Here is a 144179-nt window from a genome sequence, read left to right as displayed (position 1 = left end):
CCTCGGAGGGCAGGGGCGCGTCCACGGGTTAAGTCTGGTTAATCCCACTGGAGCGAGGGGGCAGAAGCACCCCACCAGGATAGTCACCTGGAACGTAAGGGGACTCGATGGCCCAGTGAAGAGATCTAGAGTCCTCACCCACCTAAGAAATATGAGGGCCGACATAGTCTTCCTCCAAGAGACACACCTGAGAGAGCAGGACCTGCAGGTAAGAAAGGGCTGTGTGGAACAAACCTACTATTCCTGCTATGGGACAAGGGCCAGGGGGGTGGCAATACTGATCAGCAAGAGGACGATGTTTAGGGTGACAAAGATGGTTACGGACCCAGAGGACGGTAGGTCACGGTCAGCGGGACCCTGGGTGGGGCACCGGTCCACTAGTTAATGTGTATGCACCCAACTGGGTCGACACAAGCTTCATTAAGAAGACCATGGCAGAAATTCCTGACATAGCGACAAATCATGGGAGACGGGGGGGGGGGGGGGGGACTTCAACTGTGTACAAGATCCAACGACAGACAGATCAAACCCTAAAACGGGGAAAGCCTCAAGCATGGCAAGGGAACTCAGTCACTTTATGGAACAGATGGGAGCAGTAGACACCTGGAGGTTCGCCCACCCAGGGGAGAAGGAATTCTCCTTCTTCTCCCCAGTACACAACGTGTACACCAGAATTTACTTATTTGTGGTGGGGAAAACACTGCTTCCGGGGATAGACAAAGTGGAATACTCCACAATTATGATATCAGACCACGCTCCACACTACATGGACGTGAGGCTGGAGACGGGCAGTTCCCAACGCCCCACATGGAAGTTGGGCATTGCGCTACTAGCTGACAAGGCCTTCAACGAAAAGATATCGCGGGCCATAGCAGAGTACACGGAGTAAAACCAGGATGGGGAGGTCTCATCCTCCACGTTCTGGGAAGCGCTAAAGGCCCTACTAAGAGGGGAACTCATCGCTTTCAAAGTGCGAAGAGATAAGGAGGAAAGGGAGGCTAGGCGACAGTAGCTTGATCTGCTCTCCACCAGGAAAGCAGTGGACCAACTCTGCCAGGCACGTGAGACCCTATACGAACACGGAGACAAAGCCAGCCACCTGTTGGCACACCAGCTGAGAAAGCAGGCAGCCACCAGAGAAATTGCACAAATCAGGGATACCAGAGGCACATTAGAAACAGAACCAGAAAAGATCAACTAAACCTTCAAGGCCTTCTACCAAGGGCTGTACACCTCAGAGCCCCCACTAGGAGACTCTGGGATGAAACAGTTCCTTGATGGACTGGACATACCAGTCGTGGGAGTTCAGAAAAAGGGGCCTGGAAGCACCACTAGCGCTGGGAGAGATTATGGACAGCATTAGCTCCATGCAGATGGGGAAGGTGCCGGGACCAGATGATTTCCTGGCGGACTTCGACAAAAAAAAAGCGACAGCACTGGCGGGAGATGTTCACAGACTCGCTAGCTAGGGGCACACTGCCACCCATGCTAACACAGCCCCCATCTCGCTGATACCTAAGAAAGACAAAGACCCAATGGAATGTGGGTCATACAGACCCATCTCACTGCTGAATGCAGACGCCAAAATACTGGCCAGAATTCTAGCCAAAAGGCTAGAAGACTATGTACCAGAGGTGGTCGCAGAGGACCAGACGGACTTTGTCACAGGTAGACATCTTATCTCGAACATCAGGCGCCTGCTGAACATGATAATGACCCCCTCCGGGGAGAGGACACCAGAGGTTATCGCCTCCCTAGACGCAGAAAAGGCCTTCGACAGAGACAAATGGAAATACCTCATAGAGGTACTGGAACAGTTAGTCTTGGAACAGGCTTCACCTCCTGGGTAAAACTCCTATACAATGCTCCCATGGCGAGCGTACGGACCAACAACACCAACTCCCGATACTTCCAGCTGCACACGGACACCAGACAAGGATGCCCACTGTCCCCACTGCTTTTGCTCAAGCAATCGAACCACGAGCAAACGCGCTCAGAGCAGCAAAATGCTGGAGGGGGATCCGAAGGGGTGGCAGAGAGCACAGTGTCTCACTCTCTGCAGATGATCTGCTCCTCTACATTTTGGACCCACAAAGCAGCATGGACAGAATAATCGCGCTCCTGAAAGAGTTTGGCGCCTTCTCGGACTACAAATTCAACATGAGCAAATGCGAGATCTTCCCGGTACACCCACAAGGGGGGGGGGGGGGGGGGGGGGCAGCACTAACGGGACTGCCGTTTAAACAAGCCCGACACAAATTCCGCTACCCGGGGATCCAAATAGCCCATGACTGGAAAGGGATCCACAAATGGAACCTCACCAGTCTGACGGAGGAAGTAAAAAAGGACCTGCAAAGATGGAACACACTCCCACTCTCCCTCGCGGGGAGAGTCCAGACGATCAAAATGAATGTACTGCCCAGGTACCTCTTCCTACTTAGATCCATTCCGATCTACATCCCCAAGGGGCTAGTCCTCCCAAATCTACAATTCTACCACTGCGCGGCGATGGCCGAGCCTTCAAAAGGTGGGGACAGGACGGACCGATACTGACATTCAGGGACCTATACACGGACGGCAGGATCGCAACACTGGACAAACTGACAGAGAGATTCCAGCTCACCAGGGGGAAAGAGCTAAGGTATCTACAACTCAAAAACTTCCTACGAAAGGAGACAAGGACGTACCCACGACAGACATTACTGGATTATTGGAAGAGTTACTGGACGCAAGCATACTAGATGAAGAAACTGTAGCGACATGTATGACCGACTGGTAGAAAGGGCCGACACTGTACTGGACGCAACAAGAAAGAAATGGGAGGAGAAATAGAGTGGGGACTCTGGAGCGAAGCACTGCACAGGGTCAACTCCACCTCCACGTGCGCAAGGCTCAGCCTGACGCAGCTAAAAGTGGTACATAGAGCCCACTTAACAAGAACCCGTATGAGTAGGTTCTACCCGGAGGTGGAGGATAGATGTTAATGATGCCAAGGAGGCCCGGTCAACCACGCCCTCATATTCTGGTCTTGCCCCAGACTTGAGGGGTATTGGACAGCCTTCTTTGAGGCAATGTCCAAAGTGGTGGGGATGAGGTGGAGCCATGCCCGAAAGTGGCGGTCTTCGTGGTTTCAGACCAGCTAGATCTATTCCTGGGGAGGAGGGCGGACGCCCTTGCCTTTGCCTCCCTGATCGCCCACCATAGAATCCTGTTCGGCTGGCGGTCAGCAGCACCACGCAAAGCTGCAGACTGGCTGTCCGACCTCTCGGAATCTCTCCAAATGGAGAATATCAAATTCGCCATCTGAGGGTCAGATGACGACTTCCACAGAACGTGGGAGCCATTCACCCAATTGTTCCGGGATCTGTTTGTGGCCAACGAACAAGTCGAAGAATAGCCAGGTAGCCAAGAATCAGGGGAAAGTAGCCAAAACATGAGAAGGAGAGATAGACCCGCGGGGGGGTGGAGGAGACAGCTAAACCTAAGAGGAAAGAAAGGCGAACCACAGGTGGGGGGGGGGGGGGCGCAGAAGTAGGGTGGAAGAGGGCAGGGACAGGGAACGAGAGAGGAGAACCTGGGGGGGGGGGGGGGGGGGGGGGGAGGCAGGGGAATGACAGCCGGAGGGAGGGCACGGGATACGATAACAAACTTGGCATCTCCAGGAACAGAGAACAAGGAGAATACTGGCGAAAGACGGGAGGAACGGCTGAAGCAGAAGTGAGCGCGAGACGGCAGCGAGATCCGTCCAGGAGAAGCAAGCGACAAAACCAACACCAAACCCATTCGAGTATTGCCCATTGTAATTGTTTCTCCGGCACCCAAATGTATATTTATCTCCCCAGTCTCCACCCCACAAACAGTTGCCTACTTATGTGCTGCAAATAATTTTGCCAGTTGTACAGAGTTGCTGCTTTTGAGCTGGTGCACAATACCCTACCAGTTATTCTATATATATATTTCTTATTCTGTGTACATAACGGAAAATATACTTTGTTCAATAACCCAATTAAAAAACATTTTTTTTTAAAATGGCACTATACCTATATATATATATAAAAATGCATACCTTGGCATTAATGTGAAGTGTCTCTTTTCACTCCTTGAATATAGATGCAAATCCAGGCCATAAAAGGGGAGCACGAATCTTCTTTCAAATAGCTACAATGCAGCTTTTTACAATCTCAAACATTATCTCACATTCATAGAACGTACAGAGTAGGAGGCCATTCGGCCCAGCGAGTCTGCACCAGCCCTTGGAAAGGGCACCCTACTTAAGTCCACACATCACCCTATCCCCGTAACCCCACCTAACCCTTTTGGACACAAAGGGCAATTTAGCATGACCAATCCACCTAACCTGCACATCTTGGGACTGTGGGAGGAAACCAAAGCACTGGGAGGAAACCCATGCAAACACTGGGAGAAAGTGCAGACTCCGCAGATGTTGACCCCAGCCGAGAATCAAACCTGGTACCCTGGAGCTGTGAAGCGACAGTGCTAACCACTGTGCTACTGTGCCGTCCCATTGTCTTTGGAAGCTTTATTTTGTTCAAGGTGCTGTATGAAGACAGGTTTATGTCCTTTTGAGTAAAGTTTGTGGATTCCATCAGGATATTTTCCACAATAAAGGCAATTAACAGTTTACAATTAATAGTTGCTGTACCAACAATTTTGCACCATAGGAAATCTTCATTCTCTGCAAATGTATGGGGGTGCACAAATGCAGGAAATATTATCAAGCAGGGAAAACAACATGTGATGTTTTGGGTAGTGATCATTTTCAAACTTCTTTTTCATATGGCATTTCTAATTTGAGAGGGAGGTGATTGTGAACATGGGAGTGGGTGAGGTATTAGTTTTCCAATTGAGTTAATATATAGGTACAGTGACATGTCTGATCCAAAGTTTCAGATGTTTGTGTTAAGCCCAAATAGTTCTGGTCCACTCCCAACTGTTTGAATGCTGTTACAAAGGCACTTGAACAAATCTTTGCTTCAAATTATTGCACGGACATAGAGTGACCAGAAAGATGGGGGAAAGACATGTGGCTAAACTTTCAAAAGATTTTTCAAAAATTACCGTTAAATAACATTCACAAAGGGCAGCATGGTGGCCTAGTGGTTAGCACTCGTGCCTCACGGCGCTGAGGTCCCAGGTTCGATCCCGGCTCTGGGTCACTGTCCGTGTGGAGTTTGCACGTTCTCCCCGTGTCTGCGTGGGTTTCGCCCCCACAACCCAAAAATGTGCAGAGTAGGTGGATTGGCCACGCTAAATTGCCCCTTAATTGGAAAAAATTATTGGCTAAACTAAATTTAAAAAAAAAAAAAAAAAAAATAACATTCACAATTTGGAAACATTACATTCCAAACATCCCAACAGTTGTTAGAATGCCGGATATTTTATTTAGTTTGTGAGACTGTGAGGAAAGGATACTTCGCTCCAGGAGTGATTCCACGCACAAATGTATTAAAACAAACTTTATTACGAGCAGTACTACTAACTTTGATATCATAAAGACAACAACTTACAATTACCAGTTAAACAATACAATGAAAACTGAATCCGAACGGCTATTTTTCATCTCCACTCAAGCAAAACCCATCTCAGATCAAAATCCACTTTAAGTACTTTCAGCCAACCCAGGATTACTTGCTGTAAGAGATGGCTTTGAGAAATCAGGAATCAGCTGCAGATTCTGGCCTGAGTCAAACTACTGGTTAACCTACCAGAACTGTTGTACTGTTCACCGGCAAAATCTTTGAATTAAACTGCTTTTAGAAAAGCTGCTGGTCAGTCCACAGTAAAATCTTTTAACTAACTGTTTTGAGAGAAACTGCTCCTGTTCATAGAAAGATCAAAACTGAATTTCAAAACTGAAAACTCAAGACCAGACTGCTTCAACCCCTGGCTACTTCCATTAACTACATCACCTGACTAAGGCTAATCAGAATGTCTCTAATTATCTACTCCCCATGGAACCTTTTTATATAAACAAAAGTCCATTTGCCCAACTTTTACAATGCTTTAATTGCATCTCTGTAGCCAAAGTGCATGTCTTTTCTTGTAAACCAGGATTTTTAAAAGAACACTATTGCAGTGGTCATAAAACATCAACCCAGGAGTTTAACCCTTACTACATCAAATACATATAATACAATCTCTATCTGAAATTCCTACATTCATTAAAGAATTACAACAACCAAATGCACATATTCTATTTGCCCACTTTATTTCCAGTAAGACATTTTTGTTCACAATGCAGTTAATATGTTTTGGATGGATCTGAAAGACATTCAATGCTTGCCATTGTGTCCTGAATTTAAAAAATGGATAAATAATGAGGATGCATCCATATTCTCTTCCCAGCTAAGTCAGATATACTATCCATCCTATGGTTTGTGAATTTATTTACTGCCTGGTAATTTTGCATTGGGCGACAACAGAAGAGAAAAAGAATGCTTTGGAAACAAGGCCAATCTCGCACTTTGGAGGGGCATTTTACTGTTTATTGATAAAATCTGTCTCATGAACCAAGGTACAGTGAAAAGTATTATTCTGCGTACAGACAGTGTGACAGATCACTATATATATATATACACACACATATATATACACATAAATACAACATACAAAAAATTATTACAATAAAAAGGAAAAATACATAAAAAGATCAATTTAATATATAGACGGGCCATTCGAGAGTCTACTAGCAGCAGGAAAATAGCTGTTTTTGAATCTGTGAGAATGAGTTCTCAAGCTTTTGTATCTTCTGCCCGGTAGTAGAAGTTGGAAAAAAGAATAACTAGGATAGGAGGTGTCATGTTCTTATGCTATGGCCGGTAGGAATGATGCACAATAGAACATCTAGTTCTTGACTAGTTAAAGTAATTTATTATAAAACAAATAGGTGGTAAGGATAACTAAAATAAATATATTACAAACTACTAATACAAATAGATTATCCTAGAGCTACTGCAAGTATGACTATCCACCAACACGACTAACTCCCAACTCCTCGAGGTGCAGTCACATGATGGATTTACACTGCTACCTACTGGTTGGAGGTTCTGAACATCATTATATACATGATTGCTTATTTATATCATCACAGGAGGGGGCTTTAATTATATTGCTCACTTTCCCAAGACAGTGAGAAATATAGACAGAAATTTTACTAAGAACACAGACCTTTGTAGTGTTAAGAAGGCTTCTGCATCTTTGATTCATTATCTATCCCTTGTTTTGAGAACAAACTGTTACAATAAATACCAGACAGGCAGAGACAAAATGTACAAAGATAGTAAAAGGAGAGAAATGCCAGGGGACAGAAGCGAGTAGGTCAAATACACAATTGGTGGCACTTGTGATAATAGCAACATTTTGTGTTTTTGATACAGTACCATAAATGTCTCCAGGTTGTACCTGTGACAGAGATTCTCATGCCTAGGATATTTTGAATTTCGACAGTTCCGCTGAAAGGGAAGTGAAATGTGAAAATATTCTTAGCACAATTCGTAGTGGGTCCACAAATAAAACTACACACAATTTTAGTAATAGCAATACATTTGCAAATTCATTCTGTGCAGGTTTTACACTTGAGACCTTGAAAATACTCATTGTAAGTTCTAGGTACTATTTGAACTTAAATTCTAATTGCGTTTGTTTGTGTCTTTAAAAAAAATTTTTTTTAGAGTTCCCAATTTTTTTCCCCAATTAAGGGGTAATTTAGCGTGGCCAATCCAACCACCCTGCACATCTTTGGGTTGTGGGGGTGAAACCCACGCAGACTCGGGGAGAATGTGCAAACTCCACACGGACAGTGACCCAGAGCCGGGATTCAAACCCTGGCCCTCAGCACCGCAGTCCCAGTGCTAACCACTGCTCGCGTGCCATCTTTCATTTTGAGTCTTTAACCAAATAGGCAACAGGAGACAGTTTTTGACGTAATTCAAGACATTTTTAATAAGTTGAAGATTAATACTTATCAAAAACAGAGAAGGACTTGACTAGCGTACTATGGCTCTTGCTTTCTGCTTCAGCCTTGGGCAGAGGTTGATACTCAGTCTCTTGTTCTCTCTCCATAACCTCTGTTTCCCTGCAGACGGCAGGCTCTGTGAACTTCAGTTCACAGCAGCGCGGCCTGCTCAGTGAAAGCTGCTCTTATTAACTCTTCCCCAGCCACAACTCACAGCCTGATCATTGATTTTACTGCATTCTGATTGGCCTCAGGGAGGCAAGGCTATTTCTTAATTGGTTTAGTGGGTGCACGATCAATCTGCCAGTCTTCAGGAGTGAGTCTTCAGATATCCGGGAGTCTTCAGGAGTGCCATGTTGATTCCCAGCCACTGATTCCAGGAGGAAAATACTTTGGCCTGGATTTGGCAAAGGGACAGTGCTCGTATTTCATCATGCTAACATGGACCTTTAGTGAGCCTATGAGCAATACTTTAAAAGGTACTTTGTGATATTTTTCAGCAAAGCAGGTGAACTGCTGGATAAGAAACAGAATGGGCTGGATTCTCCATTGCCCGACACTGATAGTGTGTTTCTTATCTGATGGAGAATGGAGCGTTGGCTGAAAAATGGAATCGGTGCTGGGTGCTAATCCCATTCCGTGCTCCAGTCGGCACCTTGTCGGCAGCAGCAAAATACACACCCCGCATCAGTGGCACCGGTGATTTGCAGCTATTTGCATCTGATGAACAAGCTGGAAGCTCGATTTTCCAACCTTCTGTGATAGTACAACCTTCTCAACTGGGAGTCACGTGGGAGTGAATTGGTGCAAGCATTTATACGTGGGGCCCGGGCATCATGGACATTGAGGGGGAGCAAGGAGGTAAGCAAACATTTTAGACTTGTTGTGGTGGGTAACCTGGACCTCAAGGGGCATCGGGGAACAACTGGTGACAAGTGTGTGGACTCGTGTGTCGCCCTCAGGATCGGGGTGGCCTGTTTTGAGACCTCCATTGCAGCATTATTTCATTTAAACCCACCTCCTCGCTGCAACTTACAGGCTCCTGTCTGTTGAGACTGCTGACAGTATCCTGCAAATTCCCCAAAGGCATGTGGGAACCCACTCACCCTTCTGGAAACCTCATACCACAGCAGTATCATCAACGGAATGGGCGTGGCCATGCTCAATCACCGGCCCAACAGGTGCTGCCACTACTCAGAAGCGCAGCCCCACAGCAGAGGGAGCAGTGATTAGGAGAGCTCACCCCAAACAAAGGACGCATGCCCCCTGGCCGTTTGAACCCTCCCTGGCACACAGAGTAAAAGTCTCATCATTGACACTGTCATTATCCCACGCTCGAGGACCATAGATTGTCTCCAAGTCCTGACTGTCCACCGTGCCCCTGATCCCATCCATTCCGCCCCGGGCAGGAAACCTGACCAGCTCCCTATCACAAACTGTGTGTAAAACCCAGGCTCCACAGAACTCGACAGCTAAGCTCCCAGCCATCACACATGTTTGGGGCTGGTTTACCACAGTGGGCTAAACAGCTGGCTTGTAATGTAGAACCAGGCCAGATGCGGGGGTTCAATTCCCATACCAGCCTTCCCGAACAGGTGCTGGATTGTGGCGACTAGGGGCTTTTCACAGTAACTTCATTGAAGCCTACTTGTGACAATAAGTAATTATTATTATTATTACAACCTTCACCCACCACCATCCGTAGGACCTGTCTACGTATTAGCTTGGAGACAAATGACTGCACAATATGAACCTCCACCAAATCTGAGCTAGTTACAGTATAAATCTGAGCTAGTTACAGTGCAGACTTGGTTTGCACTGAGTGCTGAATTAGGCCACTTTTGAGAGGCGAGAGTCACAGTATAAATCTGAGCTAGTTACAGTGCAGACTTTGTTTGCACAGAGTGCTGAATTTGGGTGCATTTGAGTGCCATAGTTAGAGTTTGGTGACTGAGGGATATTAAGGATTTTCTATTTTATTTTTAATGTCTAGTATTTCTTTTATTTAGTTAATTAACTTAAAAGTTGCCGTTTGGTTGAAAAGAAGGTGAATTTTCAATCAGCTTCAAACAAAGGTTCTACTTTGAACTACTTACAGCTGGAGCTTGTTAATTAGTTAATTGGATTTGGCTAGTTTTCAGAGGCTAGAGTTACAGTATAAATCTGAGCTAGTTACAGTGCAGACTTTGTTTGCACTGAGTGCTGAATTTGGGTGCATTTGAGTGCTATAGTGAGAGTTTTGGTGACTGAGGGAGTGCTGAATTTGGGTGCATTTGAGTGCTATAGTGAGAGTTTGGTGACTGCGGGAGTGCGGTGAGGAGGGAGTAAGGTGCTCCTTTTCATTTCATTTCCTACATTTCCTCAAAGAGCGTGAAGGGAGCCGGGAGTTTACAGCGAGTACAGCTGACTAGGAGCAGAATCGGAGAGCAGAGTTCCAGTTGGAACACAGTGTAACTGTATTCTGTAAGGTAAGAGGGGATGGAGGTTAGGGCAGTTGCATGCTCCTCCTGTAGGATGTGGGTGGTGAGGGGGACCACCCTCCCCGCTGACTATACCTGCAGGAAGTGCACCCAGCTCCAGCTCCTCAGAGACCGTGTTAGGGAACTGGAGCTGGCCCTGGATGAACATCCGGGAGGCAGAGGGGGTAATAGAGAAGAGTTACAGGGAGGTAGCCACACCCAAGGTACTGGACAAGAGTAGCTGGGTTACAGTCAGGGGAAAGAAAATGAACGGGCAGACAGTGCAGGGATCTCTCGTGGCCGTTCCCCTACAAAACAACCATTTTGGATGCTGTTGGGGGTGATGACCTATCGGGGGAATGCCCTAGCGGCCAGGTCTCTGGCACTGAGTCTGGCTCTGGGGCTCAGAAGGGAAGGGGGAGAATAGAAAAGCAACAATGATAGGAAACTCAATGGTTATGAGGAAATGAATAAATGAATGTGATAAAATTAGGCACTAGGACCCTGAGGGCACTGTGGTCACAGACAGAACAAAGGAAAGCAGAAGTTTCATGGCTCGCGGGGGATGGTAACCTCGTGGTCAGAAGTTTGAAAAAGATGCTGGGGTTACAATGGACCAATTAGGATATAGGGCCAGGTCAGGAGGTGTATAGAATGACCAATGGGAAGCTTATATGTGAATCTTACTGTGATTTTGAATATATCAGCAGAAGCTTCTTTGTATTCTGTCTCTCTTTATTCTGGGCTCTCAGAAGACAGTGTGTGTGTCCTGAGGTCCTATGGATTGAGTCAGCCTTGCAAGTTAGTTATTATTAAATGATATGATACCTGCAAATCCATCTCAGATTTTATTGAATCTAGACTGACAGCAAATTAACCAGGAATCGACATTTGGTGCCGAAACCCGGGATTTCTCGACTATCTTGCCTTTCATCTGCGAAATCAGAATTGGAATGCTTTCAGACGGCGAGAGAGGAATTATGGGCCCACGATATCTTTATATCGCTTTTCCTCTGTCTCGTATTCTGCTAACAGTCTAATCACTCGCATTTGATTAGGTTCGATTGCCTCGACGAAATCAAAGGTCAGTCTGATGGATTCAAAGATTTTATTTCAGTCATTGCAGGTTTGGTTAAGTTTTGGAATGAGGCGAACAGTTCAGTTGGTGTCTGATGGGATGTTGCCTGGTTCCTCAGTTGCATGAGGCGAACAGTTCAGTTGGTGTCTGATGGGATGTTGCCTGGTTACTCCGTTGCATGTGAGTAGCAAATTAAAAATTGGCTCTATTAAATTATACTTTAATTCGGTTAAGGTCTTTAACGGATTGATGTGATGTCGCGCAACAGTTCAGTAAAAGACCGCTGATGGGATGTTGGCGCACAGTTCAATTCCGTTCTATTCTAATTTGATTTTAAAAATTGGTTAAGGTCCGTACCGGGTTGATGTGATGTCGCGAAACAGTTCAGTGAAGGACCGCTGATGGAATGTTTGCGGACAGTTCAATTCCGTTCAACTATAGCTTCGCGAAGATATGGGTTGTTTGAATGAAACAGAATTGGGTTATAAATGACTTGTGTGTTGATGAATGACCGTATAAGGATTTGAATTCCTTTGTCTGAATGGAGATCTCCAATGAATGAATGAGTCTGTTTGATAAGAATGTGATAACCTCTGTTCCTAGTTTTGTGAAATGTTGTGTTTTATGAGGTATTAAAGTGAGAGTTAAAACGGAGTAAGTATTTGAAAGTTCTTCAGAACCTTAGCAATAATGATGTTAATTAAACATAATTCTCAAGAAGAAAACAAAAAGTGAAATCAAACTGTATAAATTGGGATTTGTAAATGATTAGTTGCAACTCGGCATAGTCTTGGCTGAAAAAAAATAATAAATAAAATGAGGGAAATAAATACAATAGTTTCACATCAATTAGAAGTTATAAATGGCCGGCACAGCAATGTGCTCGGGACAAAGAGATTTCAAGCAGACAGCTTTGTGCAAGCTGTACTGCATGGCTCCGCAGGGTCCTAGTGCCCGACGAGCACGAAAAGTCACTTGCAGAAATAATGATGTTTAGCATGTTATAGACATTGAAGAAGGAGATTTGGAGAATAAAGATATTGGACCAGAAGTTAGATTAAGAGAATTAATTGCAGTATCAGGAAATGAGAATCTGATTGCAGGGAAATATTTAATGAAAAAATTGATGCAGAAAATTAAGATATTAAAACCAATTGCTAATTTAGAGGAAGTTTGGGTGAAGCTACCAACTAAGACTTCAGGGAACATCATCCGTGAAGCTGTAAGATGTGAAGACAAGATTAGTTCAGATTCTGAGTACACATACAGTTGAATTAGGGCAGCATGGTGTCTGGAGCAAATGAAATTGTATCACATTTAAAACAAATGATCCGATGGGGGAGAAGACAGTGAATTAAAACCTGTTAGCAGCATTGATTGGACAGCTGATAAAGTTCAAATGTCATGTTTGGATCTTACTTTCATACAAATCCGATCTTACTTTCATACAAATCCGGTCGTCATCAACATAAAGTAATTAAAGTAAATGCAGTAGCACTATCAGGAATGTATCAAAGGAAGGTTTTTACCAGATTGGATCACTGGGTGAGCAAAAGGGGAGGAGTTTGAGATTCTTCGCATCTCACTCAGGGGTGCAATATCAGACGGAGGAGGCTTAACAGGCCACAAGGGCGGTGATTAATGGCCCTCAGTTTAAAATGGTTCACAGTGAGTATCAGGAAACCACAAGTCTGGATTGTGGGGCATTCTGTAGCCCGATTGTTTGGACTGGTAGTAGTCATATGAAACCCAGGAGACGGTCAGATACTGAGTATTCAGGAGAATGGATAATGCATTTGCAAAGACAGCGATGGGATGCTGCAGCCCCCAGGGAGATTTGGGGCATTCAGGTTTGTCCTGATTGTTTTGTGGAATATCAGGCAACTTTAATGATTGAGGTTTGTGACCACAGAGGGGATTTTGAATCCAAGAGCATGGAGCAGTGCAGCACAGGGCAGGCCCTTCGGCCCTCGATGTTGTGCCGAGCAATGATCGCCCCGCTCGGACCCACGTATCCACCCTATACCCGTGGCCCAACGGCTTCCCCTCCCCCTTGGCCTTGCTGTTGGGACACTACGGGCAATTTAGCATGGCCAATCCACGTAACCCCGCACATCTTTGGACTGTGGGAGGAAACCCACGCACACCGGGGGGGGGACGTACGGACTCCGCACAGACAGTGACCCAGCCGGGAGTCGAGCCTGGGATCCTGGAGCTGTGAAGCATTTGTGCTAACCACCATGCTACATAAGTGTCAGTGTAAGTGGGATAGATTAATGACAACGTGCAATTACTGCAAGGATAATTTGGCCGACAACAATGTGACTTTAAAAGGCTGTGCAATCTTGTAGACAAGTGACAGACTTATGGTATCGATTTGTGAGGCAGTACGTGGGCTATGCTAGATGGTACTTCTGGAATATCCAAGCACGGATAGGAAGATACAAATTAAGAAATAGGGCCCTCTCCGCCTTTGACCTGTTCGTTTTAGTTTCAGATCAAGCAACGATCATACCGATGAAGAACCTGAACAACACTCTGCAGAAGAATGTTTCAGACAGTATGGGAAAAAACTAATGATACAATTGGCTACATGTTTGAGGGAATTGAATGATAGAGCCCGGAAGAAAAACCTTACGGGTTAGCAACAAATCAAAATATCAAATTATTACTGAATACTGAAACCTCCGGTCAGACATCTCTAACGGGACGTTAGCTGATGGGTGATCTGTGGTCTCCAGGAGGGACGTATTACGCGGAGGAGTTATTAAGGGTCTCGGCAGACAGCAGTGACTGACGAGGAACCCCCATATTTTAAATGACAGTAGTCTGGAACAGTGCATCTCAAACTATCTGATGTGGCGTACCGGCAGTTTTTTTCCCAATGTGCCAGGGACCGGTGAGCGAAACAAGCCAATCCAGGATTACTGTCTCTTTCTTTTCTGGAAACACTCCACGTACCGGTGCGTACACGTACCACAGTTTGAGAGGCACTGGTCTAGAATATTAGCAGCTTGCTGCCGCGAGGGGAAATTTGTAACCAATATAGCATTGGAGAGTATAACAGTTGTTACAGACTAAATGTCCTGTAAGTTGTTAGGGACTGTTATGTATAAATTCAATTGGGTTGTAACCACAAGAAGTTAACTGTACTAAGTGCGTGCGTGGTGTTTAAGAAAAACCAAATAATGGCAAGTATACACTCCATGCGGTAAGGAAAATGAGAATAGACAACAGGGGGTTGAAGAAAACGGAGCTATTGTCTCAAGTAAGCCAGGGCGGGCAGGCTACATGATTCAGTACAATGTTCGACGTCAGAGTCAGGAAGTCAGAAATAGAAACAGGATTGGTTGACGCTCCTGCAATTAATAAAGCAAGATAATCAGTGCATGATACAAAATATCATCATTTACCATTCCTATGGGAAACGGAACGCACTTCCTACAAAAGAAAACCCCAGTGAGGGATAAGGACCTTGTGGTCACTGATGGACTGAGTTGTGGGCTGCTTCTAAGGGACATGAGGACGCTTTTATGATGCTACTGCCCCGAGGTAGTCAGATGCCTTGGAGGTAGTGGAACAACCGGAATGGCTATTGTGTTACCTTCCTGAGTGGCGCCAGCTATGGTTCACGGTGATTGGACTTGAGGAAAGCACCTCACAAAGGGTCTATTGACACTGGTCTGCGAGATGGATGCATTTACCATTGATTTTCCTGCACAGTTTACAAATCCTGACATGTAAACACGAATGACAAGGCTGAGGGATAGTTGCTAGTCAGTATAACTATAAGAAGGATATAAATCCTAAGGGAAACACAGTAGTATTGAGGATGGCTATCTATCTAGTCAGATTCAGTTCGGGGTTATCTCTCATAGCTTGGTCATGGGGATTTACCTGCTGCATGGATTGATAATACTTGTTATTATAATTGTAGACTGCACAATCATTGGATGCTTTAATATGTGTTGTGCGCTGGCTAGGGCTCGGATGCTGCCGATAGGCTTGGCCCATCATTATTCACCAAAGATGACATCTCGTCACTGGTGACCATGACACCAGACGGAAGAGGACGGAGAGCCAAAGGCTGTAAAAATGTGATGAGGTGTTTATGTACGGAATACCGGCTCAGTTAAGTTCTGTTAACGGGCCTCATTTGATTGGACAGATTAACACGGAGTTCTGCTCCCAGTTGGGGATATGTTAGCAGTTAGACTGTGTGAACAGACCGCAGTCAGCCGGGTTGGTTGAGAGACATAATCAGACCCTCAAAACTAAATTGGCTAAATTAAGAGCGGACACGGGGCCGACATGGCTTAAGTTGCTCTCCGGTGTCCTCTTTCAGCTGTAGGTCACACCTGCAGGATCGGCCTGGCTCTCTCCTGCCGAGTCTTTTCCGGCAGGCCCATTAGAACTCCCGGGAACCTGCCTGTTCCCAGATTGGTCCAGTTTCACCATCTGACTAAAGAAAGGACTAACTATGTTCTAGCCCTCACTAACGCCCTCAAGGAGCTCCATGGCCAGTACCGTGCAGCTCACTCGTCACCGTCCCTATCACATAGCTCGCTCTCAGTGCAGCCTGGTCGTTATGTCATGGTCAAAAATTGGACTCGGAAAGGGTTAGAGCCACGATGGGAGGGGCCTTTCCAAGTTCTCCTTACCACCCCCACTGCAGTTAAAGTGGAGGGGTGGAGTGTTTGGGTCTACCTCCACCACTGTAAAAGGTCGGTCACTAACCTGCCTCCCTTCCCCAGCGCTATTTTACAGGTGTGAAGCATGATGGGGTGGCTACACGCCGCCTGTGTGATCTTCGGCAACGCCTCGCTTAGAGTGACATCGGCGGCGGTAATGGAACAGGGGAATATCATCTACATCTGTAACCCCAACCGAAGTACCCGGACATTCCACCTCTGCAAAGATGACGTTCTTCGCTGCCCCCATATACGAGGATGTGGTATCGACTCATGGAAGGTCATCCGGTTAACGGACCATTCAGGACTTATGACGCAATTGCACCGGTCCCAACGATGGGAAGGGAAGACTGCATGGACATTGCCTTGTTTTTGGAGCATATGTAAATTTGATTTTGGATGTGTTAACCTTGATGCCTTACAGGTAAAATCAGACTATGAGGAGGGGGTAGGAAGAGGTTGTGAGAGAGAAAGAGGGACTAGACAGAGGAAAGGCTGTGTAAGAGGGGAGGTACAACCAGATGTAGATTATCAGGAGATGTACTTAATTTATTTAGGATCCGGAATGAGGGAAACCTGGACGGTATGAATCTCTTCTAGATTTACCACCGCTTGTATGGCCAGGGGAGGGTTGTCTGCTACCCAAACCCCACATCGGTGTCTAGGTTATTTTCTGTTTCACCGCTTTGGGACACTCCCCAAACTGTGGTTCATTGTCAGAGTTCCGAGCCACCGCCCGCGCAAGTTACTCTTCCTTCCGATCCAGGTTCGGCCCACCGGCTATTCGCCTTCCCCTTCCTGGGGATAATTCCCACTCTCACTAGGATAAGCTTCAACGGTGGAGGGCATATATATCTAGCCCCTTCACTCCCAATAGAGATTCCCGGTCATATGAGAATTGTTTCAGCAGTGAGAGGTACGGCTGTTTGCTGGTAGAGATGAAAATGAATATAACATGTCTGTCCTCCACTTGTACTGATCCAAGGTGTTGCATAACCCTGACATCAGGTCAATGTGCCTGTTACAATGGCACTTGTGTCCCGTTGACGCTAGGCATCCAGCTCCTTTGTAGCTGGGCGAATGTCTCTCATATCACTGTTGAGTCTAGGGCGTTCTGCATTGCTATGAGGCCCGAATGGGCGTTCCAAAGCTGGATGAAATGGGCTACTGGGGGTTCCCTGCTCAACCAATACACTGATTGTGATGCTAGCTGGTACACGGAGCAAGGATACTACTTTTTCTTTAATGGTACAGCGGCCAATGTTTAGTCACTCCCGTTTCCCCGCCAAATTGCTATCGGGACTCTAGTCCCCACCACAGTCCCCTGCCCCACTGAGTGGATACTGCGGCCCCCTGCCCCACTGAGTGGATACTGCGGCCCCCTGCCCCACTGAGTGGATACTGCGGCCCCCTGCCCCACTGAGTGGATACTGCGGCCCCCTGTCCCACTGAGTGGATACTGCACCGCGCGTCGGTCAGTCTCAGCCGAATTCTGCGAAGGTTGGAAGAAACCTCAGGTTCCAGCACCCAACCGGGGCCACTCAGCCGGATGGGGAATTCTGAACGCCTTGACACTGGGGGGTATGGGGGGGTTCCTTGGCGGTCAACGATAGGAAGTATTTTATTTGCGGCCTTACCATCCTGGGAAACGAGACCTTAGGGGTCCTTGGGGCACTAACCAGGGAATTATCTCAACTCAGGTTGTTTGCCATGCAGAACCGTTATGCTCTTGACTATCTCGCCTGCATCTTTATGGGCACGATCATCCTTAAATGCGTGATGGGTAAAATGCAGGGTGCCGTGGAACAAATAGCCGCCGCCAGAGTCTTGACTGTTAGGATCCACGAGCATGCAACGGCCGATGAGGTGCTGCAGGAGGATTTAGAAATGCAGCAACAAGTTTTCCTAGATGAGGGGCCGTGACTGCGGCTTGGACCGATAGTTTATCATGAAATGATAAAAGGAGGGAATGAGGAAATGAATAAATGAATGTGATAAAATTAGGCACTAGGACCCTGAGGGCACTGTGGTCACAGACAGAACAAAGGAAAGCAGAAGTTTCATGGCTCGCGGGGGATGGTAACCTCGTGGTCAGAAGTTTGAAAAAGATGCTGGGGTTACAATGGACCAATTAGGATATAGGGCCAGGTCAGGAGGTGTATAGAATGACCAATGGGAAGCTTATATGTGAATCTTACTGTGATTTTGAATATATCAGCAGAAGCTTCTTTGTATTCTGTCTCTCTTTATTCTGGGCTCTCAGAAGACAGTGTGTGTGTCCTGAGGTCCTATGGATTGAGTCAGCCTTGCAAGTTAGTTATTATTAAATGATATGATACCTGCAAATCCATCTCAGATTTTATTGAATCTAGACTGACAGCAAATTAACCAGGAATCGACAGTTAGGGGAATAGATAGATTCTGTGGTCGCGAGCGAGATTCCCAGAAGGTATGTTGCCTCCCGGGTGCCAGGGCCAGGGATGTCTCGGATCGTGTCTTTAGGATCCTTAGGGGGAGGATGAGCCACCAGAAGTCGTGGTGCACATTGGTACCAACGACGTAGGTAGGAAAAGGGTGTGGAGGTAATAGACAAGTTTAGGGAGTTAGGCTGGAAGTTAAAGGCCAGGACAGACAGAGTTGTCATCTCTGGTTTGTTACCGGTGCCATGTGATAGCGAGGCTAGGAATAGGAAAAGAGTGCAATTTGACACGTGGCTGCAGGAATGGTGTAGGAGGGAGGACTTCAGGTATTTGGATAATTGGAGCGCATTCTGGGGAAGGTGGGACCTGTACAAGCAGGATGGATTGCATCTGAACCAGAGGGGCACCAATATCCTGGGGGAGAGGTTTTCTAGTACTCTTCGGGAGGGTTTAAACTAATTTGGCAAGGGAATGGGAACCGGACTTGGAGTCCAACAACTAAGGTAGCCGATGTTCATGACGTCAAAGCGTGTAGTGAGGCAGTGGGGAAGTTAACACTGACAAAGGAGAGTACTTGCAGGCATGGAGATGGGTTGAAGTGTATATACTTCAACGCAAGAAGCATCAGGAATAAGGTGGGTGAACTTAAGACACGGATCGGTACTTGGGACTACGATGTGGTGGCCATCACGGAAACTTGGATGGAAGAGGGGCAGAAATGGTTGTTGAAGATTCTTGGTTATAGATGTTTCAATAAAATTAGGGAGGGTAGTAAAAGAGGTGGGGGTTACATTATTAATTAGAGATAGTATAACAGCTGCAGAAATGCAGTTCGAGGAGGATCTGCCTACTGAGGTAGTATGGGTTGAAGTCAGAAATAGGAAAGGAGCAGTCACCTTGTTGGGAGTTTTCTATAGGCCCCCCAATAGCAGCAAAGATGTGGAGGAACAGATTGGTAAACAGATTTTGGAAAGGTGCAGAAGTCACAGGGTAGTAGTCATGGGCGACTTCAACTTCCCAAATATTGAGTGGAAACTCTTTAGATCAAATATTTTGGATGGGGTGGTGTTTGTGCAGTGTGTCCAGGAAGCTTTTCCAACACAGTATGTAAATTGTCCGACCAGAGGGGAGGCCATATTGGATTTGGTACTTGGTAATGAACCAGGGCAAGTGATAGATTTGTTACTGGGGGAGCATTTTGGAGATAGTGACCACAATTCTGTGACTTTCACTTTAGCAATGGAGAGGGATAGGTGCGTGCAACAGGGCAAGATTTACAATTGGGGGGAGGGCAAATATGATGCTGTCAGACAAGAACTGAAGTGCATAAGTTGGGAACATAGGCTGTCAGGGAAGGACACAATTGAAATGTGGAACTTGTACAAGGAACAGATACTACGTGTCCTTGATATATATGTCCCTGTCAGGCAGGGAAGAGATGGTCGAGTGAGGGAACCATGGTTGACAAGAGAGGTTGAATGTCTTGTTAAGAGGAAGATGGATACTTATGTAAGGCTGAGGAAACAAAGTTCAAACAGGGCGCTGGAGGGTTACAAGATAGCCAGGAGGGAACTGAAGAATGGGATTAGGAGAGCTAAGAGAGGGCATGAAAAATCTTTAGCGGGTAGAATCAAGGAAAACCCCAAGGCCTTTTACACATATGTGAGAAATATGAGAATGACGAGAGCGAGGGTGGGTCCGATCAAGGACAGTAGCAGGAGATTGTGTATTGAGTCAGAAGAGATAGGAGAGGTCTTGAACGAGTACTTTTCTTCAGTATTTACCAATGAGAGGGGCCATAGTGTTGGAGACGACAGTGTGAAACAGATTGGTAAGCTCGAGGAGATACTTGTTAGGAAGGAAGATGTGTTGGGCATTTTGAAAAACTTGAGGATCGACAAGTCCCCCAGGCCTGACGGGATATATCCAAGGATTCTATGGGAAGTGAGAGATGAAATTGCAGAGCCGTTGGAAATGATCTTTTCGTCCTCACTGTCAACAGGGGTGGTACCAGGGGATTGGAGAGTGGCGAATGTCGTGCCCCTGTTCAAAAAAGGGAATAGGGATAACCCTGGGAATTATAAGCCAGTTAGTCTTACTTCGGTGGTAGGCAAAGTAATGGAAAGGGTACTGGGGGATAGGATTTCTGAGCATCTGGAAAGACACTGCTTGATTAGAGATAGTCAGCACGGATTTGTGAGGGGTAGGTCTTGCCTCACAAGTCTTATTGAATTCTTTGAGGAGGTGACCAAGCATGTGCATGAAGGTAAAGCAGTGGATGTGATGTACATGGATTTTAGTAAGGCATTTGGTAAGTTTCCCCATGGTAGGCTTATGCAGAAAGTAAGGAGGCATGGGTTAGTGGGAAATTTGGCCAGTTGGATAATGAACTGGCTAACCGATAGAAGTCACAGAGTGGTGGTGGATGGCAAATATTCAGCCTGGAGTCCAGTTCTCAGTGGTGTACCGCAGGGATCAGTTCTGGGTTCTCTGCTGTTTGTGATTTTCTTTAATGACTTGGATGAGGGAGTTGAAGGATGGGTCAGTAAATTTGCAGACGATACGAAGATTGATGGAGTTGTGGATAGTGAGGAGGGCTGTTGTCGGCTGCAAAGAGTCATAGATAGGATGCAGAGCGGGGCTGAGAAGTGGCAGGTGGAGTTTAACCCTGAAAAGTGTGAGGTTGTCCATTTTGGAAAGACAAATATGAATGCGGAATACAGGGTTAACAGTAGGGTTCTTGGCAATGTGGAGGAGCAGAGAGATCTTGGGGTCTATGTTCATAGATCTTTGAACGTTGCCACTCAAGTGGATAGAGCTATGAAGAAGGCCTATGGTATGCTGGCGTTCATTAGCAGAGGGATTGAATTTAAGAGCTGTGAGGTGGTGATGCAGCTGGACAAAACCTTGGTCAGGCCACATTTGGAGTACTGTGTGCAGTTCTGGTCACCTCATTTTAGGAAGGATGTGGAAGCTTTGGAAAAGGTGCAAAGGATATTTACCAGAATGTTGCCCGAAATGGAGAGTAGGTCTTACAAGGAAAGGTTGAGGGTGCTCGGCCTTTTCTCATTAGAACGAAGGATGAGGGGCGACTTGATAGAGGTTTATAAGATGATCAGGGGAATAGATAGAGTAGACAGTCAGAGACTTTTTCCCCGGGTGGAACAAACCATTGCAAGGGGACATAAATTTAAGGTGAAATGTGGAAGATATAGGGGTGATGTCAGAGGGGGATGTTCTTTACCCAGAGGGTAGTCGGGGCATGGAATGCACTGTCTGTGGAAGTAGTTGAGTCGGAAACATTAGAGACCTTCAAGCGGCTATTGGATAGGATTACGGTAGAATGATGGGGTGTAGATTAATTTGTTCTTGATCTGGGACAAAAGTTCGGCACAACATCGTGGGCCGAAGGGCCTGTTCTGTGCTGTATTTTTCTATGTTCTATAACCAGTTGCTCCCATCCTGGCAGGATAGCATAAGGCTCACCCAGTGAGAAGATCCACAGTAGACCTTACTGGGAGAAGGACAGAGGGCACAGGGCCAATCTGTAACACCGATTGCGGCAGCCCTTTACCCCTAATGGCAGGGATGGGTGGTAAAGATAGAGGCTCCCCACATCACAGGCCGGGTGCCAATCAGTGATTGGGACATGTGTGGACAACATCATCTCTAAGGAGCTGGGGGGGGGGGGGGGGGGGAGGGGGAGAGGCATGTTGAGGGCGGCGCAGCAGTACGACTCAGAATCCTCACCTTGCGGACAATCTCTGTGTCCTTTCCCCCCCAACGCCCCGACAGAGACTTGGATCTCGGACTATGGCCAGCAGTGCACCATGGGGATATGGAACACACCCACTCCCGGTGGTCATCAAGGAAATGGTCGCCCTGAATTTTTATGCCTGTGGCTCATTCCAGTGCTCGAGCGGGGATCTGGGTGAGATCTCGCAAATGTCCGCACACAGGTGCATCTGCACTGTCACGGGTGGCTTACGCACCTGGGCATTGACAACATCACCGTCAACCTGGACCAGGTCCAGCAAGATGCCTGGACAGTGTGATCTGCTGACCCAGGCCCAGGGGGCAATCAATGGCACGCATGTAGCCCTCTGAGCACCAGTTCGATAGGAGGTGCCCTTCATTAATAGGAAGGGGTTCCACTCCATGAATGTGCAATTGCTGACTGGTGGTGACTAAACCCGAGGATCACCACACCTCAGCCGAGGGGCATGGTTGAGAATCATGGATAATTCTGTCTGTAAAATCTCATTTACACCTGCATACATGAGCCCTAACGTTTCCTGACCTGTGTGGCGTGTAACTACTGCGTAAGTATCACAGTTCAATTTTAATGCCAAATCTAATGGCAAGCCACTGGTATAGTGAAGCAACATGGCAAATCAGACAACAACTTCCTGATTTCTGCATCTAACTGTGGAGATTCTGGAGGCTGTTGTCCAGCTTATACTGCTGATAACCTCAGTATTGTTACTATTGCACAGCCCAACCCATGCTTAGATACTCTTACTTCTCTCTTGACAGCTGCTTGCCTGGAACCTTTTTCGCACTCCACAGCCCCACCATCATGTTATGTTAGGGGCAGCACGGTAGCATTGTGGATAGCACAATCGCTTCACAGCTCCAGGGTCCCAGGTTCGATTCCGGCTTGGGTCACTGTCTGTGCAGAGTCTGCACATCCTCCCCGTGTGTGCGTGGGTTTCCTCCGGGTGCTCCGGTTTCCTCCCACAGTCCAAAGATGTGCAGGTTAGGTGGATTGGCCATGATAAATTGCCCTTAGTGTGCAAAATTGCCCTTAGTGTTGGGTGGAGTTACTGGGTTATCGGGTTACTGGGTTATGGGGATAGGGTGGAGGTGTTAACCTTGGGTAGGGTGCTCTTTCCAGGAGCCGGTGCAGACGCGATGGGCCGAATGGCCTTCTTCTACACTGTAAATTCTATGTAAATCTATGTAAATCATACAAATCTCTCTGGCTTGAGGCTCTACATTGCAACCTCAGTCGCCTGTTGAAAGGTTCACAGTTATTCCCCATCTTCCATTTCAAGAAATGGTTCGAGATTTCCTTGTATCTCATCCTGCTCCAACATCATAACTTTGTCGGATACACACATGGTTGGTTATGGCAGTGGTCGGAGTGAGACTAGCCATGAGGAAACTCCAGGACTACTTAAAGGAATTTCAACAGTAGGACCAAAAACATGAGAGGAAGGGCCTCTTTTATGGAATCTGATCTGAATATTGATGCCAAATGCTTTGTACTTTAAATTGGTCACCATGCCTAGTAAACATACTTCGGCAATATGTTATGTGCCAGGCTCCAATTTTGAACCTGTTTTAATTATCCACTTGGTATTGTGAGATTTCAATTATGCTCAGTATTTAAAAAAAGAAAGAAACCAATTGTGGGATAAACAGCTACCTCCATGGAGTTGCCTTAATGGGAGCAAGCATTCAAACAGCACAGATTGTCTCAATCATCAAATGTAACAGAAATTTACATTTATATAGCACCCCAAACATAGTAAATGTTGCAAGTCACCATATCACAGAAACATAGTCAGACAAAATTTGAGACCTAGCTACATAAGGAGATATTAGGACAGATGTCCAAAAGATGAGTCAAGGAGTGTGTTCCAGGGAATGTGAGAGGGTGAGGTAATTTTATGCAGCTAAAACATAGGGCTGCCAAACACAGGGCAAAGAAAATTGAGGATGTACAAGATGCCAGAATTTGGAGGAACGCAAAGTCCTCAAAAATGTTGGAGGGATGGAGGAACTAACAGAGATTAGGAGGTGCATATATTAATTGGCTAAGCCTGAATTAAGATGTCGACGTTCTGTATTAAAAACATGTTCCATGGTGCAGCGGATGGGGTCCCTGCCACTGAGCCAGAAAGTGTATGTTCAATCCCACTCCAAAACTTGATGGCCATGTTCAGATTGAGGGCAAAAAAGGTATCAGCTTGTAAATCATTCCAACATTCGTCAACAGCAGGTGGTAAGAGTGGGAGAATTCCTGACCAGCCAGTGATGGAAAGGTTTTGGAGGCTTTACCATCACTATCCATGGCTCCAGCTGGCTGGTTTGCTGGTGTGAATCAGATTGCTGCCAGCAGCACAACGTTTGATCTCCATTCTGGCTGGGGTGGGTTTAGGACCTACTTCCTTGCTCTATCCGTGGTGGAGCTCATGGCAGATCTGCCTTCAGGCAGAGAACTGAATAAGAAAGGGTCTGTAGGAAAAAAGGCCTTTACACATTTCCAAACCAAGATCTAATTTATTTTATAGAAATAACATATGGTAAACCTGGCATCTGCAGCAGAGCAGTTCTCTAAAATATGTAACATGTATCAGCCATCACTTAGCTGGTTGCACTCTCACCTCTGAGTCACAAGGTTCTTGATCCAAGTCCCAGTGCAGGGTTGAATACAGAGGTCAAGGCTGATGCTTCAGTGCAGAACTGAGGGAGTGCTGCACAATTAGAGGTACTTTCTTTTGGATGTTGAACTGAGGTTCATGTGCCTGCTTGGGTGGATGTGAAAGATCCAATGGCTTTATTTTGAAGAAGTGTAGGGGAGTTATCTCTGGCAGCTGGTCAATATTTCACCCTCAATGATTATGAACAGATTTTTCAATATAGATACAATATTGCCATCTACTCTGCAATATGGGAAATTGCCCAAGTATGCCCTGTACACAAAAAACAGGACAAAAACCAACCTGGGCAATTATCCTCCCATTCGTCTACTCTCAATCATCAGTAAAGTGTTGGAAGGGGTCATCAACAACGTTATTTACTCAGCAATAACCTGCTAACCAATGCTCATTGTGTATTCCACCAGAATCAGTCAGCTCCTGGCCTCATTACAGCCTTCGTTCAAACATAGACAAAAGAGCTGAATGCCAGAGATGAGGAGAGAGTTACTGCCCTGACATCAAGGTACAATGTGATAATGTGTGGCATCAACAAAATTGAAGCCAATGAGAATCGAGGTGGAGGGTCTGGGGAGGGGGGAGGGGGGAGGGGGGGGGGGGGGGGCGGTGGCTGGAGGGACTCTCTGCTGGTTACAGCCACACCTCCCAGGAAGGAAGATGGTTGTGATAGTTGGAGGTTAATCATCTCAGTTCCAAGACATCACTGCAGGAGCTCCTCACAGTAGTGTCCTAGGCCCAAACATCATCTATTGCTTTATCAATGACCTTCCTCCAACATTAGGTCAGAAACAGGGATGTTTGCTGATGGTTGCACAATGTTCAGCACCATTCGCGACTCCTCAGAAACTGAAACAGTCCATGTCCAAATGCAGCAAGACCTGGACAACATCCAGGCTTGAGCTGATAAGTGGCAAATAGCATTCACCCTACACAAGTGCCAGGCAGTGGCTATGTCCACTAAGAGAATCTAACTATTGCCCCTTGACATTCAATGGCTTTATCATCATTGAATCACCCACCAACAACATCTTGGGGATTACCATTAATTAGAAACTGAACTAGACTAGCCGTATAAATATTGTGGCTACAGGGTGGCACAGTGGTTAGCACTGCTGTCTACGACACTGAGGAACTGGGTTCGAATCTTGGCCTGGTCACTATCTGTGTGGATTTTGCACATTCTCCTCGTGTCTGCGTGGGTTTCACACCCACAACCTAAAGATGTGCAGGGTAGGTGAATTGGCCATGCTAAATTGCCCCTTAACTGAAAAAAAATAATTGGGTACTCTAAATTTATTTTTAAAAAATTATTGTGGCTACAAGAGCAGCTCACAGGCTAGGAATCCTGCAGTGAGTAACTCACTTTCTGATTCCTCAAAGCCTGTCCATCATCTACAAGACACAAGTCAGGAGTGTGATGAAATACTCTCCACTTGCGTGGATGAGTGCAGCTCCAACAACATTCAAGAAGCTTGACACCATCCAAGACAAAGCAGTTGGCTTGATAGGTACCCCATCCACAAACATTCACTCCCTCCACCACCGACGCACAGTGGCAGCGTGTGTACCATCTACAAGATGTACTGCAGGAACTCACCAAGGCTACTTAGACAGTTCCTTGGAAATCCACAACCATCGAGAGGGATAAGGACAGCAGACAGGACGGTCTCCACCTGAACCGATCTGGAACCAGTGTTCTAGCGAAGAGGATAAATAGGGTGGTCAGTAGGACTTTAAACTTCTGAGTTGGGGGGAAGGGAAATTGAAAGCGACAGGGAGCATGGAGTTAAATGGCAAGATACGCAGGAGGATAACATGTAGGCAGGTGGATTTAAGCTTGAGGCAGACTAGGAATTCAACAAAAAGGAAGGATAACTTTGGACATCTTAGGACTTCCAATATCTGTAATGATAAGAAAGTTAGCATTAAGGCACTTTACCTGAATGCTCGTAGTATTTGTAACAAAGTAGACGAACTAATGGCACAGATCATCGTGAATGATTATGATGTGGTAGGCATCACAGAGACATGGCTGCAGGGGGTTCAGGACTGGCAGTTAAACATCCAAGGATATACAACCTATCGAAAAGACAGGGAGGTGTGCCGAGGGGGTGGGGTTGCCTTGTTAGTTAAGAACAAAATTAAATCTATGGCACTAAACGACATAGGGTCGGATGATGTGGAGTCTGTGTGGGTAGAATTGAGGAACCACAAAGGCAAAAAAACCATAATGGGAGTTATGTACAGACCTCCTAACAGTGGTCAGGACCAGGGGCGCAACATGTACCGGGAAATAGAAAAGGCATGTCAGAAAGGCAAGGTCACGGTGATCATGGGGGACTTCAATATGCAGGTGGATTGGGTAAATAATGTAGCCAGTGGATCCAAAGAAAAGGAATTCATGGAATGCTTACAAGATGGCTTTTTGGAACAGCTTGTCATGGAGCCCACAAGGGAGCAGGCTATTCTGGACCTAGTGCTATGTAATGAACCAGACTTTATAAAAGATCTTAAAGTAAGGGAACACTTAGGAAGCAGCGATCATAATATGGTTGAGTTCAGTCTGCAGTTTGAAAGAGAGAAGGCAAAATCGGATGTAATGGTGTTACAGTTAAATAAAGGTAATTACGAGGGCATGAGAGAGGAACTGGCGAAAATCGACTGGAAGCAGACCCTAGTGGGGAAGACAGCAGAGCAAAAATGGCAGGAGTTTGTATGCATAATTGAGGACACTGTACAGAGGTTCATCCCCAAGAAAAGAAAGATTATCCGGGGAGGGATTAGACAGCCATGGCTGACAAAGGAGGTCAGGAAATGTATCAAAGAAAAAGAGAGATCCTATAAAGTGGCCAAAAGCACTGGGAAATCAGAAGATTGGGAAGGCTACAAAAACAAACAGAGGTTAACAAAGAGACAAATAAGGAAGGAGAGGATCAAATATGAAGGCAGGCTAGCCAGTAATATAAGAAATGATAGCAAAAGTTTATTTCAATACATAAGAAACAAACGACAGGCCAAAGTAGACATTGGGCCAATTCAAACTGATTCCGGAAGGCTAGTGATGGGAGACGAGGAAATGGCTGGAGAACTTAATAAGTACTTTGCGTCTGTCTTCACAGTGGAAGACATGAGTAATATCCCAAAAATTATAGAGGGTCAGGGGGCTGAGTTGAGTATGGTTGCCATTACAAAAGAGATGGTGCTAAAAAAGCTAAAAGGTCTTAAAATTGACAAATCTCCTGGCCCCGATGGGCTACACCCTAGAGTTCTGAGGGAGGTGGCTGAAGAAATAGCGGAAGCGTTGGTTGAGATCTTTCAAAACTCACTGGAATCAGGGAAAGTCCCGGACGATTGGAAGATCGCTGTTGTAACCCCCTTGTTCAAGAAAGGATCAAGACAAAAGATGGAAAATTATAGGCCAATTAGCCTAACCTCGGTTGTTGGTAAAATTCTAGAATCGATCGTTAAGGATGAGATTTCTAAATTCTTGGAAGAGCAGGGTCGGATTAGAACAAGTCAACATGGATTTAGTAAGGGGAGGTCGTGCCTGACGAACCTGTTAGAATTCTTTGAGGAGGTGACAAGTAGGTTAGACCAGGGAAACCCAGTGGATGTGGTCTATCTGGATTTCCAAAAGGCCTTTGATAAGGTGCCACACAGGAGGCTGCTGAGTAAGGTGAGGGCCCATGGTGTTCGAGGTGAGCTACTGGCATGGGTTGAGGATTGGCTGTCTGACAGAAGGCAGAGAGTTGGGATAAAAGGTTCTTTTTCGGAATGGCAGCCGGTGACCAGCGGTGTCCCACAGGGTTCAGTGTTGGGGCCGCAGCTGTTCACCATATATATTAATGATCTGGATGAAGGGACTGGGGGCATTCTAGCAAAGTTTGCCGATGATACGAAGTTAGGTGGTCAGGCAGGTAGTGCTGAGGAAGTGGGGAGGCTGCAGAAGGATCTAGACAGTTTGGGAGAGTGGTGCAGGAAATGGCTGATGCAATTCAACGTGAGAAAATGTGAGGTCTTGCACTTTGGAAAAAAGAATCCAAGCATAGACTACTTTCTAAACGGTGAGAAAATTCATAATGCCAAAGTACAAAGGGATCTGGGAGTGCTAGTCGAGGATTCCCTAAAGGTAAACATGCAGGTTGAATCTGTGATTAAGAAAGCGAATGCAATGTTGTCATTTATCTCAAGAGGGTTGGAATATAAAAGCAGCGATGTGCTACTGAGCCTTTATAAGGCTCTGGTTAGGCCCCATTTGGAGTACTGTGTCCAGTTTTGGGCCCCACATCTCAGGAAGGACATACTGGCACTGGAGCGTGTCCAGCGGAGATTCACACGGATGATCCCTGGAATGGGGGGTCTAACATATGATGAACGGCTGAGGATCCTGGGATTGTATTCATTGGAGTTTAGAAGGTTAAGGGGAGATCTAATAGAAACTTACAAGATAATACATGGCTTAGAAAGGGTGGACGCAAAGAAACTGTTTCCGTTAGGCGAGGAGACGAGGACCCGTGGGCACAGCCTTAGAATTAGAGGGGGTAAATTCAGAACAGAAATGCGGAGACATTTCTTCAGCCAGAGAGTGGTGGGCCTGTGGAATTCATTGCAGTGGAGGCCGGGACGCTAAATGGCTTCAAGGCAGAGATAGATAAATTCTTGATGTCGCGAGGAATTAAGGGCTACGGGGAGAATGCTGGTAGATGGAGTTGAAATGCCCATCAGCCATGATTGAATGGCGGAGTGGACTTGATGGGCCGAATGGCCTTACTTCCACTCCTATGTCTTATGGTCTTATATATGGGAACACCACCAGCTGGAAATTCCCCTCCAAGGCAATCACCGTCCTGAATTGGAACGATTTCGCTGTTCCTTCACTGTCACCGGGCTAAAATTCTGGAACACTCTTCCCAACAACACTGTAGGTGTACCGACACCACATGGACTGCAGCGATTCAAGGACAATTAGGGATGGGCAATAAATGTTTGACTAGCCAGCGATGCCCACAGCCCATTAGTAATTTTTAAAAAGATCTGGTCATTATCACATTGCTGATTGTGGGGGTTTTGTGGTGTTTCCCAAATTGCAACAATGACTACACTTCAAAAGTGCATCATTGGCTTTGAGATGTCTGATATTCATAAAGTTCAATGTAAATGCAATTACTTTGATGTATCTCTGCTGAGCTGCAGATGTAAATAGGCTGGTTAGCAGAAGTTCTGTCCTTGGCAACTCAGAACCTGACGCAAGTATCAATAATAAATATCCATTTAAAAAAAAGGTTGCAGAGCAGCACAGTGGCACAGTGGTTAGCATTGTTGCCTCAGGACACCAAGGTCCCAGCTCTGGGTCACTGTCCGTGTGGAATTTATCATAGAATTTACAGTGCAGAAGGAGGCCATTCGGCCCATCGAGTCTGCACCAGCTCTTGGAAAGAGCACACTACCCAAGGTCAACACCTCCCCCTATCCCAATAACCCAGTAACCCCACCCAACACTAAGGGCAATTTTGGACACTAAGGGCAATTTATCATGGCCAATCCACCTAACCTGCACATCTTTGGACTGTGGGAGGAAACCGGAGCACCCGGAGGAAACCCACGCACACACTGGGAGGATGTGCAGACTCCGCACAGTGACCCAAGCCGGATTCGAACCTGGGACCCTGGAGCTGTGAAACCATTGTGCTATCCACAATGCTACCATGTTGCACATTCTCCACGTGTTTGTGTGGGTTTTGCCCCCACAACCCAAAGATGTGCAAGGTAGGTCTCACGGTAGCATGGTGGTTAGCATCAATGCTTCACAGCTCCAGGGTCCCAGGTTTGATTCCCGGCTGGGTCACTGTCTGTGTGGAGTCTGCACGTCCTCCCTGTGTGTGTGTGGGTTTCCTCCAGGTGCTCCGGTTTCCTCCCACAGTCCAAAGATGTGCGGGTTAGGTGGATTGGCCATGCTAAATTGCCCGTAGTGTAAGGTTAATGGGGGGATTGTTGGGTTACGGGTATTCGGGTTACGTGGGTTCAAGTAGGGTGATCATTGCTCGGCACAACATCGAGGGCCGAAGGGCCTGTTCTGTGTTGTACTGTTCTATGTAGGTAAACCCAATTTCTAATGCCCTGAAAAAGAACGGTAGCATGGTGGTTAGCATCAATGCTTCACAGCTCCAGGGTCCCAGGTTCGATTCCCGGCTGGGTCACTGTCTGTGTGGAGTCTGCACGTCCTCCCTGTGTGCGCGTGGGTTTCCTCCGGGTGCTCCGGTTTCCTCCCACAATCCAAAGATGTGCGGGTTAGGTGGATTGGCCATGCTAAATTGCCCGTAGTGTAAGGTTAATGGGGGGATTGTTGGGTTACGGGTATACGGGTTACGTGGGTTTAAGTGGGGTGATCATTGTTCGGCACAACATCGAGGGCCGAAGGGCCTGTTCTGTGCTGTACTGTTCTATGTTCTATGTTCTATGCTATAATTTTGAAAGCGGCCACGTTTTATTGAATCCCAGCCCCTATTCTATAGAGCTGCATCCATGCAATTTAGTGTAATTAAAAATTAAAAATAAAATATTCCCCCATCACACCTAATGCAAAATGACTGAAGGTAGTTGTTACTGATAACCAACAGGCACATAATAATAAAGTTATAATTTCTGGGCTTGCACACACGAGGACAGGTTGTGTGACGGCGGGGGGAGGGTGGCCACGCTATTTGCCACACGCTATTTGCCAGTGACTCTGTGCACCGCATGTGAAGAGTTAAGTTTGGCGGATGCGCTGAGGAGGCTGCGGGATGTGAAGTAGCGGCTGCGACAGTATCTTTTATTTTGCTACATTTTGTTGTTGTGGCGCGTGGCCCTGCACAAGTAGCAGCAAAGCGGCTGCCGAGTCTGTTCCCCTCCCACAGCCGGGGCTTTCCTCAGCTTTCCGCCCACTGCTCTGCACTCCAGCTCGGTGCAGTGTGCGCTTCAGGCCTGCTCTCCTTCAACTTTACACCCGCGCCCAGAATCGCCTTTTCTCGCTTTCTCTCCGTCCTCTGCACCATGGGGAGACGAAAGAACAGACCCAGAAATCGAGACAGGAATGTAAACACCGACAATAAACCTGTAGGTACCGCGCCCTTTAATTTGCTATATATATGTATATAAGTGAACCTCCTGTTTTTTATAAAGTACCCGGGGTCCAGCTTTTGTTCGAGCGCTCACGTATTTCAAACCCGTCTTGTACAGTTTGCGACATCGCCGCCCAGAAAGGCCAAGCGAATGAACCCAACATTTTGTGTTTGAACTTTTTACTCCTTCACAGGCCATGGGCAGGGCCCCGTCGGCCTTGAGTCTGTTTGAGTGAGCCGCTTTCTCCAACAGCTGCATTCCATGTGGTTGATAGCACAGCGTTTGTTTGAAAGTTCCAGGGGTTTTAACTCTGGTAGTCATATATTTCCTAGTCAAGGTGGTGGTTGTGTGCCACGTGGGCCCGTTTGGCCTTGGAACTTTCAGGTGGTGGGTGTTGTGGGTTTGGGAGGTGCTGTCCACAAAGCCTTGGCAAGTTGCTGCATTGCATCTTGTGCTTGGCACACGTTGCTGCAACTGTGCACTGGTGGTGGAGGGAGTGAATGTTTAGGGTGATGGATGGGGTGCCAACGCAGAAGGAAAAAACAGTAAAATGGGGAAATAAGAATACTGATCCGAATTGTTGTCTCCTTGTGCAGATGGAGGTGGCTGCTTTGGCTTGGATGGTGTTGAGCTTCTTTAGTCTTATTTGAGTTACATTCATCCAGACAAGTGGAGAGTATCCACTATACTCCTGACTTGTGCCTTGGAGATGGGGAGAGGTTTTGGGGGATGGAATCAAGAACCAAGTCACTTTTTGCAGAGCCTCAGACCTACTTTTGTAGTCATTGTATTTTATGCGGTTGAAGTAGTCTACATGGACTTTTAACAAGGTCCTGCATGGGAGACTGGTCAAAAAGTTAAGAGTCCATGGGTTCTAAGGCAAATTGATCCAAAATTGGCTTAGTAGCAGGAGACAGAGGGGAATGGTCAAAGGTTGTTTCTGTGACTGGGAGTCCAGTGGTGTACTGCAGGGATTGGTGCTGGGTCTCTTGCTGTTTGTGTACATTAGATGTGAATTTGCTGGGTATGACCAGTACTGCTGAAGATGGTTGGGGTATGATCAGTAAGTTTGTAGATGTTGCCTGGGCTGAAGCATTGCAGCCATGAAGAGAGACTGGCTAGAGTGGAGATGTTTTCCTTAGACCAGAGAAGGTTGAGGGCAGAAATAAAAGCAAATTACTGCGGATGCTGGAATCTGAAACTAAAGAGAAAATGCTGGAAAATGTCAGGCTGAGGGCAGACCTCATTGAGATTTACAAAATTACAGGAGATGGTGGTGCGCTGTGGCCTTGAACTAATGAGTTATTGTGTAGGTGCGGGGGTTGGTTATCTCAGTTGGCTGGACTGCTGGTTCATGATATGGAGCGATGGCAACAGTGTGGGTTCAATTCCTGTACTGGCTGAGGTTATTGATGAAGGTCCTGCCTTCTCAACATTTTACATTTTATCCAGGTCTTGCTGCATATGGACTGTTTTATTATCTGAGGAATTGTGAAGGGAATTGAACACTGTGAAGATCCCCACTTCTGACCTTTATGGGTGAAGAAGCTGAAGATGTTTAGGCTTTGGGCACTGCCCTGAGGAATTTGTTTAGTGATAATCTGGGTCTGAGATGATTAACCTGAAGCAATGACAAACATCTTTGTTTAAACTAGGTATGGCTCAAGTCTGAATTTTCCCTCTGTTCCTATGCACTGAAATTTTATTTGGGTGCCTTGATGCTACAGTCGGTTAAATGCTGTCATGAGATTAGGAGTGATTATTTGTGAATCGTCCTCTGAAATTTAGCCCTTTTCATATTTGGACTAAGGCTGATGTGAGATCTGACACTGAGTGATTATCCTGGTTAGTAACGTATTTGAGTCATCCTTAATGATGGACATTGAAGACACCTGCCCTTCCCCTTCAAAGTGCATCTTGAGTCAGAGTTTTACAGCACAGCAAGAGGCCCTTTGGTCCATTGTGCCTGTGCCGGCCCTCGAGCGTCTGTATATTCCAATCCCATTTTCTAACAGTTGGCCTGAATGATATGGCATTTCAAGTGCTTATCTAAATGCTTCTTAAATGTTGGGGTTTCCCGTCTCCACCACCCTTTCAGGCAGTGAGTTCCAGATTCCCATGATCCTGTGGGTAAAGAATATTTTCCTCAAATTCCCTCAAAATCATCTTACCTTAAAGCTATTCCACTGCTCCCCCCCCCTCCCCCTGCCCCCCCCCCCCCCGAGTTTTGACCCCTCTATTAAGGGGAACAGTTTCTTCCTATCTACCCCATCTATGTCCTTCTGTGAGCCCCTGCTCATCTTGGCAGTTTTTCCAAATGACTTCATCATGGAGTACTGAGTCTTCAGCTGTGGGAGGGTGGTAGCTGGTATCAGCGGTAGGGTGATAGTTGGTATCAGCAGGAGGTTTCCTTGTTCGTGGTTGACCTGATGCCATGAGACCGAGATCCAGAGTCAATGTTGAGGACTCTATGGTGATACCTGGTGACTGTATCCATTGTGTGCTATCTCTGATGGATTTTTCCTGCGGGTGGGGTAGGATGCACCCAAAGATGTTGATGAACGAGTTCGGGATGTTGCTGAAAGATGTGAGCATGGTTGTCGGGTGGTTGTTTGTATAGTCTTTGGGTCCCAATTTGAATTTTGACAAGGCTATTGAAAAAGCATTTTGCAGAGTTGACTGGACAGGGTTTGCCTTTGTTGTGTCTGAATCCAGCGCCAAGATTGATGTCGGGTAGTCTGTCAGTTTTATGATTATAGTTTTTTTGTAGCAGTTTAGACACAACTGAGTGGCTTTCTAGGCCATTTTGGAGGGCAGTCAACTGCAATAGTGAGAATCTGGATATTGGCCCAGACTGCACAGGGATAACAGATTTCACTGATGGATATCCATGAACGCGTGTTCTTAAAACAATCTGGTAGCTTCATGGTCACTGTTAATGGTACTTATTCAGGCCTACAGAATGAATTCGCTGAATTTAAATACATCAACTACTGTGTTTCAATTTGAATTTGCATCTGGATCATTAGTTCAGGCCTGTGAAATACTAGGTCAGTAACATGAACTTCTGTAACTAACTCCTTAACTTCAGCTGGTTGTTCTATACTTCTCATGTCCCAAACCAAACCAGAGGCTGCTTTTAGATTAAATCCCTCTTCTTGTTGCTAATTGATTGTGGTGTTGTGCTTTTAGGAGTTATCCTGCAATGAAGCAACAATCCTTTCTCATTCCCAAAGGCAGATCAGCAAGTAGTCCCATAAGTATCTGCACAACAGAGTAGAAGTGCCTGGAACAAATACAGAAAATGTTAGATTTCCAGCATGTGGATTTGGATTTGTTTATTGTCACGTGTACTGACGTACAGTGAAAAGTATTTTTCAGCGAGCAGCTCAACAGATCATTAAGTACATGGGAAGAAAAGGGAATAAAAGAAAATACATAATAGGGCAACACAAGATATACAATGTAACTACATAAGCACTGGCATCGGATGAAGCATACAGGGTGTAGTGTTAATGAGGTCAGTCCATAAGAGGGTAATTTAGGAGTCTGGTGATAGTGGGGAAGAAGCTGTTTTTGAGTCTGTTCATGCGTGTTCTCAGACTTCTGTACCTCCTGCCCGATGGAAAAAGTTGGAAGAGTGAGTATGCCGGGTGGGAGGGATCTTTGATTATGCTGCCTGCTTTCCCCAGGCGGGAGATGTAGATGGAGTCAATGGATGGGAGGCAGGTTCGTGTAATGGACTGGGCGGTGTTCACGACTCTCTGAAGTTTCTTGCCTTCCTAAGCTGAGCAGTTACCATACCAGGCTGTGATGCAGCCCGATAGGATGCTTTCTATGGTGCATCTGTAAAAGTTGGTACGGGTTAATGTGGACATGCCGAATTTCCTTAGTTTCCTGAGGAAGTATAGGTGCTGTTATGCTTCCTTGGTGGTAGCGTCGACATGGGTGGACCAGGACAGATTTTTGGAGAAGTGCACCCCTAGGAATTTGAAACTGCTAACCATCTCCACCTGATGCTGACAGGGGTGTGTACAGTACTTTGCTTCCTGAAGTCAATGACCAGCTCTTTAGTTTTGCTGGCATTGAGGGAGAGATTGTTGTCGCTACACCACTCCACCAGGTTCTCTATCTCCCTCCTGTGTTCTGACTCGTCGTTATTCGAGATCCGGCCCACTATGGTCGTATCGTCAGCAAACTTGTAGATGGAGTTGAAACCAAGTTTTGCCACGCAGTTGTGTGTGTACAGGGAGTAGAGTAGGGGGCTAAGTACGCAGCCTTGCTGGGCCCCGGTATTGAGGACTATTGTGGAGGAGGTGTTATCGTTCATTCTTACTGATTGTGGTCTGTTGGTCAGAAAATTGAGGATCCAGTTGCAGAGTGGAGAGCCAAGTCCTAGGTTTTGTAGCTTTGATATGACCTTGGCTGGGATTATGGTGTTGAAGACAGAGCTGTAGTCAATAAATAGGAGTCTGATGTAGGAGTCCTTGTTTTTGAGATGCTCGAGGGATGAGTGTAGGGCCAGAGAAATGGCGTCTGATGTGGACCGGTTGCAACGGTATGCGAATTGAAGTGGGTCAAGGTGTTCCGGGGGTATGGAGGTGACGCGCTTCATGATCAACCAACCTCTCTGAGCACTTCATTACGACTGAAGTCAGGGCCACCGGACGGTAATCATTGAGGCACGTTGCCTGGTTCTTCTTTGGTACCTGTATGATGGTGGTCTTCTTGAAGCAGGTGGGGACCTCGGAGTGGAGTAAGGACAGGTTAAAGATGTCTGTGAATACCTCTGCCAGCTGGTCTGCGCAGGCTCTGAGTGCACGACCAGGGATCCCGTCCGGGCCCGTCGCCTTCCGCGGGTTCACTTTCAGGAAGGCCGATCTGACTGATGGTGGGGAAGCTGTGATGGTGGGTATGGGTGAATTATGGGCTGCTGGGACACTCGACAGCGGATTGTTGGTTACCTGCTCGAACCGAGCATAGGATGCATTAAGTTAATCGGGGAGGGGTGCACTGCTGCCAGAGATACTACTCGGCTTCGCTTTGTAGCCCGTTATGTTGTTTAGTCCTTGCCACAACGGCCGAGAGTCTGTCTGTGACTCTAACTTGGTTTGATATTCTCTCTTGGCATCTCGGATGGCTTCGCGGAGGTCATACCTGGATTTCTTGTATAGGTCAGGGTCGTCTGCCTTGAACGCCTTAGATCTGTCCTTCAGTAGAGAGTCAATCTCGCGATTGAGCCATGGTTTCCGGTTGGGGAACGTACGTACTGCTTTCTTTGGCAAGCAGTCGTCCACACATTTGCTGAGGAAGTCTGTCTACCCTGTCTTGTAAACCAGTTGACTGTCTCTAAGCAGTCACCTAAGAGCTCTTCTGTCTCCTCGGACCAGCACTGCACAACCTTCTTAGCTGGATTCTCCGCTTGAGTTTCTGCTTGTATGCCGGGGGAAGGAGCACTGCCTTATGGTCTGATTTCCCAAAGTGCGGTCGGGAGATGGAACGGTAAGCGCCCTTCATTTTTGAGTAGCAGTGGTCAAGAGTGTTGTTGCCCCTGGTGGGAGAGGAGATGTGCTGGTGGAATTTTGGCAGTACTCTCTTGAGGTTGGCCTTGTTGAAGTCTCCGGCCACGATGAACAAGGCCGGGTGTTCTGTTTCGTAGTTGTTTATAACTGTGTGCAGTTTGTTCAGCGCCTTCCTCACTTCTGCCTGTGATAATGGCTGAAGTGAACTCATGTGGAAGATAGTATGGGCGGCACTTCATGGTCAGGTATTCCAGGCCTGGGGAGCAGTAGGTCACCAGGGTTGCCACATCCAAGCACCAGGAGGAGTTGATGAGGAGGCACACCCCTCCACCCTTCGCTTTGCCTGATGATGCTGTGCGGTCCACTCGGTGAATTGAGAAGCCTTCAGCTTGTTTGGCACAGTCCTGTGAGACGGGGGTGAGCCATGTCTCGGAGCACACAGCAGTCTCTTACTTCCCTCGGAGGATGTTCAAGCCTGCAAGAGAAGATAAATTTGTTTATTTAGTTTTTTCTTGCCATGGTCTTATGGACCAGATCACCAAGACTTGGAGGTTGTAGTTTGGACAACCCTATTGTAAATGCTTCCTGTTCATATGCAAACGGATGACACAAAAAGCAAAGCTTTTACAAGATGTATGCTTTTTTCAGTTTGTAATATAAGGTGTCATGCAGAGGAGTTGAGTTAAACCATGCTGTGGTAAAAATTGCAACAGTACTTTAACGGTTAAATATCTATATTTTTTTTCTTCGTTTACAGGGTTGGGGAGCTGGTTATCAGGAGATTATTAAAGAAAACAAACTTTATGAAGAATATTACCAAGAACTGAAGATTGTTCCTGAGGGGGAATGGGACCAGTTTATGGCAACCATGAGAGAACCATTGCCAGCTACTATTCGGATAACTGGATATAAAAGGTACTTGAGCGAGAACTGGATTAGTGGGCTGAACTTTTGTGGTAGACAAATGGGGAGACTGAGTAGTAAATCACTTGGCAATTTCCAGTGTATGCAAATGCACACTTAGCTGTGGAAATCAGGAATTTGCTGAGTTTCTGTTGGAGTTGCTGTGCCTCTCGAGAAGCTTCATTCCAACAGTGCATTGCTGAAAAACTGGGTATTGAAACGCATGAAGGGTTTGTGTGAATGCACATCAAATAGCAGAATTTTTAGAGCTTATTCATTAAAGTTTAAGTGCATTTGTAATTGTCTTCATTCCAAGGATGCTCTTTCCAAGTGCCAGTGCAGACTCGATGGGCTGAATAGTCTCCTTCTGCACTGTAAATTCTATAATTCTATAATACAAACATCTATGATACAAACAATCTCGGGTACTGAAATTCACCTTTAAAATTGTGAACTCTCATTCTTTCAGATTTTTTACGTGTGTGATTTAAAATCCAAGAGAACACTTTTTTTTAAAAAAACATTTGCTTTCTGTCTCTAAACATCTCTCTCAATCCTTTCTTTCTTTCCCTAGATTTTGCTTTCTGTACATGATTTCGACGTTGAATTAACTATTTTAACTTGTAATTATACTCCCCAATTTGAGACCCCACTGTCTTCAGTCTGATTAATTAACACTGTTGCTTGCCCTGTTCACAAGCGTCGGATCCTGGATGGACCATTTTGGATTACTGATTGCTGCAATCATATTGCAAAATTCCACATAAAGCCCGTGAGTGAGTGTAAATGTAACTAATGGTGAGCGTATTTGTTCCCCAATCATGGCAAAATCCCACCAAATGGGCCAGTGGTAGAGAACAGAAAGAAGTTGCATTTTTATAGTGACTTCTATGTCCTCTGTATTACCCAGTCGGTTAGAGAATGACTTTTGAAACACGGTCCTGGTTGTTGCCTAGACAAATGCACTGGCCAATTAATGCATGGCAAGATCCCACAAAGTATTTTGTGAGGATAGCTGTACAAACCCCACCCCACTCCAAGTAGACTGCATTCCTCATGTCTTGGATTAATAGCCCACTGTTAACAACTATTCTGTGTCAAAGTACATTGGAGTTTGTGTGCTGTCGCTGTCTTGTCAGTTTGACAAACTTATTATAGGTCAGTTTTTGGCATGCTAAAATAGTAAAAACATTATTGTTGAGTTTTCATTTCTAACAATATAACCGTATAAAAACAAATGTTCTAAGTTGCAATATAAAAGAAACACAACCATGGTGGCGCAGTGGTTAGCACTGCTGCCTCATGGCACTGAGGACCTGGGTTCAATCCCGGCTCTGGGTCACAGTCCGTGTGGAGTTTGCACATTCTGACCGTGTTTGCATGGGTCTCACCCCCACAACCCAAAAATATGCAGGATAGGTGGATTGGCCATGCTAAATTGACCCTTTAATCTTTTTATTGCCACAACTAGGCTTAAATTAACACTGCAATGAAGTAACTGAAAAGCCCCCAGTCGCAACAGTGCTAACTACTGTGTTATCGTGCTGCCCAATAAAATAGAACCAATGGTATAGCTCGCATCCAAAAAAAAAAACTACCCTTCCAACTGGTTAAAATAAACTAACCCCCCCCCCAAATAACTGACGGTGACTAACTCTTTAAAAAAGGAAATGAATGGCTGCCATCTCAGAGCGAGCCCCTCAACCGACCCCATGACGGTTTATTTGATCTTCTCCATGAAGTCACCCAACCAGGCCGAGGCATCGGGTGGAGGAGGAGACCCCCACTCAAGCAGAACTCGTCTCCAGGCTATTAATGAGGCAAAGGTGAGAAGGTATACCTTCACCCCCATCTGCAGAACTGGTGAGTCCATTATCCTGAAAATGGCCACCAAAGTCAAGGCGTTCGACATTAAGAATTAGCGACATGGTGTTAAAGAAAGAGACCCAAAATCTCCACAACTTGGGCACACAACCAGAGTGTGATTTAGCTCCCCCCCCCCCCCCCCCCCCCCCCCCCCCCCCCGCCCCCAAGAGCAGCGCACACACTTGCCCTCCACCCCTGAAAAGAAACCACTCAGGAAATATACCACCTTAAACTGGATCCCAATCAGATATGGCTAAAGACAGAATCCTCCTCATTAGGCAGGATGGTGGTGAGAAGGGAAATGAGGGAGACTTTCGCAAAAGTTATGAATCGGGACGTGTTGGAACTTTTGTAAAACGTATCGCACTTTTGCAAGTTCAATTACTTTACCGATAGCTCCTCAAAACTGGCGAATCTTTCTTCCACAAACAAGTCCCCAAACCTCTCGAGCTGCTTCCCCTCCCATGACCTAAATGTAGAGTCTAAACTGAATGGCGCAAAAAGATGGTTATCACAAATAGGGGCCAACAAAGGCATGGAGCTCAGCTTAAAATGTCTAAATTGCTTCCATATCCTCATGGTGGATACCACCACCGGATTCAAAGAAAACCTTGCAGGAGAGAATGGAAATGAGGCAGTTACCAAGGCACCCAAGCTAGAGCCCTTACAAGAACTCTCCTCCAACTGTCCCCATATGGACGCCGGATAACAAACCCACCCCAACGCCACCTAAATGTTGGCTGCCCAATAATAGAATAACAAATTGGGTAACACTAAACCCCCCAACTGTGTCTCCGTCTGGAGAAACATCCTATGGATCCTTGGGGTCTTGCCCGCCCAAATAAAGGAGGACACCAACTTGTTAAACCTAACAAAAAGGGATTTGAGGAAAGTAAATAGAGACCTAGTCTGGACCCTGCCCACCTAGGACAGGGGACGGTTATCCAACTTTTGAAAGTCAGATTTACCCCCACTCAATAGCCTAGTTCAATTCATAAAGTGAGGCCAATCATGGCCACCTGGATATCCAGATAATGAAAGCTAGATCTGGCAAGGCTAATAGATAACACCCCCATATTTGCTCCCCTCCCCGGGGGATTGACAGGAAGCATTCACTCTTATCCAGATTCAACTTCGACCCAGAAAAAGAGCCAAAGCTCCAAGGAACTTCATTACCTCATCCTTAGTGGAAACTGTATCCATAATACAAAGGAGCAGGTTGTCTGCATACAAAGGCACCCTATGTTCCCTCCCTCTCCAGCTTATTCCCTTCCATTTATGGGAAGATCTCAACGTTATGCCAATGATTCAATCGCGAAAGCAAACAAAAGCATAGACAATCGGCACCCATGTTCAACAAAAAATACTCAGCGCTCACGCCGTTAGTGCCAATACTAGACATGGGGGAGTTGTACAATAATCAAACCCACAAAAAGAACTTTTGCCCCAAACTAAACCTCGCAAGAATCTCAAAGATATCCACCCTATCAAATGCTTTCTCGGCTATCCATGGATACAATCACCTCTAGCTCGGGCACAGGAGAGGGGGAAAGAACGCTACTCAACTACCCGTTGTATATTGCCGACCCTTGACAAAAGCTGTCTGGTCTTCCGCAATCTCTTCTGTGAGACAGGGCTCAAAACTTTGGCATCTGCGTTCAAAAGCGATTTCATCCACATTCCGTGGGGTCCTTGTCCTTCTTCAGGATAAGAGAGATAGAAGACTGTGCAAGTGGAGAGGGCAATAAACCCCAAGACAAAAACTCATTGACCATGTCCAATTTTAATTGAGTCAGCTGACCCGCAAACATTTTGTAGAGCTCTATGGCGAACCCATCAGGGCTGGGGACTTTACCCATTTGCATTCATCCAGTATCTTTCAATATCTCCTCGGCCATCTAAAAATTTGACCATGTCCGAACTCTTCTCTGGGTAGCTGATCTACAAAGATTTTGTAGAATGTCTTGAATGTCACGTTAATGTTGCCCTGGGCAGAAGCCAAACTGCCACTCTAATCTTTAATCTATGATCTCCCGGTAAGCCGCTTGTCGCCTCAGCTGATGGGTAAAAGAGGACTGATCTTTTCCCCATATTCACAGAATACCCCCCTCGCTTACCATCTTCACTGTTGACAGCAGTTCAGACTGTATCTGCAGCTCCTTCCTTCTCGCCAGAATCTCTGGAGTAGAGCCAAACGAGTACAGATAGTCCACCTCCATGATAGAATCCACCAGCTTCTGCCGCTCCACCCTCTCAGTTCTGTCCATATCTGCCTTGTCGGCGACTCTCTCTCTCGCTCTCGTGCTCTCTCTCTCTCTCTCTCTCCCCCCCCCCCCCCCCCCAATAACCATCTTAAGGGCTTTCCATGGCAAGGAGGGTGAGACAGACTCGTTCTTATTCAACCTGACATATTCCTCAATCGCAAAAGACAGACCCCAGCAAAATCAGATTTCTGCTAATAGCGCTGCATTCAACCTCCATGGTGGGCGCCTGGGCCTGGCTCTAGAACCGGGATCACAAAGTGTGGCACGTGATCCAAAATTACAATAACTGAGTACCCTGCCTTTCTCGCACAGGGGAGAAAGGACCTACCTACCATAAAAAAGGTCAATCCTGGAATAAACCTGAAAGACCCGGCCCGGGGGGGGGGGGGGGGGGGGGGGGGTTTGGATTCCTTATCTCTTGGGTGTAAAAACCACCACCGATCATCCCTGTCCCATCTGCTCCAGAAAAGCTTACAACGCCTTTGCTTTTTCTGATGGCGCTGTCAACTTGGGCCTAGATCGATCCACTTTCGGATGTAGCACACAGTTTAAATTTCCCCTTCCTACCTCCCAAAATATTAGTTGATGCAAGTCCAAGTCGGGACTGTAGGCTAGGAACCTCCTAACAAGCCCTGCATCATTCCAATTTGGCACATAGACATTGACCAGAACCACCGATGTGCCTGTCAAAGACCAGCTGACTATCACATATCTACTGTTGGGGTTGCCCATGGTCTTTGTGAACCTGGTTATTGATCAATATCGTTTCTCTCGCGCTCTCTCTCCTTCCCCATCTCTCTCTCTCTCTCTCTCTCTCTCTCTCTGCCAACACATATATATACAAGGCACCCCAATACCCTATGCCACCCTAACAATCAGAAACCTCAAGAACAACCAATTAACTCAAACCATTCCCATATTATTTTAACAAAGGCCTCCGCCTCCTCCGGTGCATTGAAATAATAGTCCGTCTACTCATAAGTTACTCGAAGCCTCGCCGGGTTTCCACCCCAAACAAACTCCTCTTATTAGGGCGGCTTTGGCCTTGTTGAAAGCAGTCCACTCCCTTGCCAGTTCAGTTCCAATATTTACAACCCTATGCTCTTTGGCCCACTTCAGGACCCGTTCCTTCTCTTGGAAGCTGTGGAACCTTACAGTGACTGCTCGTGGTTCATTCGGCCGGGGCCTCTGACAGAGTGCCCGATGGGCCCTGTCCAGCTCTGGAGGGGATGTGAATACACCCTCCCCCCATCATCAAGCCAAACATTTACGGACAGTACACGGTGGAAATCGGGCCTTCCACACCCTCTTGCTACCCCACGGTTTTGAGGTTTTACCCCCTGAGCAGTTTTTGAGGTAGTTAACCTCAAGGGCAGCACGGTAGCATTGTGGATAGCACAATTGCCTCACAGCTCCAGGGTCCCAGGTTAGATTCCGATTTGGGTCACTGTCTGCACATCCTCCCCGTGTGTACGTGAGTTTCCTTCGGGTGCTCCGGTTTCCTCCCACAGTCCAAAGATGTGCAGGTTAGGTGGATTGGCCATGGTAAATTGCCCTTGGTGTCCAAAATTGCCCGTAGTGTTGGGTGGTGTTACTGGGTTATGGGGATAGGGTGGAGGTGTTGACCTTGGGTAGGGTGCTCTTTCCAAGAGCTGGTGCAGACTCGATGGGCCGAATGGCCTCCTTCTGCACTGTAAATTCTATGATTAACCGTAGCCCTCAGCATCTTATTCCCACAGCCATCACATAGATCTCAGTCTCCAGCGAGGCAATTTGGTCAACAAAGCCGTCTCCACCACACTATGCTCCTTTACTTTCTGCGTGGTTTTCTGCAGCTTTGACCGTATGGGACCCAGGGCCTCTTCTATCAACTTTAGAAGGTCCCCAGACATAACTTTCCGCTGCTTATTGAACTCTCTCAAATTTGGTTGCCAGAACACCAGGAAACACAATCATAGAACATAGAACAGTATAGCACAGAACAGTCCCTTCGGCCCTCGATGTGCCGAGCAATGATCACCCTACTCAAATCTCGTATCCACCCTATTCCCGTAACCCAACAACCCCCCCTTAACCTTACTTTTTAGGACACTACGGGCAATTTAGCATGGCCAATCCACCTAACCCGCACATCTTTGGACTGTGGGAGGAAACCGGAGCACCCGGAGGAAACCCACGCACACACGGGGAGGACGTGCAGACTCCGCACAGACAGTGACCCAGCCGGGAACCGAACCTGGGACCCTGGAGCTGTGAAGCATTTACGCTAACCACCATGCTACCGTGCTGCCCCTATCGGCCATTATTGGAGTGGCTGGGGTTATAGGATCAGCCTTCGCCATTTTCTCCACAGAGGAACCTCATGAAGTTGCTGAATCCATCGATAAAGTTCTATCTGCAGGGTTCTTTCCTCTAGTATTCCTTTAACATGAGCACCGTATATTATCAATTAGATGAGAGTTTTCATTAAAGTAACCCCAGAAACTGGGCATAAAAAGGCCAAAATCAGCTACCCTGTTGGGAGCGACCTCTCCCTGCGTGCCGCCACCAGAAGTCGGCACACTAAAATAATGAGCCAAATTCATTTTCACTTAATTTATAATTGTAGATATTAATTTATAACTGTAGTTATTGTACCACAATGTAGTTCTATATGCTGCCCTGAGGCAGTTGAAACAGTAATGAGTCTGAGGATTCCAAATTCTAGTCCTGTTGCAGGATTTGAGCACGTCACTCTTAGGCTGACGCTCAGTGCAGTTCTGATGAAGTGCTGCACTGTCGGAGTAGCTGTCTAATATTTACCCACAGCTAAAATGTACTTGCAGTACAATAGAGCCATTTTAAAATGCAGTAATGTCAATTGTAGTGACATTGTCAGCTGCTAAAATATTGTTGATTCAGTTAGGCTGTTTTTAAAAGTTTTTTTTTTGATAAATTTAGAGTCACCGAGTAATTATCTTTTCCAATTAAGGGGCAATTTAGCATGGCCAATCCACCTAACCAGCACATCTTTTTGGTTGTGGGGATGAAACCCACGCAGACGTGGGGAGAGTCTGCAAACTCCAGGACCTGAGCCCTTGCTCCGCAGTTCCAGTGCTAACCACTGCGCCACATGCTGCCCTATTAAATCACTCTTTGATCAAAATACCTTTTATTGTAATTAATTCTTTAGTTTGACTGCTTCTGGTCATCTATTTTCTTTTTAGTAAAATAAGGAAAAAACATCTTCCATATGTTATTTATATTTTTAAACATGTGTTTAGGTGGAAGAATTTATCGAGAAAAGAAGATTATCTTTGGCATGTAACCTGATACATGTGTATTTTATAAATCTCTTTGGGAGGCTTGGAATAAAGTTGGTTTCTCCTTCATGGGAAAATTACTTCTCTTGCTAAATATTCACCACATCATTTTCTTTGCTCAGAAATGTTTTTTTCTTTCCGTGTTTGTTTTATAAAGTCATGCAGAAGAGATTTTGCGGTGCCTGAAAACAAAATATTTCCAAGAATTGCAAGACTTGGAGGTGGATGGGCAAAAGATTGAGGCCCCACAGCGTTTGAGCTGGTAAGAAATTTGCACAAAAAAAGTGGCATTGAAGTTGTTCTCTTCAACAGTTGGGTTAAAATGGCAAATTCTCTTGCAGGTATCCAAGTGAATTAGCTTGGCATATTAACATTAGCAGGAAGATGCTGAGAAAGTCACCTGTGCTGGAGAAGTTCCACCAGTTCCTTGTTAGTGAGACAGAGTCTGTAAGTATTCAGGAATGCTTCACTTAAAAAAAACAAAAACACCAATGATGCGGAAAGATGGAAATGGAAAAGAACCAAGTTATTAATTTACTCCATAAATTGCTGAAAAAAGACATTTCGCCAAAGTTTTCATCTTGCACGCATCAAGGCAATCGCAAGAATACCAATGTCACGGGAAACAGCAACTTTAAACTGTATGGGAAGAGCGTACTGATTGTTTGGCAATTGGACTCTATCGAGGTGTTGCCATGAAGAATGCCTTGCTAATGGTGATTGGCAGTAAGTGCCAAGCATTGTTTGAAAATTTCAACTAGATAGCTTGACTCTGGTCAAGGCATCACCCTGAGAGGAATGCACATTCTCCCATTTCCCCCCACCAGCCTCCGTATGCAAGGCATAATCCTGCGCCATTTTCGCCAATTCCAGCGTGATGCCGCCAACAAACACCGTCTTTCCTTCACTCCCTCTGTCAGCATTCCGCAGAGACCGTTCCCTCTGAGATAATCTAGTCCACCATTCCCAGTATCTCTCCCATCACCCATGGCACCTTCCCATGCAATCGCAGAAGGTGTAACACCTGCCCCTTTTCCCCTCTTCCATGCTTAACATACCAGGCCCAAAACACACATTCCAGGTTAAGCAGCGTCTCTCTTGCACACCTTCCAATTTGGTCTATTGCATTCGCTGCTCCCAATGTGGTGGTCTCTATATTGGAGAGACCAAACGCAGACTGGGTGATCGCTTTGCCGAGCACCTTCTGTCTGCGTGCATTCATGTCCCTGACCTTCCTGTTGCTTGTCATTTTAATATAAGACCCTGCTCCCATGCCCACATGTCTGTCCTTGGCCTGCTACAATGTTCCAGTGAAGCTCAATGCAAACTGGGGGAATAACATCTCATCTTCCGGTTAGGCACACTACAGCCTTCTGGTCTCAACATCGAATTCAACAACTTCAGATGATTCGCTGTACCCTACCGCGACCCATTTGTTTTCATCCCATTTCATTTTAACTGTTTTTTACCATTTCTTTCTCTCTTGTCTTTCTTTCTAGATATTCACCTCCCCGCCCCCCACATCTTATCCACCTTTCATTATCCTTTCTCTCCTTTGCTCCCCGCTTCCCCTCCCCCCCCCCACATCTACATATGTCATAGTTCACTCTCTGATGTTAGTTTCTCTGCAGTTTGGCCGTTCACACCTTTTTGTTCTCTGGGGATTGCCATTAGCACTCGTTACCCTAGCTTTCTGTGGCTATTAGCATCCCGTTTCTCTAGGTTTCTGTGGCGATGACTCCTCTTTGGTTCTCACTCCACAGTACTGTATAAATATTTCCAACTTTCTCTATCTTTAGCTTTGACAAAAGATCATCTGGATTTGAAACTTTAGCTCTTTTCTCTCCCTACAGATGCTGCCAGACCTGCTGAGATTTTCCAGCATTTTCTTCTTAATGGCTGTCACTTATTTGGTTCAGCTTGTCATCAAGCCCAAAAGATGTTCTGCCTATCACACAAATGAGTAACGTGGTATATGAATTTCAGTGCCAGTGTCATGCTATTTATGTAGGCCGTACATCTCAAATGCATGTGCCTGCCCTGTTTGCAATGGGAAAGGTAGAGAATCTACCCAACCAGCTCATGCTTGTAAAATTAAAACACTGTCCAACGTTAGATGCGATGGGTCTACATTTGCTAAACAATCCTCAGTGCGCTAAAACTTACACTGATGATCAATTTAAGATTGTTATTTGAGCTGACAATGAAGCGCACTTGCATGTACTGGAAACTAAATATATTAAATACACAGGGCACTTTGCACACAAATAGAACATGTAAACATATTGCACCTGCTTCACCTAAACAAAATAAGTGATAGCCATTCGCTGGTTTATTTTTCAGGGCAGTGCCATGACCAATCATAAGTCAAGCTATTTGGTTTAAATTTGTCAGTCACCTTAACAGTTGCATTCCACATGGCAACACCTCGACCAATCAGAGTCCAGTTGCCAACCAATCAGCACTCTCTTCTCCTACAGTACACCGTTGTTTGTACCCTGACATGGATCCTGTACCAGCCTCCCCGAACAGGCGCCGGAATGTGGCGACTAGGGGCTTTTCACAGTAACTTCATTTGAAGTCTACTTGTGACAATAAGCGATTTTCATTTCATGTTCTTGTGAATGTCCAAAATGAATGCAAGATGAAAAGCTTCGTCAACATGCTTTTTTTTTTCAATAACACTCAAGTTCTTTTGGTATTCTATGAATGTTTCTCTTAGTTTATGAATGGATCATCATTTTAAAATAAAGAAATTGCATAGCTTAGTTAATATCACAAATACAAAAACTCAGAATATATTTATGCTGGGTATTTCGACTTGTATTTATTTGTAAATTCGTTTTTGGTGTAATTTGTAGGATGATAGAAATACAGTAATTTTCTTCAAATCTAAAAGTTTTTACATTTAATGGAAACGTCATTAAACATGCGGGCAATTTTTAATGTGAAAATATTCCTATCTTTGTCTTATCATGGCATCCAAAAACCCTAAATGAATATTTGACAATTTTAAGCATTATTTTGCATGTTGTAACTTTCCACCAAGAACTATGCTGTTCAAAAGATCTTGAACCTAATAAGAATTGTGGTGAATTAATATTTTATTGAATCTAGAGAAGTATGCAGTGGGGTTCTCCAGGGATTGGTATTGGGACTATTGCTTTTCTTGCTGTTCTGTATATAGAACAGTGAGCCTAACGTCGGTAGTTGGAGCCCATTATCAAGGATTTCATAGCACAGCATTTGGAAAGCAGTGATGTAATCTGGCAAAGCCGGCATGGATTTACAAAAGGGAAATCATGCTTGACAAATCTACTAGAATTTGTTGTAACTAGTACAGTTGACCAAGGAGAACCAGTGGATGTGGTTTATTTAGAATTTCAGAAGGCTTTCGACAAGGTCTCACATAGCAGATTACTGTGTAAAGTTAAAGCGCATAGGATTGCGGGTAGTGTCATGAGATGGATAGAAAACTGGTTAGGAGATGGGAAGCCAAAAGTTGGAATAAATGGGTCTTTTTCTGATTGGCAGGCAGTGACTAGTGGGGTGCCACTAGGATCTGCACTAGGATCCCAATTGTTCACATTATTTCTTAATGATTTGGATGAGGGAAGTAAATATATTGGGTGGGATTTTCCCATGCCGCGCCGTTTGGGAGAATCGCTGTTCCTGCCGGATTTTCATGCAACGCCGGTCTGACGCCATTCTGCCATTGTCCCAGCCGACGAGAACGGCATCACCGAGTTTGGTGCCGCGCCGCCCGGAGAATAGCCAGAGGGGCTAGGTTAGGCGATTCTCGGGCCCCCCGGTATTCAACGGCCTGGATGGGCCGAATGCCCCGTCGTGGTTCACACCTGCAAAATAAAATCGTCAGCCAGTCGTGCAGCCATGCTCGGGGGGTGGGTGTTCGGGGCAGGGGGCCTCCGTGTTCCGGGGAGGGTTTTCCGCGGGAGGGACATGCCTGCCATGGCTGCCATCCCGCCCGCATGACCAGCCCACGGTGGCGCAATTAGGAGAGATGGGCAAAACTGGGCGGTGGACGGATACTGTGGGCAGGGGTCAGGGTACCTGCATGTCTAGCGACACCAGCCAAATGGGACACACGTGTATCCCATGGCACCTGGCTGTTGAGGTGTCAATGCGCCATCCTTAAACATGTTGTATCACCCCTCCCACCCGCAGACCCTAATGTTTGGACACCAGCCAGTGATGTTTGCTGCCGTGGTGGGAGCTCTTCAGTACATGGGGTGTGTCCCACAGCGCTAACGGCGATGCCCACATCATGCCATTTGTGCCTCACTGCTGACTGGGTGCTGGTGGCCACGTCTTGGTCACAGGATCGCCCTCTGGTATTCCACTGCATCCAGCAGTGTCTCCAGTTCGTGGTCTTGTAACCTGTGGGTGGCACGGCGGGGCGCAGCCATTTCTCCTGTGCGCGCATAGCGCACATAAAGTGATGCAGCGCCGCGTCGTCCAGGCGTCGTGCGCTGACGGCACCGCTCTGGCGCCACATCCGCCGTGCTCGTGGCGCAGCTTCTGGCCCCTTTTCAGGGCCTGAATCGATGCTGCCGGCGGACCGTTTGCGCCGTCATGAAACGTGACGACGTTCACGATTGCGCTGACGCTCTGAGATCCCCGCCCATTATCTCCAAATTTACAGGTGATGCAAAGTTGGATGGGAGGGGGAGCTGTGAGGAGAATGCAGTGATGTTTCAGCAGGATTTAGACAGGCTGAGTGAGTGGGCATATGCATGGCAGATGCAGTATAATGTGGATAAATGTGAGGTTATCCACTTTGTCAGGAAAAAATAGGGGTAGATTATTATTTGAATGAGTGTAAATTGAGAGAGGTGAATGTTCAGCGAAACCTTGGTCTCCTTGTGTATCAGTCACTGGAAGTATGCGCGCAGGTACTGTAGGCAGTAAAGAACGCAAATGGTATGTTGGCCTTCATAACGAGAGTATTTGAGTATAGGCATACGGATGTTTTACTGCAATTGTACAAGGCATTGGTGAGGCCACACCTGGAACATTGTGTGCAGTTTTGGTGTCCTTATCTGAGGTAGGATGTTCTTGCTATGGACGGAGTGCAGGAAAGGTTTACCAGACTGATTCCTGGGATGGCGGGACTAAATCGGTTAGGATTATATTATTTGGAGTTTAGAAGAGTGCTTATGGAAAATTTAAGGAAAATTTCTCATAGAATTTTATAAACTTCTAGCGGGATTAGACAGGGTAGATTTGAAAAGAATGTTCCCGATGGTGGGGGAGACCAGAACTCGGGGTTATAGTTTGAGGACTGAGGTGAGGGAAAAGTTTCTTCACCCAGAGAGTGGTGAATCTGTGGAATTCACTACCACAAAAGGAAGTTGAGGCCAAAATGTTGTGTAATTTCAAGGAGGAGTTAGATATAGTTCTTGGGGCTAAACGGATCAGCGGATATGGGGAAAGGCTGGACCAGGATATTAAACTTGGTAATCAGCTATGATAATGAATGGCGAAGCAGGACCAAAGAGCCTCCTCCTCTTTACTAGTATGTTTCTGTATAAATGGCCTGGACTGGATATTGTGGTAGCTTGACCATAAAAGGTAGTTGAAATGCGTTAATTTTAAATTTAATCTTCTTTAATATATGAAAATAACAAAGTTTAAAATACAGCATGGATTCAAAAATGGGAGCAGCTAGTTAATCATTGGAATAATAGTAACAAAATAGAATTGGAGCTAACAGCAGCTATATACCAATGTACACAGGTGACAACAGCTAAGGATGTCACAGCACTTACTGATGACATCAGCGAAAGATTTAAATAAGGAGAAGGGGACTGGAGAAGGGGGCAGTGTACGGAGCTATTTTGGAAGAGGATAAAGCGAAGTGGGAGGAAGAGCTGGGAGAGGTTTTAGAGGAGGGGGTCTGGTGTGAGGTGCTCTGGAGAGTAAATGCCTCCACCTCATGTGCGAGGTTGGGGCTGAGACAGCTGAAGGTGGTATATAGAGCGCACCTCACGAGGGCGAGGATGAGCCAATTTTTTGAAGGAGTAGAAGATGTGTGTGAACGTTGCGGGGGGCCCCCCGCTAATCATGTTGGTATGTTTTGGTCCTGTCCAAAGCTAGGGGAGTACTGGAAGGAGGTTTTTAGGCTAATTTCCAAGGTGGTGCGCGTGAAACTGGACTCGGGTGGCCATATTCGGGGTGTCGGACCAGCCAGGGTTGGAAACGGATGCGGAGGCAGATATCATAGCCTTCGCCTCGTTGATCGCCCGAAGGCGGATCCTGCTGGGATGGAGAGCAGCCTCTCCGCCCTGGCCTGGCGGGGGGACCTGTTGGAATACTTGACCCTTGAGAAGGTTAAGTTAGAACTGAGGGGAAGCTCGGAGGGCTTCTACAAGTCATGGGCACTATTTATGCACTTTCAAGAACTGGATAACATCAAACATTAGTTTGGGGGGGGGGGGCTGTGTATATTATGGATGACTATGGGTAATCCCTGATTCCTTTTTGTCATTTGTTTATGTAAACATGCGGGCTGATGTTTGGGGGTTGGTGGGAGGATGGGATTGTTGTTATTGTGGGGTTTGACACATTTGTTGCTGATTATTGTTTTTTGGTGGTGGGTATAAATTCGGGAGAAAATGTGAAAAAGGAGGAGAATAAAAATATTTTAAAAAAAATAAGGAGATGCATAATAATAAAACTTGGGACAGATATAGAAGTACGGTTTCAATGTTTACAGATGACACTAAACTTGGCAACATCACAAACAATGAGCATGTTGATTGTAGCCTTCAGGAAGACATATGTAACATGGTGGGCCACTTGGCAGGTGCAATTTAATGTGTTGAATGTGAAGTGATACACTTGGGAGAAATAACTTGGAGAGACAGTTTCATCCAAATGTGCTACTTTAAGGAAAGGCATGTGTAAGATCAGCGGGACCTTGGAAGTGCATATTCACAAAACTCTGAAGGTGGCAACACAAGTTGAAAAGGTGGTTAAGAAAGCATATGGTTATTTGGTTTTGTAAATGGAGTCATTAAAGGCTGAATCATGGAAGTTGCTCACCCTTACAAGCTGGAGCATTGTGCGCAATACCTGTCACTACACTTCAGGAAGGAGGTCAAAGCACTGGAAAGGCCCGTAGAACTTTACTAGATTGACACCAAAGATGAGGAACTTTAGTTACATTGAGCGATTGGAGAAACTGGGATTGTTCTAATTTCATCCATGCCTTTGTCACCTCTATACTTGACTATTTTGGCATACCCCTGGCCAACCTCTCGGTCTACCCTCTGTAAACCTTAAGTCATGCAAAACTCTGCCCGTGTCCTTACTTGTGCAAGTCTTGTTCACCCATCACTCCTCTGCTTCTTGACCTGCACAGACCTTGTTATGCAATATCTTGTTTTTAAAATTTTCATCCTTATTTTCATATCTCAATATCTTTGCCTCTGCTAGTCTCTGTAAACATCCAGTACTCGCAACCCTCTGAGACTTGTGACCTTTTCTAATTCTGGCCCCTTGAGCATCCCCAGTTTTTTGTCGGTTCACCACTAGTATGCCATGCTCCTAAACTGTGGAATTACCCTGCGAAGCCTCTCCATCACACTCCCCTGAAAACCTACCTCTGACCAAGCTTTTGGTCATGTGCCCTAATATTTGCTTATGTGGTTCAGTGTGAAATGTTACTCTGCAACACTCCGATGAACTAGCTTTGCATACACTATCGCATTGAAAAGCGAAACATACAATTCCTTCTGGCTGAGTTGGCAGGACAGCAATTTGGGATGCTGAGCAAGGCCAACAGCACGGTTTCAATTCCCTACCAGCTGAGTTTATTCATGAAAGCACCGCCTTTTCAACCTTGCCCCTCACCAAAGGTGTGGTAATCCTCAGGTGAAATCACCACCAGTTAGCTCTCCTCCTCTCTCCCTTCCCCTCCCCCCGCCCGCTCTCAAAGAGAAAAACAGCCCATTATCATCTGGGACTATGGTGACTTTATTGTACTTGGTAAAGCAGAGAAGGTTAAGAGGAGCCCTCGCAGAGTTATTAAAAATTATGGGAGGTAATATGCAGACAGATTATAGAAAAATGTAGGAGTAATAGGGTGGTTGTGATGGGAGATTTTAACTTCCCCAACATTGAATGGGATTCGTGTAGTGTTGGAGGCGTAGATGGAGCAGAGTTTGTAAGGAGCATCCAGGAGAGTTTTTTAGAGCAGTATGTAAATAGTCCAACTCTGGAAGGGGCCATACTGGATCTGGTATTGGGGAATGATCCCGGCCAGGTGGTTGATGTTTCAGTCGGTGATTACTTTGGGAAAAGCGATCACAATTCCGTAAGTTTTAGAATACTCATGGACAAGGACAAGAGGGGTCCGAAAGGAAGAGTACTAAATTGGGGAAAGGCAGAGTATAACAAAATTCGGCAGGAGCTAGGGAATGTGGATTGGGAGCAGCTGTTTAAGGGTAAATCCACATTCGAAATGTGGAAGTCTTTTAAGGAAAGGTTGATTAGAGTGCAGGACAGACATGTTCTTGTGAAGATGAAAGATAGAACATAGAACAGTACAGCACAGAACAGGCCCTTCGGCCCTCAATGTTGTGCCGAGCCATGATCACCCCACTCAAACCCACGCATCCACCCCACACCCGCAACCCAACAACCCCCCCCCTTAACCTTACTTTTATTAGGACACTATGGGCAATTTAGCATGGCCAATCCACCTAACCCGCACATCTTTGGACTGTGGGAGGAAACCGGAGCACCCGGAGGAAACCCACGCACACAGGGGGAGGATGTGCAGACTCCACACAGACAGTGACCCAGCCGGGAATCGAACCTGGGACCCTGGAGCTGTGAAGCATTTATGCTAACCACCATGCTATCCTGCTGCCCGCTTTAAAAAATGTGCTCATCTAGAACATAGAACAGTACAGCACAGAACAGGCCCTTCGGCCCTCGATGTTGTGCCGAGCCATGATCACCCTACTCAAACCCACGTATCCACCCAATACCCGTAACCCAACAACACCCCCCCCCTAACCTTACTTTTTAGGACACTACGGGCAATTTAGCATGGCCAATCCACCTAACCCGCTCATCTTTGGACTGTGGGAGGAAACCGGAGCACCCGGAGGAAACCCACGCACACACGGGGAGGACGTGTAGACTCCGCACAGACAGTGACCCAGCCGGGAATCGAACCTGGGACCCTGGAGCTGTGAAGCATTTATGCTAACCACCATGCTACCGTGCTGCCCCTATGGCAGAAATGGCAAGATTAGGGAACCATGGATGATGGGTGAAATTGTGAGACTAGCTAAGATGAAAAAGGAAGCATACATAGGATCGAGGCAACTCAAAACTGATGAAGCTTTGGAGGAATATCGGGAAAGTAGGACGAATCTCAAATGCGCAATAAAGAGGGCTAAAAGGGGTCATGAAATATCTTTGGCTAACAGGGTTAAGGAAAATCCCAAAGTGTTTTATTTGCATGTAAAGAGCAAGAGGGTAACTAGAGAAAGGATTGGCCCACTTAAAGACAAAAGAGGGAATTTATGCGTGGACTCACAGGAAATGGGTGAGATTCTTAATGAGTACTTTGCATCGGTATTCACAAAGGAGAGGGACAAGACGGATGTTGAGGCTAGGGATGGATGTTTAAATACTCTCGGTCAAGTTGTCATATGGAAGGGGGAAGTTTTGGGTATTCTAAAAGACATTAAGGTGGACAAGTCCCCAGGACCGGATGGGATCTATCCCAGGTAACTGAGGGAAGCGAGGGTCGAAATAGCTGGGGCCTTAACAGATATCTTTGCAGCATCCTTGAGCATGGGTAAGGTCCCGGAGGACTGGAGAATTGCTAATGTTGTCCCTTTGTTTAAGAAGGGTAGCAGGGATAATCCAGGGAATTATAAACCTGTGAGCTTGATGTCAGTGGTAGGCAAACTGTTGGAGAAGATGCTGAGGGATAGGATCTATTCACATCTGGAAGAAAGTCGTATGGGGTTCAGGGTGTACTAGCTAGATGGATAAAAAACTGGCTGGGCAACAGGAGACAGAGAGTAGTGGTGGAAGGGAGTGTCTCAAAATGGAGACGGGTGACTAGTGTTCCACAGGGATCCGTGCTCGGACCACTGTTGTTTGTGATCTACATACATGACCTGGAGGAAGGTATAGGTGGTCTGATTAGTAAGTTTGCAGATGATACTAAGATTGGTGGAGTTGCAGATAGCGAAGAGGACTGTCAGGGAATACAACAAAATATAGATAGATTGGAGAGTTGGGCAGAGAGATGGCAGATGGAGTTCAATCCAGGCAAATGCGAGGTGATGCATTTTGGAAGATCAAATTCAAGAGCGGACTATATGGTCAATGGAAGGGTCTTGGGGAAAATTGTTGTGCAGAGAGATCTGGGAGTTCAGGTCCATTGTACCTTGAAGGTGGCAACGCAGGTTGATAGAGTGGTCAAGAAGGCATACGGCATGCTTGCCTTCATCGGACGGGGTATTGAGTACAAGAGTTGGCAGGTCATGTTGCAGTTGTATAGGACTTTGGTTCGGCCACATTTGGAATACTGTGTGCAGTTCTGGTCGCCACATTACCAGAAGGATGTGGATGCCTTGGAGAGGGTGCAGAGGAGGTTCACCAGGATGTTGCCTGGTATGGAGGGTGCTAGATATGAAGAAAGGTTGAGTAGATTAGGATTGTTTTCGTTGGAAAGACGGAGGTTATGGGGGGGACCTGATTGAGGTCTACAAAATTATGAGAGGTATGGAGAGGGTGGATAGCAACAAGCTTTTCCCAAGAGTGGGTGTGACAGTTACAAGGGGTCACGATTTCAAGGTGAGAGGGGGAAAGTTTAAGGGAGATGTGCGTGGAAAGTTTTTTACGCAGAGGGTGGTGGGTGCCTGGAACGCTTTACCAGTGGTGGTGGTAGAGGCGGGCACGATAGCATCATTTAAGAAGCATCTAGACAGGTATATGAATGGGCGGGACCAGAGGGAAGTAGGAGACAGGTTTAGATAAAGGATCTGGATCGGAGCAGGCTGGGAGGGCCGAAGGGCCTGTACCTGTGCTGTAATTTTCTTTGTTCTTTGTTTGTTCTTTGTTATATTGTGACCAAGTAGGGAAGTAAATGTTTCCTCTAGAAGTACACCAGTAAGCAGAGGTGGTAGATTTAAAATAATTGGTATGAGGACTAGGGAATGTGAAGACATTTCTTCATGCAGTAAATTGTTAAGATCAGGAGCACACTACCTGAAATGTTGGTAAATCAGATTCCATAGGAGTTTAATTAACAAGGGCTAATTTACAACATTGAGGTGCGGGATTAAATTGGACAGTTCTGCCAAAAATCTGGCTCAGACATAATTGGCCCAGATGTGTGTAAAATTGCAAGATTAACTCTTCATGGATTATAATTAAAGTGCCCCATATCATACCCAAATTCATCCTAAAAAAAAAAAAAAAAATCCCAAATTGTTTATTCTCCCACTTGATTACTACTTTAAATTGTAGTAGTTTGGGGCTGTAATATGCTTTCAGTTATGTAATTTCTGTCTCCTTTCTCCAGGGAAATATCAGTCGCCAGGAAGCTGTCAGTATGATCCCTCCTTTGCTGCTTGACATTAAGGCTCATCATAAGGTACTATAGATTCTTGTTTATGTACAAAAATAATAGTTCTGTACAGAAAAATGTTTAATTTCTCCTTTGCGGTCAGTATTTCAAAATAAATCGCCTGAATTCTGCTACATTTGAAAATCACTAGAGAGTGCAGTTATGTTACTACTTTTTGAATCATTGTAAAGTAGTTCTGGATCAACCTAGATATAACAGTGTAATTCGGTGCTGAAGCCATGAGGTATATGGCACTTGTCAGTAGATGATGGACTCTATGTCAAGTCACCTAGCTTACTTTCCGTTTCTGCATGGACCAATTTGCACTGCGAAAAATCTATTATGTTCTGTGAAAATGGACACAGCCTTCTGGAAAGTAGATTTTGAAAAAGCAATTGGTTTTATTCTGTGAAAGTTTTTGAGCTCCCTTGGAGAGAACATTGAGATAACGGTGTACTCTTTCTGGAGTAGCATTGAGGTGAGACCAAACAGCTTCCTCTTCATGCAGGACTTTAGACGTAAATGGCTTCTTACAACAGTTCAGCAGCTTATTGGATTAGATTGGATTTGTTTATTGTCACGTGTACCGAGGTACAGTGAAAAGTATTTTTCTGCAAGCAGCTCAAGCTGTTGATTTACCTGTTCTCAGGTCCTGATCTGCAAATGAATAAATGTTTTAGTTTCATAATTTGTGACGGTGGAATATGAGCCATCTCTGGGTTGTGAGTCTGATATCCTAAATTATACACTTTATTTCCCATAATTGAAGGTGTAGGAGTACTATTTCAATGTTTACAGATGACACAAATCTTGGCAACACAGTTAGTGAGCATGTTGATAATTGTCAGGAGGACATGGACAGTTGAGATGTGAAGAGACTCGACAGGTGCAATTTAATGTGGTACGTGTGAAGTGATGCACTTGGGAGAAATAACATGGAGAGGCAGTTTAATCTATTTGCTACTATGTTAAGGGTAGGATTGTGGAAGATTTGAGACACTTTGTAAGTGTATATTTACGAACCGAAAAAAAAATCAAGGACCATTGACCAAAGTAACAACAGGTTGTGGAAATTATAAGTTTGGTTCTCAGAAGTGTTATCTTTTGTTTCTTGTTAGTAATTATGAGCGAAGTGCTTTCTATAAAGCACTTTCTATAAAGTTGGGAGTAATTGAGGTGAAAGTTATTTGGTGTGAAAGAGGAAATCCAGCTTATTGGAATGTGTGAAGGAGATGAGCAAAATTTGATGGAGATCAAATTGTAAAATAACCAAAAGAATGTGGAAAGCCTGAGGTTAGATCTGCCAAGAGGAAGAGGTTGTAACTGTTGCTTAGACTTGGGGATTTATAAAATATGTTCTTCCTGTTTGCCAAAACACATTTCTAATTGTTCATGTAAAGGCATGGATTCAGTGATTCAGCCATTCCCTTAGAAAGGAAATGATTCAAAGCTATTGATTTATGTTTTTATGAAAATCGAGGAGAGTTGTAGAATTCCACCTTCAAAATCCATTGCCATAAAGCAACATTTGACTTTGTCATCTTTAGTCAGTGGTCTTAAATGATGTACCCGAGTGAAATCCAAATTGTAACTCTTGGACAGTATGTGGTTTCTGAACTTAAGAATTCCGATGGCTGAGTTCAATTTTCAAAATGATGATGATTCTCTTCCAGGTAGAGAAGTTGGAATGCTGTCAACTAAACTTTATTCTCCATCTCACAAATGTTTTGCTTTCAAAGTGTAATTTGTTGGATTTTATTGTTGCGTGATGTTTGTTTGTTGGCAGCTTCATAGTTGAATTATACTGTAAATTGAGTGAACATGTTAATGTGCAAAGTTTTTGTTCCTTGTTAGATTCTTGATATGTGTGCAGCACCCGGATCAAAGACTGCTCAGCTGATTGAGATGCTGCATTCTGACATGAATGTTGCTTTCCCAGGTAATTAACCTTTTTCTGATGGAAGGGCATTCAAATTTTTCAGTGTGGAAGATTTCACTTCAGTATTTGTTGCTTTATAAAAAAAACGACCTCCTGCTACAGCATTAAAGCCTGTTAATGGAAATTTGCCATTTCAATTCAGTGACCTACCCAAATTAAAAGTGAGATGTTTGTTAATCCTGATTCAGCATGAATATCAAGTATTTTTCAAATGGATCCTTATGTTCTGAATTTGGTTTGATTTTCAATTTCTTTAATGATTATCTATGTCAGGTTACATTGCAAATTGATTTCCCTTCGCAAACATTTCTCCAAAATTGACCTCTTAAAATGTTGAATTATAAAGTAGCGAGACACAAAAGTCAATCAAATGAAAAATGCTATATACTATATTTCTGTGTTAATGTTTCTGACTATACGCAAACAGACAAAGTATATTTTAAAATGTGTTCCTTTTTTTTGGTCTTAGGTTTTCTAATTTATGTACTTAAAATGTTGCTACTGGTTTACCTCTATTTAATTAGAATTATCAGTGCACTTTCCCTTTTGCTTCTAGTAAAATATGATGTATGTTTTCAATCAGCATGGTTTATTTGTTTTACAAACAAGTGTAGAACATAAATTGCTTTTGTGCGACTACAATCGCCAACGGCTAGTGGGAGGCCTAACTAGCTCTTTGCGTATTACCTGAAGCATGATCCAACTTGATGGTGTTAGTAAAACTGTTTATATTTTTACTTTCAACATATATTATGGCTTTTATTTATCCCCAGTGATGGGGAAGTGGGGTAGTTGAAAATGCACACAGAATCACAGCTGCTGAAACATATTCAGGCTATTTGCAACCATTTACTGATCACGATGTGAGATTATTTTAACACAGCTAACATTAATTTGGAAACTAATCTTAATTCTAGACAAACTAAATTGGATTTGAAGCTGAATTATTTGTTCCTGAAATGTTGAGGGTCAACTTTGGAGTGGTTGGATTAGTAAACAGTTGGGCTTGATCCATAAATTGCAATTTTGGCAGATTTGATTCATGGGTAGCCCTAAATCTGCAATTAATTTCTCCCGCAGTTCATCTTCGAGGGGCACCAATAAGTTATAATAAGGGAGTTAAAGCTATTTTTGTTTGTTTTTTATTTAGCAGAATAGGACGGATTATAAATACTATTTTATGATGGTGTAAAGAACCCCGCTGATGTTAAAAGGGAGGGCATCCACAAAACCCAGAAAGGTATCTTGGAACCCCTGTTCTTAGTGGTGTACATTTTCAATTTGGAATATTGTGAGAAAAGACCTGCAAACCAGGGAGGAATAGTCCAGTTGTTGTGATCAATTAATAAGATAAGATTTATTAACCTAAATGGGCAAAAGAACACAACAAAGACTATAATATACTATAACACTTAATTGCACAAAGGGCTATATACACACGCGCCGTATTACATGAAGTTACTCCTTGGCTCCCAAAGGCCCCATTGTTCCCAAACAGTATCAAATATTATATAACTCTATGAGCTTAATCCAGCAGATAATTGCCACACACTGCTTATTTGGCCATGTTTGGGAAAACTATCTTCTGTTTCAGAAAAAGAGAAATCTTATTGATTCAAGTTTTGGAGCTCAGCTGAGTGCTCGTTTAGCAATAACGTTTCGGGCGACTGTTTCTGCAGCTGGGTGTTGCTGTGATGGTAGTTGCTGCTATGTTCCTTTCCCCAATTATGCTTTGGATATATCATTCTTTCCTTTTGTTACCCACGCTGTGGAGCCGGTTTTTAGCACATATGTGTAATTTTCCTTATCTCCCCACTTTGAAGTTACCTCTTCTATATTGTTTTCTCCTACTCACATAGGCAAACACTTGCTTTTCTCACTGAAATGCTAATTTGCTTATCAAACTCCCTGCAGACAGTTGCCCTTATCAACCCCCTTTTATAATTCATTCTATCCCAATTTCACTTTTTAAATCTTAAATTTCCCTTATTCTTAACAGTGGAATAAAGGAAGATGCAAGCTAAAGCTAATTTCCTTTTGACCAATAGAATAATATTCCGAAGCATCTTTTGAACGCTGAAATAATCATGGCGCATAGACTGAAAAAGTGATGTTTCAACAATGCAATATTTGTACTTCACTTTGATCACATTTTAATACTGGGATACTAATGTTTTATTTTCTTTGTTTTGTAAGAGGGTTTTGTGATTGCTAATGACGTTGACAACAAGCGGTGTTACCTGTTGGTTCATCAGTCAAAGCGCTTGCACAGCCCTTGTATAATGGTAGTAAATCATGATGCATCAAATATACCAAGATTACATATGGTGGACACCGATGGTCAAAGGAACATTCTCTTCTATGACAGGATTTTGTGCGATGTACCATGCAGGTACAGTAGACTTTTTCTATGGTGTGAATGCTATGAGAACGTATTGCTGTCTTTTTAGAAGCTTTCAGTGATTCCTTCATTGCAGCTAAAAATGCAACATTTTGGTTTCATGTCATTCGCAAATGCAAATTTCCACAAGAATTCTTTTTTTAAACAATATTTTTATTCCGAAATTTTCAATTTATAACAAAAAGGTCAATTAGATTTATACAATTCTTAAAACTTTGCGGGCAGCACGGTGACACAGTGATTAGCATTGCTGCATTAAAGCGCCAGGGACCCAGGTTTGATCCAACCTTGGGTGACAGTCTGTGTGGATTTTGCACATACGTGCCCTGGCCATGTGTGCCCTGTGTACCACTTCAAACTGAATCAATTTTAGTCTTGCACATGAGAATGTAAAATTGATTCTATGTAGAGCCTCAAGCCAAACCCAACTCTTTCTCCCATTTCCCCATTACGTCCTCCAGTGCAACCCTCGCTCTCTCCATCAACTGCCCATATATATCTGTTATCCTCCATTCATCTATCTCATCAAAAGACGGCACTTTATCCATAAGAGAAGGTGCCAGCAACCGAGGAAATGGAAGAGAGTCCCTTTCGCACAAAGATCTGTACCTGCAAATACCTAAAAACATTCCCTCCTGCGAGTTGGAACTTCTCCACCTATTCCTCCAGCCCCAACAAACCTATACTCCAAGAACAAATCTGTAAATCTCTCAGCCCCCACACACTCCTAGATCTTAAATTGCATCCAGATCAGCTGGTTCCTACAGATCGGCACCGGAAGTGACATGGACTCTAATTTAAAGTGCTGTCTAAATTGGTTTCGTATTATCAGACAGGCTGTTACCACTGGGCTCTCACAGTACCTGGCCAGAGAATGGAAGAGGAGCAGTAACAAGTGCCCTCAAACTTGAACCTAGACAGGAAGCCTCCTCAATCTGCCCCCAACCCGATCCCAAATCCTTGACCCACCCCTGCATTTTCTCAATGTTTCCTGCCCAGTAATAATTAGGTAATGCCAACCCCTCCGACTGCCTATCCCTCTGCAGGAACACCCCCCAAACCCAGCGGGGTCTTGCCCATCCAAGCAAAAGTCGAAATTAACTTATTGACTCTATTTAAAAAAAAAAGATTTAGAACGAAAGGCTGGAAGACATCGAAACATAAACAAGAACCTTGGAAGAATGTTTATCTTAACTATCTGAACCCTTACCACCAAGGAAAATGGAAGGGCATCCCATCTCTTCAGGTCATCATTCACCCCCTCTACCAAACTGGTCGGGTTTAACTTGTGTAACAAGGCCCAGATGTCAGCCACCTGTATTGGCAGGTACCAGATACTAATCCTGGCCAGAACAGTTGCCTCTCCTGACCAACCCCCTTCCCCGGAGGGTTCACCGGAAAAACCTCACTCTTGTCCACGTTCAATCTTTATCCTGAGAAGGCACCAAACTTTCTAAGCACCTCTATTATCCTTCCCACATTAAGAGAGCTGGTCTGTGATATACAGCAATAAATCATCCGTGTATAGGGGCTCCCTACCTCCCTTCTCCACCCTACCAGCCAGTGTAATGGCCAACATTTCAGTTGCCAAAGTAAATGGTAACGGGGAAAGTGGACATCCCTGCCTTGAATCCCTATACAACCGAAAGTATTCCGAACTTAATGCATTGGTACGAACACTCTCTCAGTTGGGGGCCACAAAATGAATTTAGACCCAAAGCCAAAGTGCCCCAGTACCTCAAAAAGGTACCTCCACTCCACCTAATTAACCGCTTTTTCCACGTCCACGGAAATGATTACCCATTTTAGAAGTCTCCTAATCTTGGCCGACAATTGCCGGACATTTACAAAACCTGTCTGATCCTCGGGTGTTATCACCGGCAGCCACCCTTCTAAACGAGTGTCCAACATCTTGGCCAACAGCTTTCCATCAGCATTCAATAGAGAAAGATCTGGGCTTCTGTTGCAACGACCGGAGGACCCAGTCCACTTCAGCAGGATTTGTGAAGAGCCCCTCGCCCACTAGCTTCCCAAACACCTTCAGCACATAGTCAGTGGTATTCACACCTTCTATGCTCTCTGGCAGCCCAATGATCCTCAAGTTATGAGATCTGGAGCAATTCGCCAAGTTGCAGACCTTGGTCTTCAATATATTCTGCCCTCCACCAATAGTGCTTCCTCTGCCTCCAAGGAGGCAATCTGATCACTATGACCCATGACTGTCTCCTCCACCTTTGGAATTGTTGAGTCCTGTACCTCCAGCTGTTATTCCATCCTGTCCAGAGTTTCATGAATGGGCTGAATAACCTTTGCCAGATCGTCCGTGACCTCCTGCCTCTGTTTCCTGAACTCCGTCATCAGGAATTCCTCTCCGTTGTCCACTGAGAGGGCAGCGACGCACAGAGATCTACGCCATTCTTTCTGTCCTGTGACACAAGGTCCTTCTAAGTCACATGAGGGTCCCTTGCTTGAATTGTTCCTCATGTGCGACTGTTCACCTCATGGCCCCCATTGGGAATCTCCTTCCACACTGATTCATGGTAATTTCATACTTATCCTTTTTTAAATCCTCATATCTACATGTGACACTTCACCAACTTGTTATCAAGAGGAGGAAATGTAATTCTATTTTGTGTGGTGTAGTTTGCCCTTTTTATTATGTTTTATGTTTGGACTTAAACCTTTTAAGTCGATGCTTCCTTTGGTGGTGGTGAAGGTTAAATAGTGAAGTACAGACTGCTCGCAGTTAGAATTTTGAGAGCATTTGCAGGATGTTAATGTCACCTGAAGTAATAGTTTTGAGAAATAATTAGTTGCTGCAAAACATTGAAGATGTAGTTTATCACTTTTCTTTATGTAATTTCAGTACATTGTTGAAAGGAAGATAATCCAAAATCCCATCCAAATAAGTCTTTTGTAGGAAAGGATAAAATTCAATATCTTTTGGTGTGCGTATGTGTGACGTGTTTATATACACGACTCTCTTTTGTACACTAATATAGCTGCTAGGTTGTGTGAAGAGAAGTCCAGATTTTCTTTTTTTGTTTTCTCCCTAACTATGGAGAATAGTTTGCGACCTCCGCTTTGCATTCTTCTGCTATATTGCATATATTGCATTGAAAGGTGGACTTCTCTTTTCTGAACTTTGTTTTGCCATTCCAGTAGCCAATTGTTCATCCAAAACTATTGTATTGCTTTAACCTGCAATGATTTTAGGAAAAGCCATTTAAGCAGTACTAGCCATTGAAAATTTAACTTTTGCAAAGTACAGAATTTGGTATTTGAGGCATTCACCACTCACTCCCTGTTAAGCTGATCTTATGATCCTGGACCAGACCCCATCATTTGCTAGGATACCGGGCAGGCATGCCAATCACTTGTTTTTCAAACTTGTAAGACTGTAAGGAAAGGATGCTTCACTCCAGGAGTGATTCCATATTAAAACAGACATTATTATTAACATAGTATTAAACTACATTTAACAGCACAGAAATATAGCTTACAATGACTAATTAAACAGTTTAACAATAAAATGAAAAATTCCTAACTGCTACCTCCTTTATCTCCAATCAAGCAAACCACATCACGGGTCAAAATCCACTTTTAAATAAACTTGGAACACACAGGATTACTTGCCAATCTCTGAATAAATAATTCATTTTTAAAGACTGTTTGGAGAGAGAGAGTGATCCTGTCAGGAAACAGACTACAGATTCTTGTGTGTCAGAATATTGCTCAACCTGAGAGACCTTTGCTGAAGCTGCTGTTCAGTTCACAGCCACATCTAAACTGACTAAGCTAGAAACCTGGCTCCTCCCATTACTCCATCAACTTTATCACACTTAAATCCCATTACCTAATTATTAATTATGTGCTCCTCAGAAATGATAACGCCCATTAGTGTCTCCTTTCGACCATAAGCATTGGTTTGAAATAACAATGATCTCACTTTTACAACATCTTAACTGCACCCTTTTGCAATCACAGTAGTATCTGTCTTTCTTCTAAACCAGAATTTAAAAAGAATACTGCAGCAGATATGTGCACACTCTACCCAGACAATTAAAACCATGCTGCACCAGATACATATATATACCAAAATCTTACATTCATCAGATGCATGAAAATGCCTCTGTCCAGGAGGATAGAGATACCTGCACCATAGTTTTTTGCCATACAATTTGCCACCAGATACTGCTTTCCTGTAGTGCTGAACAACTTCTGAGTTTTTTTTCTCTACTTCCCTGCAGCGCTCCAACCCATTGATCTTCTCAAATCAATACCGTATCTCTGGCATAAGCTTGCCTTCTGTGGAAATAATAACATACAGGACTAGATTTAGAATTTGGACTGCCTGTACATTACGTCTGTCTGTCGGCTTCTCTTTCTGAATGTTGGCAATGTATTTCTTTATGATTACAGTGGTGATGCAACCTTAAGAAAGAATATCGATGTGTGGAAAAAGTGGACAACCAGCAACAGCTTACATTTGCATGGGTAAGATTAATCATTTTTAAATTCATTTTTATAGGATGTGGGCATCGCTGGTTAGGCCAGTATCTATGCCCATCTCTAGTTGCCCATCAGAAAGTGATGGCGAACTGCCTTCTTGAACTGCTGCAGTCCCTGAGGTGTAGGATTTTGACCCAGCAACATTAAAGGAGCAACAATATATTTTCAAGTCAGGATGGTGAGTGACTTGGAGCAGAACTTCTAGGTGTTGGTGACCCCAGGTATCTGCTGCTCTTGTCCTTCTAGATGACAATGGTCATGGGTTTGGAAGATGCGGCCCAAGGAACCTTGGTGAGTTCCTGCAGTGCATCCTGTGTTTGACACACACGTCTGTCATTGTTCGTCTGTGATGGAGGGATTGAATGTTTGTGGAAGGGAGCCTTTTAGATGGTGAACGGACTTTGGTAGGGTTAGGAGGCAAGCTAGTCATCATAGGATTCCTAACCGTTGACCAGTTTTGGTAGCCACAGTCCAGTTTAGTTTCTGGTCAATGGTAACCCCCAGAATGTTGATTGCGGGGGATTCAGTGATGGTAATGCCATTGAATGTCAAGGGGCATTAGTTACTCTCTTGTTTGAGATGGTCATTTCCTGGCAAGAATATTATTTGCCACTTCAGCTCAAGCTTGGATATTATCCAGGGCTTGCTGATTTCGACATGAACTGCTTCAGTTTCTGATGTGGAGATGCCGGCTTTGGACAGTGAGCACAGTAAGAAGTCTTACAACACCAGGTTAAAGTCCAACATGTTTGTTTCAAACACTAGCTTTCGGAGCACTGCTCCTTCCTCAGGACCCGGTGTTGTAAGAATTCTTACTGTGCTCCGTTTGAGTGTCATAAATGGTGCTGAGCATTGTGCAGACATCAGAAAACATCTACACCTCTGACCTTACGATAGTCATTGAGACAGCTGAAATGGTTGGGTGTTGGAAATAACCCTGACAAACCCCTGTGATGATATCCTGGAGGTGAGATGATTGACCTCCCAACAACCACAACCATGTTTCATTTCTAAAGAAATTGGTCTATTTTCGCAAAACAATTCATTGTTGTATTTTTACAGCGACAACAAGAACTGCCTGTAATGGATTTTTGAGTTTAAGCTGCTATGAATTAAAGTCTAGTTCAAGAACCAACATGGATACCGAATGGGCTGATTGAATTTGCTCGTTAAAGTGGAGCTATTTTGAGGATCTGGTGGAAAAGGGCATGGTAATGAGATTATTGGGATTTTAGGAAGGCATTTAGCATTGTCCCAAGCAATTGACTGATTTTCAAAGTATTAGCCAGGAGGATAGATGGTCAATAGGAGGATAGATGGACAGGGGCTGGTTTAGCTCACCAGGCTAAATCGCTGGCTTTTAAAAGAGGCCAGCAGCACGGTTCGATTCCCGTACCAGCCTCCCCGGACAGGCGCCGGAATGTGGCGACTAGGGGCTTTTCACAGTAACTTCATTGAAGCCTACTCGTGACAATAAGCGATTTTCATTCATTTTCATTTCATTTCATTTCATTTCAATTCTAGACTGAGCAAGAGTGGTGATATGTGGAAGGTGTTTTGAATGGAAACCAGTGAGAGTTCCACAGGGATCGTATTGGGGCCACAGTTAATCTTTCTAAAAGTAGAAATGCAATATTAGACGAGGTATGCTCACCCATCCAGCAAAACTAGCCTTTTGACGAGCAGCATCTTTCCACCTTGTTTACCAGTATCCGCTTAGATGACATAGAGAATAACGGTTCTTAATAACTGCCGATTTGTCGTGGGCTGTGTAGGATTCTTAAAAATTTAATTTACTTGAAACTAATAGCTAGTTCCATTTTAAGGGCATTATATGAATAAACAGTATATAGTTTTCACAGTAATGAGCTAAATTTTCCTCGACTCACCAATCAAGAAAAATTAAGGGCGCCATGGGGCGCAGTCGTTAGCACTGGGACAACAGCGCTGAGGACCCGGGTTTGAATACCAGCCCAGGGACACTGTCCGTATGGAGTTTGCACATTCATCCCATATCTGCGTGGGTTTCGCCCCCACACCCCAAAAATATGCAGGTTAGGTGGATTGGTCATGCTAAATTGCTCCTTAATTGTAAAAAAAAATAATTGGATACTCTAAATTTAAAAAACAAATCATGAAAAATTAGGACAATTTATAATGTCGGAATACAGGTTTAATTCTCTACCCGAACTATGTAAATCTGATGCCGACTTTTAAAACTCGAGCAGCTTTTTGTTGTGGCCTGCTTAAACCATTTAGATCTATGTGTAGGCAAGATTCATTTCAACGTAATTAATCCATAATGGACATAAACATTGAAGGCAAAATAATTTGTGTTTTGTTGTGGTGTTCTGCTTCCTTGAACTGCTGCACTATCTGTTGTGAGTACACTCTACAGTTCGGTTAGGGAGGGAGTTCCAGGATTTTTATCCAGTGACCGTGAAGAAACGGTAATGTCATTGCAAGTCCGGATGCTGAGTGGTTGGAGGGGAACTTCCATATAGTGGTATTCCCAAGTGTTTGCTGCTCTTTTCCATCTAGATCGTAGCGGTCTTGGTTTGAATGTGTTGTCGAAGCACATGGTGACTTGTGTCATGTAGCTGGTGCACAGGAGCTACAGAATTCCAAGCCTCTGACTTGCACGGTATATGGTTGATCCAGTAATGTTTCTTGTCTATGGCAAACCACCAGCACCCCAAAAAGTTGATTGTGGTGGGTTCAGCAATGGCAGTGCTGCTTAATGTCAAGTAGCACATGTCTGAAAATTAACTTGACACTGAAACAATATATTTATTTACTCCTGTATTGTATAATTGATAGAAAGGACAACGGTTCCCTATCATCAATGGATACCCCTTGCTGGAGGTGATCAGCATCTGGCACCTTTGTGGTGTGAATATTACTTGCCATTTATCAGTCTAAAACTGAATGTTGTCCAGGTTGTGCTGTATATGGCGACGAACTGCTTCAGTATCTGTGGAGTCCTAAATGATACTTAATGCTGCAATTGTCTGTAAGCATGCCCACTTCTGATTTTATGATGGAGGGAATGTCATTGATAAGCAGCGAAGGATGGTTGACTCTAGGGCACTATTCTGAGGAACTCCTAAAGCGATGTCCCGGTACAAATGAGTGGCCACCAACAATCCTACAACCATTTTCCTTTGTGCTATGTATGACTCCAACCAGTGGAGAGTTTTCTCTCTGATGCCCATTGATTTAAATTTAGTTAGAGTTGCTTGATGCTATACTCTGTTTTTGACATCAAGGTAGCATTTGATAGTCATTCTCACTTCACTTAAATTCAGCTCTTTTGTCCATGTTTGAACAAAGGCTGTAATGTGGTCAGGGCCCTGGTGGAACCCAGGTAAGTGCCACTTGATTACACCTACCACCACCGTTTAATGATTGAGGGTACACTGATAGATTTGACCTGCTTTTTGTGGACAGGACATGCCTGAACAATTTTCTACATTGTCGAGTAGATGCCAGTATTGTAGCTGTACTGAATCAGCTATGTTCTGGGGCTCAGCTGGTTCTGGTGAACATGTCTTTAGTACTACTGCCAGTACCTTCAGCTGATTTCTGATATTACGTTGGAGTGAACCAAATTGGCTAAAGATTGGCATCTATGATGCTAGGGGGCTCGGAAGAAGGTTCGTCCACTCAGTGCTTCAGCATCAGCCTTACATTTTGCACTGATGTGTTGGTGACCCCCATCGTTGAGGGTGGAGGTATTTATGGAGCCTCCTTCTCCAGTTAGATGTCTATGACTATTCAAAACTGGATGTGGTAGAAATGTGATCTGATGCATTGGTTGTGGGGTTGCTTTGCTCATTCTGCTGCTTTACATGCACATTATCCTGTGTTGTAACTGAACAGGTTGGCACCTTAATTTTAATATATCTGACACTGCTTCTGCATGTTCCCCAACGCTCCTCTTTGAGCCAGGGTTGAACTCCTGACTTGATGGTGATGGACAGATTGAGGGGGTGGTCCAAGAAATTACTCATTGTAGTTGAACATAGTTCTGTTGCTGCTGATAACCCATAGCGCCTCATGAGTGCCCAGCTTTGATCTGCTAAACCTGCCCTGAATCTATTCCATTAACATCTTGACAGGGTTGCATAACCTGATGGATGGTATGCTCAGTGCGGTGCCAATCCTGTCCTGGAAAGATGAATCACAACATGTAGGTTGATGAGGGCAAGGTGAATGAGGTTTTCCCCTCTTGTTGGTCCCCTTGCCATCTACTGGAGGCTCAATCTGGCAGCCATGTTCTTCAGGACTCGGCCAGCGTGGTCAGTTGAGGTGCTATCGAGCTGCTGTTGGTGATGGGCAATAAAATCCCATACATTCTGTGCCCATGCTACCTTCTGTTTCTTTTAAGTGGTTCAACATGCAGGAATACTGATTCATCAGCTGAGGAAGGGTGCAAGTGGTAGTTGCAGAATTGTTACAGCACAGAAGGCCATTCTCCCATCATGTCTGTTCTCTGACTGAGGAGTTCATCTTGCGCCATTCCTCTACCGTTTCCCTGTAATCTTACATGTTCTTCCTTTTTCAGAGATGAATCCAATTCCCTCTTGAATACCTTGAACACCAAGTGCTTGGCAGTGCGTTCCAAATCTCTCACCTTACTGTATGACATTTCTCCTCTTGCCTCCATTGTTTCTTTAGCCAATTGCCCTAAATTATTGCCCCCGCATCCACCAGTGGGAACAATTTTGCTCTACCTACTCTGTCCAGTTCCCTTCTAAGTTTGAATATCTCAATCAAATCTCCTCTCTACCATCTCTCCTCCAAGGAAGACTGTCCCAACTTCTCCAATCTATTTACAGAATTGGAGTTCCTCATCCCTGGAACCATTCAAATCTTTCCTACATGCTCTTGAGTATCTTTCCTAAAGTGTGGCACCCAGTTCAAACCAAACCAGTGTTCTATACACGTTCAGCATAACTCCTTGCTCGTGTATCTATGCCCCTATTAATAAAGCCGTGGATACCGTTGCTTTATTAACCAATTTCTCAACCTGTCCTGCCGTTTTTAATGACCACCCCAGAGTCCAAAGAAGATTGGAAATTATGGCTGCAATTTCCACTCTCACTTCCCTCTGTTCTTGGATGCATCTTGTCCGGTCCCAGTGCCGTATCATTTTGTTTGTTTGCTCTTTCCCCATGCCTTTTTATATTCACCGTGCTTCTCAGTTGTTTTATCAACCGGTCATAAACATAGTTTTTCTTCTATATTTCAAACGTTATCTCTTTCACCATCCAGGGAGTTCCATATTTATTTGCCTTGCGTCCCATTTGTGGGAATATGCATTGACTGACTGCACGTGAACAATTTCATCTTTGAAAGTAGTCCATTGCTCAGCTACCGTGTTTGCTGCCATCCCATGATTGCAAGTTAAATGGCCCAGATCTATTCTTAGCCCATTGAAGTTGGCTTTGCCCCAGTTAATTATTCATACCCTAGATTGTTATTTGTCCCTTTCCACAGCTAATCTAAACCTCTTTTTTTTTAAAATAATTTTTATTGAAAAATTTTGTATTTATATAACAAGAACCGCAATAAAATACCAACAATAACAATAATGATAGCCGTCATAAACATTCGCCCATCCTCAATGAACAACAAAACATATTAACAACAACTTAAATTAACACAATGTTAAGTTACATAACCATAGAAAAAAATAGAACCCCCCCCCCCCCCCCCCCCCCCCCCCCGGGTTGCTGCTGCTATTGACCACGATACCTATCTTTGAGCCAGGAAGTCCAGAAAAGGCTGCCATCGTTATAGAACCCTTGTATTGATCCTCTCGGGGAAAATTTGACCCTCTCCAATTTTATAAATCCCGCCATGTCACTGATCCAGGTCTCCACACTTGGGGGCCTCGCATCTTTCCACTGCATCAAGATCCTCCGCCGGGCTACTAGGGACGCAAAGGCCAGGACACCGGCCTCTTTTGCCTCCTGCACTCCCGGCTCCGCCGCAACTCCAAAACTCACGAGTCCCCACCCTGGTTTGACCCTGGATCCAACCACCCTCGACACCGTCCCCGCCACCCCCTTCCAGAATTCTTCCAGTGCCGGGCATGCCCAGAACATATGGGCATGATTCGCTGGACTCCCCGAACACCTGTCCTCACCCCCCCCCCCCCCCCCCCCCCCCCCCCCCCCCCCCCCCCCCCCCCCCCCCCCCCCCCCAAAGAACCTACTCATCCTAGTCCCCGACATGTGGGCCCAGTGCAGCACCTTGAATTGGATGAGACTAAGCCTCACACATGAAGAGGAAGAGTTGACTCTCTCCCAAGGCATCCGCCCAAGTCCTGTACTCTATCTGCTCCCCTAGTTCCCCCTCCCATTTAGCCTTCAGCTCATCCACTGACGACTCCTCCACCTCCTGCATTACCTTATAGATGTCAGACACCTTCCCCTCTCCGACCCACAGCCCCAAAAGCACTCTGTCCATCGCCCCCCCGCGAGGACAGCAAAGGGAATTCCTCTACCTGTCGCCTAGCAAACGCCTTTACCTGCAAGTATCTGAACATGTTCCCTTGGGGGAGCCCAAATTTATCTTCCAGTTCCCCCAGGCCCGCAAACCTCCCGCCAATAAACAGGTCTCTCAGTTTACTGATGCCCACCCTATGCCACCCCCTAAATCCCCCATCAGTTCCCCGGGGTGAACCGATGATTTCCACCTAATGGAGCCTCCATCGAGCCCCCTATGCCGTCTCCACTGTCCCCAGATTCTTGGTTGGGCAGCGCCAGCCCGCCTCTATCCCTCCCTCGCTCCAGGAAAACCCTCTTCACTCTAGGAGTCCATGTGCCCACACAAAGCTCAAAATACTGCTAGTCACCCTCCTAAAGAAGGCCCTGGGGATGAAGATGGGCAGGCACTGAAAGAGGAACAAGAACCTCGGAAGCACCGCCATTTTGACAGACTGCACCCTTCCCGCCAACGACAATGGCAGCATGTCCCACCTCTTGAACTCCTCCTCCATCTGATCCACAAGCCTGGTGAAATTATGCTTGTGAAGAGTCCCCCAGTCCCTGGCCACCTGCACCCCCAGGTACCTAAAACTCTCCCCTGCCCTCCTAAGCGGGAGCCTACCAATTCCCTCCTCCTGGTCCCCAGGGTGCACCACAAACACCTCACTCTTGCCGAGATTTAGTTTTTAGCCTGAAAAGGTCCCAAACTCAGCTAGCAGCTCCATCACCCCCGGCATCCCTCCCACCCGGTCCGCCACATACAGTAACAGGTCATCGGCATACAACGACACCCTCTGTTCCTCCCCACCCCGCACCAAACCCCTCCACCTCCCTGAATCCCTCAACGCCATCGCCAACGGCTCGATTGCCAATGCAAACAACAAGGGGGACAGGGGGCAGCCCTGCCTGGTCCCTCGGTAAAGCCGGAAGTACTCCGACCTCCTCCCATTCGTGGCCACACGCCATCGGGGCCTCACATAGCAGCCTCACACATTTAATAAACCCTTCACCAAATCCAAACCTCCCATAAGTACCCCCACTCCACTCTATCGAAGGCCTTCTCCGCATCCAGCGCCATCACTATCTCAGCCTCCCCCTCAATCGCCGCCATCATGATGACATTCAACAACCTCCGCACATTCGTGTTCAGCTGCCTTCCCTTCACAAAACCTGTCTGGTCCTCCTGTACAACCCCTGGCACACAGTCCTCTATCTTGGTGGCCAGGATCTTTGCCAGCACCTTGGCATCCACATTAAGGAGAGATATGGGCCTGTATGAACCACACTGCTGGGGGTCCTTGTTCCTCTTTAAGATTAAAGAAATCCGTGCCCGCGACATCGTCGGGGGCAAAGTCCCCCCTTCCCACGCCTCATTAAGTGTCCGCACCAGCAAGGGGCCCACTAGGTCCACAAACTTTTTAATAAAACTCCACCGGGAACCTATCCGGCCCCAGCGCCTTCCCTGACTGCATCTGCCCGATCCCCTTATCCAGCTCAATCGGCGCCCCCAACCCCTACACCTGCTCCTCCTGCACCTTCGGGAAAGATAGCCCGTCGAGAAAACTCTCCATTCCCCTCCTCTCCACCGTTGGCTCCGACCGGTACAGTTCCCTGTAAAAGTGCTTGAAGACCTCATTCACCTCTACCCCCTTCCGCACCACATTCCCACTCTTATCTCTCACTCCAGCAATTTCCCTAGCCGCATCCCACTTGCGGAGCTGATGAGCCAGCATCCTACTTGCCTTTCCACCATGTTCATACACTGCCCCTTGTGCCTTCCTCCAATGTGCCTTCGCCTTTCTAGTGGTCAGCAAGTCAAATTTAGTCTGTAGGCTGCGCCTCTCCCCCAACAATCTCTCCTCTGGTGCCTCCGCGTACCTCCTATCTACCTCCAGCATCTTCCCCACCAGTCTATCCCTCTCACTCCTCTCGCTCCTCTCCCTGTGTGCCCGGATGGATATCAGCTCCCCACGAATCACTGCCTTCAAGGCTTCCCAGACCATCCCCACCCAGACCTCCCCTGTATCATTCACCTCGAGGTACCCCTCAATACTGCCCGGACCCTCCTGCACACCTCCTCCTCCGCCAACAACCCCACATCCAACCGCCAAAACGGGTGCTGGTCCCGCACCTCCCCCATCTCCAACTCCATCCAATGCGGAGCGTGGTCGGAGATTGCAATGGCCGAATATTCGGCCTCCTCCACTCTCGGAATCAGTCACCTACTCACCACGAAGAAGTCTATCCGAGAATAAACCCTATGTACATGGGAGAAGAAAGAGTACTCCCGTGCCCTCGGCCTCACAAACCTCCATGGGTCCGCCCCTCCCATCTGGTCCATAAGCCCTCTCCGTACCTTGGCCGCTGCCGGCCTCCTACCCGTCGTTGAACTGGACCGATCCAGTGAAGGATCCAACACCGTATTGAAGTTCTCTCCCCCCCCCCACATAATCAGACCTCCCGCCTCTAGATCCGGGACCCGTCCCAGCATACGCCTCATAAAGCCCGCATCATCCCAATTTGGGGCATACACACCAGCAAGTACCACCTTCTCTCCCTGTAGCCTGCCCCTTACCATAACATACCTACCCCCCTTATCCGCCACCACCTCAGATGCCTCAAACGACACATTTTTCCCCACCAGAATCGCCACTCCCCGGTTCTTCACATCCAACCCAGAGTGGAAAACCTGCCCCACCCACCCCTTCCTCAGACGGACCTGGTCCGCCACCTTCAGGTGGGTCTCCTGAAGCATTGCCACATCTGCCTTTAGCCCCCTCAGATGAGCAAGTACCCTAGACCGCTTCACCGGCCCATTCAATCCTCTCGCATTCCAGGTGACCAACCGGATCAGAGGGCGTCCCGCCCCCCCTCCCCCGTCGACTAGCCATAGCCCGTCGACTGCCCGCCCCAGGCCAGCACCCCCCCGCCCGACCCAGTCCCCACAGCGACAACACCTCACCTCTGTCCCCCCCGGCCCACACCAGCTCCTTCCTGACCCTTCCAGCAGCAACCCGGAGAGAGAGGGGATGTCCCACAGGGTCACCCGGAGAGAGAGGGGATGTCCCCCCCCCCCCCCCCCCCCCCCCCCGGTCATCATCTCCACCCCCCAGCCCCGCAACGCGGGAAACCAGAGGAAAGCCCGCGCTTTCGCACTGCTCCACCACACCCTTCTGACGCAGCTCCTAAATACCAGCCCCACTCCATACCCCCAACCCTATACAGAATACAACAAACCGCCCCCCGCAAGATACAAAACCCAAACAATGCCCCCCAACAAAAAACAGAACAACATCCCAATAAATACATCAAAATTACAAAGCACAGAGAAAAAAAAACACAGCAACAGCAGAAACCAGCAATAAAGCATTACAACCGACCCCCCAACCCCTAGTTCAAGTCCAGCTTCTCCGTCCGCACGAAGGCCCACGCCTCCTCCGGGGAATCAAAATAATAATGCCGATCCAAATAAGTTACCCACAAGCGCGCAGGCTGCAACATTCCAAACTTTATCTTCTTATAGAGCACCTCCTTCGTCCGATTAAACCCGGACCACCGCTTAGCCACCTCCGCACTCCAATCCTGGTAGATCCATACTATCCCATTCTCCCAATTGCTGCTCTTCACCTTCTTGGCCCAGCGCAGCACACACTCCCGATCACTGAACCGGTGGAACCTCACCAGCACTGCACGCGGGGGTTCGTTCTCCTTAGGCCTCCTGGCCAGTATTCTGTGGGCTCCCTCCAGCTCCAGGGGCAGATGGAAGGATCCTGCCCCCACTAACGAGTTCAGCATCGTGGCCACGTAGGTTGTCAGATCCGACCCCTCCAGCCCCTCCGCAAGGCCCAAGGTCCTCAAATTCTTCCGCCTCATGCGGTGATCAAGCTCCTCGAAGCGGTCTTGCCACTTCTTGTGGAGTGCCTCGTGCCCCTCCACCTTACACACGAGGACCAGTGGCCTGTGCCTGCAACGCCTGGATGGCAGCACCCTGGGTCGTCTGAATCTCCGAGAGCTTTTTATTTGTTTCCTGCAGAGAGCTCAGCCTTAAAGTCTGCAAAACAGCGCAGGAGAGCAGCTTGCTGCTCCGGGGCCCACAGCCTCCACTCCTCTGGTGCTCCGCCGGCCGCCATCTTGGAATCCTTCCCCCGTTTTTTCTGGGGAGCTGCTGCCGTTTTTCCCCCCTTTCCACTCCGAGTTCGAGTCATGAAATGCGGAGAAAGTCGATCAGCACAACTTCTCCCACCGGGAGACGTCGAAAAAATTCCGTTTTGGGGTCTAAAAAGAGCCAAAAAGTCCGTTTGAATCGGGAGCTCCCAAATATGCGGCTTCCTACGTCATCGCCGCCACCAGAACAGCTAACCTAAACCTCATGTTACAATTATCACTATCCCCTCAATGTTCTCCTACTAACACTTGATCTACTTAGCCCGCCTCATTCCCAAGAACCAGGGCCCTCCTTTTGTGTTGGGCTGGATGTGTACTGCCATAGTACATCTTCCTGAACACACTGTAGAAACTCTTGCTCTTGCTGCCCTGCAGTATAACAGTACAAAACCACAAATGTAGCTATCCGCACAACTGCCGATATCCAAAAAATTTACTTTTTCTCTTAAAGTGGACCATGGAAGAATTTTAACTCCCTATTAATAGAGCGAAAAAAGCTTGTTCAGGGAGTTACTGCACTGGTATATTGGTGTGCTAAGTAGTTATCTAGTTCATGTGCCTTAATTTCCCATAACTCTTGGTGGCTTAGTTTAGCTCTCTGGCAGCTTCACCAGCACACCTAAACTTTAAATCCAGCACAGCCTGTCTGACTTTTCCTAGAAATGGCTGAGATAGTTGATGAAAATTATTTGCAGTTGAATGAAGTCCAAGAACAAAAAACAATACAGCCCAGGAACAGGCCCTTCGGCTCTCCAAGCCTGTTCCGACCATGGAACCTGCCTAAACTAAAACCGTTTGCACATGAAGTCCATATCCTTCCATTCCCAACCTATTCATATATTTGTCTAGATGTCCCTTAAATGCCGCTATCGTACCTGCTCCCACCACATCCCAAGGCAGCGCGTTCCATATATTTACCACCCTCTGTTTAAAAAAAAACTTGCCTCGCACATCTGTTCTAAACTTTTCCCTGTCCACTTTAAACCTATGTCCCCTAGTACTTGACTCTCCTACCCCAGGAAAGAGTATTTGACTATCCACTCTATCCATGCCACTCATAATCTTATAAACCTCTATCAGGTCGCCCCTCAACCTCCATCGTTCCAGTGAAAAGAGACCGAGTTTATCTAACCTCTCCTCATAGCTAATGCTCTCCATCCCAGGCAACATACTAGTAAACTGCTTCTGTACCCTCTCCAAAGCATCCACATCCTTCTGGTAATGTGACGTCCAGAATTGTACACACCATTGCAAATGAGGCCGAACTAAGGTCCTGTTTTGCTGCAACATGACTTGCCAATTTTTATATTCGGTGCCCTGACCGATGAAGGCCAGCATGCCGTATGCCTTCTTGACCACCTTATCCACATACGTTGCCACTTTCCGTGACCGGTGGACATGCACTCTCAGATCTCTCTGTGTGTTAGTACTCGCAAGAGTTCTACCATTTGTTGCGTAATTCCTACATGCATTGGACCTTCCAAAGTGCATTACTTCACACTTGTCCGGATTAAACTCCATCTGCCATTTCTCGGCCCAAGACTCCAAACGGTTTAAAACCTGCTTCTGACAATCCTCTTCACGATCCGCAACTTCACCAATTTTTGTGTCGTCTGCAAACTTACTAATCAGACCAGCTACATTTTCTTCCAAATCATTTATATACACCACGAACAACAAAGGCCCGAGAACTGATCCCTGTGGAATGCTGCTAGTCACAGCCTTCTGTTCAGAAAAGTACCCTTCTACAGCTACTCTATTTCTTCTGTGCCCAAGCCAGTTCTGTATCCAACTTGCCAACTCTCCTCTGATCCCATGCGACTTCACCTTTTATACCAGTCTACCATGAGGTACCTTGTCAAAGGTTTTACTGAAGTCCATGCCTTTCCCTCATCTGTTATCTTTGTCACTTCTTCTTAGCTATGTATTCTACCTGGGAGTATATTTTTAGTGAGGATAAAGGCAGCAGTGCTGTTGAAGAAAAAACTAACAGAAGTTAAAACCAAGCAGAAGAGTTGAGAATTCATCACGTGGACTAAAAATGAGACTCAACTGAAAATAGCACAATATGTCAGATCCTGCTATGTTAGCATCAATAAAAAAGACAGCTGAAGCTCCTTGGCATCAAAATGTCTTTGAAATGCTTGAAACTGATGAATGGAAAACACTTCAATATGTATTCACATTCTCTTGATTTTGTGTATCCCCTATTCATTGAATTTTGATTTAATTCTTTTTCAGAAACCTGGCATGGACTGTGTCCTGAGGTTGCCGGTTTTGAGACACACTACCTATATTATCCCAGTCTGTATTCCATTATAGCTACTCTATAATTCATACAACCCCTCTGTAATTTGCTTGCAAGTTTGATCCACTGCATCTTTCCTATTGGGTCAGTGTTTTTCAAACTTTTTTCTGGCGACCCATTTTTACCAACTGACCAACCTTTGGGACCCACGCCGGCCGATCTTCGCAACCCACCATTTTCTCTTGCCTTATTTGCTGCTGACAAAATGTAGGAATCGAATGCATGTGATGGCGATGTTCGGGGGCCGTGACCTGCTCTCTGCCTCCCTTCAGGCAGGTAGATTACATAGAAGTTTTTAAAAAAATCTTCTGCATCTCCAATTGCGCAAGTTCGCGGCCTTCAGCCGCAGCAGCCGGTTTTTATATTCAGTTTTTATTTATGTTTTGTAAATTGTACCAATGTTGTTGCACGGCACGTTTTAATCAAAGAGACCAAAGCCCATGTCATCGTCAGACTCTTCAGATCCTTCCTGTTTCTTCTATTCCTTTTTCTCTTCAGCAGCAACAGGGGCAGTGGTGGAAACAACTGCTACAGCAGCTGGGGCACTGCTACCAGCACCAAAGTTGCAGATCAGGCTATTAATGTCAATATTCGCCAATGCCTTGGCAAACAGACTAGACCAGAACGGCTCAATGGTCACACCAGCTGTTTTAATCAGGGCATTGAGTTTGTCTTCGGTGACAGTGACCACGTTGCCGTGCAGGATGAGCCCACTGTAGATACAGGCGATTTCTGAGGTGGAGGCCATGGCGGGTGGGTCCGATGGTGCTAGTCGCCGGGCGGAAACTTCTGAACTGGGCAGAGCGAGCAGCAGCCGGCTTTTAACTATGCCGCTGCGAGCGGCCTTTTTAACCATATAAAAAAGTTGCGGCCACACTGCGCATGCGTGCCCGTCCATCAGTGCGCATGCGCAGAGCTTTGCGCACCGATGGATGGGCACGCACACGCAGTGCAGCCGCATTTTTTTCATATAGGTAAGAAGGCCGCTGGCAGCCGGCATAGTTAAAAGCCTGCTGTTCCGCGCGAATTTGCACAATCTGGAGCGCCACGACGGACTGCTCCGTGACCCACCCGGCACATGCACACGACCCATCCGCGGGTCGCACCCCTGACTTTGAAGAGCACTGGTGGCGTGGAAACTACACCCATCAATGTAATATTTTTTGTAAAATATTTTATTCTCCATTTTCACATTTTCTCCAGAATTTACACCCCCACCCGCAAGCAGTAAATGGTAACAAATACAAAGTCAATTTCCTTAACAACAACAACAACGATCCCATCCTCCCACCACCCCAAGCAACGACCCACCTGACAATATAAGCATCAAATAGAACAAACCCTCCCATGGTGGGACAAACAAAGGAGAAATAAAAGCGAAAGGAATTAGGAATTGCCTATGGTCGCCATTAACCTATAGAGTCCCACCCCCCTCCCCCTAACCTTCAATGCCATCCAATCCCCGAAAGAGTACCGTAGATGACACCTATGCATTGCAAGCCCCCGGCTCCTCCCCCCCCCCCCCCCCCCCCCCCCCCCCCCCCCCCGCCCCCGGCTCCTCCCCTCCACTTCCTCTTACAAAAATCCCCCCCCCCCCCCCCCCCCAACAACCTCTGGTCCTTTCTTCCCCCCCCCCCCCCCCCCCCCAATCTTTTCACCCCAGCTAAACTCATCGGGACCTATTTTGCCAGACTCCGATGGCCACAGCCCCTCCCCCCACCTCACTCCCGTTCACTGGCCGGCTCAAACCGGCAGCGTGGAGGCCCCCACCCGGGTCTCTTTTTCCCCCTTGCCCAGCCCCAAGAAAACCAAGAAATCCCCTTTAGCACACAAGCCCCGCATACACACCCATGCACCAAAGAACCATCATTGCAAGTGAAAGTCACCTCTCTTCCCTTGTCCAAATATATACAAAATTGGCTCATTTAGCACATACACCTGCTGCAGTGAAAAAATACAGCTATATGAGGCTACATCGGTACATGACCACTTCTCAATTCAGCCACAGTCCTTCTGCCTTCAACTTAGCTTGGTATACAATGCCGCACTGCAGCGTACTGATGTACAGTGCCTTCTTCACCCGGCTGAAGGCAGCCCGCCTCTTCGCCAGCTACATCGTAAAGTCCTGATATATGCGTATGCCAGCTCCAGTCCACTGCACCACCCGCTTCTGCTTTGCCCAGCAGAGGACCTTCTCCTTCACACTGTACCTACGAAAATACAGAGTCACTACTCTTGGCGGCTCACTCTCTTTTGGTACAGGCCTCCACGACCGATGAGCCCGATACTTTTCATATCGGGAGGGACCATCACCCTCACCCAATAGCTTCGCCAACATCGTGCCAAAATACTCAGTCGGCATCGGGCCTTCCACTCCTTCAGGAAGACTCACAATCCTCAGATTCTGTTGCCTGGATCTGTTTTCCAAGTCGTCCATTTTGGCTCACAGGCCCTCGTTGATCTCTATCACTTTCCGCATCTCCTTCCCCATCGAGGTAAGTTGATCGCTGTGCTGCAATAATGTCTCTTTCACTTCCTTCAGCGCCTCGCCTTGCTCCCGCACCTCCGCCACTGCGCTCAATACCGCCGCCCTCACCGGGGCAATCGCCTCCTCCACCAGCACTTTCAATACTGCCCCCATCTTCTTCCTCATCGCCTCCATGTGTTTTGTGAACTGCCTTTCGAGTTCCGCGACCATCACCGTAGTCATTTCTTCAGCCGTGGGCAATGCGGCCACCCCTGGTGTCCCAGGCTCCATTTCTCTTGTCGTCCCCGCGGTGACCTTTCCACTCCCCGACGGACTTTCAGCTGCTTTTTTCACAGCCGTTTTTTTACTTGTTCTCAACATCTTCCTTCACTGTGCCTTCTCCCTGCTTTTGCTGCCTCTGTTACCCGTAGGACCGGGCGTTAGCCCCGAAAATGCCGTTCCCGAGCGAGAGCCCTCCAATGTGCGGCTGCCTCCCGCCTGCTGTCACCGGAAGTCCACCCATCAGTGTAATGCACCTTTTTGTTGTTCTTTAGTTATCACCAAATACATTCTGACCGTGACCCCTCTGGGACACCCCTCTCTCTTTCCAGCAATATTTTTCCTTAATCAATGCCAGCACCAGGGAACACCTTTCCTATTTTTTAAATAAGGAGGGGTGGTTTGGAGAGGGGATGTGTAGGCTTACAAAGCAAAAGGGTATGGCAGCATTGGAAGGCAGCTATTTAGGTAAAGATAGCCAAGAGTCTGACAGAAAGGGTCAAAGGAGGAAATAATGATGAAAAGGAAAACATCAATGGCTCGTTTATTTAACTGCACGTAGTATTCAGCACAAAATAAATTAACCAGCGACACAATTTGAGATTAATGGTTATGATCTTACAACCATTACAGAGACGTGGTTACGAGCAGATCAAAGCTGGGAGCTATATATTCAAGGGTGTGTGGCTTTTCGTAAGGACAGGCAGCAAGGGAAGGGTGGTGGGGTTGTTTTATTAGCGCGAGATGGAATAAGTACGATCGTGGGTTAGAAGATGTAGAATCTTTATGGGTGGAGGTATGAAATAACAAGAGGTAGAAGACACTGGTGGGAGTAATCCATAGGTGCCCAAACAATAACTACTGCAGGATGGTGAATAATTCCAGAGATAATGAGCCAGTGTAAAAAAAGGTAGTACATTAATCATGTAGATTGTGCAAATCAATTTGGCAAAGGTAGCCATGAGAAGAATTTGTTGAGTGTATTTGGGACGTTTTCGAGAACAATATGTTGTGGATCCAACCAAGGATCAGGCTATTCTGGATCTAATGTCTAATGAGGCAGGTTTAATAAAAAAATCTGAGTAAAAGATCCCCATGGAAACTGTGACCATAATACAGTAACATTTAGCATTCCGTTTGAGTGTGAAATTTGGGTCAGAAACACTGCTCAAATTAAATAAGGGTAATTACAAAGGAATGAGGGCAGAGTTGACTGGAGTGGGCTGGGACAGGAACTTTTCAGATAGATGGTTGATCAGCAATGGTAGATGTTTCTGAAAATAATTCATGACTCAACAAAGATAAATAGATTCCAGTGAGGAAGAAGGATTCTGTGAAGGCGATAAATCAACCATGATTAACCAAGGAAGTGATAGATAATACTTAGAGCCCATGGTGTTGGGGTAGTATATTAGTATGGATAGAGAATTGGGTAACTAATAGAAGACAGCTGCAATAAGAGGGGCATTTTCAGGAAGACAACCTGTAGCTCGTGGAGTGCCACGGGGATCAGTGCAGGGGCCACAATTGTGTGCAATAATATTGACTTGGAAGAGGGAAGTGAATGTGTTTTTGTCAAGTTGGCATAAGAATAGGTAGGAAGGCAAGTGAGATGGCACAAGAGTCTACAGAGAGATATAGACAGGCTAAAGTGACTGGGAGAAGACTTGGCAGATGGAATATGATGTAGGAAAATGTGAAGTTAACGCACTGTGGTAGGAAGAATAAAGTGCAGAATATTGTTTAAATGCAGAAAGCTGCAGCACAGAGGGATTTCCTTGTGCATAAAACACAAAAATCTACCGTGCAATTTCAGCAGGTAATTGGGAAAGCAAATGGAATGTTGGCCTTTATTTTCAAAGGATTTGAATATAAAAAGAAAGAACTTGCTAAATCTATACAAAGCACTAGGAAGACCACGCCTGGAATACTGTGAATAGTTTTGGTCCACTTATCTAAGGAAAGATATCCTGGCATTGGAGGCAGAGAAGGTTCAGTCGGTCATTGGTTCCCAACCTTCTTTACGTCATGGTGCATCTTTTATATTCTTAAAAGGATTTTGAGGCACACCTATTTTCTCCAAACTGCCACCTCGCTAAAAAAACCTTTTATCTCTAAAATCTCCCTTTTTAAAAAAACAAAGACGTCAAGTCACCAGTCAATACAATTTTTATTAGTTTCTTAGGTTTACAATGAAAGCCTTATCACTATTTGCATGTCAAATACAATATTGGAGCCTGTTTCTCCTTTCCTTTGTTGGTTCATGCCGCTTAACCTTTCTCTTCTTCCCTTACTGGGAACTTTGTTTTTTCTTCTCTCCAGTTTTTTGTTTACAACCTTTCCCTTGCTCCTTCCAGGCTTTTGCATCTGTTTTGCGTTTTTGCTTTTTGTGCAGACGCACGAGGCCTTTGTCTTCAACTCTGTGGTCGGCAGCTCCAATTCCCAAAGAACTTGGATTCCCTGCACATGCGAGGAATGGGCTGCGCGTGCACGGTTTGGAATGTTTATGTTGGTAATCCGAACTGTGCATCTGCCAGCTGGGAAAGGGCCACGCTTGCACAGTTTTTGTTTTACATTGTTAGACCCATGCGCATAGGCCTGACCAATGTTGAAAGATCTGAACCGCACATGTGCGGTCCATTCCCTGCCTGCGCATGTTTGGGAGGCCTGAGGTTCATCAGGGCATGGGGATGCTGACCATTGAGCCAAATACTAAGATTAGATTTAGTTTATTTACAATAATATTTAATCATATTGAATCTTACTTTGTGGCACACTCGCGGAGCCTTCACGGCTCACCGGTTGGGAACCTCTGCATAAGGTTGACCCTAGATAGGGAGGAATTTTCTGAAGAGAGGTTGAGTAGGTTGGGCCTGTATTCATTTGAGTTTGGAAGAATGAGAGGTGAACTTTTTGAGACATATAGGATTCTCAAGGGCTTGGCAGAATAGATGGTAAGAGGTTTTTTTCCCCCTTGTTTGAGAGTCTTGGACCAGCAGGCATAATCTCCAAGTAAGGGGTCACCCACTTAAAACAGAGATGAGGAAAAGTTTCTTCTGAGGTAGTGAATATGTGGAATTCTATACTACAGGAGGCTGTAGAGGCCTAGGTTAAGTCTGTTGAAGGTTGAGATAAACAGATTTTTAATCGTATGGAAATCAAGGGCTCTGGGGATAAGGTGGGAAAATGGAGTTGAGTATCATCAGATTAGTCACGATCTCATTGAATGGCAGAGCAGACTCAATGGGCCGAATGGCCTACTTCTGCTCTGAGTCTTTTGGCCTTTCCTGATGCAAATAGATAATCCCCAGTCTTGCCCTTCTATGAGTCAGGTTTTTATTAAAGCCACAACATTGTATTTCCAAATGGCAATATGTGCCTGTAACTCACCAATCTTATTACCATACTGTGCATTGACATAAGTGAACGGTAACCCTGAATTTGAATATATTACTTTCTCCCTTACTCTGAACCCACTTATTAACTTTCTCAATATTTTGTGCACCTTGGTCATCCTCTCTGATATTACTTCTTGGTTTCCACACCCCTGCCAGTTTAAACACGCCCCAGCAGCGCAAGCAAATTTCCCCTCGAGGAATGTGGCTCTGGCTCTGTTTGGATGTCACCTATCCAGCCTGTACAGGTCCCATCATCCCCAAAGTGTGTTACCATGTCCCATAAATGTCCCCCACCACCTTTCCAGCCATGTATTCATCTACTTTATCTACCTATTTCTATACTCGCTTGTATGTGGTATTGCGAGTAATCTGGAGATAACTACTTTGAGATTCTGCTTGCTAATTTACTACCTACATTCCAAAACTATGACTAAAAGACCATATCCCCTTTTCTGCATATGTCATTGGTATTAACGTGGGCCACAGATGCTGGTTCACCCTTTCCGCCCCCCCTCCCCTCGGTGCTAAGCTGTAAGGTAACTACCTCCAAAAATGTGCTATCCACAAAACTCTCATCTTCCTGAATGCACTACAGTAAAACCAATTGCTGCTCAAGCTATGAAACCCAGAATTAAAGCAATTGCAAGTGATTACACTTGATGCACGAAGTGGTAACCAGGACATGGAAAGAGTACTGGAGTTCTCACATTGCAAGGATGGGCACCCTTGAGGTTGTAGCAACCCTCCCATTATTCTACTCTATATATTAGATAATAAACCGTACTAACACTAATAATCTACTTTATTTCAAAATAAAATAATTACACTCGCCAGCTATTCTGTTCCTTTCTGCGATTTAGACACCGTTCCTAACTTTGGAGAAAGGGAAACACAGTAGCAATACTCACCAGCTGATCACTTCATGGCTTTCCTTTGACCCCCCCGCCCATTCCACGAGGGCACCACAAACACTGCTGTTGCATCAGGAAGTACCAGGCCCCAATCCTGGGCTTCAATTTATCTCCTTTCTAGTACTCTTGACTCCACCCATATCTGTCTGCCTGCTTTTCGCTGCTGCTGTTTCAGGCAAGTCAGACAGACATTTCCTTGCGCATGTTTGACCTGATACCACGGGAGGACTTCTTGGGGTCCATGAGGCCCAAGTGGATTTGTATCTGGATGGGAGATTCACCAGTTTGGAGGAGTTGGGAATCAAATATGGACTGCAGCGCGCGAGCGCTTTAGGTATTTTGCAAGAAAGGGTTTTCCAATGGCACTGTCCTCCTCACTGCTGGAGGTGCAGTTGGAGGTTGGAGAGTGGGTTTGTCTCAGCGATTTATGGTAGGATTATGGAGGACAGAGAGTCTATGGAAAGGATTAAGGCCAAGTGGGAGGAAGAACTGGGGATGGGGCAAGCACAAGGATTATGGTGCGACGTGTTGCGAACTTCCAGGGCAACTCACCCCTGTCTGTATACCATTTGGGTCTACAAGAGCAGGCCCATGAGGCCTTCCTCTGCAGCACACCATTGTCAGTATAGAGTGGGTTTTATGTCTTGATTAAGAACATACCATTGCCCAATAGTTCAAAATCCCTTTATTGCAACTGGGTTCATACAAGACTCAGTACATGATGTGCAGAAGCACTTCTGGTGCAGTCATAATCAGTTTGTGTACGGCAGTTGGAAAGTGCATCTTTGTTATTTCTTTTAAATCATTGAGGTTGTTGCGGAAGACTGTTGCTTTAAGATTGCCTTGTGTCCAGACAGTCAACTTCTGGTTTGGAATTCTGATTTTTTTTTTCTTGCAACATGTGGCTTGCATTATGAGAATCAGTGTTGTCAAAACAAGCGCACACCATTGTCATTTTATATATTTACGTTTTTAAGTTCTGATTTACTTGAGAACTCGTAGAGCAATATTTTGTCTCATTTTAACTTCCGTATCCAAGTTTGCAGCAAAGAATTGCAATCCGTGGTGTGGAACAGTTAGCAGTTGGAGGCAGAATGGTTTATTCGACCTGTTCACTGAACCCCATTGAAAATGAAGCAGTAATTGCAACTATCCTTGACAAGAGTGAAGGTGAGCATGTCCAATATTTACATTGTGTGCAAATTTGTTTAAAATAGATTCAGAAATAATATTGTGGAATGGTCCTTTTTTAAATGCATGTAACCTAAAATATTAACATTGGAGCTCCGTATTAAAATCAATGTAAACGAAGTGGAATGCTTTTAAAGGATAGCTACGTGGGAAAATGTTCTATTCCTCGAAGTACTGAAGATATATTTGAGGTTAACTTTCACTTTATCTTGAGTTAGGAAATACTGGCGCTTTTCATTGTTGAGTTAGGGGATAAGAAGAATGGAGTATTAAAATTAATTTAACATTTGAAGTGTGGGTGATGTAAAACTTTGCATTATAGATTAGTTGACAAAATGCTAATTTGTTGTAGGAGCTCTTGAATTAATTGACGTCTCATCAGAACTGCCAGGGTTGAAGCGGATGCCTGGCTTAACATCATGGAAGGTAACTCATTTGAGCTAAAACTCATTTTGTCCTCCTTTCCCCTGCTCAAGACTCTCTAAAACATCACGTCTTTGTTCTTGACTGCCGGGACATTGAAGTCATCAATTTAAATCTTTCAATGTTCAATTGAAGCTGAGTTCAGTCAAAACTAGAAATGTGGCATCTTGCAACTTTGCACCTCAAAGAAAGGGCTCGATTTGAATTCCAGTTTTGGCTGACTTTTCTACATGTCCTGTCTTCTCTTCCTCTCTTTTCTCCTCGTGCCGTACGGCGTTTGCTGAACTAAACTCACAGTAACATGATGGGGGTGAAAAGATGAGATGTGAAGATATGAAGACTAGATTTAAATTATAATTTTTAACGTTGTACTGGTGCACAATTGAATTGGTTGGTTTTCTCTTTGATCGTAATATTTATTTTACCGTATACCAGATAATGACGAGAGAAGGCCATTGGTATGCTGAATGGTCAGATGTACCAGAGAACAAGCACACCCAGATCCGCCCTACAATGTTTCCAATCAAAGACCCGGAAAAGCTCAAAGTAATGAATCTGGAGAGATGGTTAGTAGTCTTTGGTTCTTGTGATATTACTAATATGATGTATTAAATGTTTAAACTTGAAGATGAAGTTATAACTAATTTAAATTGTGGAGCCTAGTAATAGGATCACTAGTTCATATTTTGAGTCTGTTATTTAATTGATGACACAAAATCACTGTTGTCTCATGACGCCGAGGTCCCAAGTTCGATCCCGGCTCTGGGTCACTATCCGTGTGGAGTTTGCACATTCTCCTCGTGTTCGCGTGGGTTTTGCCCCCGCAACCAAAAATGTGCAGGGTAGGTGGTTTGGCCAAGTTAAACTGCTCCTTAATTGGAAAAAAAGGAATTAGTTACTCTAAATTTAATTTTTAAAAAATTGATGACACAAAATAGGTAGGCAAGTAAGACGTGAAGAAGATGTAAGAAGGCTACAAGGAATATAGATAGGTTAAGTGAGTGGGCAAAGATTGGCAGTTGGAGTATTCTGTGGGAAAGTGTGAAATTGTCCATTTTGGCAGGAAAATTAACATTATCTAAATGGTGAGAGATTGCAGAACTCTTGAGATGGTGAGGGAACTGGGTGTGGTGCATGAATCGCAAAGGCTTAGCATGCAGGTACAGCAAGTAATTAGGAAAGCTAATCCGATGTTATTGTTTATTGAGAGGGTAATTCTACAGCACATTGGTGACACCGTATCTGGAGTACTGTGTACAGTATCGGCCTCCATATTTAAGGAACAATGAAGTGCATTGGAAGCAGTTCAGAGAAGGTTTTTAAAAAATTCATTTATGGATTGTGGACGTTGATGGCTAGATGACCATTTATTGTCCCATCCCTAGTTGTTCTTGAGACGGTGGTGGTGAGCTGCCTTCCTGAACCGCTGTAGTGCAAGTGGTGTTGGGGAGGGAGTTCCAGGATTTTGACCCAGCAAAAGTGCAGGAACGGAGATATATTTCCAAGGCAGGATGTTGAGTGGCTTGGAGAGGAACTTCCAGGTGGTGATGTTCCCAGATATCTGCTGATCTTTTTCTTCTAGATGGTAATGGCCATAGGTTTGGAAGGTGCTGCCTAAGAAATCTTGGTGAGCCACAGTGTTTATGTGGCTAGTCCAATTCAGTTTCTGGTCAGTGGTAACCCTCAGGATGTTAGTGGGGGATTCACCGGTGTAATGCCATTGAATGTCAAGAAGTGTTGGTTAGATCCTCTCTTATTGGCGGTGGTCATTGCCTGGCAATTGTGTGGCACGAATGTTACTTGCCACTTGTCAGCCCAAGTCTGGATATTGTCCAGGTCATGCTGCATTTGGGCATGGACTTTACCAGACTTGGAAAGGGCAGGGTGGGTTATCTTGATGAGGAAAGGTTAGACAGTTTAGACTTGGATCCGTTGGAGTTCAGAACAGTAAGAGACAGCTTTATTGAACTTCTGAGGGGTCTTGACAAAGTGGATTCGTAGAGGATGTTTCCTCTCGTGGGAAAATCTAGAATGTCGGGGTAACTGTTTAAAAATAAGGGGTTGTCCATTTAAAACCGATGAGAAACCTTTTCTCTGAGGGTCATGAGCCTTTGCAATTCTTTTCCTCAAACGACAGTGGAAGCAGTGCTTTTGAATATTTTTAAGGCAGAACTGGATATAATCTTGATGAGCAAGGAGGTGAAAGGTTGTGGGTTATATGCAGTTCGGCAGCAATCAGGTGAGCCACGATCTTATTGAAGGGCAGAGCAGACTCGAGGGGCTGAGTTGCCTACTCCTGCTCCCAGTTCATATCTTGAGATTAACCATGGGCATGTCTACGTTTGATAAAAGCCTCAACCAATACATTTGCAAGGAATTCTTTTCCACCAAGGCTTGTTAACCGTGGCAATGCAACACCATGCTTACTTTAAACTGTTGTAGTAGCGTAGAGTGTAATAAGAAGGTACTTTATCAAATATGAAATTACTCTGAAGTATGAGACCATATTGGCTCAATTTAAAGAAGGAGTAACAAATACCCATTTGTATGTACCAAAATATCAGAAGCTTTCCTTTCCCTACTTTATTGACATCTTGATTGTGAAGAAAAGAAAATAGCAGGCAGTTTTTTTGGGAAGATTTTGAATATTTGTGAAGACTGCATAATTTTCTATATGTCACTGGCTTGCAGGAGAAAAATGAACAGCCATATTCAAATTTCACTTGTATGACGACCCATTTTTTTTTTTAACAGCATTAGAATACTTCCTCATCATCAAAATACTGGAGGATTTTTTGTTGCTGTTCTGGAGAAAAACGCTCCTATGCCATGGAACAAGCGAGAACCAAAGGTAAGGTGGTGTGCCTGTTCGTGATGTTTTTAAAAAAATACTTTTATGCTCAATGTTCCTGCATTTTGCACTCTTTTATTCTCCAAATGTTCCAGGCAGTTAGCAAGAAGACAGGCTGGTGAGCGTAATGTTCCCGTTTCTGAATTATGCATTTGACCGGGAAGGTCAATTGTTAATTGTTGCTTATTGAACATAATTGCAAGGAGATTTGCAAGAGCTGTTTGAATTGGCCTTTTTAATCTTTCTACTTCTTCCATGCTTCTTTTAAGTAAGCGTCTTTGTTGAATCCCATTGTGATCATTTCAACAATCTATGCTAGTACAAGCAACACTAAACTGCCTAAAATTTGATAACCGTTCTGTTAAGCTGCCTGTATCGTGACCTTTAGTTTATCCTCTAAGGTTATGCTTTGAGTAGTAGTAAGCATTTTTGTGTTGGGGGTGGGAGGCAGGTTAAAGAAAAGGATCTACGATTAATCATTTCAACTATGCCATGTCCTATTTGAGAGCAATCTAATCCTGTTTTATAACCAGGATTATCTTTTGTAACTGACATCTGTGCATTGTATTCTTTCTAGTATGTTAATTCTCTAATAATTATGTCCCTGATCTGTACTCTGAAAACTGTTTTAATTAACACCAAAATAGGAACATTGCCCCTACTGGCGCCACCATCTTGCTAAATATCTGGATCTGTTGCAAGTTGGGATGCTTAATTAAGCCTGCCTCATGGCACCGAGGACCCGGGTTAAATCCTAGCCCCCGGGTCACTGTCCATGTGGCGTTGGCACATTCTACCCGTGTCTGTGGGGGGTCTCACCCCCATAACCCAAAAGATGTGCAGAGTAGGTGGACTGCCCACACCGCCCCTTAATTGGGAGGAAAAAAAGGAATTGGGTACTTTACATTTATAAAAAGAGAAAAAAGCCTGGGTAAACCATGTTCTTATCAGAATCATATCTGGTAATTGAGGGACTAGGGAATCTATGCCTAGCAGTTCACCATACTGAGTGGCTAATGGATCTTAATTGTGTATATAGAAAATATACAGGGTCTCTTTGGACTGGTTGATGGACCTGGTGGTCTTTCATTCACATACGCTTACCTTTCAATGAAACAATGGAAGCAATGCATAGAAATTTGATTTCATTTCCTCAAAATGCCTGAAAACCATTTGTGATATCCAATTGTGGAGATAAAATTGATAAAAGAAACTGGAGAAACTACACACAAGTGGGCATAGAGGGCTGACCTTCCCTTAGTTAATTCAGTAACCATTTTAATCTGTATCTTTGGCAGCTGAAACATAAAACAGCAGCAGCTGCTACCCCAGTGGAAGATGCTGTTGAGAAACCTGCAGTAATGGATGAAACTAAAATAACTGATGGTGGCGAAGAATCATCGGCCAGTAAAGATGGTATTTGTTGGTAGGTTATAGCATCATTTGTGGAATTCCCCAAGGTCACTTGCCTCTTGTTTATTTAATGACAGCTTTGTGCAACTGGCATTATTTCATGGTCTTCAACAATTGTAGCAATCCGTGTTGTGAAGCAACATAATATGTGTTTGATCCTCTGTGGTGTGCTGCTTATATTTATTCATATAGCTGGGGGGGAGGGGGAGGTAGAGGGTAGGAGCTCCCCAGTTGGCAAAGGAAAATCTAGGGTGAGTAGCTTTTGGGGTGTTTTGCTACAACCCTTGGTGACTAGTTTCAGTGTAGTTCGAATAGTCATTGTGCACGCTGGCTGCCTTCTTGGTATAGTTTGCATTGTGCTTCAGGCACATCCAAGAAAACCATAAAGTGGGAACTTTTTTTCCCAAGCTTTCCCCCATCCTTCTTATTAAATCTAATACAATTATCTGTTGGGTTTTCACTTTCCTGGCTGACATTGGACACCAAAGTAGAGTTTGGAAAAAACAGTCCAGCTTGTTTAAAATGTTTACGATTTATGAAGTCAAAGTACTACTGTCATGCAATGTGTTAGTTTTCCTCTATGTCAGGGTTTAAATAGTCCGTTGTCAAATATTTGCAAATGCTGACACTATTTGAATTGAGTATCTTCTCTGCAATTGGAAACATTGCATCCAAATAATTCTTGTGAAAATTCCATTTTTAAATTATCTTTAGTCCACCACCATCAAAGAAAATGAAACTATTTGGATTCAAAGAAGATCCGTTTGTGTTCCTGAATGAAGATGATGCTATATTTCTACCGATTCAGTAAGAATTCTTCGACCTTGTTTTCCTGTCTGAATGGGAATGCAAATATTCAGTCAGTGATTAAATTCTATTGTTTTCAGTCAGGCTGCTCTTCCACAGTGTTATGACAGCTAACAGTTGCTTCCAATGAAAGTCAATTTAATAAATGTTATAAATTGATAGGTCCAAGAATGCAAAAGGTTTATCAATACAAAAGTTTCACTTAAGTGAAATTAACTAATGAATCCATACGCAGTGTGGATTTTAGACCTGATGGGTCACTTTATAATGAATCATATGATGTTACTCAAAATGCGGCCTACATGTAGAAGGATAATGAGTAGTTGAGCTGGTGGTGAATAGTTTGTGGCGGGGGGGGGGGGAGTTGGTGAATCTGGGGTTGCATTACTTGATAGTAGGTATTTTTGTAGCAATTGGTAGAGCACGGAACATAGTTTGGAGTTGGGCGTGGTCAGTATGTGGGGTGGCTCTGGTCAACAAATAGGTTCTGTTTGGTGTGGAGGGGAGCTGCAGTTAGAATCCTAGGAAGTTTGCATCGCAGCAAGAGACCATTTGGCCCCTTGTCTGTGCCAGCAAGCATTGAGGTACAACGTGGGAGAGACTATAGACCCAGAATCTGGACTCCAGGGCTGAGGCTGTGCCTATTTGCTTAATTAATTCGATGATCCAAATTTTGAACCTAGAGCTGCCTGAATGTCATGAAATCCACTTGCATCTGTTCTGTCAATAATTGTTGGATTATAATTTGCTCCTGTTTCCAGAAGTTGTATAATTTTTTTCATAATGCACAAAATGATTTGAAAGTACATTTGTTGTGCACAGAGGTGGTTGAGGGCAGAGCTGGGACTTGGGAGTTTGAAGTGAAACAGTGCCATCTATGGGGGACTATCTATAAGAGCGAGATCTTAAAATTTGAGTCCAGCCATTCAGGAGTGAAATCGGGGAGCACTTATTCACACAAAGAATAGTGGAAATCCTGTGAAAGGGCATTTGAAATGTTATTTTATTTGTTGGGGAAGAGTATTGAGGGCTGTGGTGCAAAGACAGGTAAATAGAATTTGGATTAAGATCAATCATGATCTAATTGAATGGCAGAACATGTTTGAGGGTCATCATCCTGTGTTCCTAAGCACACACTAGAAATGTCCATTTAAAAATAATAGAATGAGGTATTGATAAGAGTCAAGGTATTTCAAAGTTATGAGTTTGGAAGTGATTTTGAGAATGGGAAGTGTGTCAATGGGAAGAATTCTAATGTGTGTGACGTTGTATGTTTTAAATTAGTACTTCAATCTGGTTTTGTTCAGAAACAATTTGCAGTTCATTCTTGCAGCTGCAAAACTGAATTGCAATGTTGAGATGACAGCAAGCCATCCTCAGTTGCTGAAGCTAGTCTGTTTCTTGCACTGTTGAACTAATTATGCCTTTGTGGAATACAAAATAGTAGTCATAGCGATGCAGTTGTGCAAATTCTTTCATGCAGATGAATGCCAGTTATGGCAGCGATGTATCTTTTGTCAAAGCTTTAGTGTCTAGATTGCATTTTGGAGCAGCCTTTGAATTGCGGAATGTCCAGCCTTGCTGATTAAGCTAATGAAGACTTTATGCTGCACAGCATACTACTGTAACCAAACTGAAGAATAGCTGAATCATTAAATATGCATACTTAATTTGTGGTCAGAACATGTCCAATGCACCTAAATATTTAAAACTGTGATCTGTGCAAGTTTTACAGGGTGTAATTTTCAAATGGGCAATATCTGCTCGACTATATTATCAATACGAGTGTCCTGTTAGATTATCTGCTGTATAAGAACAATCTCAGATGTTTTATCAAAATACTGAAACATTTTTAATAGGAAATTTTATCAATTGGATCCATCTTTCCCAAAGTCGAATGTCCTCACTCGAACACACGAGGGAAAGAAACGTCACCTCTACATGGTTTCAAAGGAACTAAGAAATGTGCTTCTCCATAACAGTGAACGAATGAAGGTTGTTGACAAAGTTTCCTTTTTTTAAATTCTAGCTTTAAGTTATTGAACGTTTTCATTTGGGGAGGCCTCTTCGTTGTTTGTCATACACTTTATTTGGAATAAAGTGATTCTTTATTGGAATTATCTTATCACTCTAATAAATATTGTTCACAGTCATAATGTGAGATTTGAAAACTCAAGCAACTGGCTTGTCGTGGCCAGATGCCCCCTATTCTATGTGCTGTTTGATAATCTATGAAGTATTTATGTTACTTTTTAAACAACAAAACGTCACAGCCATGAGCCATTTCTTCACTAATGCTTAATTTGTAAGCATTCAAATGTTGGAATTAAACATTCATGCTCCCATGTGTCAAATTAAAAAATGTCTACCCTCTAAATTGCTTCATAGCTTGCTTAACCCTCTCTCTTCAACCTTCTCCATTCCCCTAGTCCCTCCCAAATGTGGCACCTTTCATTTCAATCTTCTTTCTATTCATTGCCCCTCTCCCTTTCTTTTCCATGCATATGGTTGATAACAAGAGTTTTTTTCACTGAGCAGCTCACCGCTGTTCACTCCACGGGTAAAATTTTTCCGTCCCTTCCTGCCGATGGCAGCCCCCGCGGCACGTTGCCCAATGATGGAGGGTGCAGGGCATGTAAAACCCCGTAGATGTTGCGGGACTGGAAGATGCTGCAGCCGGCCAATGGTGGTCCACTTCCGCCGCTGGAAAATATGCTGCAGGGTGCATGTAAAATTCCATGAGCCTATAACTGCTCCCATTTCTCCTTTTCTTCAAAACAATTATTCAGAATTCTCTAATTCTTAAAAAAAAGTCTCTTCAGTACTTTGTTTACTATCTTTTAATCTCTTGAGGTTCAAACGTAGTTTTCTTTTTCCTATTTGTGAAGTATTCACATTAAAGATATTATGTAAATTTGACTCCAATTTTCAATTTTGTTTGTAAAAGAAAATGAACATTTTTAACTTCAATATTTGGAAGGTGCTGTAATATATCTGGTTTATTATTCTCCTAGGTCATTAATACAGGAATTAAAGTTTTGAGTCGCAATAATGATGGGGAGGAATTTGGTTGTGCCTTCCGATTAGCACAAGAGGTAATATTAGCTTTGTCATTTGCAGTTGTCTCTGGTGGTATTACTGATAAATTTTAAGATAAATAACTTTCTTTTAAAAATATAGACAATTAAATTTGTGATGCATTTTTTGTTGCACAAATTAGATTTTTAAATAGAAAATGCTGAATGATTTTGAAACCGATCTTCATTTAAGAAAAATAAATAGCTCTTTGCACTAATCAGACATATTATCTTGTTACTTAATATGGATGTAGCTGATTCTTATGGGAAATCACACATTTTGCAATTATTTGTAATGTCAAAGTGGAGTTGTGATTGGACTTTTAATATTATTCATAACGGACACTAAATATTTGTGAGGGTTTGTCTGGTTGTTCCTTGGGACATAAGAACAGAAATAGATCATTTGGCCCGGTTGAGGCTGCTCCATCATTCAATAAGATCAAGGCTGATCTGCTGTGGTCTCAGTTCCTCTTTCCTTTCTGCTGCCCCCCTCCCCATAACCTTTGACTCCATTTGTCTACATATATTTTCCTCAAAAATCATTCGGTGGGAAAAATTGCAACTTGCCCCTCTCAAAAGTAAAGTTTAAAATTTTAAATTTCACAGTAATATGATTATATTCATCCACAGAATTGCCTTGTATGTTTTATTTTTTATGGCCTCTTCCAACAGTCTGGACTTAGACATGATGTGTTTTCCCTGAATTATGTTAGCTGTATTTAAATTATGCAGTATCTATGTGTACTGTACACACTCCCCATGATGCTTCAGCAGCAGAACTGTTCAAATATTTTTCTTCATATCTCTTGGTTGTTTAATTATTTAAAAATTTAGATATTTCGGATATTTCAAAGTCTTTATTCAGGCACAGTTCAATTTGACTTTTTTCAAAGTGCGGTTTTATACATGGACATAAAAAATGACTGTTTTAATTGTATACCTTGAACCAGTTTGTGCCCTATAAGCTTCATGAATTGCATTGAATTAAGGGACACAACGCTTTCCTTCATCTTCATTTGAGTTCACTTTTCAAATAATAAATTAGGCACTTTGCTTCAAAGTTAAACTATAATTATGATGATTGCTGATAGTCAGGGTTAGAAAATATTAATGTTGGTGTAATGACAGCTGCTCGACGAGTTTAGTCAAGAGAAGCAGCCTTTAATTAGCTCTTGGTTATCACCTGCGCCAGCAATACAAATTTTAAAATGCTAATTTATGACACCTGTTCAACAATGTCTGTCTTCATAATTGTAATTCTTTAAAACAGGTAACAAATTTATCAGTATTTTGATAGATTTAATTATCAGCTATGATTTATAGGAAAAATAGTCACTTAGTCAGTTAACCAGCGTATCAGCATCTCAAGCCTTGTTGGTCATCGCTGATCCACACCATAACTCTGTTTACCCATCATTTCTTGTGATAAATTCATTTTCAGCTTGCATCGAGTTGCCACTCTTAAATAAATTTGTAACTTTTGTCCAAAGCAGAAGTCCCAGTTCTTGCTGGTGTTATTGCTTATATAGTACTATTTGTATTATCTGTCCCCAATTTATCAGCAACTGTTTACAGTTTTCTATTCTTAAACATAAAAAAACCTAAGCTGAGATTGTCCAAACTTATCTCAGTCTGGCCTGTAACAACCAGCAAAGAAAGGAGATTTTCTGTGTAAGGATGATTTGTACCTGTCCTCAAAGGTATAAGGAGACTTTGCTGGAAAATCACTATTTCACCTGAGGAAAACTGTGTAGCTGACAGCTTGAGTAAACTCATTGAGGGTTGGATTCATCCAACCAGTCCTTGCCACCTTTTGAGTTTAACTCTCAAAATTGCTATTGATGTGTTGCAGTTTTGGTGTGCTTGCACTGTTGAGCGGCTGAAGAGAGAACTTAAGTGGTTCTGGTTTGCATATTGTTGCTTTTCAAAAGAAATTGAGAGTTGACTTGTCTATAATGTAAACATGTCTGTGGCTCTTATTTGACAGGGGGAATGTTGTAACCTGCCTCTTTACCATTGGCTGGGGACTAAATGGCAATCCCACAATCCTTGGGGTGTATGAGCTTCCCCAATAAGGGGGGGGGGGGGGGGGGGGGGGGGGAGAATCATTAGCAGAGTTCCTGCTTAAATGGAGCTGGCCGGTATGGAACCAGCTGGAGAGGAGTGAGCAGCAAGAGAGTACTGCTGCTGTTGTATATATGTAAATGTAAATAAAGTTGTTTTTTTTTATTCTACAAACTCGTGCTGGATTCTTCATGGCCCTCACAAAAGTGGACAAGATATTAACATTTTTAGCTAATGAGTTAGAAATCTTAGATAATTTCTGTGCCATTGCAAATGTGTTGAAACCGTGGAAGCTCAGAAAATGATTAAGGATGAATAAGCAGACGTAAGTGTTCAAAGTCATTAAAAATATGGACCCTATTCTAAAATGGTGCCAACAATTTTTAGCAATACTGTCTGAGATGAATTTTTTGGAGGAATATGCAGAGTTCCCTGGAAATTCATAGTAATTATATTTAATTTTCACAGACATGGTAGTTGTGTAATTATTTAGCATTACATGAGCTAAGCAAATGTTGAGATGTAGAGTAGGAGTGTTCAAATTGCCGGCAATTTAGTTTCCAAGACCTGGCACTGTGGCTCTCTAAAACACAGCTCAGTCCTGTCTATGTTCCTGACATATATTTCATCCTGTTTGATTTGGGTCTGTATTCTGATCAGTAGCTACGTCCTTAAACACCCAAATTTGTTGTCATTAGAAGCCTGATGGTTAAGTGAATGAAAGTATGAATTTCAAATTTATTTATGTAGCTCTGCGACTCCTATGACAATGTGGTCTCAGAGGACCATCAGGAGAACGCCCTTACTGGAAGAGAACCTGTGGTTAGAATACCAAAGGGAATACTCTGTTCTGTGGAGTGTGAATTTCTGAATTCTGTCAGCTGACCAGTGCATGGGCATACAACGGGTGTTATGTATTGAATATTAGATGCATGTTTCTCAAAGTAAAATATAAGCGTTAACGGCATACTTTTATGGTCTTCAGGGTATTTATACCATAAATCCATACATTAATGGAAGAATCATTAAGATTTCTATTGAGGATGTTATGGTGCTTCTAACACAAGAAAATCCATTCATTGGCAAACTTACAAGTGAACCTCAGAAACAAGCCAAGAAGCTGAGTAAGTTGCTATGTTGACATATTTTCTTAATAAAGAGCTTGCATCTCATTTGTAATTTGGGAATTAACCGTGTTTCTGTATATTTTTGAAAGTATAATTTTTGCTGCAGGTGCATGTTTTTCTTGCACATTGCTCAGAAATGGTCTGATTGATTTTGTATGCAAAATGGGTTTCAGCTGCAATATTAAAAATTAAATTTAGTAGCTTAGTGTGATGCTTTAAAATGCCAGGTGTTTGATCATGAGCTCACTACATCATTCAATTCCCTGTGTGTTTGTATCTAAAATTCAAATCAACTGAAGTGATTTACCATGCAGAATATGATTAAAATATGTAGGTACCATTAGCATTCCCTTTAAAGCTGCTCATTTCTTTGCTCAATGGAAAATATTAAATAGGTGAAGCCGTCAAATTGGAAATGGATTTGTATGTCGGCAAAATCTGCTGATGGCCATTTCATGCACTTGCTGATCTTCCCAGACTGGACAGCACGATGGCACAGTGGTTAGCACTGCTGCCTCAGTTCTTGAGGCCCGGGTTCAAATCAGGCCTCGGGCGACTGTGGCGTTTGCACGTTCTCCCCCTGTCTGCGTGGTGTTCCTCCAGGTGCTCCGGTTTCCTCCCACAGTCCAAAGATGTGCAGGTTAGGTGGGGCTATGGAGAATGGGTGGGGTAGTGGGCCTAGGTAAAATGCTCTTTCAAAGGGTTGGTGCAGTCACAAGAGGCTGAAGGACCTTCTGACTGTAGGAATTCTATGTTCCATCTTTCACCCTCAGACTATTGAATCGTTCTTGACATTTTTATATATGAATTAGTTGAGTTATTTAGACCAAACCAGGTTTGGGGCCAATGCTTATGGACACTAAATTACAAAGAATAACACTGAATATAAAGCATTAATTTGTATAACATTGAGGTATTTTTTTGAGTTGGCTTTGCTTTCCTGAGTGTTGTAATTCATTCATAATTTGAGATAGCCTCTAAACCAGGGGTGGGCAAACTTTTCCGTGCAAGGGCCACATTCAGAAATTCACAATTCATAAAGGGCCGCATAGTATATTAAGTAAAATAATTACTTCACCCGGTTATGATTCTGGGCGCCTCATATAGAACATAGAACAGTACAGCACAGAACAGGCCCTTCGGCCCTCGACGTTGTGCCGAGCAATTATCACCCTACTCAAGTCAACGTATCCATCCTATACCAGTAAGTAACCCAACAGCCCCCCCCCATTAACCTTAAAAAAAATTAAAAAAAAAATTTAAAAAAAAAAAATTTTTTTTTTTTTTTTTTAATGACTTGGTGGGCCGCAGAAATACCTTTGGCGGGCCGCATGCGGCCCGCGGGCCGTAGTTTGCCCACCCCTGCTCTAAACTGAGAAGGGAAGGGTGTGAATATTGACTGGGATGGATTGAGGATGGCATCTGACTTGGAGTTTGTAATCCCTGTAGGTAATATGCTGATCTGTCACAAAGTAGTGTTCGTAAAGTGCTTTGCTTGTGCTGAATAACCACAGAAGTAATTTAATACTATAAATCATCATATCTTTTCACAGCATTACAATTGTAATTCAATATGAATCATGCTAAAACCTTTATATTTGACAGCCAATTAATTATTTGGTTAAAAAAAGTAGAGATGTTTGGCGGGATTTTCTGCATCCCCCACCGCCAGCGGGAATGGCTGGAAAATTCCGACCGTTATCTTAAAATTACTCCAGTGGAATTAATGCATACTCAAATGTATCCCTTTTTTTATTAAAACAGATATGGGGAGCATTGTACTGAAGTATGAACCAGATCCGTTGTAAGTTTTTTGCTAGGTTATTTATTTTCACTGACGTCTCTTTTGATGTAAATGTTTTATTGTGCACATTTGCAACTTCACTGCAGTAGACATTACGCACAACTTGAACAGGAGAATCAATCTTCAACTGATGTTTATTCACGTGCAGTTTCCTAGTGATGTAAAATCCAGTTTCTTCCTTTCTCATTTCATTCTACTAATCCATGTTGCTGGTTTTGTGAACTGTCACAGTGGAATCCAAAGTGATGACCTCTAGGTTGACTATGCTAACACTAGACCACTTTCATGTATTGGATACTGCCTTTATCCATTATGCCATCACAGAACCATGGATTATTGTAATTTGGGTTTAAACACCAGTTTTTTTCTTTAATTTATTCCAAAAAGAAAGCATTCTTTGCAAGTCAAGTATTATACTTGATCTAGCGAGAGACTGATTCTCAAAAATAATTGTGACACCTTACATTTTGTTTGCCCAACTTCTTCCTATATCCTATCCATTTCCACTAATAATATTATCCATCGCTGACTACCACCACCAACCCCGACCATTGCTGAGATCTTTGTGCAATTATCAGAAGGTTTGACTTCTGATTTGCTTGTTGTTTCTTTTTTTTTGCTTCCCCTCTTTCACTGCCCCCACCTATGTCTTACAAATGTCCAATTATCCAAAGTATTCTCCATACTTAATTGCACTGTGTCCCATATTCTAATGCTCGACTGGAAAGTCTGACAGATCTGTTTTATAAGATCCTCTTTTGTGTGTTTATAATTGGTCATATATAACCTCCACGTCTCTTTTTATTTTTTGTTTTTTTAAAAGTAATTTTTAGTGGAATTTTTTACAGAAAATATAAAAATATAACAAGAAGTATAGCAACAAGCAGTAATATGCAACTAACAGCCCCATAACACCCACAATACCCCCAAACCGTAACATCACATGTATCACACCAACCCCCCCGCCCCCTCCCCCAAACAAGAGAGCTTAACCATAAATTAAATAAATCAAATTTAAATAAAATAAGCAAACATAATCAACGTTCCCCCCCCCCCCCCCCCCCCCCCCCCCCCGGGTTGCTGCTGCTACTGTCCCAGTACCCTATCGTTGAGCCAGAAAGTCGAGGAAAGGTTGCCACCGTTTAAAGAGCCCTTGCACCGATCCTCTCAGGGCGAATTTGACCTTCTCAAGCTTAATGAAGCCTGCCATGTCATTGATCCAGGTCTCCACGCTTGGGGGCCTCGCGTCCTTCCATTGTAGCAAAATCCTTCGCCGGGCAACTAGGGACGCAAAGGCCAGCACACCGGCCTCTTTCGCCTCCTGCACTCCCGGCTCGCGAGTCCCCATCCAGGCTTGACCCTGGATCCCACCACCCTTGACACCATCCTCGCCATCCCCTTCCAGAACTCCTCCAATGCCGGGTATGCCCAGAACATATGGGCATGGTTCGCTGGACTCTCCGAGCTCCTGACACACCTAACTTCACCCCCAAAGAACCTACTCATCCTCGTCCCAGTCATGTGGGCCTTATGCAGCACCTTGAATTGAATGAGGCTAAGCCGCGCACACGAGGAGGAAGAATTTACCCTCTCCAGGGCATCAGCACATGTCCCGTCTTCGATCTGTTCCCCCAGTTCCCCCTCCCACTTCGTTTTCAGCTCCTCTACTGACGCCTCTTCCACCTCCTGCATAAGCTTGTAGATATTGGATATCTTCCCCTCCCCGACCCAGACCCCCGAGAGCACCCTGTCACTCACCCCCCTCGCGGGGAGCGCAGGGAATCCCTCCACCTGCCGTCTAGCAAATGCCTTTACCTGCAGATATCTAAACATGTTTCCCGGCAGGAGCCCAAATTTCTCCTCCAACTCCCCCAGGCTCGCAAACCTTCCGTCGATAAACAGGTCCCTCAGCTGTCTAATGCCCGCTCTATACCATCCCTGAAATCCCCCATCCATGTTCCCCGGGACGAATCTATGGTTCCCCCTTGAAGGAGCCTCCATCGAGCCACTCACTTCTCCCCTATGTCGCCTCCACTGCCCCCAAATCTTGAGGGTAGCCGCCACCACCGGACTCGTGGTATACCTCGTGGGAGGGAGCGGCCACGGCGCCGTTACCAGGGCCCCCAGGCTTGTATCCCCGCAGGACGCTCTCTCCATCCGTTTCCATGCTGCCCCCTCCCCCTTCATCACCCACTTACGCACCATCGACACGTTGGCCGCCCAGTAGTACCCCGAGAGGTTGGGCAACGCCAGCCCCCCCCCCCCCATCTCTACTCCGCTCCAAGAAGACCCTCTTCACCCTCGGGGTGCCATGCGCCCAAACAAATCCCATGATGCTGCTGGTCACCCTTTTAAAAAAAGGCCCTAGGGATAAAGATGGGCAAGCACTGGAAGAGGAACAAGAACCTCGGGAGAACCGTCATTTTGACGGATTGCACTCTGCCCGTCAGCGATAGCGGCACCATGTCCCACCAGACTGTTCCACTAGTCTGGTGAAGTTAAGCTTATGAAGAGCCCCCCAACTCCTGGCCACCTGCACCCCCAGGTACCTGAAACTCTTCACTGCCCTCCTGAAGGGGAGCCTCCCAATTCCCTCCTCCTGATCTCCCGGGTGCACTACAAATACCTCGCTCTTTCCTAAGTTTATCTTATAGCCTGAGAAGCCCCCAAATTCCGCTAACAGCTCCATCACCCCCGGCATTCCCCCCTCTGGGTCCGCCACATATAACAGCAGGTCGTCCGCATACAGCGATACCCGGTGCTCCTCCCCACCCTGCACCAGACCCCTCCATTTCCCTGACTCCCTCAACACCATGGCCAGCGGTTCAATCGCTAGTGCAAAGAGGAGGGGGGACAGGGGACACCCCTGCCTGGTCCCACGATAGAGCCTAAAATACTCGGATCGCCTTCCATTTGTGACTACACTCGCCATCGGCGCCGCGTAAAGCAGCCTCACCCATTTGATGAATCCCTCCCCAAATCCAAATCTCTCCAGCACCTCCCACAGGTACCCCCACTCAACTCTATCAAACGCTTTCTCTGCGTCCAGCGCCACCACTATCTCCGCCTCCCCCTCCACTGCCGGCATCATGATAACATTGAGCAGTCTCCGCACATTCGTGTTGAGCTGCTGCCCCTTGACAAATCCTGTCTGATCTTCATGAATTACGGCACACAATCCTCTATCCTGGTAGCCAGGATCTTCGCCAGCAACTTAGCGTCTACGTTAAGGAGCGAGATAGGCCTATATGATCCGCACTGCAAGGGGTCCTTAACCCGTTTCAGGATCAAAGAGATCAGTGCCCGCGACATCGTCGGGGGCAAAGCCCCCCCCCCCCCCCCACGCCTCATTGAAAGTTTGCACCAGCAGGGGACCTACCAGGTCCGCATATTTTTTGTAAAATTCTGCCGGGAACCCGTCCGGCCCCGACTGCATTACCTGACTGCATTTGCCCGATCCCCCTGACTAGCTCCTCCAACTCTATCGGCGCCCCCAGCCCCTCTACCAGCCTCTCTTGAACCCTTGGGAAACATAGCCTGTTCATGAAGCTCTCCATCCCCTCCCTCCCCCTCGGAGGTTCCGACCGGTACAATCCCTCGTAAAAGTCCCTAAAGACCCCGTTTACTTCTGTCCCCTTCTGCACTACATTTCCACCCCCATCCTTCACTCTCCCAATTTCCCTAGCCGCATCTTGCCTACGGAGCTGATGCGCCAATATCCTGCTCGCCTTCTCCACTGCACCCGCCCCCACCGCAAGCTCCACCTCCCCTGCCCCGCAGCGTGGGAAACCAGAGGAAAGCCCGCGCTTTCACACTGCCACACCCCACCCTTCTGACGCAGTTCTCCAAAATCCAGCTTCCCCTCAATCCCCAGCCCCGTACAGAAGAGAACATATAGAACACAAACCCCTAACACTCCCCACCTAACCCACAACCATGCCCAACAAACAAACCGACCCGTAAACAGAGCAAACAGAAAACCAGCATACATAACACACATGTCGAAGTTAAAAAAGTTGAAACAGTTGGAACAAAACAGCCACAGCGGAAACAACGCCGGCCAAAGTATGTCCCCAGGCCCTAGTTCGAGTCCAGCTTCTCCGCCTGTACAAAGGCCCATGCCTCCTCCGGGGACTCAAAGTAATGGTGCCGGTCCTTGTATGCTGCAGTATTCCAAACCTGACCTGCTTAGCATGAAGCACCGCCTTCGTCCGGTTGAACCCGGCCCGCCGCTTAGCCACCTCCGCACTCCTGTCCTGGTAGATCCTCACTACCGAATTCTCCCATTTACTGCTCCTCTTTCTTGTCCCAGCGCAGCACACACTCCCGGTCACTGAATCGGTGGAACCGCACCAGCACCGCCCTCGGGGGCTCACCTGCCTTGGGCCTCCTGGCCATCACTCTGTGCGCTCCCTCAAGCTCCAGGGGCAAATGGAAGGACCCCGCTCCCATCAACGAGCTCAACATCGTGGTCACATACGCTGGGAGATCCGACCCCTCTAGCCCCTCCGCCAAGCCCAGGATCCTCAGATTCTTTCACCTCGTGCGAACGTCCAGCTCCTCCAAGCGGTCCTGCCACTTTTTATGAAGTGCCTCGTGCAACTCCACTTTCCCCACGAGGACCACGGCCTCCTCCTCTCTTTCAATGGCCTGCCGCTGCAACTCCCGAACAGACTCCTCCTGGGCCGCCTGGGTCCCAAGCAGCTTGGTCGTAGTTGCATTCATAGTGTCCAGCAGCTCAGCCTTCAGCTCAGCAAAACAACGTAGGAGCGAGGCCTGTTGCTTCTGCGCCCACTTCCACCAGTCCTCGGGTGTTGCGCCGGCCGCCATTTTGTTTTTCTTCCCCCGTTTTTTTTGGGGAGTTACTGCAGCCTTTTTCACCATATAGTGTGGGGCAAGTTCTTCCAGGCACCTTCCCCCATCGGGATGCGTAGAAACAGCGCCGTTTGGGGCCCTCGAAACGGCCCAAAAGTCCCTAAATAGCGGGAGCGCCGGCCGCCATTTTGTTTTTCTTCCCCTTTTTTTGGGGGAGTTACTGCAGCCTTTTTCTTCTTCCCACTCCGGGTGAGCACCATATAGTGTGGGGCAAGTTTTTCCAGGCACCTTCCCCCACCAGGATGCGTAGAAACAGCGCCGTTTGGGGCCCTCGAAACGGCCCAAAAGTCCCTAAATAGCGGGAGCTGCCGAACGTGTGGCTTAGCTCCGCATAGCCGCAACTGGAACTTTTTATTTTTTGTTCACCTATCCACCATCATTTGTCATTCCTTTCACCTTTAGGTCTTTCATTCTTGTCCTTGGGAAATCTCTCCCTAAAGCCAATTTCAACCATGCTTTCAATTCTCTCTTTAAAACTTTCTCTTTCACCGTGCTTTTGCAGCCTTTTGTAACTCATTACTTTTTATTTCCTCCTTTTGATGCCCAACGTTTGTGATGTTTTCCACACGAATGTTGTGCCCTTATCCATTCAGTGTGGGATGTACTATTTCCTTTTAATTGTGGAATTATCCTTGTTGACATTTTGAATAAATCTTCAATCATGCTTTGTGGAAGGAAATAAGTTATTGTAATTATGAATTAGAGATCAGTTGTCCAACTTGGTTGTGTGGAGCAGGTCTAACTCCTATCTTAAATACTATTGCCATTACTTGTCTATTTTGTAATTGGCCATCCTCTCATTTTGTTGCGACACCAAAGATACCGTAATTCTAAATGATTTCTACTCCTCTCCTCACTCCCCCTTCCAAACAAACATAAAAGTATCCTGACCTCATTCCAATTATTTACTGTCTTTTTTTGTTTATTTTCTTTCCACAAAAATGTTCACAGGATTGTTGAAGGCCCAAACTGCCCTATTGTATTGTGTGGCTGGAGGGGAAAGAATTCAATCCGTGCCTTTGTAGCTAGGAACGAGCGTTTCCATTACCTACGAATGTTGGGTGTAGAGGTTTTCAGAGACAAGAATAAGGGCGAGGGATCAGACGGTGTGGCTGCAAGTACTGAGAAAAATGAGGAGCCAACGGAAGAAGGGGAATTGAATTTACGCAGAGAGGCTGAACATTTGAAAGAGGAATCTGACACAGTAGAAGAATCTGAAGCAAAATGTGATCAGGTCCTGCAGGCCACAGAAGAAACTGAAGAACCTCAAGAACAAGTACAGCACGTAATGGTGGAAATCAATAATACAATAAGAATTCCAGAATCTATTGATCCATGTTCAAAAACGGAAAACTTTGGTGCTGAAGTAGCATCTTCTGATGCAAATTAATCTAAGGGTTTTACTATATATTTTTAAAATGCCAAACATGACTGATGTAGATTGCAGCACAAGTTATCGTACGACGTATTATTGGATATGTGGAGCTGCCAAGCTATTTCTGGAGGAAGATATTAATGTATTTGCAATCCAAATTTGAATATTTCATATGAATGTACTCTGACCTTTACTAATTAGATATATCAGCTTGAAAAGTTATTTAAACTCACATTATCAGAGCGCGAGTGAACCACTTTCTGAGTTCGATAACAACTTTTCTGTAAAGATATGTCGGTCATTTGCCAGACGTCCTCTCCATGAAAAATGAACGCAGCAAGTATTTTTTTTCCATTATGACTTCATTCATGAAAGATAAAGATGACTTTTGAACACTATACACATGATCAAATAGTTTGACAGCTAGTTCTCCTGAAGAAAGCAACCTTTAAAAATGGCCAGCTCTGCTGATTGGTCCCATTTTTGTCAAAGCTTTTGTGTTTTAAAAACAAACTTCTTTGTGAATCCCATCTTTAAAAAGTGATTACAGTTTTTACAGTTGAATTTCTAAACTGAAGTGCTAATTTTTATTTTAAAAGATCATGATGCGGTTTATGGTAATTTTAATCTGTACTGAAATGACAAACTAGTGGAGCAGAGTGACCATCCTGCCTGATTTTCTATCAGTTAACTGCCCATGTGTTGAAGGTGATAAGTACCCTTTTCAATTCAAATTTTTTTTAACTTTGCAAATTCTGTGGATGTACCAAAGGGAACTGTTTCAAGTTTGTTGTAAACATGGTTCCAAATGTGAGAACATTTGTTTTTCGGTCAAGGTACCATATTTTGCCCAATAAAAGGCAATGAATCTCGTCGTTTTGATGTGTCGATGTTATTTCCCATCCTCTTTTGAACTTGTAAAGCTCCTGGTGGATATAAGTTAGTTGAATCTTGCTACAATAGAAACCGTCTCAATGTTGAGCAGCAATGATCTAGAGACTAGTCACCAAGTGTCAATGTTTGCAGATAACATTTAAGTTGAATGGTAGAGCAAAGTCTGCAGAGGGATATAGCTGAGTGGGCAAGGGTCTGGCAGATGGAGTACAATGTTGGTAAATGTAAGGTTATCCATTTTGATATGAATAAGAGCAAAATGGACTATTATTTAAATGGTAAAAAATGGATCCTGCTGTGCAGAGGGACCTGGGTGTCCTTGTGCATGAATCCCAAAAAGTTGGTTTTTAGGTGCAGCAGGTAATTAAGAAGGCAAATGGAATTTTGTCCTTCATTGCTAGAGGGAAGGAGTTTAAGAACAGGGAGGTTGTGTTGCAGCTGTCTAGGGTGCTGTTGAGGCCACACCTGAAGTACTGTGTACAGTTTTCGTCTCCTTGAGAAAGCATGTACTGGCACTGGAGTGGGTGCAGAGGAGATTCATAGACTTGGACTATACTCATTGGAATTTAAAAGAATGAGGGGAGACTTTATGGCAGGTAGCAGCTATCCCAAGTGAAAAGTGAAGAAATTATGTAAGAACCAAGAGCAAAAAGCAAACCATGAAAACAATATGGGGTGTTGAGCATAACTGAAGAATGAACAAGGGTGTCAGTCGTATGGAATGCAGGGAAGGGAGTGGGAGGATGTGTTTGGTGGTGGCAGAAATGAGGGAGGGTGATCCTTTGAGCATGGCTGGTAAGTGAAAGGTGAGGATGAAGGATACCCTATTAAGGTTCTGGGATGGAGATAAAAGTTGAGAGCAGAACTGCGTAAAAAGTAATGGGAACATTAAATGGGCCCTGTCAATCGCCAATCTTGGTGGAGAGTGGCTGGACGGTGGGAATAGGCAAATGGGTGGAATCCTGGGCTGAGAAACAAGAAAGACTTAAATAGTTGTGAACACATTATAAAGCAAAGGAAAAATACTACAGATACTGGAAATCTAAAATGAAAGGGAAAATGCAGCAGCTGTGAAGACCAAAAACTTGCAAAAATATTGTTGGTTATTTGTCTCTATGGTGATCATAACACATGCAACTCACTTCTTCACCTGGAACGAGTTTTGGGGCATTGATTTGGGGAATTTGATGGGTAAAAGAGCAGGTGTTACATTTCCCATGCTTATAGGGAAATATTCTGTGTGTGTGTGGGGGGGGGGGGGGGGGGTTGACTGAGGCATTAACCAGTGCCAGTATATCATGGAGGGAATGGCACATTTGAAATACTGAAAGAGGGGGGGGAGAAAAATAGATGTTTGGAAGTGGCAGAAATGGCGGGATGATCCTTTGATTGGGTTCAATATAGATTAATATGTGCTGGCAATTAATGATCAAGATACAAACAAAATATACGAGCTGATCGCTAAATTTATGTAACTTTTTTACATTGGTATTTAAGTATTTAATGAATCATTTATTCAAATTTTACACATATTCACCTTTTAGATGGTATTATACATGCATTTATTTGATATGAATCCTCAGATTATGACTAACCACTTGTAACTTAGTTCTTCCCCTGAAAACCTGTTTATCACAGTTAGTTGCATTACTGGTTAATCCACCAGTGTTAAACATGGGTTGTCTCGATCAATATGAGTTTTTCAGGTTAGTGGAGAGATAATGGATCCAATGTGAGGGAAGGGGGGGCGGGGGGAGAGGAGAGTGGGTAGGAACGGGAGAAACCCAAAGGAGAGGAGAAAACAATTTGAATGGGAATTGACTGTTTCCCATTTTATTTTGCCAATCCTTTGGCTCAGATGTTTTATTATATTGCCCCTTCATGGGATATGGTATTTTGGACAAGACCAGCATTTATTGCCCAACTGCATTTATCCTTGAGAAGCTTCCTTCAACTGCTGCAGCCTAGCCTGTTTGCTGAAGGTATGCCAACAGTGCTGCGAGAGTTTTAGGATGTTGTCCCAGTGACTTGGGGCTGAGGCTATATTTCCAAGTCAGGATGGTGTGTGACTTGAAAGGGAGCCTGCAGGTCATGGTGGTGTTATGCATCTGCTGCGTTTGAATGATGGTGGAGGTTGTGGGTTTGTGAGCTGCTGTTGAAGGAGAGAGATTGAAGTGATGCAAAACATCTTGTAAATTATACACATTGCAGCCATGTTGCATTGGTAGTGAAGGAACTGAATGCTTAAGGGATACTGATCAAGCGGGCTATATTCTCCTGCATGTAATGATTGAGCAACATTTGAGTTTTCATTGTTCAGTGAGAAGCATTGGTGTTCTCGGGTGTCTGTGTGACACATCTTTTAAGAAGCCAGAGGACAAAGGCTGGTTCACAATTGTATCTGGGTTTTCTCAGGTATGAAGGCCCTGCTGAGTATTGCTCCTCACTGCGATATATTTCTAATATCTCCTCTGCAACATAACTATCACTTTCAATACAACAAAAATCTAATTAAAGCACCAAAATAGTGAGGGCTAACAGAAAGTCGACAAAGGACACAATTGCGGTCAATGGAAAAGAGTCGACTACTCGCCCCTCTTCCAGCCTCCGCCTCTCTAACCTACTCTTGACCCCTCCAAGAGCCCTGAATTTCCATTCACCTCTCCAAGAACCCCCACCCCAGCCCACATCCAGCTGGTTTTAAAAGAGAGATTTGACTTCATAAATCAAGAACTCTCCGTTGTGTTGCTGCTGCTGACCTTCGAGCAACTCCATGGTTTTTCTGGCAAGCTTTTCTGAAGAAAATCAGAACCACAAAACTGCCTAAAGATTGGAAGGAGCAACTCAGTAACTGTCAAATTGACCTGATGCTGAAAGAACAGTTTTATAAAAAAATTGGAACTTGGCCTAATTTTTTTTTTACAGTTGATCTTCCAGGCCTACAGCTCTAGCTGCTCAGACTGGGGAACAACAGTAAACTCGGTTTAGAGCAAGGAGCCCAGGCCTGTCCCTAGCCCTGGACCGTGTTTGGCACGGTCTGTACTGCCCCCTCTCTGTTTTGTGCCTAGATGGTGAATAGGCTTTGGAGAGTCAGGAGGTGAGTCACTTGTCACAGGCTGGTCTTTTATGTATGTGGTTGTTTCAATTAAATGAGCCTCCCCCACCCCACACATGAGCAATGTTGTTGGTGGGAGATTCGGCATTGTCAATACCAATGAAGGTTGGGGTAGGTGATTAGACTCACAGTAGCACAGTGGTTAGCATTATTGCTTCAATGTGCTAGGGTCCCAGGTTCGATTCCTGGCTTGGGTCACTGCCTGCGTGGAGTCTGCACCTTCTCCCCGTCTCTGTGTGGGTTTCCTCTGGGTGCTACGGTTTCCTCCCACAAGTCCTGAAAGACGTGCCGTTAGGTAATTTGGACGTTCTGAATTCTCCCTGTGTACCAGAACAGGCACCGAATGTGACGACTAGGGGCTTTTCACAGTAACTTCATTGGTGTTAATGTGACAATTATTATTATTATTATTAATAAAGACTCTTGTTGGACTTGATCATTGCCTGGTACCAGTGCGGTACAAATATTACTGGGACTTCCATTGGTATTTCAGGAATTCTTGATAGTTGGTAACTTGAACTCACTTTCTTCCACGCATTGTCCAAGAATGTTTTGGGGTGTTTCAACGATGTTTTCCTTTATTTCGGCAAGGGGAAGGAGTTATGCGGGCTATGCACTTTTGGGAGAAATAAATGAAGTGGTGAGTCACAAATATGTTGAGTCCAGTTGTGGAAGGGGTTTACATATTCACATAAATACTCAGAGGGAGCCAAAGTCGTCAGGGTGAAAGTCGGGGGGGGTGGTCATTTGAAGAAACAAAAGAATGCAGCACAAGGACAACATCTGAGTGGAGTGTACTGATGAATGTTCAGGGTTGGAATTCTATGGCTGTCGGGATTTTCCCCGCTGTCAGCAAGTGGTGCAAGGCCCAGAAACACGCGGCTGGTGGACGGGAGAATCTCATCCCTGGTGTGTGCCCATCTCTCTTTAAACTCTTTTACTCTTATTGTTTTCAATTTTTGTGGAAAAACTCAAATATAATGCTGCCTTGCAGCGTTAGAGTTTAAAATTTTATATATTTGGCCAAAGGGGCAGCACGGGGCAGCTTCAGTTGTATTCTACCGCACTTGTAAAGTGGCATAAGACTGTTGAAGCCATTCATTTAGGTTTATTTGTGCAAAATGGCATTTCTCACATTGCATCGGTGACCATACTTCAAAGAAAAGCACTTCATTTCTTGAGTAGCACTCAGATGTCTGGGAGGAGCGAAAGGTGCCACATCAATGCAAATCTTTGAAGCATTTTTCTTTGGGTTATTAGTATGCTATCCGTTTTGGTGGTTTAGTGCTTACTGCTGTGGTATCCATTAATTTTTATTCTATCTGACAATGGTGAAAATTTTCAAACTACTATAATTGATCACATTCCAGTACCAGATTGCAGTATTGCAAAATTGGCTCTAATTGTAGCCTTTTAATTACTTCCTTTGATACTCTGCTCTAATGGTAAGGTGAATGCAGGTTTACAATCATCTGATCACTCATTTATTACTACTGCCACACACAGTTATGATTGAATGAAGACAAGGTTGAACTCTATCTGCAGCTTATATCATTTGATGAGGCTGCTTCATTCTACATCAATATATAAAGTTGTTTGCTATGGATTTAAATGTTAAAACGGCACTTCTCGTGCTCACCTTACCGAGTTGAGAGAATGGATGACCGAAATCAGAAAAGATAGCGTGGCTGATTTCAGAACATCCACTGCATGATGCTCCCAAATTCAGAGAATATAAAGCTGACAGTACTGATTTGTGACAACACAGCTCTTCCAGTATCGAGTTCAGAGAATGTGCAGGGCTCACTTTATTGATTTCCGAGAAAACAATGCTTACACTAGAGATCACATAACATTCGCTGCTGATTTTGGCGAAAAGCAGCACTCAGCAATGAGTTTGAACAAGGCATAGAGCAGAGTACTGAGTTCAAAGGATGCACAGCACACAGTACTGAGTTCAAGAAAGCACAGCACGCAGTACTGCGTTCAGAAAATGCACAGCTCTCCGTAATAAGTTTAGAGAATATGCAGCATCAAGAGAATGTGCAGCGTTCAGTACTGCATTCAGAAAATGCACAGCACTCTGTAACGTGTTCAAAGAATAGGCAGCACACAATTTGGAGTTCCGAGAATGCGCAGCGCTCGGTGCTGAGTTTGAAGAATGCGCAGATCTCATACAAATTTGAGAGTATTCACAATTCCCACACTGCTAAGTTCAGCGACTACACAGCACTGACGGTGGAGTTTCAAGACGATATAATGCTTCGTACTGGGTTCACAGAATACATACGAGTGAGAATAAGAAACTGAGAAAAATTAGTATTCGATAAAAGTAGTGCTGGAAAGATTGATGGGTTTGAAATTTGATAAATCCCCTGGATCTGATGATTTACATCCCAGAATGTTGAAAGAGGTGGCTTGAGCAGCAGTAGATGCATTGGTGGTCATCTTAGAAAATTCTACAGTTTCTAGAATTGTTCCTGCGAGTGCAAGGTTGAAAATGTAACACCACTATTTAATTGAGGAGGGAGGGGGGAAATGAGGAACTACAGAATTGTTAGCCTGACATTAGTAGGGAAAAGGCAAGAGTCTAAGGATATGATAACTGGACACTTAGAAAATAATAGTAGGACTGGGTAGTCATGAAAGGCAAATCAGTCTGTAAAATGGATGATTTTTTTTTGAGGGCAAACCCAGCAATTTTCAGAAAGCACAGGCTTAGGATCTTGGCGAGATCAACAACAGTGGCGTGAGTAAAATAGGGCTTGTGCAAGTGTCCAGAATTAGAGGAGCAAAGAGATATGGAAGCTGCCGGGAGGTTACAGAGATGGGGACTGGCAAAGTCATGAAGAGATGGCGTAATAAGCCTACTCGGGCAGAAGTTCAGCTGCCTTAACCTCTTGGTGTAGTCATACAGTACACACCAGAGCAGATTTTTAGATTTGTGGGAGTCTCTTGTTCTCCCATAGCGTTGTGATTATGTGGGCACAGTTACTGACTGCAGGAGTCAGGAGGCTACCTCGGGAAGAGGAGGGTACTGATGAAGAGAGGAGGAGAGACATGAGGCAGAGGGACAGAAGGAAGTAGAGGAGAGTGAGGTAGAAGCAGAGAAAATGTATTCTGCCCCCCTTCGCCCTGAATGGTTGTCAGATAGTGCAATCTCAGAATTTATTTTCCATGAAACAGTTTCCCTTGACCGCCATGGATCCACCTTGACCATTCCAACCCTTCCTAAGCCTCACCTGATCCTTCACCCTCAAATGGGTCTCGTGCAGCATCAGCTTTTAAACTCATCAAGTGCTCGAAAACTCTCGATCTCTTCACAAGTACCCACCAGTACTCCTTCACCAGTATCATAGAGGAGTGGCTGACTGGCGGAAGGCAAAGAGTGGGGATAAAGTGTTTTTTTTCAGGATGGCAGCCGGTGACCAGTGGTGCGCCTCAGGAGTGTGTACTGGGATCTCAGCTTTTTACAATATACATTAACGATCTGGAAGAAGGAACTGAAGGCACTGTTGCTAAGTTTGCAGATGATACGGGCAGCACGGTAGCATAGTGGTTAGCATAAATGCTTCACAGCTCCAGGGTCCCAGGTTCGATTCCCGGCTGGGCCACTGTTTGTGCGGAGTCTGCACGTCCTCCCCGTGTGTGCGTGGGTTTCCTCCGGGTGCTCCGGTTTCCTCCCACATTCCAAAGATGTGCGGGTTAGGTGGATTGGACATGCTAAATTGCCCGTAGTGTCCTAAAAAAGTAAGGTTAAGGGGGGGGGTTGTTGGGTTACGGGTATAGGGTGGATGTGTGGGTTTGAGTAGGGTGATCATTGCTCGGCACAACATCGAGGGCCAAAGGGCCTGTTCTGTGCTGTACTGTTCTATGTTTTATGTTCTATACAAAGATCTGTAGAGGGACAGGTAGTATTGAGGAAGCAGGGGGCTGCAGAAGGACTTGGACAAGCTAGGAGAGTGGGCAATGAAGTGGCAAATGAAATGCAATGTGGAAAAGTGTGAGGTTATGCACTTTGGAAGGAGGAATTTAGGCATAGACGTTTCTAAATGGGGAAATGATTCGGAAAGCAGAAGCACAAAGGGACTTGGGAGTCCTTGTTCACGATTCTCTTAAGGTTAATGTGCAGGTTCAGTCGGCAGTTAGGAAGGCAAATGCAATGTTAGCATTCATGTCAAGAGGGCTAAAATACAAGACTAGGAATGAGGCTGTATAATGCTCTGGTCAGACGCCATTTGGAGTATTGTGCACAGTTTTAAGCCCGTATCTAAGGAAGGATGTGCCGGCCTTGGAAAGGGTCCAGAGGTGGTTCACAAGAATGATCCCTGGAATGAAGAACTTGTTGTATGAGGAACGTTTGAAGACTCTGGGTCTGTACTTGTTGGAGTTTAGACGGATGAGGGGCAATATTATTGAAACTTACAGGATACTGTGAAGCCTGGATAGAGTGGACAGGCAGAGGATGTTTCTACTTGTAGGAAAAACTAGAACCAGAGGAGACAATCTCAGACTAAAGGGACAATCCTTCAAAACAGAGGTGAGGAGGAATTTCTTCAGCCAGAGGGTGGTGAATCTGGAACTCTTCTGCAGAAGGCCAATTCACTGAGTGTCTTTAAGACAGAGATATATAGGTTCTTGATTAATAAGGGGATCAGGGGTTATGGGGAGAAGGCAGGAGAATGGGGATGAGCAAATATCAGCCATGATTGAATGGTGGAGCAGACTCACTGAGCCGAGTGGCCTAATTCTGCTCTTATGGTCTTTTGGATGGTGGAGAACTTTTTGAGGCTGTTGGAGCTGCACTCATCCAGGAAAGTGGAGAGTATACCATTGCACTCCTGTCTTATGCCTTGTAGATGGTGGGCAGGCTTTGGGGAGGTCAGGAGTTGAGTTCTGGACTTCCGGTTGCGGCTGTGCGGAGCTAAGTCGCACGTTCGGCAGCTCCCGCTAACAATGAACTTTAGGGCTCTTTTCAGGGCCCGTAATGGCGCTTGTTCGACGTTTCCTGGTGTGGGAAGGGGACAGCAACATTCCCCTGATAGTGCAAGGATTGGACCAGGAGTGGGGCGATTTAAAAAAAGTGGCATCGAAGCAAAGAAAGGTGCAAGGGAGGAGGACCAAGATGGCGGCGGGCGGAGACCAGGCAGCCTGGATGCAGTGGGCGCAGGAGCAGCAAGAGTTGCTCCAGCGCTGCTTTGAGGAACTGAAAGCAGAGCTGCTGGGGCCGATGAAAGCTTCAATCGATAAACTGCTGGAGACCCAGACGGCCCAAGGGGCGGCGATCTGGGAGATCCGGCAAAAAGTCTCGGAGAACGAGGACGAGATCCTAGGCCTGGCGGTGAAGGTGGAGGCACACGAGGTGCTCCACAAGAAATGGCAGGTGAGATTCGAGGAGATGGAGAACCGGTCGAGGCGGAAGAACCTGCGGATCCTGGGCCTCCAGGAGGGGCTGGAGGGATCGGATGTGGGGGCATATGTGGTCACCATGCTAAATTCACTGGTGGGAGCTGGGTCCTTCCAGGGGCCCTTGGAGCTGGAGGGGGCCCACCGAGTGCTAGCGAGGAAGCCCAAGCCCAGCAAGCCGCCGCGGGCGGTGCTGGTGCAGTTCCACCGGTTTGCTGATTGAGAGTATGTGTTAAGGTGGGCCAAGAAGGAGCGGAGCAACAGGTGGGAGAACGCGGAGGTCCGGATCTACCAGGATTGGAGTGCGGAGGTGGCGATGAAGAGGGCCGGTTACCATCGGGCGAAGGCAGTGCTGCACAGGAGTGGGGTCAAGGTCGGTGTGCTGCAGCCGGCGTGGCTGTGGGTCACCTACAAGGACCGACACCACTATTTCGAGTCCCCGGAGGAGGCGTGGGCTTTTGTTCAGGCTGAAAAACTGGACTCTGACTAAGGGTCAGGGACGAGGGGTCACAGTGGAGGGATGGTTGGGGATTGTTGTGTTGTGTTCCGAGGGGGAGTTCTTTGTTTTTTGGGGGTTGATTGGGCATTGTTTCGATTAGGTCCGCCGGGTGGACCCGTGGGGGGGGGGGGGGGGGGTAGATAAACAGTTTGGGGGGGGGGGTGGAAGGTCGGTGGGGGTGATGGGGCCCCGTGGGGGGGGGGGGGGGAGTGGTCTGAGTTGGGGGTCGTGGGACCGGGCCTGGAAAGGGAGCTGCGCCAGAGGAGGCGGGGCCGGGCAAGTGGGAAGCGTGGGCTTTTTCCCGCGCTGGGTGGGGAATGGAGAGTGTGAGAGCCTGCTGGTGGACAGGGGGGCGGGGTCGTCGATGGAGTGGCGGGAATGGCCGGGGTCAGCAGAAGCCGTCTGACTTACGGGTGTGCAATGGGGGGAGCAACGCAGCTAGGGAGGACCTAGCTCGGTGACGGGGGGGGAGGGGAGGAACCGGGTTTCTGCTGGAATGGCCAAGGGGGAGCTGGAGTTGGGAGAGGAGGTCGGGGCGGGGGTCTGCTGCCGTGGGGAACGGGACGAGCAGGGGGGCACGGGCACGTGGCTGGCCTAGGAAGGGCGATGGCTAGTCGGCAGGGAAGGGGGGTGAGTAGCCCCCTGATCTGGCTGATAACCTGGAATGTAAGGGGACTGAATGGGCCGGTTAAACGGGTCCGCGTGTTCGTGCACCTGAAGGGGCTGAAGGCGGACGTGGCCATGCTTCAGGAGACGCACCTGAGGGTGGCGGATCAGGTAAGGTTGAGAAAGGGGTGGTGGGGCAGGTGTTTCATTCGGGTTTGGATGCAAAAAATCGGGGGGTGGCGATCTTGGTGAGGAAGAGAGTGTCGTTCGAGGCGTCGAGCATCGTTGCAGACAATGGCAGTAGGTATGTGATGGTAGGTGGCAAGCTGCAGGGGGAGCGGGTGGTGTTGGTCAATGTATACGCCCCGAATTGGGACGATGCGGGGTTCATGCGCTGTATGCTGTGCCGGATTCCGGACCTGGAGTCAGGGGGCCTGATAATGGGGGGGGATTTCAACACGGTGCTGGACTCGGCACTGGATTGCTCTAGGTCTAGAATAGGCAGGAGGCCGGCGGCGGCCAAGGTGCTGAGGGGGTTAATGGACCAGATGGGAGGGGTGGACCCATGGAGGTTTGCGAGACCGGGGGCCAGGGAATTTTCATTCTTGTCCCATGTCCACAAGGCCTACTCCTGGATTGACTTTTTTGTCATGAGCAGGGTGCTGATTCCGAGGGTGGAGGATACAGAGTACTCGGCGATAGCCATCTTTGATCGTGCTCCGTATTGGGTGGACCTTGAATTGGGGGAGGAGAGGGACTAGTGCCTGCTGTGGCACTTAGAGGTGGGGTTGCTGGCGGACGAGGAGGTGAGCGGGCGGGTTCGGAGGTGGATTGAGAGGTACCTGGAGGCTAATGACAATGGGGAGCTGCAAGTAGGGGTGGTCTGGGAGGCGCTGAAGGCGGTGGTCAGAGGAGAGCTGATCTCCATTAGGGCACACCAGGAGAGGGGGGAGAGGAGAGAAAGGGAGAGGTTGGTGGGGGAGATGGTGAGGGTGGACAGGAGGTACGCGGAGGCTCCGGAGGAGGGATTGCTTAGGGAGCGGCGTAGCCTCCAGGCTGAGTTCGATCTGTTGACCACCAGGAAAGCGGAGGCGCAGTGGAGGACGGCGCAAGGGGCGGCATATGAATATGGGGAAAAGGCGAGCCAGATGCTGGCGCACCAGCTTCGGGAGATCGGGGGAGTTAGGGATGGAAGAGGGAGCACGGTGAGAAGTGCGGTGGGTATCAATGGGGTCTTCAGGGACTTCTACGAGGAACTGTACCGGTCTGAGCCCCCAGGGGAGGAGGGAGGGATGGGTCGCTTCCTGGACCAGCTGAGGTTTCCGAGGGTGGGGGGGAGGGGGGGGGGGGGCAGGTGGTGGGGTTGGGGGCGCCGGTTGGGTTGGAGGAGTTGGTCAAAGGGATAGGGAACATGTAGGCGGGGAAGGCACCGGGGCCAAATGGTTCCCGGTTGAATTTTACAAGAAATATTCGGACCTGCTGGGCCCGCTGGTAAGGACCTTCAACGAGGCAAGGGAAGGGGGGGCTCTGCCCCCGACGATGTCTAGGGTGCTGATTTCCTTGCTCCTGAAGCGGGACAAGGATCCCCTACAGTGTGGGTCATATAGGCCGATCTCACTTCTAAATGTAGATGCAAAGTTGCTGGCAAAGATTTTGACCATGGGGATAGAGGACTGTGTGCCACAGGTCATACACGAGGATCAGACTGGGTTCGTGAAAGGGAGGCAGTTGAACACTAATGTACGGAGGCTCTTGAATGTCACAATGATGCCGGAGGTGGAAGGGGAGGCGGAGATGGTGGCGGCGATGGATGCGGAGAAGGCCTTTGATAGGGTGGAATGGGGGTACCTGTGGGAGGTTCTGAAAAGTTTTGGGTTTGGGGAGGAGTTCGTTAGGTGGCTGAGGTTGCTATATGAGGCCCCGGTGGCGAGTGTGGCCACGAACAGGAGGAGGTCAGAGTATTTCCGGCTGCACCGGGAGACGAGGCAGGGGTATCCCCTATCTCCCCTGCTCTTTGCGCTGGCAATCAAACCCCTGGCCATGGCTTTGAGGGAGTCGAGGAACTGGAGGGGGTTCGTGCGGGGTGGGGAGGAGCATCGGGTGTCGCTTTATGCGGATGATCTGCTGCTATATGTGGCGGACCCGGTGGGGGGAATGCCGGAGGTGATAAGGATCCTTACGGAGTTTGGAGATTTCTCCGGGTACAAGCTCAATATGGGGACGAGCAAGTTGTTCGTAGTGCACCCAGGGGACAAGGAGAGGGGGATTGGTGAGCTCCCGCTAAAACGATGATGCTCCCGAGGTTTTTGTTCCTGTTCCAATGCCTCCCCATCCTGATCCCTAAGGCCTTCTTCAGGCGGGTTAATAGGAGCGTTATGGGGTTTGCATGGGCGCAGAGGACCCCGAGGGTGTTCCTGGAGCCGAGCAGGGATAGGGAGGGGCTGGCGTTTCCTAACCTCTGTGCGTATTATTGGGCCGCCAATGCACCGATGGTACGCAAGTGGGTGATGGGGCGGCATGGAAGAGGTTGAAGATGGCGTCCTGTGTGGGCAAAAGTCTGGAGGCGCTGGTGACGGCGTAATTGCCGCTTCCTCCAATGAGGTACACCACAAGCCCGGTGGTGGCGGCTACCCTCAAAACCTGGGGGCAATGGAGACGGCACAGGGGGGAGGTGGGGGCCTCGGTGTGGTCCCTGATACGGGGGAACCACCGGTTTGTCCCGGGTAGAATGGACGGAGGGTTCCTGAGTTGGCACAGGGCAAGTATTAGAAGAATGGGGGACCTGTTTGTGGACGGGAAGTTTGCGAGCTTGGATGAGTTGGAGGGGAACATTGGCCTCCCCCCGGGGAACACCTTCAGATATATGCAGGCAAGGGCGTTTGTTAGGCGGCAGGTGGTGGAGTTCCCACTGTTGCAGCCACGGAGGGTCCAGGACAGGATGCTTTCGGGGATGTGGGTTGGAGAGGGGAGGATCTCGGCAACTTATCAGGTGATGCAGGAGGAGGAGGCCGCCTCGGTGAAGGAGCTGAAGGGTAAGTGGGAGGAGGAGTTGGGTAAGGAGATTGACGAGGGGATGTGGGCGGATGCCCTAGGGAGGGTGAATTCCTCCTCCTCTTGCGTGAGGCTCAGCTTAATACAATTCAAGGTGCTGCATAGGGTGCACATGACCGGGGCAAGGCTGAGCCGGTTCTTTGGGAGAGAGGACAGATGTGATAGGTGCTCAGGGAGCCCAGCAAACCACACCCACATGTTCTGGGCGTGCCCAGCGCTGGAGGACTTTTGGAGGGGCGTAGCAGCGATGATGTCAAGGGTGGTTGGTTCCCGGGTTGAGCCGGGCTGGGCTCGCAATATTTGGGGTGGCTGAGGAGCCGGGAGTGCAGGAGGCGAAAGAGGCCGGTATTCTGGCCTTTGCGTCCCTAGTAGCCCGGCGAACGATTCTTCTTCAGTGGAAGGATGCGAGGCCCCCGGGTGTGGAATCCTGGGTCAACGATATGGCTGGGTTTATTAAGTTGGAGAGGGTCAAATTTGCCTTAAGGGGATCGGTGCAAGGGTTCTTCAGGCAGTGGCAACCGTTTCTAGACTTCCTGGCGGAGTGTTAGCAACAGCAACAGCAGCAACCCGGGGAGGGGGGGGGGAGTGGGGGGAGTTTGGGGTGGGTGGCTTGTGTGAGGGTTTGTTTGTTTTTCTTGATTGGGCGTGTATATTTGCCTATATGTTGATTATTTCTATTAATTTATTACTTGTGTATACGGGGTTGTTCTTATTTTTTTGTGTTTTTGTTGTTAATTTGTGAAAGCTTGAATAAAAATTATTTTTAAAAAAAAAGTTGAGTTACTTTCCTTTGACCTGCCCTGCTGGTTTGGTATAAATATGGCTTGTCGAGTTCGGTTTCTGATAATGGTAACCCCCAGGATGTTGATTGTGGGGGACTCAGCGATGGTAATGCCATTGAATGGGGGTGATCATTGCTCGGCACAACATCGAGGGTCGAAGGGCCTGTTCTGTGCTGTACTGTTCTATGTTCTATGAATGGCAAGGGGCGATGGTTAGATCCTCTCTTGTAGGAGATAATTATTGCCTGACACTTGTGTGGCGTGAATGATGAGTTTTTCTTAACACACTTAGATAAAATAAAACAGTTTGGCCAATGTGTTAGTCTTATAATGAAGCTAAATCTAACCACACAAATTAATCTACAAACCTGAGGGCATCAATTTAAGGTGATAGGCAATCGTGACATAGAACACAGTGCAGAAGGAGGTCATTCGGCCCTTCGAGTCTGCACCAACCCACTTAACCCTCAGTTCCACTCAATCCGTAACCCAATAACCTCTCCTAACCTTTTTTGGTCACTAAAGGCAATTTATCATGGCCAATTCACCTAACCTGCACGTCTTTGGAATGTGGGAAGAAACTGGAGCACCCGGAGGAAACCCACGCAGACACGGGGAGAACGTGCAGACTCCGCACAGACAGTGACCCAGCGGGGAATCGAACCTGGGACCCTGGCGCTGTGAAGCCACAGTGCTATCCACTTGTGCCACAGTGCTGCCCTACCGTGACATGAAGAAACACTTTTTTACAGTCCGTGGTTATGGTCTGGAATGCAGTCCTGATAGTGTGGTGGAAGCAAATTCAGTAGAGTCTTTCATAAGAAAATTGGATCATCGGGGGGGATTTTCAACCCTTAATTACCATCAGGGAGAATGGTGGTGCGGGTGGAAAATCCAGAGAGAATCGGGATACGTGTTTCTCTCCGGAGAGGTCGCGTTTCATGGATTTTTCCTGCCCCACCCTGGAGTCATCAGAAGATTCACGGCCACAATGGGCAGGAGCTTCATTTAAATGGATTATAATAAATTTTTATATTATCAATATGAAAGCCTGTCACATGTTCCCCTCTCACTAAATATTCATACAATCTGTCAGTGCCAACCTGTGCCAGGGCAGTGCAGGATGCATTACCAGGGTATAGTGCAGGGGTGGGTCCTTGTGGGAGGCCTTTGGTGGGTGATTGCAGTTTTGTGTAGTGGAGGGGCATAATGGGCAGTGAGGAGGGGGGGAATCTGCAGGCACAGGGGTTGAGCTGCCACTGACAGGGGAATGTCAATGATTCCTCCATGTTGGTAGGGGAGAAACCCGATGATTATCCGGGGGGGGGGGGCTGATTGTCGAGGGAGGGGTGCCACTAGTGATTGCCTGGGGTGGGAGGGGAGCTCCCGATGATTGGGGGGATTGCAAGAGTAAAAGTTCAGTTCCGATCAAGGCGCCCTGTAAAGTTGGTGCCCCAATCTCTGTGAACTCTGCTGGCCCTTTCAGGCCCTGTCACACCCAGGCTTTGCTTTCTTCCAGACCCTTCCATCAGGCAGAAGGTACAGAAGTCTGAAGACCCACACATCCAGACATAGGAACAGCTTTTGCCCCACAGCTACTAGACTCCTCAACAACTCTCCCTCAGACTGATCTGTTCTGTGTAAGAACACTGTTCACAATGCCCTATGCTGCTTTTGCTCATGTATTGCTTGTTTGGCCCCTTGTTCCACACTGTAACCAATCACTAGTTGTTGATGTCCCATTTGTCGATGTACTCTGTCAATTATTATTTTTGTCTACTGCGTACGTACTGTCTACGTTCCCTTGGGTGCAGAAAAGTACTTTTCACGGTACTTTGCGACATGTGACAATAAATAAATCAATCAATCAAAAATTGATGGCATAACGGGCAGCACGGTAGAACAAGTGGATAGCACTGTGGCTTCACAGCGCCAGGGTCCCAGGTTCAATTCCCCGGTGGGTCACTGTCTGTGTGGAGTCTGCACGTTCTCCCTGTGTCTGTGGGTTTCCTCCAGGTGCTCTGGTTTCCTCCCACAGTCCAAAGATGTGCAGGTTAGGTGGATTGGCCGTGATAAATTGCCCTTAGTGTCCAAAATGGTTAGGAAGGGTTATTGGGTTCCGAGGATAAGGTGGAAGTGAGGTCTAAGTGGGTAGGTGCAGACTCGCTGGGCCGAATGGCCTCCTTCTGCACTATAGGTTCTACATTCTATAAACGCCGCCCATATATTTTTTCTTTAAAGAGGCTCAAGGTCTGGAGTGAAAACTGATCTGTGCAACTGGAGAGACACACACCAGTTTTCAGTCAGAGCATGACAATTCAAAAAAATATGTGGAGATTCAGCCCACTATTTGAAGAGAAATGATTAGCACGACTACGAGAAAAGATGTTGAATTGTAAGACTGCGTTGCTCTTGCAGAGAGCTGGCACAAACGAGGCAGGCTGAATGGCCTTTATCTGTGTTGTAAATATTCTGTTAAGATTTTAACCAGAAATAAACTATACCTAAATAAATCAAAATAGTAGTATTTTTCATTCTGTCAAACCGCGTAGTCAGCGGTTAATGATGTGTGGAAAGAACACATTTCATCGAATCACTACAGCGCAGAAGGAAGCCATTCAGCCCAACAAGTCTACACTGACCTTTGAAAAAGAACCCTACCTCGACCCATGCCTCACTCCATCCCCATAAACTCACCTAATGTTGTGTACACTAAGGGCAATTTAGCATGGCCAATCCACCTAACCTGCACGTCTTTGGACTGTGGGAGGAAACCAGAGCACCTGGAGAAAACCCACGCAGACACTGGGAGAAAGTGCAAACTCCACACAGACAATCACCTGAGGCCAGAATTGAATCCGGGTCCCTGGTGCTGTGAGGCAGCAGTGCTAACCACCGTGCCACCATGGTGCCTATCACCTCTGATGCTTCATTTTTATTTGGTGGGAAAGTCACTGAAAAAAACCATGGAAGGATTGATTCTTTATTTTTAATATAACAACAAAGCCAGATGGCTATAATTCCAATATATTACTTAGGAGCTCATATATTTCCATGATGCATAAAACTGATCAAGTATAAAATATCAGGGCATGTTTCATTTTGCACGCTGACTATTCTTGGCTCAATATCTTTTGCTTTTCAATGATATTCAAATTTTGGCTCAATTAAATACTGAATGAGTTCAAGGTGCATAGCTGCAAACTTACAGATTGACGACATTTTCGTAAATCAAATGAACTTCAGATCCAAACCAAGGCTTTACAAAGTCATAGAAAAAGTGTATTAAAAGTTAGAGACCCATGAAAAGGTATAACCACTGTACTCTTGCTTTCTCCTTCCTTATTAACTTTCTCCTTTTATAACATCATTGACTTCCTGCCAGCGCATAATTCGAAGGTGATGAGTAGTCCTTATGCAATTCAGTCTCCTCAGTGTCAGCGGGACATTTATCGTGCGGGATGAGTGAGCCTTTGGTTTAATGATAATCCTTGGCGAGAGTCTCTGTTTGAGAGACTGTGTTGATGCTGGGACAATCGTGGGTGTTCTACGGTCACAATGGGGGCACGGGTCCTGGCGCCATTCAGCACATGCTAATAGGCCAGCACCGGTGTCACATGGAATTAGTGCGATTCCAACGCATGCCAGCATGTGATTCGCTGGGGTCAGAATTGGCACTCAAGAGCCTACCAAGCTGCAGCCGCAGATGAGTACTACCCTCCGCCACTCCTATTCCAGACACGAAGATGCCACCCCGAAGAGTGGCACCGAAGTTCTCCAACGCAGATCTGGAGACACTGCTGGATACCGTGGAGGAGAGGCGGGACATCCTGTTCCCCAGGGTGGAAAGGAGGCTGAACCCGCCGACGTCAAGCAGGCCGGGGCGCAGGTGGCAGAGGCTGTGAGCGCCGTTGAGTCATCATTACCACCGAGCCCCTGGTACCAAGCCCCAGCCCATACACCTGTAGCAACTCCCCCCCCCCCCCCCCGCAACTCCAACTCTCCCTCTCCCCGGAGGGTGATCGAACCCCACCTGCTGTCAGGCCGCTGGCACCCCACCCCGCATCACATGCCAACATCTAAAATGCCAGCCATGGCCGGGTGCCCTGCTCACACAGGCCACTGGCTGTGGATCCCCTATGCTGCTCGTGTCCAAGTATCTTTCACTGTGCATTATCTGTCCCCCCAGGAGATGGCCACCCACAATCTCTGGGAGCAGGAGAAGACCGGGTGGGCCAGCTGGACCTGCAGTCTGTCACCATTTCAGAGCAGAGGGCGATGGACCTGGTCAGTGGGGTTGGAGAGTGGGCAGTTGCCAAACGTGGAGGTCAGCATCAGAGATCCAAGTGAGCCCCCAATTAAGATCATAAGACATAGAAGCAGAATTAGGCCACTCGGCCCATCCAGTCTGCTCCGCCATTCAATCATGGCTGATATGTTTGTCATCCCCATTCTCCTGCTTTCCCCCCCATAACCCCTGATCCCCTTATTAATCACTAGTTTACATAATTTGGCCTCCACTGCCTTCTGCAGCAAATAGTCTCACAGATTCACCATCCTTTGGCTAAATAAATTCCTCTTCATCTCATTTTTAAAGGATTGTCCCTTCAGTCTGAGGCTGTGCCCTTGGGTTCTAGTTTTTCCTACAAGTGGAAACATCTTCTCCACGTCCACTTTATCCAGGCCACTCAGTATCCTGTAAGTTTCAAAAACATCACCCTTCATCCATCTAAACTTCAATGAGTCCAGACCCAGAGTCCTCAACTGCACCTCATATGACAAGCTCATCATTCTTGTGAACCTCCTCTGGACCCTTTCCAGGGCCAGAACATCCTTCCTCAGATAAGGGGCCTGAAACTGCTCACAATATTCCAAATGGGGTCTGACCAGAGCTTTATACAACTCTGTCGGGTGGGGTGCCACAGGGTTCGATCCTTTTACGAAGGGAAACAGTTTCTCCCCATCTACTCTGTCCAGATCCCTCATGATTTTTTGGTATATAAGACCAGTTCGAACCAGTATTCTTATTTCACCCTTTTACTGCTTTTTCCTTTGGACAGTAAGAAGTCTTACAACACCAGGTTAAAGTCCAACAGGCTTGTTTCAAACACTAGCTTTTGGAGCACTGCTCCTTCCTCAGGTGAATGGTCAGTGCTCCGAAAGCTAGTGATTTGAAACAAACCTGTTGGACTTTAACCTGGTGTTGTAAGACTTCTTACTGTGCTCACCCCAGTCCAACGCCGGCACCTCCACATCATGTTTTCTTTTGGAAACAGGAGGATTTGGATGTAACTCAAGCTTTACATCGCACCTGATTTTATTTCCCACTGACTTCAGTGCTGAGTATAATCAGGTAGGCTGTAAAACTGCTAAATAAACCCATACTCACCTTTTCCCAAGAGATGGGTGAGGTTAAAACTAACCCCTCATGGCTGATTTACTCCCAGTTTCAAATCAGCCTGAAATCTATTGGTATGACGCTATAACTTACGCGTGCTTGTGTCAGGATGCTCAGAGGATATGGTAGTTTGTAACATTTGTTGAAATATTTCACTCACTGTACCTCGGATTGCAATCCATTAGCAATTTAATGAACAATCTTAACTCCCTTACTGACATATTTCCAAGCATATCCTCACTCTATGTACTCTTTTCTTCAAACCAGAACTGAATGGAATCTGCAGTTTAGGTGTAAACCCCACATCAATTTTTGGGGTTTGACTTCATTAAAGTGATCTCAGTGAAACCCACCCAGAGACTTCATAAAATCATGGAATCATAGAATTTACAGTGCAGAAGGAGGCCTTTCGGCCCATCGAGTCTGCACCGGCCGTTGGAAAGAGCACTCCACCCAAGCCCACACCGCTACCCTATTCCCGTAACCCAGTGACCTCACCTAACCTTTTTTGGACACTAAGGGCAATTCAGCATGGCCAATCCACGTAAACTGCATATCTTTGGACTGTGGGAGGAAACCGGAGCACCCGGAGGAAACCCATGCAGACACGGAGAGAACGTGCAGACTCTGCACAGACAGTGACCCAAGCCGGGAATCGAACCTGGGACCCTGGAGCTGTGAAGCAACAGTGCTAACCACTGTGCTACCGTGCTACCCCACATCTTGGATTGGCCTTTGTCTACAAGCCAAATCGCACCACAGCAAAGTGCAAACTGCTTTATTGCTGTACTAAGTTAGTGCATAAATATTGTCTTAAATCATCTGACTGCTTATGCACACAGTAATTTGCTTCAGAGTATGTTCTTGTAAGATTCATTTTCTTCAATCTTCAGCTGGGGTTAGAAATGAAAAAAAAAAATTGCAACTGATAAAAATGTTAAAAACTGAGACGCAGGTAATCTATTGAGCCCACGCAGTCCTGTATTGTCATGTCCCTCATTTTCTAGTATACCTGATATTACTCCTAGCAAGCTCTCCTGCACTCTTCATTGAACCAAGTTTGATACCCTGGCTTAATGGCAATGGTCAGTGAGGGGTATGTGAGTCCGCGTGGTTCCAGATCGTGGCTCAAAACAATTCTGCTGCTGCTGAAGGCCCACAGTTTATCACAGATGTCCACCTTTGAGCTGTTAGATCTTCCTCAATCTATTCCATTTAATGCTGTGGTGCTGCCACACAAAATGATGGATGCCAATATAATAACAGCAAAATACTGCTGGAAATCTGAACTAAAAACAGGTAGTGTTAGAAGTATAGAGCAGGTCCAGCAGCATCTCTGGCGCGAGAAATAGAATAACATTTTGCATTGAATATGACTTCTTCAGGACCGACGGATGGTATCTTCAGTGTGAAGATGGAACTTCTTCTCCACAAGAACGGTGCCATGGTCAATCCTGCCCATGGACAAAAGTATCTGCAACAGGTATATTGGTGAGGGAGAGATCAAGTAGGTTTTTCCCTCTTGTTGGTTCCCTGCTGCAGGCCCAGTCCGGAAGATATGTCCTTCAGTAAGGTGCTACTGAACGACTCTTGATGATGGACATTTGAAGTTCCCCATCCATATTCTGTTCCCTTGCTACCCACAGTATTTCTTCCAATTGTTGTTCAACATTGATTCATCAGGCTTCTTTATCCATGTTCGATCTGATGCCATGAGACTTCATGGGGCCCAGAGTCAATGTTGCGAACTGACAGAGCATCTTCCTCCTGACTGTATACCACTGCTGCCCCATCTGGTGGGTCTGTTCTGCTGGGATGTCCTATCCAGGAAGGACATAGGTTGTGAAGTATGACTGTTGCTTGCCCAATCCATGAATTCCAGAGGGTAGTTAAGAGTTAACCTGGTGTCACACATAAATCAGAACAGATAAAGACAGCAGATTTTCTTCCCTAAAGAGGCATTAGTGAACCGTTTTTATGGAAATCCAATTGTTTTTTGTTCACCATTCCTAGCTTGTAATCCCTGATTTATTAATTAATTGAATTTAAATTCCACCGGCTGCCGTGGTGGGATTTGAACCCATGTGCCTACAACAGCTTGGGCCTCGAGATTACTAGTCCAGTAACATTACCACTACACCAGCGTACCCTTATGCTAAGTAAGCATGGAAGGAGAAAGGAATAAAAGGGTATGCTGATAGGCTTAGATGAAAAATGATAGGAGGAGGCTTGTGCCAAGCGTAAATGCAGGCACAGAGTGGCTGGACTGAATGGTCTGTGTTGAGCAAAGGACTCCATGTAACTTGAGATAGTTTGTTCATATTGATTTAACATAAAAAGAAAATAAAGTAAACATTGTTTCAACTGTCTTCAAGAATAAGTCTGACATGTAAAAACAAAAATGTGACTGTATCATAGTGAGAATAAAAAGTGTTTATATTTCTTGACAGTTTTGCAATGTTGAATACTCCATGTACATCTAATTTTCCTTTTTTTTAAAATTGAAATTGTTTGGAAACAAATGCTGCTCAAGTTATTGTTGGCTTTGTGCTTTCTGTTAGGATGGTTTGAATGTCCTTGTTAAAACCATGAATAGTGGAACACCTCCATAAACTACAGCTGCTCAATTCTTGTGACTCCATTGAAAATGTGACCAGCGGCCTTCAACTAACCTCAAGCTGTAGATTGTCTTCAGTTTGGCTCAGATCCAGTAATACTGACGCACTTACGTTTCTCTGCCAATAATAAAATCAAACCAGTATTTTTTTTTATTCCTACTAGGCTAAATTCTGTACACACAGCTGTATTTTCAGATGATACCCAATATAGTATAATAAATGTTTGAAAATGAAAGATATTTTTAATGACTGAATGTTTTTCGTTATAAAATTACATCAGAAAAGCAGGTTGGTGTGGCACTGGAGTGTTATATTCAGCTGGAGAGTCCTACTTTAAATTCCAGTCTTGAATGCCGTTCTCATCAAGTTTCTAGATAGGAGATAAGCTTGTCGGTCTTGGTTAAACTGTCTGGGCTAGTAGGAAAAAGGTACACTAACCCGATTGCTTCAGCTTCTAACATGTTCCACCAAAGCATCTCATCAATATATCTGCAAAAATAACTGCTGTATTATCACAAACCCCCAAACTTGGACATGAATATAGATGAGGACATTAGATACCAGAGAGGAAATTCCTGAAAATATTTTAATAAAAATTTGAATAACAACAGGAACGTACTTATATATAACCCCCCAGACCACTGAAGAAATGTTATTTGGTCCTATGGTAGGTAGGAGAGTGATAGTTGATGTGTTATCTGTGTTGGTCTAACATCGACTGCAACTGGATGCAGTAAAATGAGAAACAGGCTTCCGACACAGGAGATGGTCCAACACTGTTTTATTGAACTTGTTGATTGCTGTACATAATCTGCTTGGGTTGACACTCTATTAACCTAACTGAGAACCTCCTACTGGCTTGACCAGACTAGCTCTCTACCACATGGTGATAATGTTCATTGGCCTGTGCACTGTGACTATCTCCCTAGCCATGTCCTGTGAGAGAGAGAGGGCCTTAATGCCCTGTGGGCTTTATAGTGGTGGTGTCCTGTCTGGTGATTGGTTGTTCTGTGTCGTGTGTGTTCATTGGTTATCCTGTGTGTCAATCACTGCCTGTCTGCATCTCATGATATACATGAGTGGATATTATGCCAATAGTGATCCGGCCTACCTCACAGACAAGCTTCTAAGAAGGTAACCTCCTTCTGTACAAATCAGAAATTTAGCAATAAAATGCAAGACAACGTCAAATAGATTTGATTGCATGCACCGTCATTTAAATATAAGAAATAATAGTCACATTAAGCACGATTGTAAAGTTATGCTTTCATTTTTGTTAATTAAAATCACTCAGTTGACAATCCTAGTGACCAATTTGTAAATTTGAGGAGATATTGCATTCTAAGGTATATAGAAACAAGATTCCAAAACAAAGTTCAAAATAAGTTAATAGGTTGATGAACTATCTAAATTAGCTTTCAAACTAAAATGTATATGGTGCAAAACTCATTGCCCTGGTGCTACTGAGGGCTGCTGCCACTTTGTTGGGGCATAGTGTACCACTGGGCACTTCCTGCATGGCCCATGTAGAATTCTCTTAGTAAAATAATATATGCAGAACCATCACTTGCTTGTGCTGGAAGGCCAAGACTGCATGGTATACTGATGTCACTCAGTCCTACTGACTGTTGAGGCACAAATCAAGCCAATTAATTTGTCAGTCACTCAACAAGCAAGCGTTCCTCAAAGGCCAGGAAGTTCCTTCAGCATATTGTCTGGAAGTATCCTTGAGTGTTTTGGCAGCATTCCGGTGGGCTGCAGTGCAGTTGCATCCTCACAGGGGTGATAGAGGAGCATGTAACCTATCCACACCAAAGGTTGCAACACATAGGGAGTCATCAGTTGTGGTGCCTCTGGGTTTGCAGCATGACATGAAATTAAAATGAAAATGAAAATGGCTTATTGTCACCAGTAGGCTTCAATGAAGTTACTGTGAAAGCCCCTAGTCACCACATTCCGGCGCCTGTCCAGGGAGGCTGGTACGGGAATCGAACCTTGCTGCTGGCCTGCCTTGGTCTGCTTTTAAAAGCCAACGATTTAGCCCAGTGTGCTAAACCAGCCCCTCTGGAGGGGCTGAGCCAGCACATGGAGATAGAGCAGAGGCTGCAATGAGAGCAGGTTCTGCATCAGCCCTTCTGCCAAATTGCAACCAGACTCCTTCATGCTCCTTGACAGTGATTTTTTTGTTTTTCTTATAAATTTAGAGTACCCAATTATTTTTTCCAATTAAGAGGCAATTTAGCGTTGCCAAACCACCTACCCTGCACATCTTTTGGGTTTTGGGGGTGAAACCCGTGCAGACATGGGGAGAATGTGCAAACTCAACATGGACAGTGACCCAGGGTCGGGATTCGAACCCGAGTCCTCAGCGCCATAGGCAACAATGCTAACCACTGTGCCACCGTGCTGCCCTCCTTGACAGTGATATAAGTGTGCCCAGGTCAGGCAGTCAATGCATACAGCAGCTCGGTGTGCCTGCCCATCAGTGTTCTTTTGTATGTAGCCCCATTGAAGTCCTCATTTGAGTCCTCTGCAACAGAGCTTCTGTATGATCTCGCCCTCTGGGAAGCTGGTGGATGAACCACCCTTTACCACTGACTTGGTTGTTGCTCACTCATACTCGGCATTGCTCCTATCCTGTTACACTCTTGACGTAGCATAAGCTGCTTCCTTGATGTTCACTCTGACAAAAGAAGGTTCAGATGTGGAGATAACTTCAACAAGCTTATTAAACTATTTACAATTCTCCTACTCCGATTCGCCACTCCCGTTAATCCTTCTATAGCTACTCAGATTGACAAACCAGTCTGCTACAATCCACGTGGTGGGTGTGATGTTGAATCAACCCTGTGTCTCTACTCACTGAGTGTCTCCACTGGAAAGAGGAAGATCATGTGTGCTGTGTCATTTATATATGGGTTGGTGTAATGCCTCCCTGTGGTAGTGTCACCTCTGTGTGTATCGTGAATGCCCATTGGTCGTGTCCTACCTTACTGACCTATTGGTTGAGTGTCTGTGTGTCATGTCTCTGGTGCTCGCTCTAGTGTCTAGCTAGTCTGTGTGTACTTACATTAACCCCTTGTGTATCTACAGTGATGCATATCACCACATCCCTCCTTTTTTCGTGTTACATATTTTCTGTACACTGTTAAAGAAAATTGAACAAAAAACAGGTAGATAAGCAATGCTCTGTACAAGTTATGATAACAATCATTAAACAATAAGTCCAACTCATATGTATGAGTCCAAAACCCATCAATTATCATGGTCGAATGTCTTTCTTATTTGGTTGGTGATTTTGATGGTGGCATGTCCTTGTGAACGCCATCAGTGTCCCTGTGCATAAGGAACCAAGAAGTGGTCAAATCACTTTGTTGTCTGATTTGGAGTCTATTTTTCGATGCTTGTGATAGTGATGTTGGATGGCATCTGTCCTGAAAGCCAGGTTGCCTGTTGGTAGTCAGCAACATGAATTGGGAAGATGCATTGTCCTGCCATGGTATGTCATTGTACTGAGCTGAGCAGTAACAGTGTTCCTCATGGGCAGAGTTGCACCATGTCGTACCAGTCGTAGTTCCATTGGTGTAGTCTTTGTCGTGTTTGCTGTCGACTATGTTGCCTTTGGTACGCGTTGTGTCGTTGTCTTTGATATGGTTTTCATAGGTTGTGAAGTTGTGTGGGATGGTCCTGTTGTTGTGTTTGCTGCGCTCAAGGCCCACACTCTATGGATAATACGAGTCCTTCACACAGTTGCTCGTGTCAGCGTGCTTTGTGGAATCTGCTGTTTTCTTGAGCGTGCCGTCACTGAGTTCGCGGCGCTTCCCGTTTGGAGTCATGTCCGGCTTACTTGAATCAGCTTTGGCTTGTGGTTGCTCCCCATCTGGAGTCTAGTCTGTTTCACCTGAGTCAATTTTGGTTTGTCGATGCTCCCCATCTTCAGTCTGGTCTGTGTCACCTGAGTCAGTTTTGGTTTGTTGTTGCTCCCCGTCCGGAGTCATTTCAGGTTCACTTGAATCTTCTGAGGTTTCTTGATGCTCCACGTCAGGAGTCAAAACATCCAGGAATGCATTTGCTTGTGGAGAGGCTCGAGCAAATGAGGTTTGAAGTAACGTGGAGTCACCAGTAGTCTCACTGTGATCGCCGGTGCCTCTGTACACACGAGCTGAGATCTGTCACATTGCACATCTTGTATGGGAAATGAGATGCCGTCGTCACTTGTCTCACATACAGTGGATAGAGCCTCAGTAGCTTCTTGTTGTTCACTTGGGCTGGGTAGACTGTCAGAGTCTTCTTCTTTTGGCTCAAACAATCTGGGTGGACTGTCATAGTCACTTTGTTGTTCACTGGAGCGTGGTAGACTGTCATAGTCTTCTTGCTGTGCACTTGAGCATGGCAGACTGTCATAGTCTTTCTGTTGTTCACTTGAATGTGGCAGACCTGCATCGTCTGCTGCTGGTTGCACAGAGGAGGTTGCTAGACTCTCATGGTCTTGTTCGTGCAAGGACTGCGCTTTGGAGTCTTGTGTTGCTTCTGACATGAAGGCTGTCCACGAGCTCGCTGTGGAGGCTTGTGTCACCCGAGACACTTCTTGTTCATGCAAGGACTGCGGTGTGGAGTCTTGCATTTCTTCTATCGTGGAGTCTGTCCACAAGCTCGCGGTGGAGGCTTATGACACTGGAGTCACTTCTTGTGTAGAGACGTGCAGTTGTCTCGCTGTAGAGTCTTTCATCGCTTCCTGTGTAGAGGCTGGGACCCTTAGTGGTGCGTGGACCACTATCTGTGTGGAGCCGGGAACCCTTAGCGGTGCGTGGACCAGTCTCTGTGTGGCAGCAGGCCGCTCTCTGTGGGCTTGTACCACTCTCTCTGTCTCTCGGTGTCAGGCCGCAGCATAATCCTGCACTCACGAGTCGGGATATCATATATGCTGGGCTGAAGATCCTCAAATCCGAAGAACACATCCGCGTCTGTGTTGGAGTCTTCACTGTAGAACACATCTCGTTGAGGTTCGGATTTGGTACTGGGGTCGCCATCTTGAATGATGAAACCTTCGTCTGAGTCGTAGTCTTCTAGGACCATTTCATCATTTTTTGTGTCGGAGCTGGCATTGGGCTCGTGATGTCCAAAGAAGAAATAAAGGTCGGAGACGTAGTATTCAAGGACTGTATCATCTCTTTCGGTGGTGCTAACTGCTTGTTGCAGGGTTCTATGGAGGTTACTTTCAGCTATTGGTCGAATTTCTGGCATTGTGCTGTCGTTCCAGGTGAAAGAATCAGGTTTTACAGCTTTAAAAAATTTTTTTTGTGTTTTGGGACATTTCCCCTTTAAGTGGGCCTCTGACGTCACGAAGCGCGTGACGTCGGTCGTAGGAAGCGATTGCGCATGCGCATGTCGCTGTTCCTTTACTGGGGGCGTTTTTCGTAATTGCGCATGTGTGTGCTGTGTCCTTTATATATGGGTTGGTGTAATGCCCCCTGTGGTAGCGTCACATCTGTGTGTATCGTGAATGCCCATTGGTTGTGTCCTATCTTACAGACCTACTGGTTGAGTGTCTGTGTCATGTCTCTGGTGCTCCCTCTAGTGTCTAGCTAGTCTACGTGTACTTACATTAACCCCTTGTGTATCTACAGTGATGCATATCACCACAGCTCCCAACTCTGTATTTGTTTGAATGGTATGCGTAGTGCCAGTGCCAGAGCTGGTGGATGCAACTGTGAGATCTAATGATCAGTCCTCTTCATTAGTGCTGTTGTTTTTTCTCTTCCTCCTGGAGCTGCGATGCCTGGACATGTGGCAGTTCTTGGGTGTGAGAAAAAAGAAAATCAGAAAGAAAGGATTGGTGTGAGGTGAGCTACAAAGGAAGAGGGCCATAGAATCATAGAATCCCTACAGTGCAGAAGGAGGCCATTTGACCCATCGAGTCTACACCGACCCTCCGAAAGAACACCCTGGGCCTACGCCCCACACACCCCTGTGGTGTTCTTTGTGTTGTTAATTTTAGGATGGTTGGCATAGTGTTCACAAAGACCACAAATAGCTTTTAAATTGAACAAAGCTATACATTTATTAACACTACTTAGTTGGATTGGACACTTATATTCCTATATAATACACAGTTGAAAATAAACATATAATCTACACTCATCTACTACAAATCTTGACACTATTCCATTAACTTTGAAGTACTCTCACTCACACTATCTTTCCTTTAGTCTGGCCTCTAGCTTTCTCCTCAACCTTTCACCCACAAGGCCTTATATAGTTGTATATCTAGCTCCCTCTAGTGGTTGATTTAGACATTACAATAACCCTTACAGTTCCTTACATTTATGATAATGTCACAACCTCCACACCATCCCTGTAACCCAATAACCCCACCTAACCATTTGGGCACTAAGGGGCAATTTAGCATGGCTAAACCACTTAACCTGCACATCTTTGGACTGTGGGAGGAAACTGGAGCACTCGAAGGAAACCCAGGCAAACATGGGGAGAAAGTGCAAACTCCACAGTCACCCAAGGCTGGAATTGAACCCGGGTCCCTGGCGCTGTAATGCAGCAATGTTAACCACTGTGCCACCGTGCCACCCCAAACCTTACTTAGGTTACACTGGTTTTTATGAGAAAGTCTTAAGTAAATCCGTGTAAAAGCCAGGTTAAGTATATCGCAAACAGCTCAGTCTCCATGGTTCAGACCAATTTGACCCCGCTGTTTTTGGAATCATGGAGCAATCCGGGCAGGGTAAAACTGACAATCGGAACTTTAAACTTGCTGCGTATGGTCCTCGGATGTGTGTAAGCACCATGGATGTGAGCACGCTATGATCATGCCATCTGCAGCTTGCTTGTCATGCAACGTGAGGGTCAGCTGAGAGTTGAGAATGGGAATAAGACAGGAACAAACTGTCGTTCACAATGTTCTCGGCAATGCTAAACCTAATGGTATCTGTCACAACCGTCCCCATGACTCTGAAAGTCGTCTTCCCCAGAGGGGAAGGGAATTCCTGTCCCTTGCCAAATCTGCTCTGTTCCCTTCTATTGTGTACCACCGTGTCCTGCAGGAATCGGTGATTGGGTTACTGTTTGTAGTGAGGTGCCTTCCATAGCCGACTAGCTGGAGTTATGTGGAGACAGCAAGAGGTGAGTGTGAAGCTGGCGGCATTAGTGGATGTGTAAGGGAGAAATGGAGTATCTGGATTTCGGATGTGAGTTCTGATGGCCAGGGAATGTTGCTGGGTGAGTCACTGAACAACATGAAAAATTGGTGATACTTTGTAGATGAGATGTCATGCGAAGATGCATTCATTGACCTTGAGGTCATTAGACGTCTTGTAACATTGTAGTATTGATGTAGCAGGCGGGCTGCAGAATGACTTGGACAGGCTAGGAGAGTGGGCAAAGAAGTGGCAGATGAAATACAATGTGGAAAAGTGTGAGGTTATGCACTTTGGAAGGAGAAATGGAGGCAGAGGCTATTTTCTAAATGGGGAGATGCTTAGGAAATCAGAAGCACAAAGGGACTTGGGAGTCCTTGTTCACGATTCTCTTAAGGTTAGCGTGCAGGTTCAGTCGGCAGTTAGGAAGGCAAATGCAATGTTAGCATTCACTTTGAGAGGGCTAGAATACAAGACCAGGGATGTACTTCTGAGGCTATATAAGGCTCTGGTCAGACCCCATTTGGAATATTGTGAGCAGTTCTGGGCCCCGTATCTAAGGAAGGATGTGTTGGTCTTGGAAAGGGTCCAGAGGAGGTTCACAATCCCTGGAATGGAGAACTTGTCGTATGAGGAATGGTTGAGGACTCTGGGTCTGTACTCGTTGGAGTTTAAAAGGATGAGTGGGGATCTTATTGAAACTTACAGGATACTGCGAGGCCTGGATAGAGTGGATGTGGAGAGGATTTTTCCATTTGTAGGAAAAACTAGAAGCAGAGGACAAAATCTTAGACTAAAGGGACGATCCTTTAAAACAGAGATGAGGAGGAATTTCTTCAGCCAGATGGTGGTGAATTTGTGGAACTCTTTACCACAGAAGGCTGTGGAGGCCAAATCGCTGAGTGCCTTTAAGACAGAGATAGATAGGTTTTTGATCAATAAGGGGATCAGGGGTTATGGGGAGAATGCAGGAGAATGGGGATGAGAAAAATATCATCCATGATTGAATGGCGGCGCAAACCCGATGGGCCGAGTGGCCTAATTCTGCTCCTCTGTCTTATGGTCTTATGTTGCAAGGTCCTTGGTTTAGAGGCTGGGAATTGATTTCCCCGACCATCAGCTCACAACTCCCTTCTGAATGTAGTCCTTGAGTGCCACCCCAGAGAACTACGGCATTTTCCCCCCAGCCAACGTCTATCACTAATGACTCCAGCACCATTTCTATCATCCTGGAACACTCCCTGTCCTGATGCTCAGTTTTATATCATTTAGTTCCACAAATTTTATTCTCTGCATCTTTCCTTTCAGAGGGACAGCCTGTCTTTAAAAAGAGCAGGTGGATTACACCATGTGGTAGGTATCTGCAGTGCGCTGTTTGGCCCCTGCTGAGTGCAGAGGCAGTTGACAACACGGAAAAGATGGAAGGAGCATCCATCCACTCAACTACATGTTACAATTATCCATATGAGGTTGGTGCACCAAATATATAGGTTGCCCATCTGGATCGGAATCAGAGTCGGCAGGTTACAAATCGACCTGGGACACACCAATTAGAAGCCCATAGGGTACGGATCACCTCAGCGCATGCCATAAAAACTGGACACTTGTACAGGCGCTGTGTTTTCCTAATAATTAAATGGCTCAGACATCATATGAAAATCTATGAGATAGCTACTAGACATCGAAAGACATCAACCTTGATCGTCACATCTCCACAACAGGCGGGAGAGGATCAAGGGTGAATTTTTTTTTTACGGTGAATGAGTACTCAATTGCTGTGAATGAGCCTGTACCTATTTTTAACCCTGGTGGATTTCATGTTGTGCAAATGTCCTGCCCTTGAAAAGTGGAACACGTCATTAATGTATATAAATCAGGCTCCCACATGGCAACTGGGAATCTGATTTCAATTTACCAGTTGCCTTGCAGATTTCCCTGAGCCTGGGAAACCTGACAGCGAACGTGAGAGGGGGGCAGGGGGCTCAAGAATGCCTCTTACAGCACTGCTTGTGGGTTAGGAGGAGCCACAAGTGCTCTCGCTGAATCCTCAAACAAGCCTTTGACTTCACTCTGCAAGGCATGATCTTTCTCTTTCACCAGCCGCCGTCGACCTTTCTATTCCCTCCAAGTCTCAATCTCTCTCACTCCATCCTGCCATTGGTAAACTGCCCGCTCCCCCAGAATCCCTCCCTTCCTTCTCCTTGATTGATGGCGACCATTCCTAAAGGTCACTGTCTGCAGTCTCCTGCCGCTGGTTCCCTTCCAGCAGTCAGTCAGCCTGTCAATTCGTTGGGCTGCAGCATAGGGAACAAAGGAAAAATTATAATGAAGTCCTGCTACTAAATTTAGCAGGCTCTTTGCTCTCTGTACCACCCACCCACCCAACTCCTCCCCCCCCCAGCCCACCACAAACCGCATGCTCCCCCCTCAGCCCCCCCCCCCCCCCCCCACCCCCCGCTTTATCTCAGTAAGTTTGGAATTATCATGTCCTTACGATTGTCAAAACCACAAATTCACAATGTCTGCCCTTGAAAGTAGGTGATGGAAAATTATTTTAATTATGAACGCCAGCATTTACTTTGAAGGAGATGGTTAATTATCTCTTCTCTGAACATGATTTTTGTCCTGTGGTTACAGTTTTCGGTTTGATTCTGAAATGACCCTACCTTGGCAGAATAGACATTTTTTGTGTTATTTTGTTCCTCATAATCCAAATGTTTTAACCCTGATTTTCTTGGGAGCGGCAAATTAAAGCAGAAAAGATTAGTAGCCAGTTATATTATTTGTAACATAATTTGTCAATAAAACCAATGATTTAGAATGTGTGCTATTTTACCAAATATAAACACTTCAATACTGGTTACAAATCAATGTTTGTGATAGGCTAAAAATAGAACTCAGCATGTGTATGTCTGGAGAATTGGAGTTGACATTAACTAATGGGAGGTGCATGATTGCTGACTCTGGCAAAGATCAGCCTCAGCTACACAATCAAAATGTTGGTATCTCATAACAAAGCAGAACAACAATAGCTGTGCTGGTGTTATAGTAACTGGTGAGACATAGAAATAAATGTTATTTCAGATATCCATTGCTAATTTGGATCTTTAGTACTCTTCTACATATGAACTGGAATGCACAGCGACTCTATATAACTAGAGATCTTAAAATCAGTCTTTAATGGTTTTCACTGATAATTTCCCCATCTTTCAGAGGCAGTGAATTAGTATGAACATAAATTTCCAATTGTTTTCTCATTAAAAATCAGGAACAGAGGAGGGCACGCATCAGATGCACAATGTCAGGCTACATATTGAAAATCTTTGATAATGATTACAGCCATGCCATCAACAAAACAGAGCAGCTGCATAGTGTTCACAATATACTGTTCATAGCACATGTGAAACTATAGCGCGATTTAATGGAAAGATTTGTAAGTGTGGTATTGAGCGGGAACCTCGGCGAGCTTCCCGACACTCGACCCGGCAAGGCCGTAACCGGTACCAAACTTTAATAGGTCCACTTAATGAGGCCCCATGGGCTTCACGCCGCAAATGATGGTCCCGCCAGCTGATTCGGCGGGAGCGCGTCCGCCGGCTCCCCACCAATAAGGGGGAGCAGTACGGAAATCGATCCTGCAGAGCAAACCCCACACAGCTCAAGATATGCCACCGAGGAGACCAGCCCCACGATTCAGGGATGCTGGCCAGATTGTTGGACGCAGTCGAATGCAGACAGGATGCCCTGTTCCCCTGAGGGGCACAAATGGTAAGCCGCAGGGCAGCTAGTGACACCTGGGAAAGGATGGCAGCGGCCATCAACTCGGGAAGCATCACCAGGACGACCGACACACACTTCCATAAGAAGATCAACAACCTCCACCAGAACGCGCAGGTGAGTTGGCCCCGGCCCCTTGGCACCACCCCCTCCCCCCTGATGACCAGGAGCCTGGCACCCACCCCGGCTAGCACCATACCATGCCCTGGCCCACTCATGTCCACCAGTGCCACCCACACTGGCACAATCTCCCCCCCCCCGCCCCATCCACCCCCCCCCCCCCATCCCCCCCCCCCCCCCCCCCCCCCCCCCCCCCCCTCCCGCCCCATCCCCCTCTTTTAAACAATGTTTTCCCTCAGAGACATCCATCAGGGATTTGCTTACAGGTTTTGCGCCTTCACCCTTCAGGATTTCTTTGTCTTCACAGTTGCTTTAACTATCGATTCCCAGACTGTATAAAACCTTTGATTTACCTTTGAAGTCTGCTTTTCCACTTTAAATCTGTTTACTTGAAGTGTCTCTTTAATTCAGAATACTAAGGGTGGAACTCAATGGAAACGTTTCATTTGTGATGGGTTTTTCAGGGGGTTTCTTCAGCTCTGCTGGCAAATTCCCCTCTGCTTTCCAATGACACTTCACTTCTGTGGGCCCTGGGGAGTTCCTTACTAGTTTAGGCCACACTTAGAATTATTTTCATCACTCGGGTCCCCCACACCCCCCACCCATGGGTAATGTCACCCCCCACACACGTGGGCACTACCCCCCCCAAGTGAGGACACCCCGCTATGGGGTCACTGGGGCCCCCGCCTTCAGTCCCCCAAGGCCCCTTACAGCACCCCCCCTCTAGGACCCCCACCCATCACCCCCCAACTTCACAGAGGCCCCAACTTACCTGCCCTTGACACCTCCACCCTTCAAACACGCCGCCACCCTCCTTTCATGGGCATGGCCTCCCACAAGCCTTGACCCTTGGCACTGCCACACTGGTAGTGCTTCTGCCAGCTTGGCAGCGCCACCCAGGCACCTTGGCAATGTAAAAGTGACAGTGCCAAGGTGACAGTTGGACAGTGCCAAAGTGCCCGATTTCTAGGGGAAGGGCCAGAGGGCCCTCTGCACTACCCCTGACAACCCAGGGGCCTCCAATGTCTCGGGAGACCCCATGAGTGCCATTCCACCTGGTCCATGTTCTTGTGAACTAGTCCTGTTCGGTGCTTGCTTGCAGCCTCTCTGGGAAGGCCAGTAGATCCCGGATAAGTAGCCTTACGTAGGTTGAAGGCTTACTATAGCAAGCGCCGTTTAGTCACACCCCTTTTGGGTGGAGTTCCGATTCTGATGCCCCGCGGGACTTGGGTATATACCACAAAGCATGAAGGCTTCTGGGAGGCCCACAGGAGGCTTTACCTGGGATCTATCGGCCGCGGTGTGCTCTCACTCGAGCACAACCCGGCCTCTGAATCGTGCCCTGTGTCTGCTTTTCTTCTGAACTCCTACGGAAACAAAAATGGATGAAACTGGACGGACCACCCAGCATCGACCCAGGAACCAGAAACGACAACAGCAAACCCAGCCCTGTCAACCCTGTAACGTCCTCTTTTTAAAAAATTCATTTACGAGATGTGGGCGTCGCAGGCTAGGCCAGCATTTATTCCCAATCCCTAGTTAACTTTCAGAAGGTGGTGGTGAGCTGCCTTTGCGAACTGCTGCAGTCCCAGAGGTGTAGATGCACCCACAGTGCTGTTAGGGAGGAAGTTCCAGGATTTGGCCCCAGTGGCAGTGAAGGAACGGCGATGTATTTCCTAGTCATGATGGTGAGTGACTTGGAGGGGAACCCCAGGTTGTGGGGTTCCCAGGTATCTGCTGCTCTTGTCCTTCTAGATGGTAGTGGTCTGGGTTTGGAAGGTACTGTTCAAGGAAACTTGGTGAGTTACTGCAGTAGATGGTTCCATGTGGATGATACACACGGCTGTCACTGTTCATCAATAGTGGAAAGGGGGCAATCAAGCGGGCTGCTTTGTCGTAGATAGTGTGCAGCTTCTTGATTGTTTTTGTAGCTGCACTGATCCAGGCAAGTGGAGAGTGATGGAACCATCAATTCACTAGACACCTGCTTTAAGATATGAACAGTGGTTTTAATCTACTTACAACAGAGCCAGCCTGTTCCGCGTTGAACTCTCGATGAACTGAACGACTGGCTCTGAGCATTGGTATTTATACAGCAATCCAGGGGGAGGAGTCGTGGGCGGAGCCAAGGGTGGAGCCCTGTACAAACTCCTAAGCATTCCCAGCGCTACTGCCCCTAGTAGTCGGGCAACGCAACTGCGCTTACAAATGCATGGTCTCATGTATATACAATACCGTGTGAATTACGGAGTTACATTCACCACAGAGAGTATTCCATTACACTCCTGACTTGTGCCTTATAGATGGTGGACTGGCTTTGGGGGGGGGGGGGGGGGGGGGGGGTCCAGGAGGTGAGTTACTCGCTGTAGGATTCCTAACCTTTGACCTGCCCTGGTGACCGCAGTTTTAATATGGCTTGTTCAGTTCAGTTTCTTATCAATGGGGTTTCAGCGATGGTAATGCCATTGAATGTCAAGGGGTGATGGTTAGATCCTCTCCTGTAGGAGGTGGTTATTGCTTGGCACTCGTGTGACGCAAATGTAACTTGGCATTTGTCAACAAGTTTGGATATTTTCCAGATTTTGCTGCATTTGGACATGGACTGCTTCATTATCTGAGGAGTCACGAATGGTACGGAACATTGTGCGGTCATCTGCAGACATCGCCACTCTTGTCCTTATGATGGAAGGAGGGTCATTGATGAAGCAGCTGAAGATGGTTAGGCCTAGGACACCCTGAGGAATTCCTGCAGTGATGTCCTAGAGCTGAGATGATTGACCTCCAACCATCACAACCATCTTCCCTTGTGTCAGTATGACTCCTTAGTAACACCTGGGGGCTTGTGCCAAAGTTGGGAGAGCTGCCTAACTGACTAGTCAAGCAACAGCCTGACAGACATGCTCACAGAATCATACCTTACAGATAAGGGGGGCGATTCTTCCAAAAGGTTTCTAAGTGTGGTAGTGAGTGGGAACTGCCACGAGCTTGCCGCCTTTCAGCCCGGCGAGTCCGTCACCGCAATACAGCGTTAATTAGTCCACTTAATGAGGCCCCAAGGGCTTCACGCCGCAAATGAAGGCTTGCCAGCTGATTTGCCGGGGCCATGCTCGCCAGCCGCCCGCTAACAAGGTAGATCAGCACATAAACTGCTCTTGCACAGCCAACCCCACTCAGCTCGCCGCCATGGTGCCGTGACAACCGGCCCCATGATTCGGGGATGCAGACT

At 45.7% G+C, this 144179-nt stretch overlaps 1 protein-coding gene across 1 annotated transcript; it reads left to right on the top strand.

The window, feature by feature from the left end:
• Positions 1 to 31761: 31761 nt before the first annotated feature.
• nsun2 (NOP2/Sun RNA methyltransferase 2) lies at positions 31762 to 108408 on the top strand. The gene is made up of 19 exons (XM_038797194.1): positions 31762 to 32164; positions 38450 to 38607; positions 46185 to 46289; positions 46369 to 46474; positions 57606 to 57677; positions 59505 to 59589; positions 61786 to 61981; positions 66413 to 66487; positions 87566 to 87696; positions 88070 to 88143; positions 88576 to 88706; positions 90895 to 90991; positions 92290 to 92417; positions 93119 to 93211; positions 95071 to 95206; positions 96226 to 96306; positions 99341 to 99479; positions 101247 to 101286; positions 107113 to 108408. Exons 1-19 carry the CDS (start codon positions 32102 to 32104, stop codon positions 107549 to 107551), a joined length of 2349 nt encoding a protein of 782 aa, XP_038653122.1. The 5' UTR covers positions 31762 to 32101; the 3' UTR covers positions 107552 to 108408.
• Positions 108409 to 144179: the final 35771 nt, after the last annotated feature.

This window comes from Scyliorhinus canicula, chromosome 5 (genome assembly GCF_902713615.1).
Source record: "Scyliorhinus canicula chromosome 5, sScyCan1.1, whole genome shotgun sequence".
Taxonomy (NCBI): Eukaryota; Metazoa; Chordata; class Chondrichthyes; order Carcharhiniformes; family Scyliorhinidae; genus Scyliorhinus; species Scyliorhinus canicula.
Note: the sequence above shows the minus strand (reverse complement) of the source record. Positions and strands in the feature narration are given on the sequence as shown.

Bases quoted from the DNA above. Each gene is read 5' to 3' on its own strand.
- nsun2 (XM_038797194.1), top strand. From the start codon at position 32,102: ATGGGGAGACGAAAGAACAGACCCAGAAATCGAGACAGGAATGTAAAC. The intron at 57,678-59,504 runs GTACTATAGATT...GTTCCTTGTTAG, and splicing joins ACATTAAGGCTCATCATAAG to ATTCTTGATATGTGTGCAGC. The intron at 88,144-88,575 runs GTAACTCATTTG...ACCGTATACCAG, and splicing joins CTGGCTTAACATCATGGAAG to ATAATGACGAGAGAAGGCCA.